General features: G+C 33.4%; 2 protein-coding genes and 1 long non-coding RNA gene across 11 annotated transcripts; 2 read left to right on the forward strand and 1 right to left on the reverse strand.

Moving 5' to 3' along the window:
- The first annotated feature begins 3,845 nt into the window (after positions 1-3,845).
- LOC143224099 (nuclear pore complex protein Nup153-like) lies at positions 3,846-24,767 on the forward strand. Of its 8 annotated transcripts, none has more exons than XM_076452562.1 (5): positions 3,846-3,924; positions 11,597-11,727; positions 14,273-14,423; positions 22,265-22,410; positions 22,733-23,064. In XM_076452562.1, exons 2-4 carry the CDS (start codon positions 11,656-11,658, stop codon positions 22,270-22,272), a joined length of 231 nt encoding a protein of 76 aa, XP_076308677.1. In that variant the 5' UTR covers positions 3,846-3,924; positions 11,597-11,655; the 3' UTR covers positions 22,273-22,410; positions 22,733-23,064. The 8 variants fall into 8 exon arrangements, with proteins under 8 accessions (XP_076308677.1, XP_076308676.1, XP_076308675.1 ...); XM_076452561.1 differs by lacking the exon at positions 3,846-3,924 and adding an exon at positions 3,932-4,148; XM_076452560.1 differs by lacking the exon at positions 3,846-3,924 and adding an exon at positions 9,694-9,825.
- A 1,224-nt stretch (positions 24,768-25,991) lies between these two features.
- Positions 25,992-56,019, forward strand: LOC143258571 (uncharacterized). The gene is made up of 3 exons (XR_013032360.1): positions 25,992-26,116; positions 50,110-50,271; positions 55,023-56,019. It is a non-coding gene; the product is annotated as an uncharacterized LOC143258571 (long non-coding RNA).
- On the reverse strand, positions 52,245-115,203 carry LOC143258570 (calcium-activated chloride channel regulator 1-like). 2 transcript variants are annotated; one of them, XM_076517734.1, is made up of 14 exons: positions 114,763-115,203; positions 83,470-83,794; positions 79,428-79,590; positions 75,274-75,424; positions 74,903-75,033; positions 73,281-73,389; positions 69,913-70,128; positions 68,189-68,512; positions 67,387-67,617; positions 66,207-66,341; positions 63,384-63,531; positions 62,146-62,301; positions 58,140-58,370; positions 52,245-53,916 (listed from the first exon to the last, which is right to left on the reverse strand). In XM_076517734.1, the coding sequence occupies exons 1-14, from the start codon at positions 114,946-114,948 to the stop codon at positions 53,294-53,296; spliced, it is 3,129 nt and encodes a 1,042-aa protein (XP_076373849.1). In that variant the 5' UTR covers positions 114,949-115,203; the 3' UTR covers positions 52,245-53,293. The 2 variants fall into 2 exon arrangements, with proteins under 2 accessions (XP_076373849.1, XP_076373850.1); XM_076517735.1 differs by lacking the exons at positions 68,189-68,512; positions 69,913-70,128.
- Positions 115,204-135,425: the final 20,222 nt, after the last annotated feature.

Consider the following 135,425-nt stretch of genomic DNA (forward strand, 5'->3'; position numbering starts at 1 on the left):
CAAAAAACGGCTCGTTTGGGTTGAGAATATATTTTACATAGAAGAGCGAGCAACGTTTCGACCTTCTTCGGTCATCGTCAGGTTCACAAAGAAAGAGGTAACTGACCGGAAGCTGACCACATGTTTGAAAGGGGTTGTGTAACTGAGTGACGGAATGTAGAGGGCGGTGTTAGATGTTTGAATGTATAATTTTATTTATTTTATTATATTAATATAGGTATAAAGGCGTTCCTTTATATTGGTTTATTTTGGGTTTAAGTTGTTGTATAAGTAAGGCTTCTTTAATTTTGCGTTTGTTTATGTTTGTTTCTTTATTTAGTATTTAAGTGTTTTCTATGGTTATGTTGTGTTTATTTGACTTGCAGTGTTCAAAAACGTGTGAATTCAAAGAACATAAAAAGTCACCTTCACACGTTTTTGAACACTGCAAGTCAAATAAACACAACATATTTTGCAAATGCTGTTATTTTTGCATTTGTATGAGCTTTGAAGAGCTTGTTTCAGATTATCAAAGATGTTGCATTTTTCAAGGCAACATTAGTACAAGAATTGTGACTTTTCTTCTTGACATCCCTCAATGCCAAGTAAAATTATATTATATTTCAGAGCTAGATATAAAAGTAGTCAGTTGCAGAGAAATATATTTTAAAACAGCATAAGATGTATTACTGTGATTGTATGTCTATTAAGTAATCATTTTCTTTCTCTGTATTTTTTATCACTTGAAATCTCCCTTTCAAGATGTTAAGTATGTGTGGCTATCAGGTGTGTTTATTGAATAGTCAGATCCAAAGTCAGATATCAAGACTTGCTTGTATTATAATTTACTATTAAGTTCCTGACTAAATACTAGGAAAGAGACCTTTAACTTTTCTGTTGTGCGTATTTCCACCCTTGTTTAATTTTTTTCTGTGAATGTCATGAGGTTTTAGTGAGTTACATTTTAAATTTAATGGAACTACTTTCTTATCGTGGTATATAAATAAGTTTGTCATAAAAACACAGTTAATGATCCATATTTTAGTAACACATCAGGTTTCAGTCCTTAATTTTTCAAGGCAACATTCGTACAAGAATTGTGACTTTTCTTCTTGACATCCCTCTTCTCTAATGTATTTACAATCCCTCCAAGAAATATTAAATTGTAATAAATTGCTTATGATATTAACATTGTTCAGGCAAAGAATAATTTTTATAGCTTTCAATTTTATTTAGTTACAGTGCTACAAAATGGGAAATCATACCCCACATTCACACTGACCCATCAAATCCTGTTTTTCAGAATTGCCGTTAATTTTCTCTGTGTTTAATACTACATTTTTATATTCGATAGGAAGCAAAGGTTTTAATATATCAAATGAGATAAATTGTTTTCTGTATTGAGAATTATTTATTTTCACTTGCAGTTCAAACTTTATTCCCATGTAAACACATCAATGAGCTTAGCTGATTATAACCTTTTTAGGTTAGATTACATAAAATAAGAAATAATAAATTTTTATGAGGTATGCTTGCAAGCAACTCATAAACAGTCTTATATGATTCAGTAGGGTAATTTGATCTTCACATTTATCAAGTAAATTACAAATTTTATGGTGAGAATATCAGTTAAATATAATTCAAAAGGACAATAAAACTATAAGTATAAACAGATATATACTGTTGTACATTTCAAGATATTTAGAATAAAGAAATGTTTCATGTTACAATCTGAAGTTATTCTAGAAAGAAAAATGTAATTTAAGTATATATTGATTTTTTTATTTGGTGGTCACAAGGTCAGTCAAATGGGACAACCTCATATAAAGTTACAATAGAGAAAATGACAGATAAAATATAATGTTTTACTGATAAAAACATTTAAAATTTTGTTAGGAGATTTTAAGAGGTTTTGGAAATGAAATTTCAGATTTTTTCAGGTAAGTGGAGGTACTTTCTAATTTTAACATAAAAATCGTTTTGCACTTCGAGTAGCCAACACTTTGACTCCATATATTCATATGTTTTACAAAATTTGGTATACTTTTAGTAAAGATTACAGATTGTTTAATGAAATATTTTTACTAGAAATGTGTTTGCGAAAATAGTGTCTTTTTCGTTACTAGTCTGAATGTAAAGGGATTTCTTGTTAGGTTTAAGAGAACAATTCTTCATGTTCAAAATCTCAAATATTATTTACCTAATCTCTAAAACATCCTAAATACATTTCAAACATTTATTGGTGACGAGAAACCCACTTGAAATTAAAATATTTCTCGGAAAGGCTGTTATGGGTATTAACACTTTTATTGAAAAGGAGAGAACAACGTTTCAACCTTTCTATGTCATCTTCAGGTCAAATGGAAATTCAAACGAAAGCTTTGAGTCTTCAACACCCTTAAAGAAAACAAACGGAAGAAAACAATGGAGAAGGGGCAATTAATAAAACATTTTCTGCAAACCATGGTTATTTTGGTTATTTTGTTTTAAAAAACGCTCTGTGGTTCATAATGTTCGTATTGTAGGTAAAAGTCTAAGTGAAGATGAAGATGCTGCTGAAAATGTCATAATAAATTTGTAGAAATTATTGAAAAAGTTCAGTGCAAAGATAAACAATTTTTTTATATTGATGAAACTGGGTTATCATGGGAAGATCTGCCTTCTAGAATTTTTCTATCAGAAAATAAAAAAACCTCAGCCAGTTTACAAAACGTCAAAAGATTGCACTTTTGTTAATCGAAAATGCATCTGGTGAGTTTAAATTTAAACCCATGCTTGTGAATCATATGGAAACCCACGAACACTGAACGGCTGTGCAAAGAAGACTCTTCCAGCTGTTTGGCGATCAAATAAAAAGTATGGATTACGAAACCTTTGTTGGATGACTGATTAAAAACTTACTTTTGTCCTACAGTTGAACGTTACTGCAAAGAAAACAAACAACTTGTACTTTAAAGCTTTGTTGTTGTTAGGTCATGCATCAGGCTATCTAACGGGGCTTTGTGACTTTAATGAAAATGTCAACATTTACTTTTTTCCATCCAATACAACATCTCCACTGCAACCAGTGGATCAAGGTGTCATTGCGACGTTTGAAGCGAACTTTTTCTCAAGCAATAAAGGCTACATCTGGAGAAGCTGCATTATCTTTGACTGAATTCTAGAAAAATTACAACATCAGAAATACTATAGAAAGCATCAACGAAGCGTGGCTCCAAGTTAACAAGAGTAACAAGAGAGCGGCGTGGGAGAATATTTTGCCTGATTGTGCAAGCCATTCCTGTGGCTTTGAGTCCGAAATTAGGGATGTTTCGCAAGACGTCAAAATTGGACACAATATCGAATTGACGAAAGTTCAGAGTGTAGTGATGAGCAGGAAGAATAATTTCTCTTACAGGAACTTGAAAAAATGTTTCGGGCAGTAGAAACTGCTACAGACTTAATTATAAGTCATGATCCAGATCTAGAACACTACGAAGAAATGAAGAAAAAGAAAATGGTGCAACTAAGATTTGATAGATTTTCTTTAAACAGTAAATTTTTACACTTTTCATTTTTCAAAATAAAATATTCATTGCTTTAATTTTTCAAAATAAAGGTTATCAATTAATATCGTTTTTATTTTACCTCATAACTATTTGTGTTTTCTTCTAAGTAATGAGGCTAAATTATTTCTACTATGAAGAAATTCCATATGATACCCATGTATCATTATTTTTCTTATTGAAACTATTCTCTGTTCAGTGATGATTCAGTCAATGCAGGAGTTTTTCCAACGCATCAACCACACTGTGCGAGGTATTCTCGAATATTCCATTCTGTAATTTTGTACCTGTCAAGAATAAGACTAATCACGTGACTTGTTAGTTTACCGTTAGAAGCGTGTAAATGCAGAGACGAAGTGATATCAATGGACCTGTCAGTTGGTAGATATCCGTCCAATAGGTACTCCGTATAGAAAGTTCATGTAGGCTGCATACATAACAACCTACTAATTCAAATGAATTTTGTTATTTATTTAGTGTTATAGCTGTAGTACGTTTTTATAGTGTGTGGCGATTAAGATACGACATTCAGTTTTCTGAACTCGTAAGAATAACACTGTACAACAGTTCTGCCCAACAAGAAAAGCATGAGCACATAATAACACGAATAGCAAGTACTGATTGGTTAGTAGTTCAATGAACAAAATTCTTTTTTTCTTCCTTTCTTTATTTTATGGGTGTACATAAACCTATATAATTAGATCACAGAATATTGGTGAATGAGGACGTGAGGTATTGCGTGTATGAGTTTGGGAAGTTGTTACCTGGATTATCTCCGGATGTTGTCATTAACATAGTTTAATTAGAACACGCATACCTTTTCTCCTGCTAATAGTCACAATTCTGAAATCAACATCACTGTGTATTAGATAAACTTCTGTTATGTTTCCCAAATGTTAAATCCACCATAGAAGTATGCGTGTATGAGTTTGGGAAGTTGTTACCTGGATTATCTCCGGATGTTGTCATTAACATAGTTTATTTAGAACACGCATACCTTTTCTCCTGCTAATAGTCACAATTCTGAAATCAACATCACTATCTATTAGATAAACTTCTGCTATGTTTCCCAAATGTTAAATCCACCATAGAAGTTGGAATGAATTGTTCTTTGTAAAATTTTAACAGAAAGCTTTACGTGGTATAAATGATAACCTTCAGAAAACATTTACAGTGAAAATATCAAGAAGTTAGAATTGTATTAATCCCAATTTAAGTAATGGTTTTATGTGTACTGATAGTTTTTTCAACTTCTTGTTGATTATAAATGTCTGTCACAAATCATGGGTGAATTAACTTGCGCATCAAGCTGGCGAAGCGAGATTATATTACTGTACTTACTCTCAGAAATAAATGTTAAACCTATTACATTTATAATACTATATTCTATATCTAGTCCTATGAAAACTTTCAACAATTAGAATAATGTATAACAATAATATTCAAACCACTTTAATTTTGACATATCTGTTGCATACCACGTGTTTCACTCATCAATAAAGTGCATTATTAAAAGATATAATATGCCTGATACTAACATATGATAACAAGCAAGTTACTTATGTCATGCTATGCCATCTTGAGAAAAGGCCTTCACTCCATAACATTCATGGCTGAGTAGTTAGTATGAGAGAATCATATACCAAAAACATCGAATTTTAATGTTAGTGAAAGAGCACGTATAACCAATTGTGAAACTTTGCATTAAAAAACAAACAAAAATAATTTAATTCAAAGTGCCAGAAACATACATATTGAGGAGCAGTTTGATATATCATTAAAGTTATCAATTATGTCAAGAGTTTTAAATAAACATATGGCTGCTATAAAGAAAGACGGGAAAGCAGTTCTGAAATCAGAGCCAAATAAATGTTTTTTATAGAGTAAGTGAGATAAAATAACTTTTCAATGTGTGTTTTGTCCCAGAGTTTTAGCCATTTTTTTATGTAATTGTTTGAGATTGGTCCGCACTCATATAAAAATCTTACAAAGTCATGGAGAAGATCAGTGTCTTGAAACTATGGAAGTTGATCTTTCAGCAATAGTTTGTTACTACCCATCATGAGCATGGAGTCTACATGTACATTGTTTTTATTTTCTCTCAAAATGAGATTACATCATCAAGAATATTTGAAATATTATGCAATAGCTAAACTTACACTTTCAGTAACTTGACTTTATGCTATAACTTGAGAAAATATTTTAGTTACGAATGATACTTCATGGTGCTATTTTACAAAAGTGGATACTATACTTTCACATGATCAATGACTAAATTTAATTGCATTAAAATCATTATTTGAACAGCTGTCTTTAGGATTTTAATAAATGCGCTGTGATAATGTAACTATACTTCCATGTATGATGACTTAATCAATCTCTTAAGTTGAAACTATTATTTTCCGTATTTAAAAATGTATTAATACAGTTTGTTACAACTAAAATCTTAAATGAACGTCTCACTATTTATCCATCTATTTTCTTTACAAGGTCACAGTTGAATTAAACGTGGAGAGTGTCTTATGTTATTAGATGTTGATCACTGGTAAACATACCTCTGATCTTCAGTAGTAACACAAATCTTGTGGAACTATGGAATACATTTCTGTACTATTCATAAATTCTTTAAAACATTGTCCTATAGGGTACTTGTTGTTTCCGCTATCATTAGTAAAACTTGCATATTATTTGAATGTGGCAGTTATTATCATGAAAACATGTTATTACCTTACAACTAAACATAATAAATGAACGATTTTTTGGTTTAACTTTACTGTTGTATAAAATATTAATTTACATGAATTTTTAGATTCTCCATGTATAGAGTTTGGAGACTTTTAAGAATTACAAAAGTCGTACACTTAAAGAGACAGTGATTATACAGTATACAAACTACTGTGGAAATATATATGTTGTTATCGTATATACTTCAAACAGCCTTTAACTAAGAAGAGAAAGGTGATTAGAGCTTGCCGAGTGTGATGTTTAAGAACACTTTCCAACTTGGTTTAGAAAATATATACGATAGTTGTTAAATTTAGAAAAACTCAGAAATAATACTGTGAATGAATTTAACAACATTTTCTGTGAGGCTCAAACTCTGTGTAGTGAGCTTCAAATTGACATCATAATGCCAAGGCAGGCTAAAAAACAGATGTACCATGTAAACCCACAAATCACTAGCCCTGAGGAGTACTTTCTTATTGTTGTATTTGTACCATTTGTTGATCACTTTCTTTCACAAATATGTGATCATCTGTCCAGCCACAAAACTCTCTTTACAAACTTCACGTGTCTACTACCATCAGGATCTACCACAGAATGGTCAGAACCTAGAGCACAACAATGTGACCAAATTAAAGAGTTGGTCAATATATACAAGGCTGACATTAACAGCACTTCACTAGCTGCAGTAGGTGAACTTATGGTTTGGTACAAATCACTTGCGAATAACAGGCCAACAAATGTCATAGATGCATATGCAATGTGCAATGCAGAAATGTTCCCAGTCATTTCTAGACTGTTGAAAGTATTTGCCACACTGCCTGTGTTAACAAGCTCAGTGCAGCATTTGTTTTCAACTCTCAGAAGACTCAAAACGTATTTGAGAAATACCACCACTGAAGATCGATTGAATGGCCTGGCCTCATTATACGTTCACCATGATATTAAAGTTGAACCAAACTGTGTTGTAGATGTCCTGGCAAGAACGAACAGGCATTTGAGCCTTTCATAGATATTCAATCGTATTTCTCTAGTTCTGACAAAACTTGCTGTATTAAAAGTGTTCAATAAGAAATTTGAATTTGATCATTTGTTGTGTGTGAAATTATCTGCCATGCAATCACAGATCTTTATGAAACTTCACAGGTGGCAACTGAACTTGTCTAAAATGTTTGGGTCCATGGGGAGGTTAACCCCACCCTCCACCCCCTTGTATAAAAGAACTGACTTATAATTTACAGAAAAGGATTATTTGTTTGTTTTTGAGTTTTGCACAAAGATACTCGAGGGCTATCTGCACTAGCCATCCCTAATTTAGCAGTGTAAGACTAGAAGGAAGGCAGCTAGTCATAACCACTCACTGCCAACTGTTGGGTTACTTTTTTTTACGAACGAGTAGTGGGATTGACTGTTCAATTATAATGCCCCCACAGCTGAAAGGGTGAGTAAGTTTGGTGTGACTGGGATTCGAATCCGCGACCCTCACATTACGAATCAAACACTTTAACCCACCTGACCATGCTGGGCCTACAGAAAAGGAAACAAGGTGTATAAGTTTACAATACATGATACTCAATAATAGAACCTTTTTTTTATAAAAATTGAGCTTAAACATTTATGTCTTGATGTGTATTACTGACTGTGGACTAAGAAACTTATGAACATTTTTGTTGTTGTTTTTGATAAGTAATTTTAAATCATTTGTGAAATTTGTTGGCCACCCTGGTCTACTATTCAGATTGTTCCATTTTTATATCTGTTAACAACTAATGGAATGGTTCCTCTGATGCAGTGATTTTTACTGTTTTCTTGAGTTCTATTAGGATTTTGTTTTATAGGCAACATGATTGGTAAAGAAATATATTTGTAATATCTGTTTACCCTGTTCTTATAATTTTACACTAGGTTTGATTTAACTTCCATTTTATATGCCACAGAAAAGTGCTTGATTTTTACCATAATATTCAAAGGTTTGATTATTTTAGAGACATGACTGTTAAACAGACAATTAAATTAAAAATTACATAAGTGTAAACTTCCTTTATGTATTTGTGGTTTCCATTTTGTTGAATGACAAAAATGCATATGCAATAATATTAGGAGCAGGTAGTTATCACAGTGAATTAGCCAATAAAATACATTGTTTGTATAACCTTATTGCTACTGGCCAATCACAAAAATCACAGGCAGTTCTTGTAGGTATTTTAACTTTTTCACATATTGAATCATCTTTATTGGAACAGATACCCTGGTACCTTAAAACTGAAAACATGACAAAGTAGACGTATAGTCGAATTAAAATATTTATACAAATACAAGATTTTATATAGAAAGTTTAATAGCTTATAAATTTTGTTTTAAAAATAGCAGACTTTTGTAAAACGTTAATTTTTGTGAAACCAAAATAGTGTTTTCTTGGAACTAATATACAAATATATAATAAACACACACACAAACACTTGTTAACATGCTGTTTGACAACCCTTATAGGGCCTGGCATGGCCTAGTGCGTTAAGGCGTGCGCTTCCTAATCTGAGGGTCGCGGGTTCGCAACCCCGTCGCGCCAAACATGCTCGCCATTTCAGCCGTGGGGGGTTATAATGTTACGGTCAATCCCGCTATTCGTTGGTAAAAGAGTAGTACAAGAGTTGGCGGTGGGTGGTGATGACTAGTTGCCTTCCCTCTAGTCTTACAATGCTAAATTAGGGATGGCTAGCACAGATAGCCCTCGAGTAGCTTTGTGCAAAATTCCAAAACAAACAAACAACCCTTATCTCTAGACATCTGTGTTTGTAAAGTAGTGGGCATAGTAACAGTATAACATAATTTTATATGAAAAATGAAAATAGGAAGTTAAAATAATGAATTTTAAGATATGGAAAACTTGTTTCAGTTTAACAAAACTGCGAAATCAGTTCATATAATTTCTTATATCTTGAGACTGGTTATTTCCAGTTAATATATTAACATTTTGGTACTTTTCGTGTTATGGCAATTATAAGAATGCATAATTGAAAGCAAAGGATACAATGTTAAATCTTAGTCACAGGGTAAATAAATGTTTAGAGAAATGTCTGGTTTTCTGAGGTACAGTGGAAATGAAGTTTATTTTACACATCAGTGAAGAAGAACTTTATTAGATTTATCATATCTATATATAAAATTGAAAATTCCAAAGTATTATAATTCTAATATTTTAGGGCTGATATTCTAACATTTGATATCATTCATTAAGTGAACTTCACAAGCAAAAACAGAGAAAACAAATGTTCAACTTTCATTTCTGAGCAAACCTGAGAGGTCTCACCAACACATCAATTTTTTGAAATTTTAACTAATTTCAAAGGTTAGGTTTTTGTTATGTGAGAAACTATCACTCCTTGCAAATATGTTGATTTATAGTTTATTTTTCAAGTAATTTTCCTTTATCAGTTTTTCATTATTTTAAATTGGCCATTTGCTGACATCACCACAGTATAACCATATCCCTCTGTCATACATAATTTGTCTTCTTTGCTTCTTTGAAAATTTCAAAGCAATTGTTTTACTTCTATAATTATTTAGTCTTTTGCCACAGGTAAGTAAAAGTGAGCATGTCACAATGTTTTATAAGGTTATATTCAAATATTAATTAAATTATTATTATTATAATTTGTATACAAGTAAACTTGGCTTCAAAATTTTAATTTACCAAATGACATAATTCTACCTTGTTCTCAGTAGAAATATATTGCCTACAGAGTGTAAGTTACTGTTGCTAAGCTCAGATCAAATGGTGAAGAAATTGCAATTTCAAATAAATATTTTAGTTGTGATAGCCTTACAAGAAATTAAATTAATTTATGTCAAAGAACTGACAACGGAAAAAGGTGCTAAATGTAAATACTAAATTTTTAGTTTGTGTATATTGTTTATTGTTATAAAAGTTACTAAAATGTAAGAATTAGAATATTTTTGTTACGTTAAATAAGTTTACACAAAAAAGATAATAAAAATTTACACACATTGCAGCTCATGAGTCATTCGTGTATTACATTATTCAGTGCCGTTACTTAAGCTTTGTGTTTCCTATGTGATTTATAGCTTATATTGCCAAATTATCACACACAATTCAAAGTCCAATAAACCAAGGAAATTCATTTTATGAGCTTTAAACTCATAATAATTGTAGCTGATAATAATTGTAATTTTGTTACTGTTTTCAGTTGTTCTAGAAATTTAGATTTGTACATTTTGGGATGGCTACAAGGTTGGTAAAGTCAGTAGAACATGTTTAGTGTTGTGGTAGAGAAAGGAACAAATATATAAAGTTTTGCTTTAAAAAACATGACACTCTGGAAGTTCTAGAGAATGTGCTAATGAAATTTGAAAACTAGGTGAAAAAATTATTTTTAAATGTTAACACAAAAATTGCCTTGCCCTTACAGTCTGAGTCACACTCTAATTTTCCTAAATACACAGACAAATCTATATAAGGACATTATTAAAAATGTTTGTGTTTTTAATTATTACAAAAGACTTTATTAATATTTTCAAATTTTAAGCAGATACATTACTGTATTAGAATTGTAATGTATATATTTTCATTGCTCATCTGGTGGTTACATGGTAAATGCAAGGTCAGTGAAATTAATTTAACCCATGTGGAGAGAGTTTGAAGTAAGATACTAAAAGTATAAGCATTAAAATCATCAGTGAACTTTCCCTGTTAGAAGGTTACTGAGATGTAACAATGGTGAATCTGCCAAACTAGTTCAGTAACTAACCAGCTTTATTTTGTTAGTCTTACATCCTGATAACATATGAAAGTGCTACTTTGTCTTGATAGGTTCAGTAAAAACCCATCTGGTGCTGTTTATTAGCCTAATTACATACAAAATTAATACATGTTTTGGATTATCGTTTTCTTTTCTAACAAGAAGCTCAGTGGTGGTAAGTTTGAACATTTGGTCTAAACAAAGATTCAATACCCATTTTGATCATAGTACAGACAGTTCATTAAGTATCTTTGTGCTTAGCAGCAAATTGTTTTTCTTATGGCACACATAATAGTTAAGTTGCTCTATTATTCAAATTAGTGAAATGTAAATTTTATCACAACTTTATACTATGTTATCCTGTTACTAGAAAAAGTAATTTCTCTGGGTATAAAGGTTTGTAAATCTTTTTAGTTACCATTTTTTAATTAAATATTGTTTGTTTTTTGGTTATCATTTAAACGTCACAAATCAGTAAATATTTCTCTTGAAGTACGTTTTTGTCAGATTTTAAAGAATATGGATAGGGATGCTATAAAATTTATAAACATTTGCATTTTACATGTATAAGCATTTTTATATTTTACCCAGCAACTGGATTTGAAGACAAATTCAAGCCCCCTCCTGGAAGATGGCTATGTTCCACTTGTATGATAAACAATAAATCTTCAGTTAGTAGATGTGCAGCCTGTGAAACTCCCAAACCTGAAAGCCTCATTCAGGTAGTGTAAATAACTCATTGATATTGTAAAGAATAAGGGGAGGTTTGTTTTCAAATATTTAAGAAGAGGGCATTTTAATTCTCTCACAATGGGCTTATGAATGTGTAAATGTATTTTTATTAATTCATCATAAATACTCAATTTTTAGTTAGTTTTTGTTAAAATATAACAATGAAAAATATCTATAGAAAAACATGTATTTTGGTATTTAAAATGTTAAGAAATTAATTTGTATGTGTGTGCTGAGTTTGCTAAGCCTCACTGCAAGCCATATTTATTCTCTTAAATAGATGGAAAGAGGAAAAATTATATTTTGTTTGTTAATTTCAAAGATGTATTTGAGGAAATCAAAAGAATTATGAAATTGCTGTACTGATACACACACACACACACACACAATCATCTCTCGTCAGAGCAACAACTTAACGTATTTCACTATTTCCAGAGAAATTATAAGTTCCTCTTCAGATCAATTACAAATAATTGTCATATTTATATAGCTTGGAATGTATTACTTCTATTGGTTGTGAACATGTCTTAACAGGGACCAATCTTGTAACCATTTTATGCTTGTTTTCATGCCATAACTTTTAATACAATTAGCATATCTTCACAAAATATTGGATTTTTTTGTTATCAGTGTACACACATGTTACAGTATCCAATAGTACAAAACTAGCCCTTACAAATGACTTGTCTTAGCTGTGTTGTTGACTAGTATTTTGTAAAATAGTCACATTTCAGTTATAATGCATTATTACTATGTACAACCAAGTTCTTAAATGCTGTAATTTTTCTTAACACACACAACAGTAAATAAAGAATTGTAGAACACAGTTGTGAACATTGTACTCGCTGCTTACTATAATATGCTAAGCCTTATCAAACTTTGCATGGGGAGAATGTAAAAGTTTTTAGGTTTTATAAATACTTTTTGAATAAACAAAAAATCAGTTTCTATAACAGTGCCACAGGTCTAGAAAAATATAATTTTTTCAACCTCAGTAATGTCTAACCACTTGGAATCTACCATGGAAAGAAAAGGTTTTCTGAGTAAATAGGCTTATAAAACAAAATGGGTTATGTTTTGAGCTTTTGATTTATACGTGTTATAGTCAGGTAGGGGTTTGTAAGTATTTTCAAAAATGGAAAGAGGTGTGCTTGAATCTGCTTGATTAACTAAATATATAGCAATTTCTAGGCAAACAGAAAAGATTGGAGGTTTTTATCTTAAATTCTTGCTTGTCAATATCAGTAATTTGAGTTTCCAATTGAAAGAAACTGTGGACTTTGTACATCACAAACATTTAATATCAACCAGTGCTGTACTCACTTTACCACATGATACACAATAACCTACATAGGAATTTCTTTTTAAATTGAGAAATTAATTAATGTATGTTGCTAAAATTTGAATTATAATTTACAAATAAATTCAAAACTTATTGGTATGTTTGTAAAATAGTAGTTCAATAAAATTTTGAACGTAAGTCTACAAACATGTTGATGTGACTATAGGAAGATGTGTCTAGGTAGGTTTAAACTGACAGGTACTACTTTTATATTTGTGGTTAACTGTACTTTGAATTCTTTTTAGATTTACTACTCCTTACTTTCTGTATAGTTGTATACCTTCACAAAATTAGGCAGCTTTTTAGTTGGTTACAAGTCTATAATGTACAAAAACAAATCACATTTTTAGTGAAGAATTTTTACATTGAGTATTTGTTTTGAATAGTCAATGTGCAAAGTAATTTTTGTGTTAAATTTAAAAATACTTTTCCCCATCTCTAAAAACTCAGATTTCCTTTGTGTAATTTCTAAAACCTTAAAGAAGGTGATTTATCTTGCTATCTATGGTACTGTTATATGTGTAATCCATAATGCATAACAGTTCTGTGGTTATGTTTCAATATGTCACCGAGGTGTTTTGTCCTGTTGAGTTTTATTCAACAAATCTTAAATCTTTACAATTTATACACATTGTAATAGATGTTTTAAATATCTGGGTTGTCAGTTCACAGTGATTTTAAGAAAGAGTGATATCTGTACTAGCACTTACCTGTCTGTTTGCTTTTAATGTCTCATACAAATGAAGTGCACATAAGCCATTATGTAGCTATGCACTTCAAAACTTCAAAAAAAAAGTTGATAAGTAGAAACTTTATATTGATTCATTTTGGATGTGTTCTTAGCTTTTACCTTTTCACATGTAATTTCAGTTCTTTATTATTTTATATACTTCTGTAGTGATTTATTGGTCTTTGCTGTTCAGTGAAATAATAACTTAGTGATTATATATGTTGTTTTTTATTATAAGTAGTTTGAGAGAATGGTGTTAAAAGCAGTACTGTATAAAATGTGAACACCTATAACTATTTTGGTATTGAAGTAGCACCTCACAAAATATTAATATTCATATGTGTACGGTGGTTTTAGATAAGCATAGGTATCAATGAAATATTAAAAACATTAAATCTTTGAAAGGAATATCAAAAAATTAATTGTGATTGAAAACTTAGCATGTTTTTCTTCTCCTTTCTAGGCATCAAAAGCAACAGTAAGTGGATTTAGTGACAAATTGAAATCATCAGCTGGAAGCTGGGAGTGTTATACATGTTTAATAAGAAATAAACCCGATTCGTTGAGATGTGTCGCTTGTGAAACACCTCAAGCATCAGACGTGAATGCCAAAGGTACTCCTCTCCACTCACTCCACCCCCACATAATTGGATAGCTATGCAAGACTTATAAAATTATAAAATAATTAACAGATATGATGCTCTGCATTATTTGAAAATCTTGCTTATCAGATGCAAGACAGTTTTTGAGTTAAGGATGTGATCCTTAGTCTTTTACACTTAACGATGAATTCAGTGCAAAACATTTTGTTCAGTTTTCTTTCTTTCTTCCCCAAGCTATGTTATATCCTTCTGTTCTTTCATTGATTTTTTTTTTATCAGTAATAAGGCCTGCTGTTCTCTTAATAAAGGTACAACTCATTTGGTGAAATATTAATATATTTATCTAACCCATTAGAATAGTCCCTCATGCTTATATCTTTATAAGTACAGGTTTCTAACCATTAGAAACTTATTTGAATATGTTGGTCTTTTGAAATTTTTATTTTAAAGTGTACTGACTAAGTCATTGCATGCAAGAACAGAAGTTACATATACAATATCAGAAAATTGATAAAAATAGAAAAATGTTTATTAATAACGTTTCAGGAACATAGAATATATTAGAACAGTCAATTAAATAAAATGATTTGTATATGTTATTTATTAAAAAATCATACACACTTGCCACAGGTGGTGCACCTGTCACATCCTCATCCATGAATTATCACCAGTAGTTTTCTCAGTTGTATATTTTATACTATATTTGTGAACAATATAAAGCTAAGGTTTTAATTCTTCAAATGATACATTTCATTGTTTTCTGTGCAGAGCGTTGTCTGTTTCTTCATTCATTTTCAAATTTATCCTCATGAGAATCATGTTGACAAGCTCAGCCAAATTTTTGAAGATTTTATTGCAGTATGAAAATCAGAAAAATTATATAGTTATAAGACATTTTTTGCATATTATTATTATTGTTTCAGTATACAGTATTTAATTAAATAAAAATTATTTAGTGTTCTAGTACTATTACTATAAAAAGTGTCTGTGTGTGTATTTGGCATTTATTTTACAATAAATTATCATTAAATCAACAATGTAGGGTAAAATTAATAGTTGATAATTGGTATAGAATACATAATACTATGCTGAATGGTTCTCTCAACATTTGTGGCATGTGCTGTGGCCCCGACTTGTGCAGATCGGGTTAATTGTTTGAATCAGTTATTTTTTGTTCAGTTTATCTAATGAAAACACAGAAATTTGAATTTTACAGCCATGATATACCCTGGTATTGTATGACACTAGTGTTGTTGTAGTGCCTAAATGATAATGAACAAATTACAATTGTATGATTCTGTGTTTACTGCAAGATTTATTCTCATATGTCTTAACTTGAAAGTGTTTTCCAAAGAAATAAAAGAATTAGTAATTTTCTTTACTTGTGTTTTAAATGTATGCACCTTTCTATAGATTCATTGAAGTTTATTATTCAGCTGTCTTTATTGTATTATATTCTTTCCTTATTATTTATATTTTTCTGAAGTGAGTTATATTGTAACTTTTTCAAGTTGAAATAATTTTTATGTTTCTTTGCATACCTTGAAATGTAGTTAGTTACAGTTTAAAGCAGAATATTGTTTAATATGAAAAATGCTTAGAACATTAAACTCTTGGAAGTTACTTTTTTTAATACTGTGAGGCACTAAAATTTGAAATCAGAAGTAAAAACTTGAACATGGAGTTTTTTTAATACTCTTTTATTTTTTTTATTTATAGAAAAGAAAGAAACCTTTTTTGGTTTCAAATTTGGGACTTTAGTTGTCTTCTAGTTCCTTGGCAAGTACTTTTAAATTTGTTTCACCGAGTGATTCTGGAAACGTTAACACTACAACAAAATGTAGTTTTAATTTTTTTGCTCCAACCACTGTTACAGCTTCTTCCACAAGTCAGCAGTTGTCATTCTCATTTAGTACCCCTGTAATAACCACAAGCTATACTACAACCAAGTTTAAGTTTGGCGCCCCCTATAACTATAAGTAAATACTAGTTGTACTACAACTGAATTCAAGAAATCTATAAACATTATTTTTGTTGCCCTTCCCCACACATTTTTTTTCTGCTGAGAAACAATCACCTGGAAAAAATGTGATTCATATCTTGTCTCTTGCCTTATTTTCCTCCTTTGTTTTTTTTTTTTAAACTGTTACAGGTCTTAGTTGCCACACTCTTATGATGTCACAGCATGTGGTGTAAACAATTATTAATGAAGCTGAGATTGGAAAACAGCTGTAGCTGGTGTTGAAACATGATTGCATGGAGAAAGTTATAAAATATTAACATCATTAAAAAAAATAGTATTAGCAGTAATTTGGGGTTCCTAAAAGTGTTGAATAACCAGAGTTTCTGTAAAAGTTCAGAAAGAAATCTAATTAGAATCTTAGAACACTTAGAGTCAAGCCTTCTGTAAGCAGCACATTTATCAAGTATTTTAGATTTTTTTCTGCCCAACTTAAAGTATACTTTGTTTGCCAAAAACATTTATGATTCTTAGAAAATATGATGACTTCTATCTTGTTTCTCTTCCAATTTTCCTTTTTATTAATCCAGACTTACAAAATAACTGAATATCTTCTGAACAGTGTAGTGTGAGTAGTTAGGTCAGATTTTAAACTCTGTATATGTAAGTACAGAGTAAATAAAGTGGACTGTTTAGTAAGTTACACTTACTCAGACATTTATTAGCTAGAGCCCCTATAGCAGCTAATTAAGAATTTAATAAGTTTGGAAGATGTAGGAATGATCCACAGATTTGGGCAATTGTTTTATGGTTTTGTTGGATATTTTTTACATTTTTGAAAATATATTTGTTTATTTGCATGTATTTGAAAACTACAGACATTTTCTAATATGACAGTAGGAAAGTTTTTAATGAGGTTCAACAAATACAATACACAATGTTAAAGTATTTTAATGTTTCAAGCCTTCATGTATTGAATATTATTAATTTATTTTATTGAAACAGTGCAAAAAGGTCCTATTAGTTTTTAAAAAGAAACTGTTCATTAGATATAAATTAATCTCAAGCCTGACAAGTTTTGATGTCATTCTGAAAGATGTGATCTTAAATCACTATTAAATTTTTGCCAGATTGTATTTTTTTTACGATTTATAACAAGAAATGGTAACTACTGCAGTTGGCAGAATGAAGAATTGACCTAATCACTTGAGTTTAAAATTGACTTGGTGTATAAAATTGGGGTTTTGATTAACATTAAAATAAAAATTAAAAACCTAAAATGAAAGTATGTTTTGACATAAAGAAAAGTGGAAATTTCACAATCTGAAAGTGATAAATTCTAATTTAAATTATATGAATTTTTTAAACTGAACTAGTTACTATTTAGTAAATTCAAAGTTTCAAGCAACTTGGTTGAGAACTTCACTGTGAGAAGGAAAAACCAAATGTTATTAGAGACACCCCTTTGGTCTGGAAAGGGTTAAAAGAAAGACACATTTCAAAAACTAAAATCTAAGAATAGATTATAAAATATAATTAAAATAATGTAATGTTACCAAGCTGAGAATTTTTTATTTGAAATGTATTTTATACAAAATCAGTTAAAGGTGAAAATAGTCACATTTTTATAAATCTCCAACCTCAATCATATTTTATAAACATGGGAAGCTATAGATCTATCTGAAATTGCTCACATTTCCATGAAAATCTCAATCCTACTTTATAAATATGGGAAGATATAGAGGTATCTGAAATTGGTTACATTTCTGTAGGAATCGCAAACATCAAGCATGCTTTGTATACATAAGACGTTGTAGATGTATCAGCAACTGTGCTTTATAAAAGTTAGCATTCAAGGTGGTTTCGTGAAGTTTTATTCCATTAAATTATCAAAATATTTCTGACACATCTTAACTCTGCTTATCTCGAGTACCACTGCCTTCTATTTATGTGGCAAGTAATGTGTAACTAGGTACTTTTTTTTTATTAAATCTGCACTGTTAATTCTACAACCTTGTTCTATGTCAGTTATATTGTAGTCCTTCCTACCATAGATATAATGTGTAATTCCAGGTGGTACCAGCTGTGGGTATCTGTTTTATTGTAATGTATGACTAAATTATTGTGTCACAGGTATATACACTGTAGAGGAGAGGTATTCTGTAGGACTGCTAGTAGTTTTTGCTTCATAAATGTGTTTGCCCCAAGTCATACACTCATAGGCTAACACAAGTAAAGCAGACAACGATTGCTGCCCATCTCTAATGATCTGTGGTGTTGAGACTTTCCCCACTGCAGACCTGATGTACAATTCCAGATGCTACCAGGTTGCAGTTGATCGAATCCACTGACATAGTTGCTCTGATTCTCAAAATATGGTATTGCAGTCTCCAGTGGTGCAGCCCTCTGAAGTATGAGTTTTTTCCCCATTTTCTTCTAGTGGAGTATGGAAGTTTTTACCAGTTCCTAGCTGCTAGAGTAGTGAACCATGTAGGTCTGTTCTCCTGAATGATGAATCATACCATTCAGTTGAGAGAAGGGTGGTGGGATACTGCAGGTATCTGTATATTGCACTTCCTACTGCATACCTGCTGCATAATTCCAGATGCAGCCAGGTTTTTGGTTGTATCACTATGTTGTATTTCTGTTTATATATCTGACCAGTTGTTTTTTTCTACTGTGGTGTTTCTCCTCCCGACCGTCCTCTAGATGTACATTTCCAGTGGGTCTGGTTTTGGTTGGAGATGGCCCAGTAACATTTAGTATTGTGCAGATGGTGTGGTACCCTTTCTGTCATTGTGGACTTTATGTACAATTATAGACACTGCCAAGTTTTGGTTTAAGCACTCTACCATGTCACAAATATCGATATATATGTGTGTGTGTGCGTGTGTGTGTTGTTGCAGTTCATCCTTCAGGTTGATATGTTTCTCCTTCATACCATCCTGTGGATATTTCTTTCCAGTGGGTTTGATTTTGGCTGGAAATGGTCTCTCCTACTACCATGGACTGGATGACAAATACCCACTGCCACCAGCTTTTGGGTTGGAAATACACCCTGTGTTTGCAGTTCCTCTTCTTACTAGCAGCTGGATGTCAATTCCCATCAGACTTGACATTGGTAATAGCTGAATACAACATATTTCTGTGCTTGTGTATGACCAGATATTCTCCTTCTACCAAGAACTGGAAGAACCACACCAATTGCTGTAAGGTTTTGGACTGTAAAGGTTGTATTGGGGCTTTCACCTTCCTAACATTTGTTTTAGTATTTTTTCCACATGGAGCTGGTGTTCATTGTGTCAAAAATGTCTACAAATGGAGACCAGTTTTGGGGCAGGAGCTCTTTGCTAAAAATTTCTATTTCTAGTTGAAGAGATAGATGATCCTTTGACTACAGCAGATTTGATATACCATTCCAGATGCAATCTGTCACACCCTAGTTGCTTGACATCTAGGAGTTTCATTCATTGGTCATACATATTCTGGCATTTCTTCATGTTTCTCCACCTTTTATGGTCCCTATTATAAAAGATCAAAGAGTATATGTGAATCAGATTCTATAATTTTTTCCTTTTGGTTCCACACTTCACGTCTCTCTTTGAATGCTTCTTTAAGGGGGGTTCTATTTTGGTCCTCCACCATATTAATGTGGGATTTCTTCTATTTGGAGAGCAGAGATAAGATATGATATTAGAAGTTAGCATTTTCCTATATTGAAAAAGTATTTCTGTTGTATACTTACCTTCTCTCACATTTCCCATCCAGTATCTCCACTTCCAGTGATGTATGTTGTAGATCTGACCAATCTCAAAGAGCACAGATGTGAAGAGGGCACTGGGTTTAATAAGAGTGGTGTTACACTTCTATTGGTGGAAAGCTGCTGCATGGTAATTGTAAATAGATATGCAGAAGCAGGAGGTGGAAGACTAGTGGCATAAGTTAAAAATTTGTTTCAATAGAGTTCAGTGCTAGTCCAGAAAAGTATTTTGTGAGAGGAGTTGAGTATCTGTCTGAAAGACATTTTTAGTGTAGGAAAACGATAACTTTTAAAGATTACAACTAAGCATTTTCTATTCATTGCATTAAACACTAGGTATACCTGCTTCATGTGGTTAAACTTGCACATTTATATTCCATTGGGTAAAAATGTATATCAGGGTGGTATTACTAAGTTAAATTAGTGAGAATCCCATTTAAACAATTTATTTTTATTGACCAACGAAAACAACAGGTAAAACTAAATCCATGGAGTGCTTCTTCACAAATCGTACTCACCTACACGACTTATTGAAAGTCTTGTTTAATGTATAGGAATAAAAGTCCCAAAGTGTATTATAACGGTCACATTAGCAACATGGATGTAAACGGAAATAAGCATTAGGATATTAACATTTATTTTCTGTTAACTATTAGTAACAGGATATGGTGATTAAGCCAGTAAGTAATATTTTTATTATTGCCATTAAAATAAAATAGCATTCAGTATACCTAACATAAATAAATATTTTGTACATACATAAACATACCTAGTATTAAAGTATCTTCAATTATTAAAGTACCATTTAATAGCAAGAATATTTATTAACAAAATCTTGAACTGAAACAATTTACAATAATGAAAATGACTGGATATAAAAGTGGCCAAAGATACTCACTTTTAATTATTTATGCACTTTCAGGGTGACTTAATGAAACAGTTGTGCACATTTCACTAGTTAACACACACTGTGGTATTACAATAAACTGGCTTTATACATTTCACAACTCAACACACTTAGTATTTTCATGATCTCTTACAAAGCTAACAGTAATTACTTCAATAGTCAACATACACTGTAACGTTTGCTATATAGTAATAAATTAACAATGATTTTTTAAACATACAATATTTATTTTACAAATTAACTACTTGTTTTATTAGTATATTTTTCATGCTTTTGAGAAACATTTGGGGAAAGTTTGACTAACTGTAACAAGCAGTAACATAACTAAAAAGAAAAAGCCAAGTTTTTGTCATTTTGTCGTTATCTTACCTACTCCTAGATTACACTGTTTACCCATTTATACTTTCATATGTGTAGAACATTTTGAATATTCATTACATTCTGTGTTTTGACAAACTGTAAATGTCACATATTGGTAAGATGTAGAATTTGTACTTCATGAAATGGTTGCTTATGTATCTAGATGTTTTGGACATAGAAACTAATGCTTGTTGTCCATTAATGAATTATGTTTGGTAAGTGCTATTATTATATCTGTTTAAAAATGTTAAATGCTTTTCAGGCAAAATGACAACATTGCTATAATGTATGTTGTTTATTTAGTGAACTAAAGAAGATTTATTTTAATCACAGTTAACACCTGAACACAGCCTACTAAATTTGATTCTTACACACAAGAATGCCTATAATAAAAAGATCATTTTTTAAACTTTTCTCTGAATAACTTTGTTAATAATGCTAAAAGTTTGGCCCTGTATATACAGTGGCAGTGCCACTTTATCCTTCTAATGTAGTTGAACTCACTAGCTTGTTTAAAACATAATGTTTTTTAGCAGAGACTTAATAGTGAAACAGCAGAAATGTTTTAAGTTAAACATAAAATTAATAATGTGCATATGCTAAAATTTGAAGTGTCAGTGTCTCTGTAAACAGTAAAGTGGTTGAGGTTTTAGCTGAGTAGCATTTTTTATGTATTGAACTGTTGACCATATAATGTGTTTTTCCTTAGGATGATTCTAATGCTCCTATGTATTTCTAGTATATGATTTACAGCCAACTGTATAATAACTAAATTTCTATTTTTACACTTTCCTAAAGAATTTGTAACTGTATAAAGTGTTTTATTAAAGAAAGTAAAAGTAACAGAATTCTCTGTATATTTTTAGGTGCCTAGAGCTTCAACACAAGAAACTTCCTTTTCGTTTGGTTCACCAGTACAACTTGCTGCCTCTGTTGCACCCACTCCTTCATTTTTCAATTCTAATGTCACCCCATTTGGATTCTCAACCCCTACATCTTCATTCCAGCCAACGTAAATCTAATCTGTGTGTTTTTAACTTTCATTGGATGCGACATTTTGTACATTAGAATTAGATGAAACTTTTCTTCATTTTAAAAATGTGAAAAGCTTTTAACAATGATAATTTACACACACACAACTCATATTTGTTGTTCCTATACAAAAATTAAAAAGGAATTGTTTAACAATGCATTTAGTATTTTTAGAATAAGAACTATGTAAGATTCCTAAGTTGCTAACTTGTAAAAGATAGGTTGAATATTACTGAGAATTGCTAGATGTAAGAAGTTGTAATTTTTTATGGGTGTTGCTAAGTAAGCTTTTTTCTTTCCAGGTCTTCAGAAAATCCATTCAGTGTTTCTGCAAACAATAAAAATCCTCCTCGGAAGATCAGGTGAGCTGTAAGAAGAACGGTTCGCAAATAATGAAAAAGCAAATGTGTTGTGTTACAAACCGCTAGGAAGCACAGTGTGCTTTGTATTGTACAATATGTATTTTAAGACAGGCTTTGAGAAACATGATAAAAATTATATAGTGGTCAGATTTGACATATTTTAAAGTGAAAAACTCCCTGTAGCAGAGTATAGGTTGAATTTTGATTTTTTTTTAACCATGAAAAATTAGCCAGTATAAATAAAACTTTTTTTTTTCTTCATGTTTGTCTCTTTTGGTTGTTCTTTTCATCTTTGTATTGAGAAAAATAGTGAACTTTATATTGTTTATTCCTGGCCATGGAAACCATAGAATTTCATTTCATCAGACAAAAAGTAAAAATAAAAAAGGGTGAATTACATGTGCTTCAGTGATGCTTCTAGGACATGGATGGAAAATATATATAATTATCATGATGCTACAAATCTACATATGGGTAGTTTTGGCTGACATAGCATGTTTACATCACTATTTGGGTTTGTTATTAATTGTCATAAAGTATTAAGGTAGTCATAATAGGTTCAGTAAAGAGTAGCATTGCACCTATAAAACAGTATAAGAGCTCTAGACATGTCTTTGATTTTTCATAAACACTAATTGGGAAGATCATTTTACTACAGATTTAAATCTCTTAAGTTACTATTTAGAGATAAGCTGTTTCTGTTATATAAGTTACTATTAAAACAGTTTGCTTGATAGTAATTATAGAAGGAACATAGTACCATGGGTATAGCATGTTATATCAAGTAGGAAATTTTTTAAATACCTCAAAACAAAAATTAACAGAACATTGTTTCACTAAAACCTGACAATTCAATAAAAGAATAAATGTACATAGTTGTGGTGAGTTATTACTCTTATTTCATATCTGTACTTATATTTATTCAATTGATTTCTGAAAACTAAGTACAATAAGTATATGATATGATTTATTAGTAAGGGACCTACCTTGTAACCATTCTGTTATAGTTATAGTTTTCATGCTATATCTTTTAAATTAGTAATTATATCTTCACAAAATTTGGCAGATTATTAGGATTACAGAATTTTGTATTCAAAATATATTTTTATTATTAGGCTTTAAAGTTTTTTAAGTAATTTTTTCTTGCACCTTTTTTTCCTTTCGATTTTAAGATTAAAATACTTTTATGCATTAGAAAGTTTTCAAATTTCACATCAAAAATCCTAAAAAGGTCTATATTTTATCTGTTAATTTTACTAACAAATCTCCTTTGATTTATCTGACCTTGTAACCACTATAAAAATTAGGAAATAAAAATGTTTTGTGTTCCAGAATGATGACAAATTATAACACAAACGTTTAGTATAAATAGCATAAATCTTGTCACATATTTAATTTTTTATTGTATTGACCTTTCAGCTGTGCCTAGCTAACATTGCGGAAGTTTCACCGACACAGAACACATGCCATCGTAACTGTATCCTTACGTGTTGTAGTTGTGTTCTAGTGGACTAGTATTTTGTACTACAGTCACATTTCTGCTATGATACATTTTTTGTCAATATATATTATTGCAATTTACAAGCATGTTCTTATGTATTTTTTTTTAAATACAGAAATGAATTGTAGCAAATAACTGTTCTAGTTTCAAACTACAGTTCTTTATCTAGGAAAAACGAGAAACATTTACTTGTAGCACTAGATTTTAATGTTTAAATATTAACAATTATAACAGCTACTGTATGATATGAAAGAAAATTTAGATATTTATTTGTTTGTCTCTTCTTCCGATAAACAGTATTTTCGACTTCAAGTTCTCATGCTCGTCTGGACAGTCAATATTGACAGCACACAATTTTTCATACAACGTGAAGTCGATAACATTCTCCCGTTCCTCTTTGTTTTGGTTCACAAGTCGACCATTGCTAGTAGTAAAGTATTACAACAATCTATAACCAGCCAAACCATCAAAGCATTGGGCAAATATAATTTTATTCATATTTTAATAACAATGAGAAAATTGACATACTTCCTGATTTGATTGTTTTTGAACTTCGCGCAAAGCTACACGAGGGTTATCTGTGCAAGTCGTTCTTAATTTAGCAGTGTACGACTAAAGGGAAGGCCACTAGTCATCGCCACCTCTTGGGCTACTCTTTTGAACAAAGAATAGTGGGATTAACCGTCACTTATAACGCCCTCACGAATGAAAGGGCGAGCATAGCTGGTGCGACGGGGATTCGAACCCGCGACTCTCAAGTTACGTGTTGAACGCCTTAACCCACCTGCCCATGCCGGGCCACAATCAGGTTCTATCAAATCCCACTATTCGTTAGTAAAAGAGTAGCCCAAAAGTTGGCAGTGGGTGGTGATGACTAGCTGCCTTCCCTCTAGTCTTACACTGCTAAATTAGGAACGGCTAGTACAGATAGCCATCGTGTAGCTTTGCGCGAAATTCAAAAACAATTAGAACCTGATTTTCGATACCTGTGATGGGCAGAGCACAAATAGCCCATTGTGTAGCTTTATGCTTGACTTTAAACTAGCAGACATAACGTTTCGGGCTGGGACGATGTTCCTATGGTAATTTTAAACCGTAATAAAATTATTGGGTTGAGGAATAATTCGTGAGCGTTTTTTCAAGTTAAAAAATATATTCATAAATGAAACGCATTCGCAAAATATTTCATGTCATTTGGTAGATAATTTTTTGCTCTAATAGATGGTGTGTTTGATTTTCATATGTCTTTAATTCTTGCTTTCATTTTCAGCTCATTAAATGGAATGTCAAGTGGACAAAATCGAGCGTTTTCGACACCATCTGCTTTTCGCATTTAATTTCTTGCAATTTCGTTTAAAACAATGCATACTATATACCTAGGTATTACATGAAATAAAGTATCATAATAAATGTTTTGGGTGTAATGTGTTCATGCATTGAAGTATTGTATAGTCTTGCATGTAATGCTTGAATGAAATTATTTAAAAACGCTCACGAATTATTCCTCAACCTAATATATGATTATATTTGACTTATTTGAAAAAATGTTAATAATATTAATAAATAAATTAGGTGTTTTGTACTGCTACAGGTTAACAATGTCACGTTTCTAAAGTTCGAAACATCTTTTGTGTTCTGAGGCCTAACAAAAATATAATAAAGATTAATTAATTAAAAGTGAAGTATATGTGTGTGTGCGACAGGAAAAGATAGAAATTGGTTCGTATATGCGTATACGCGCGAGAAGCGCACACATAGATCAACAAGAGTAGATTTATAGAAAAAAGTATGTTGTAGGTCTAACCATCGAAGACAACAAAAAGGTAAGGACAAATGTTTTGATATATATACTGTTGTAGATACAATGTAATAGGCAATGCCCTTGTTCACATGTCATTAAGTGAACAGTAATCCCGTTAAACGAAAACATTCCAAATCAAAGGTGGCGTGATAATATAACAAGTAAAAGTGTGTAACAATGCTTGCAAACTCTTAAAACAATAGGAAGTTACATATAGATACACATGCAAACGCTCATGTATATATATATAAATATACACCCACTTATACAAAAGTACAATTGTTACGTGCTTTGTAATTGAGCCTGTTGTAACTGAAATTGTACTGCAGAGATACTGTCAAGATGCAAGTTGTATAAAATATGGCCAGATGTCGTGACATGGACCGTAGCGATCATCGTTCGCTCTCACTCTCTCTCGGGGACCCCGCTGGTACAGCGGTATGTCTCCGGATTTGCAACGCTAAAATCAGGGGTTCGATGCCCTTCGGTGGGCTCAGCAGATAGCCCGATGTGGCTTTGCTGTAAGAAAACACACAATCCTCTCTCTCGGGGTTTGGGTATGATATGTACGTACCCTGGAGGGTCAGGTTCTCTTTGACCTCTTCCTTCTTCCTGTACTTGTGTGGTCGTGCAGTGTTTGATGGTGGTAGTTACTACTTTTTGGGTTAGAGTGAGCTGATTTTACTCCGACTCTTTTCAGGGCAATGTCCATGTATTGATATACATGTATAGACGTTGTTTTGCCCTATCTGTAAGATGTCTAGTTTGTAGGTGGAACTTTTTTAAATTTTATTTTTATATGCATATGTATTTTTCATTTTTATTTTATTATTATTATTTATTTTATTGTTATTATTTTTAATTTATTTTATTATTATTATTTATTTTGTTATTATTTTTAATTTATTTTATTATTATTATTTATTTTGTTATTATTTTTTATTTTATTGTTATTATTTATTTTATTTTTATTTACTTTATTATTATTATTATTATTATTGTTATTATTATTATTTTTTATTATTATTATTTATTTTATTGTTATTATTTTTTATATATTTTATTATTTTTTTATGTTTAGAATATATATTGATCGGGGAGATGTGTTTAGGACCAACTTCATCATGCATGAGGTATCTGTCTAGTTCGCATAGTAACTCGTTTTTCATCCAATTTTTATCGAAATACGTTTTTGTATTATGTAGGGGTCTATCTGGTATGGTTGGTATGTTAGAATATTTATGTATAAAATTAGATTATGTTGCTCTAGGAACTCTTATATGCTGTTGTTAGGAGTGTGTTTTGGATTGTTTGTAGTTTGTTTTAATTATTTTATCACTTACAATTTTCCATGCTGGAACTGCGTAGTCTATTACTGGTCTGATGTATGTTTTGTTAATTATTAGTATGTTGTCTGTAGATGCTCCACTATTCTTGCCAGTTAGACTCCTAGCATAGTTGTTTCTTCGCCAGACTTTACTTTTAATTTCGTTTACATGGTTAATCCATGTTAATTTTGAATTATAGGTTAGACCTAAAAATTTTGCCGATATGAAAGTCTGAAGTAGTGTTCCATTCATATGTATTTTAGGCTGCAGTTTTTGTATTTTGAGGAAGAGTATAGGGCTAACCACCCCTCCCAGCTTCTGGAGTAAAGTACTCATAAAAGGTACCCTCAACATTTTCTATTTTCCAAAAGGTTAGATAGCCAGCGAATAATTCCACCGTAGCGACACAGTGAAGATTGGTTTGTTTTGAATTTCGCGCAAAGCTACACGAGGGCTATCTGCGTTAGCCGCCCCTAATTTAGCAGTGTAAAACTAGAGGGAAAGCGGCTAGTCATTATCACCAACCGCCAACTCTTGGGCTACTCTTTTACCAACGAATAGTGGGATTGACCGTCACATTTCAACGCCCAACGGCTGAAAGGGCGAGCATGTTTGATGCGAAGGGGTCGAACCCGTGATCCTCAGATTACGAGCCGAACGTTTTAACCTATCTGGCCATGCCGGGCTCACAGTGAAGATGCAAATTTATCTTTATGTGAGCTATTCAACCTTTGTATGCTTCTAACCTGACTTTCTTATATGTACTTACTGAAGGAAACAGATAAGACAATTTCTGCTTCAGGTTCTTTTCAGAAAAACAGTGCACATGAGAAACCACCGTTTATATAAATAATAATTTTATCTCTTTGATGTTTTCCTTTCTGTGTAAGATACATTGATTATATGAAAGTTGAAAAAATATGCTTTGCCAATTTCATTTATTTAAATTTTTCTGACTGTAATAAGCAGTTGTAACATATTTGAGAATAGAATATCAACGTTATCTTAAGACTCAAATTGTCAGTAGTATATTATGCTGATCAGGGGCGTAGATTTTTTACACCCGATGGGGGGATGATTTTTGCAATCACTTATGTGGACTGTTCAATTTGCAAATTGGTAATCTCTGATTACGTGAACCTGAAAGCTGTAAACATGCAATCGCAGAGTAATCTTGTTGCCACGATACTTGCATGTATATTTAGGCCAACTGACTGATAATTACAAACTATCGCTTAGATCAAAAAGCTTAGAAGCACCCTTATAGTAAAGATCTACATTTCGGCTACTGAAAAAGCCTACATCTACATTATGTAATTCAATTGGTAAGAACACAAGAACAAACACACAATTTGCAATAAAATGATGCAATAAAACAATTCAACAGACCAAACTCTAGGGGGGGATGATTGTATGCACCATACCCTCCACCTAAAATGAAGGGTGGGATGTATCCCCCATCCCCCAGGATCTACGCCCCTGATGCTGATGTAATTTTTTTCACATGTTTCAGTATAATACACTACTGATAATTTGAGTTTTACGAAATTGTTATTATGAAGGGACTAATAAGTAAAGTATTTTCACACAAAGTTTAAAATGATATAAATAGTTTAACTGTTCACATCTATCAACTGATAATTAACAACACTTAATAGATCGCTTCAGTGGAACCTCTTATCACAGCCAATAACGTTTCAATGGTCTTTCGTACATACCTCATGAAAAGAGGTAAAATGTAAATACATTTAACAATAGCATGCCAGAAGAATTTCTACCAAAATACATATGTAATAATTTAAAATAAATTTATTACATTATTAAAAATTACGAAAAATTTAATTCATTTATATTTAAATAGGGCTTTTGCACTCTTCAAAACTTTTGAAATTTCACCACGATTGAAACACACAAACACCCAGATGACAGATCTGCATCTTTATTATTTACATACATTTACAGAGAGGTATGAGTCATGTGTATCGTGTTTCTTAGTTAATTGTTTTAAAGTTTTAACAAATATATTTCTGCTTTTACATAAATACCAGTTGAGGAGTTATTGGCTTTTCATCTAAACAAAAGAACACCAACACGTATGGATATTAAAAGTGAATCTTAATACTAATAACATTACATTGTGTGAATATCGTTTTGAAGGCCCAGATTTATTTCATCAATAAAATGTATGCAGCCAATTTTATATACCGTGTTGCATTAACAAAATCAGTCAAGTTATCATAATAGTTAGGTACAGCGAAAGATCTACTGGTCCATCTAGGTTGTCCCATCCACTTAACTATACTAAAGCTATTCAAAAGAAAACCTTCAAAGCCAGCTTTTATTATTTATATATTTATCAAGCCTTTTTTATAACTTTACTGCCTCTAGAACATCTAACGGTAGCCTGTTCGAAAGGCCAAATACAGTTAGAAAAATAAAACTGTCTTAGCTGAAAATGACTCATATTGTGCCAAAATTCTTATTTGTGACTATTAGTCTTATCACTCTAAGTATTAAGTATAAAAAAAGATGATGCATCAATACTATCAATTCCCTTAGCGATCGTAAAAACCTCAATCAGATCCTCTCTAACTCTTCTTCTTAACTTCTCGTGTTACAACCTTTCCATCCCAGTTATCATTCGTGTAACCCTTTTTTAATTTCTTTCCAATAATTCAGTGTCTTTCCTAAGATAAGAAGCCAAAGACCGAACACACTACTCTAAATATGCTTAACCAGTTAAATTATAACTTCTGTAGTCTTGTATTCGACATTTCTGTAGATTTAACTTAAAATCCTCTTTCATCTACCACTAACAATAGCACACTGCTTGGATGGTTTTACGGATTGAACAAAATCATTTTTTTCCATAACACTATTAATGTTATTCCTATCCAAATTATGATAACTTGCATGCGTTAACTTACATTTATTATAATTAAAACCCATTGCCATTTACTTGTCCAACTCACTAAATGATATAGATCTTTTTTGTAAATCAGTAATATCCTCACAGCTAGCAACACCAAAGACTTTAATATAATTAACAAATATAAATCATTTATTGACTATTCCTTCATCTATGTCCTTAGTATAAATCAAAAAAGCAAATTTAATGAAACTTAGCCCTGAGGTACCAAACTTGCGACATTAATTCATTTTCACTGACTTCTGTTTATAACAAACGTCTGCTTTCTTTCATACGGCCACTCTTCTGTCGAAGTAGACAATTTTTCCGTTACACCTATAGAGATACTTTTAAAAGACTTTTATGTGTCATCTTGTCAGATATTTTCTAAAATTCTTAGTACACAAAATTTATATCCTTACCCCTATCTACCATTTGTTGATGAAAAATACGGACAACCTAGGCTGGGTATTTCACAACTCCTTAGCATTCGGTATGGAAGAAAACCCAAGTATTATCCAAAAAACTTTCAACGGAAAACAGATGAAATATGGTGGTGAAAGTGAATCAAATAGTATATGTACATAGCTAATATGTTTCCACATTTATCCGTCATTTTGTGATTTATACTAATTTTGGATCTATTAGGTGCCATGAGGTTTTATCTTCAATCATTCCAATCCATTTCCATTATGTTTCACAAAACATACGTAGCCATTATTATTATTCTATGTTCACGCTTATACCGTGAATCTGTGTCATATAAGTTCGGAAAAATTACTATACTTGTTTAATGTTAAAGCAAAAGTTTTGTTCGTGTTAAAAAATAGCTATAAAAATCAGTTCTCTGTGTTCTATAAGCACTCGTAACATTTTCAAAAACACATTTGTACGTAGTATTTCAGTAACACTTTGGTTTATTCATGGCAGACGACCTATTTCGCTCAAGACCAGAGCTTATAAAGTCGACTGGGACGCAACATGCACAGAAGTGGTCAGAACACTGTTTATATAATGAATTTGTTACGACAACAACTCTTATGATGAACACGTTTTTTTTTCTTTATTCTTTTAACTGATGGATTGTGATAATAATTGTTTATGGTTTTAACAAGACATTGGTAGTCGAACTGTAATGTTATTAACTATACGATTTTTATATTCAGGGTTCGACATGGCCAGATGGTTTACAGAACTCGTCTCTCAATCTGAGGGTCGCAGGATCAAATCCCCCTTATATCAAACATGCTCGCCCTTGTGACGGTCAATCCCACTGTTCGTTGGTAAAAGAGTAGCCCAAGAGTTGGCGGTGGGTAGTGATGACTAGCTGCCTTCTCTCTTTTCTTACAGTGCTAAATTAGGGACGGTTATTGCAGATATTCTTCGTGAAGCTTTGTGTGAAATTAAAAACAAACAAATTTTATATTTAGCCCTTTAGGTGTCTTCAAGTGGAGAAATAAACAACTTTATTTTATTTTTAGTTCTGTTCCATCCAGTATATAAATTGTAAAATCCGAGTGAACAAAGATGCCGGTGTCTTAATTATCAATGAATTTCATAATTTTTATTCCGGTGTTTACAAGTACGCTGTTGAATATTGGACAAGAAAGTGTGAGGTAAAGTTGCAAAACCCAGTGACCGTTACTCATTTCTTGGAAGGTAAATGCTTACAAGAATCAACTTTGGTTGTTTTTAGAAGTTAAAACTCGGAATTATGAACTGGATTCTATCCGTTTTTACTAACATTTATGCAAAGTATTATAAGTTTGATATATGTTTAATGGTTGTATGTTCAAAATTCATGAAATCATCTTCTCACCTACAACTTAGCACCAGTGTTTTCGCGTTAAGTCTGAGGTCTTAAAATGCTGAAAATCAGGTTCCGATAATCGTGGTGAGAAGAGTACGAATAGAGCATTGTATTACTTTTCGCTTAACACCAAACCAAAGTTATCTGCAGATAGAAATTTATTACTATGAAACAGATATTAAATTTTTATCATAATATACAATAGTTTGATACATTTTTCATTGCAGAAAAATTTGAATTTTATTATCAACCACAACAGCTAATTTTCGTTTATAAAGCAAATAATGCAAGTTGACTAATAATTTACAGCCTTCCTTGTGATCGTGAATTCTTTATTTATATTTGCTTATTTTCGTTTGCTGTTTAACAAACCGACGTTCGCCAAATTATTTTAGCTTCAGTACTTTGATTTATTTATCTGACACTTAACTACTCTTTTCATCATGCTAAATTTCCAAACAGCAGAAATTTTGAAATGAATTTAAATTTGTCAGCTAGAAAATTTCTAGTTAAAAGCATTGGATTAGTTTACGTATCACAGAAAGTTTTAAAGTGTATTTCATTTTGTATCATTAAAGTGTCATTATTATCATATTCGTATTCCTCTTGCGTTTTAATTCAAATCTATATGCTCGATATTGATGAATGTCGCAGCGCCATCTCGAAGCTAAACTGCTTCCAAGACATCTTAATGTTTTGTTTATAAAATAATATTAAAATAGAACGGCACTCATAAATAGTAAGAATGAGGGCTTATGAAACTAAACGTCTGGAACTGTTTTTAATGATCGTGGTGGGGAGACAGAGATAACCCATTTTGTAGCTTTTTAATTAAAGGCAAATAAATAAACAGTGATTAAAATCATCGTTTCACAATTTTGTCGATATCTGTAGCAACCAAACTAAAATATCCATCACACAATTTATTATCCTCAAAAGTACAGGTGTAAGCACCAAAATCCTTTTTTTTTATCTGAATTTCTTCTCCTGTTTGATTATTTTTGAAATTTTCAAATTTCTAATACTACTCATTACTAATTGCTCTCTTTAATACAAGAGAAATGTGATACTTTCCACAGAGTTTTCCCCAAAATCATTAAAGTTGCAAATATTTCGATATGCATTACAAAAACATTCCATCCCCTTCTTCCTTCTTAGTAATTAATTATGAAGCCAGTTATTTTGCTTACAATTTGGATATTTCAATAAAAATGTTATTCGAAAACCCATTATTTTTAACAATATCCACTAAACTGGTTTGGTTTGTTTTGAATTTCGCGCAAAGCTTCACGAGGGCTATCTGCACTAGCCATCTGGTTTGCCAGCATCAGTATTGGTTAGGATAGAACAGTTATTTCTTGCTTTTGGGCCCTGTTGAAGTTTGCCTTGTCTGAAACTTCCTTATGCTTGACTGTTCCTTAAAGTGCACTTAGCTTGGTAAGGTCTTATTCATGACAAAATTATATTTCCACAAATGCAAGCACATTTATCTTAACTGTCTCATTGCCGTGTCACACCTGGTAATAGGATATACCGTAGGTCTCCCCTCCTCTTCTGTTTCTTGATTTCTGTGATTAGCTTTGACAGTAGTATGGGACCCTATTGCTAAATTGACTGATAGCTTGGATTCACCAAAATATGTTCTCAAACTCCACACTGGTACCAGGACAGTCATTGACTGTATGGGTCAGGAAGACATCAGAACCAGGCTCTTTACTGACTCGGTGAGCTGTTGTACCTTTGCAGTTGTTTTGTGTCTCTTACTGTATAAGTTCTTGATGTCTTAGAAACTGAGCAGTTTTTTAGCTTAATGATTGTGAGTAGTTTAAACTAAACTAAACTAAACCAGGATCTACTAATTCTAACCTAAGGTTTAGAAAAGTCGATGAAGAAAAGATTGACCAATATAAAATTTTGTCTTAAATACTAAAAGACCGAGTTCAAATGTAAGGCTAACTATCTTTTAATTGGTCAAAAGTCAATCCAAGTGTGTAAGATTAAAGAGGGTTGCAATGTTCAATTATAACTTTGAAGGAAGTACTGTAAGTTAGAACAGATTCCAGCCCATCCTCTCCTATAGAATATGTGTATGGAGAATCAGGTGACTTCCTGGACTCTGAACTTCTTCACGTACCCAACTGATTAACTAAATTCAGCTGAACTAGCCACTACCATCTCCACCAAACAGTTGATACATGCACACCACATTCTCCATTTGGTTGTCATACATATAGTATAAGTTTGAAAGGATGAAACGAAGTCAATGCTACATGGATCTAACACAGTTATGCCGACTTGAATCAGGCCTTCTTACCTCACTTTTGACTTCATGTCTTCGTCAGTATTTCCATTGTCTACAAATTGTGTAGTAGTTTTGGTGCAAATTACAAACTCCACTATGTTGGTACTCTTCCCTTTATTACATTTACATTTGGTATTTTCATTCATAGAATTACATTTTATGATGGAATTATCAGTTTGAACAACTTACTTATCAAAAACATACCAATCCGCTTGGTTGATTAAAATTCTGTCATAACTAAATGAAACTCTAGACATAAATGTGTTTACATTGGTAATGTTTGTTTTGAATTTCGCGCAAAGCTACTCGAAGGCTATCTGCGCTAGCCATCCCTAATTTAGCGGTGTAAGACTAGAGGGAAGGCAGCTAGTCACCACCACTCACCGCCAACTCTTGAGCTATTCATCTACCAACAAATAGTGGGATTGACCGTCACTTTATAACGCCCCCACGGCGAGCATGTGACGGTATTCGAACCTGAGACCCTCGGATTACGAGTCGAACGCCTTAACCCACCTGGCCATGCCAGGCCCCATTGGTAGTGAAATCTAAGGTATCGTTTGTGAATTTCAAATTTTAAAGTAACTGACACAACTCCTAGTTATTTCAGCTTAAAACAAATGAAAATATTCCTAGAATATACTAAAGAAACCCTAAATAAAACTGTATTAGAACCACAAGTGCAATTGTGTTCTCGAAACATCAGTCAAACAGTGTTTCCTCTCTCCATCAAACATGTTCGTCCTTTCAGCCGTGGGGAGGACTGTCAGTCCCACTATTCGTTGGTAAAAGTGGGACGATGATGAATAACTGGCTTTTCACTGATAAATTAGAAACATTTCGTCCAGTTTTGTGCGCAATTCATTAATCAAACCATTTCTTGTCATAATGTAAGCCTTTATTTACACTGCTCTTTTTCACAAATATCCACTAACCTGTTGAACACTCTTAATTTAGAAATTGCAGCATTCCTCCAGCGCTAATGAAAATTACAAGTACATTGTATTTTCTATTAATGCCTTCAAGGTTATTCAACCACAGTTTATCTCCCATTCATTATCATTATCAGGATTGAGATCTGTTTCTAAATGCTATATATATTTTCTTTTGCATTTTTCTTTATTATTTTTAATTAAAATTCTCGGTGTGATTGCTTGATTTGTTTAAAACATTTTCGAAGCACTCAGTATAATGCTTCAGACATGCGTGTCTCATCTTACACATACATTTGTTATCATGCACCCATTAATTATTATATAACTCGCCATTACATTTTGTCAAGTACTCTAGAAAATTTCAGGTTTTGCTTCGTAGTGCCACTGCTACATTCAAAAATTTCATAGAAGAAACAACTCTCGTCAATCAGAAGTTGTACATTACGCATGAAGATAGATGTAAGCTTCAGCATGCATTGGGTAATACATTCTATGACGGTTTTGGGGAACCTTAAATCACGCTCCATCGCATGGAATTCACTCTGTGGGTTATAAAGCTAGAGCTCAGCTGTAAGAAATATAATAATAACCATATAGTACAATAAACAGAAACTCCTGTGGCTCAGTTTTAAGTTTGAGGGCTCACACTGCTAAAAACATAGCTTAGGTATACATAGGGGTCAAACATTGATAGCCTATTTTGTGGCTTTGTACTTAATAGTAAACAAACAAAGGAGTAACACACACAGTATTCTTCATTATTACTCGGAGCTAAAAAACAAATGCCATAGTGTCTTTAAATATCCTAACTGTAAGAAATTACTGATTAATCCCATCCATATTAATTGAAAAAGTAACATATGCACTTTGACTTCTGATTGCAATTTGAGACAACTTCTCATCTAGCTGGGATATATTCAGTACCAACACGAGAAAAATTGGTTGAAAAATCTGTTAATCTCTATTCCATTGCTTTGTATGCCATCATTGTATATAGTTGGTCTTACAAATTTTGCAAGCATCCACTTGGTAGCCTGCCTTGCCCATTCTAATAACCTATCACATTGGGAGGTGTTAATGGAAGTACAATTCATCATCACAACTTAGTGAATAATTGGCTGTTAATGGTGGCCTCTTGATTTACACGCGCTTGCTTGGGTGCTTCAAACTATGCTATCCAGTTTCCCATTAATGCATCTGCAAAAGTTTGTACTAGTGCAAAGGATAAGTTTTGGCTAACTTCATGAAATAATTGATAATTACAAGTATTTAGTGGTTGCCTTTGGATGCCTAAGAGAGTGAATTAGTGATGTGCAGGGCTATTCTCTATAGAGAAAAAGAAACAAAAATTGTGAAGTTTTATCTGTTTTGGCTGATTTTTCTATTGATCGGAACACACTGTATACCTTTTACACCAACATCACAAACTGTAATTAACTTGTGGTCATAAAAGCTACCATATGATATCAGCAATTAGCATTGAGTACGATTCATGCGTAATTGCTTTCCAGTCTTAACATTGTGTAATGATCATAATATCACTTATCACAGAGACCTATAGGCCACCAACTGCAGCACTCGACTGATGATATTGGAACAGCACATATTGCATTAATTACGGGTTAAACAAGTGCCACATGTTTTGTGCATTTGTGCAATGTTTCTCCATTGGTGATGAACAAGCTATTCTTTGATGGATCACTAGAAGTTCCCGTGCTACTTCAAGATCCTTCAACTGCTTGTCCCAGATCTCTTGGAATGTTTAATTTCATATCGAAGTTTGCAAATTTAGGTCTACAGCTATGGCTGATACAGTGCTGTTCTTCACTCTTACATGGTGTCTAGGATCATGGCATATCATGAATTTCAGATTTTTTTTTCCAAGCACTGTGATATAATCTACAGGCTTTTGGATGCTACTTTAAAGGTGTAGCCAAGTGTAGGCTAAGCATCTTTCTGGAACACAACAGTTTATTGAATGTAAGTTCCATTAACATCTTGTAATTGGTTGGGCATTGCATAGACCAAATGACATGACACTGAATTCATGCATGTTATAACTTCATTAAAAGCAGTTTTGTTCTTCTTTTATTGTTCAACTTAAGTTTTCCAAAATCAAGAAGCTAGTTCCAAAAATTGAGTCTGTTCATGATAATAAAAAGATGTAATTGTTGGCTACCACATTTACTTGTCAGAAGCTTACAAAGAATCTTGGAATACCTTCCTTCTTTTTGAAAATCACTACTGCAGATGACCAATCACTTTCCAACTATCATATGATGCCCTCTTCTTGCATCTGTGGTTGCAACTTCCCTAGTGTTCCAAGAAAGTTGTAGTAAATACATTATTAGACATGCATCACTTGTGTATAGACACAAGTAACTGTTGTTTGACTCAATCAGCCATTTGATCCCACAAATACATTGGCATCAATAATCTACTAAGTTGCTCTTGTTGTATTGTATTCAGGTTGTCAGCACAGTCTTTGACCAATGCTCTCAAAATGGCAGCTGTTGTAATAGTTATCTGTCAACAGATTTTGTGATAGTACTTACCACGTGAGCAAGTTCTTGTAGCTCTTTCTACTCACTACACACCACTATGGATGCTCCAGATTTTCATTTCGTGGAGGTGGTTGATTACCGTCCATCCTATTGGTTTGGATCCACTGTGGTGGAAGCAGCTGTGTGGCACATTTTTTCAATGGAGTTTGCCAAAATGGCTGTTGTGGGCTTTCTTTTTTTTTACCAGCAATTGATTCGACGTTACCATCTCAAAGGATGACACAATGAACATGACTTTGGTGAGGGTGAAAATATTACTCATTCCCAGTTGCTTAAAATTAATTTACTGGTGAGCTTCTTGAATTTACTTATAAGAATAGCCTCCTGATATGCTGTAGACATTGTCATGTGTACCTTCTGTGCAACCACTATTAATTGTTTGTGAAGGCAGTCAGTAATTCAGTGGTGCTCCTCTTTCGGGATTAGGACTTGGCTCAGTTAACTCTTTTTCATATGAAGCTAGTCAATGTGATTAAGAACATATATGATATCAACATTTAATCTATCAGCTATGTTTTGATGCAAAATTCATTCACGTACAATGATAACAAATTTTGAATGCAACTTTGCAAAAGGTCATGACATGTACACATTGATCCACCCACTGCAAGAAGGTTATTTTGCCTTTTTAACACCAGGTCAAGTGAACAATGAGGCACATCCACAAATGTTTCCCAGCTATTTTACAATGTTTCATCCAGGTGATCGATGTTGAGGACTACACTACCTACGATCAGGACCAAATGCATGTCTACTTGTTTTGAAATACATCCATTTCAGGCTGTTACTTGCTAAAATTGATTAAATCCCTTCTTAGCTGACTTAGAATATTGGAGGTATGCTTTGTTTCGTCTTACTTATCGGGTTTATTGTGCTGAGTCAAAGCCCCTCTCTGACAAGTTAACCCTAGTAAACATCAGTTGGAAGAGTTGCTAATATTCTTGACTTTCTGTGAAAACCGCTTAGCAACACTCTGCCACCTCCTCAACCATAGTCCATGATTTCAAGAAGATAGCTCTCCGTGGTCACTCATCTACTACCATGCTATGTTCTATGTGGTAGGGATTATATTCATCCTCTTTGATGCCTCAGGCCATGATTCACTGTTACCACCTATGCATAACAATTAATTCACCTTTTGAGGAGATAGTTAAATGACAGAGGTCATCTGTAAGTGGTACATCCGACCTTTCCTATCTAGTCGTTGTTGGTGATATGGATAAGAGTAAAGATTTTTTGTCCTGATAAACGATAGTTTTAGAATATTTTACAGACCTCTCCCCGTGGTTATAATCCTGCCGGGCGCCTCACAGTTCTAGTAATCCTCATCAACAAATAAAGAAACATTAAATTTTCACATACTCGATGGTTACACACATCTTTTTATTAACTTTCTTTATTTAGGTTAATGCTCTTAATATCTTTAACTATATCTTACTTAGTATGGTACCCGATGCTTCGGAAGAAAAGCATTGAATACTTACAGCGAGTTCAGGCGAGAAACAGCTTGTTGTTCCCTTGCAATAATGAACATGTTGAGATATTGTTCAGACTTGAGTGGATTTGGAGAGCAACTCTTTTTGACGCGGAAGAGCCGATTTTTCGGTCGTTACATGGGTTTGTATTTGAATCTTTCTTGGTATTCTCACGATCTACCAAATAGTAAACACCACTACCTGCAAGTAGTTACATTAGTTAATTCGATCTTTGTCGTGTGCAACAACTAACAACAAAAATAACTTCCATCACTCATTGGTCTCATTAAAAGTAAGTGAATAGTTGAACTCTTCTCTTGTATCCATCCTCACATTCTCGTTATCGATAGGGAATCAAAGAGTCGACTGCCTTCTTTTTTGGGAAGCCTTAAGCTCGATAGTCATCAATCATCCACGGCTTTAACTCATGCTTCCAGCTGTGAACTAACGTCCTACTTTATTTTGATAGTGCAGCGTCTCTCACATGCATCATCCGTTTCCATTGACCTTAATAGCGTCAATTCATTATAGGCTTCGTTAACATAGCATCTTTGTCTTACATCATTCTTGTTCATGGACTTTGATAGCGTCAGCTTACTATAGTCTAAACATACAGCAGTTGGTTTCTTAATATGTTCTCTGGAGTCCTAGTCGCTATATTAATCATCACTTTTTATACACTTTTACATTTATACTCTCTGTATTACTTTGGTGCAACTCTGCTTATTACATATACTCATCCGAGCAGAGCCAGATTAAGAGCAACTGATGCCCTAAGCACAGCTCAACAATGGTGCCCCCCTCGGCCCCTCAAAAGACATTAAGACTCAATAAATGCTGAAAGTGAAATGAAAGTTTGAAAATTTATAACTATTCTCCAATTTTTTCCAGGTCAATTCCCAGGTCAAACCTCACAACTATATTAAGTAAAAACTTTTTTATTTTATTTATTTAACAGATTGGGCATGGATCAAAATCAAGCAATGACGGAAGACTTTTATTTAGAAATGATGAGTGAAATCATTTATTTGATAATTAAAAAGAATTATTTTACTGCGTATTTGTTTTCACTGAGTTAACAATTCTCACTTTGATGTTAATAATTTCTCACTTTGAACTTAAAACCCTGTAAACAAACTATTTACTTATACCTTAATATTTACTTAAATTTTAAAAGCTTTCTTCTAGATTTTTTAATTGCAAAGTCTTTGATCAAATCCTCAAAACTACTTTGGCGTAATAAATCTGCTTCTATACTTAGCAGAGATGAGGCATAAAGCCTGTCTTGTCTTGGGACTTTTAATATGCTTGAGTTCAGAAAATGAACGCTCAGCTCTGCAATTTGTGACCATTAATGTTTAAAATATACGCAATGCAATGTCTATGTTTGGAAATGCACACTCAATTTTGTCTCAATTTTGAAATTATTTTATAAAGTTTAACATGCTGAATCTGGTTTTTACAATTTTTGTTGCACTGAACTTTTATGGCGCACATATGAGTGAAACTGCTTAAGCTCCACAGAGAGATTAATGTCCAAGCCCTCTGGGTAAGCATCAATTAGCTTTTGGGAACACTGATGGTACCTTTCAGTATCAGCAGATGAAGTGACATCATTTGGCTCATCACTTAGGAAAGAAAATCTGTTTGCTATTTCTTTGTACACCTCTCCTCTTCTTCACATCTGGGTTTCTAGTTTGTTAACAACTGTGTTGAAGGTGGTAATACGAAATTTATCTCTGGCATTCAGATCTACTTCTTGTGCATCTCCGTCATTAAGTACCTTCTTTCTGACACGTTTGCGAGTTTGAGCTGCATTGTAATGATCTGATAGTATTTCCTTTGCAACTGCTTCAAATATTTCAAAGTCATCCCTTAAAGTACGTAGTTGGTCAGCTAATGACCCTTATAGATCTGCACATGTTTTTAAGTTCACATCCTCATTTTGCAGAACACGACTTGCTTCATGAAAATTTTGCAAAATCTCATCCCACATGATCAACATAAGAACAATTTATAGCTCTTGCATCTCATTTGTAATATTGTCTGCTTCTCTTCTAGTGTCTCTCTTTTGTGACTGGTCTTCAACTAGACATTTTAAAGTTCCCATAATCTTAAAGAAAGACTTCAAAATTGCTGTTGTTGCCATCTGGTATGCCTCCCATCTGGTATCAGAAAGAGATTTTAACATTCGTTCATTTCCAACACAGCTGGTTGAGGCTGAAAAAATGTATAGAGCAGATGCATTGTAGAGAAAAAATAACTGCCACTTGACAGCAGTCAACAGCACTTCAGCCAACCAGCTTTAGTGTATGGGCTGCACAGGGCACATATATGGCAAACTTATTTTCTTCTAAAATCTTTTGCTGCATCCTCTTATAATGCCCATACATGTTAGTAACATTGTAGTAAGATTGACCCTACATTTTTAAAACTTAAGTTTGCAAACTTCACGTAAGTACGGCAATAACTGGTTTGCCATTCCCTCACCAGTATGGCTTTTCAGTTCCAGAAAGGTTAAGAAGCTGCCCATCTTTTAAGTATCAAAGTATAACACTTAACTGATCTATACGTGATAGACCTTGTGTCGAGTTATCTGATAAGCTAAAATAATCAGAATAATTTATTTCATCAACAGTGAACGCATGGCATTCTGAGCCATTGGTTCAAGAAATGCTTCACAGGTGGTTTTGGACAAGTAAGGAGGATTTCCTTTTCCAGAATTTCCATATTTCAAAATGTGCCCTGCTAAAAATGGATCCAAATAACTTATGAGCTCAAACAGCTCTAAAAAATTCTTATTCTGCAGTAAACTAAATTTTTCATCTGTTCCTCGAAAAGTCAGACCACATTCAGCTAACGTACAAATAACGTCTATTACACTCTCCAAGCTACGTTCCCAGTAATTGCATTCTTCTTTAATTTGTTTTTTCAACTTTTTTCGCAAGCATAAACCTTGTCTGCGAGTTAAGTATGTTAACATAGAGTCTCGGTGAGTAGTGCTTCTTTCATGATGATCAATTACAATAGTATTTCGCCAGTCACTGAACCCTTCTCTTTCAATAAAACGAGAGGAAAATTTAGGGGCAAAACGTTTACAAACAAAGCAGTAAATTGGCCCTGTTAATGGTGAATACAATAACCACTCTCTCTTCTATTGCTCACCAGTGGCTTTTACCCAAAGAAAAGTTTTTGCGAACAGTATCTCGTTGGTTTGCCACTATTGAAAGACCGGCAAGATTTGCCAAATGGCTAATTGTGGGGTTGACAGTCAATGGGTTCACAAGCAATCCAATAAGCCACATCATCAGCAGAGAAATTGAACCACAACCCTGGATCTTTTGCTTTAGTTTCTTCATCGTTTGTAGACTGAAGCATTTTACCATAGTCTACTAGATTTTCACTTTCCGCAATTACTTCAACTTCAGACTGTCTTGTAGAGCAACTTGCATCAATATTAACACTATAGATATCAGGAGAATTTACAGGCAAAGTGAGATCAGTTGAGCCAGCCTGTGACACTTCAACGTCATCATGATGTTCTGACCTTGAAGTGGACAAAGTGATACTTGTAGATGTGGAGCTTGGTTCAACTTCAATCTTATTAGAGTCAGATGCAGTACAAGTGACTTCTGATGGCGGAGATGGGTTTTGATTTGGAAGATAATGTTGTGTAAGTTGAGTGTAAAAATTAGTCAGCTTTCCAGTCTTGGTCACTAAATTCAAAGCCTTTTGTTGGTTCTTTTTTGCCAGTTTTCTCTTTTGGGCACCACTTAACTGAATACGTTTAATCTTGTAGTCTGAAAAATATAGAAACAAAAATAAAAAACAAAATAATATGGGTCATATAAAGTTATAATGACTAGAAAAACACTGAATTCATGAAGAAAAACGTTGATAAGATAATCTCTAAGTCTAAATTTACACAAAGACAGTCAGGAAGTTATCCTAAGACCAAGTAGGTCCATCAGCACATAAAATGAATTCAAAAATACCTTTATTGATTTGCTACATTCTGATTGGTCGAAAACCATTTGAAACTGGCTTCAATCCATTTTAGAATTAGTTTTCAGTCACTGCAAAAGTTTCATTAAGGCTGTTGCTATGGTAGCTGTATACAAGAAACAATGTCAATGGTAATACGCAAATCCACTGTGAGCCAAAAAGTATTCCAAAACAATTTGTGATCAACAACACATACTGTAGTAGCCTATATACACAGTGATCGTTCTGTACTGGTACACATACATAGCATGTAATCAATTGTAAACTGTACTGCACATTGAACTACTAAATACTGGGTTAGGCCTAGGCTAAAGTACCTTAATCCCCATCAAACATCTGAAGAATGAGTTGTAGCCTCAACTTTGAGCTCAGGTTTGACCTGGGGACTTTAGATAAGTCCATACATACATCAGTAAAATAGGCATATATCTGAAACTTTATCTGCGTGCCTGGATGCAAATTAAAAACGACGGCCTTAATTTAGGAATAATCCACTTTATTATTTCTGGCTACAGTAGCGTTTCCAGTGTACTTACACTAAACTAGTTACAGTATTTAGGCCTAACGTTATTGTCATTCGGTTCTCAGATAACAACACTAACCTTAGACCTAATGCTAATACAGAGTGGCCCGTAAGTCCCTACTCCTCCATATGTTATTATGTTATATTCAATTACGCATGTATTATAAATTTGTTTCTTTTTTCACAGAAATATGGCCAATGTAAGTCCATTTACACTTAAAGAGCGTATTGTGACAATTACGTGGGTACATGAGCGCAAGAATACTGGTGACAATAACTGGCAAATTTAGAGAAAGATTCAATAAGGATCCACCAACACAAAAACGATGTCAAATTGGGAGAGCAATTTGTTTGAAACTGGCAATATTAAGGATGCACCTCGTTTAGGAAGACCAGTTAAAAGCAGAGAGTCATGTGCTGGTGTGGAAGAGTCAGTAATTAACTCACCATTAAAGTCGACAAGGAAAAGATCAGCTGTATCAGATGTGTGGTGCATTGAAAAAGGACATGGGGGTTAAAGCATAGCGACCCACATTTGTGAATGAACTAAGTGATGTTGATAGAGAAAATAGGAAACTGGCGTGTGATGAGTTACTGCGAATCTTCAATACGATCCATTCTCGAGGAAAGGTGATGTTTACAGACGAGTGCGCAATTTACCGTTTGAATCGAGCACGAAATGTTTACTTCTGGGCAAAGGAGAATCCTCATTATTATGAAGAAATTGAATACAACACTCTGCATGTCATGATGTGGGCAGCACTTAATGTGCGTCATGTTATTGGATCATACTTCTTTGACGGGCCAGTAAACCATACCTCATATCTAAACATGTTACAACAATGGTTTATACTGAAACTCGATGAACTTGGAATCAGAGAGAAGGTTTGGTTTCAACAAGATGGAGCTCTGGCTCATTATGCCCTCACTGTGCGAGATTATCTTAATGACACTTTTCCAGACAAATGGATAGGTCGTGGTTCTGTAACATCCCCGGCACACATGAAATGGCCCGTAAGACGTCCGGACTTGACAACATGTGATAACTCTCTTTGGGTATACATAAAGGACACTGTGTCTAAACAACGTTATAATACCAATGAGTTGAAGGCAGCTGTTACCGCGGCATTTGGAACAATAATCCCTGATATATTGAGGAAAATGTCTCACAGAACATGGCGTCGCATAATATTATGCAGCGAGAATAAGGGACAGCATACAGATACACTGGATACATAAGATATATGAATGGGTAGGGACTAACAGGCCACCCTGTACATTGCAACTGAGGCCACTAATGTTAAGCCTAGTACTCAGTACTAATCTTGCTCACAAGAACTTGTTCAATTCATGCACTTTTTCAGACAATCCTAAACTGATTTTGTTCATTTGTCGGTTCTTTACAATATCTTTATATGACCACGGAGCCACAGTGTTGTACTACTATTAGTAGTATAGTGTATACCAGTGGTTCTTAACCATATTGGAGGTACTGAACCCCGGAAGTTTCGTACTTGCATTCACTGAACCCTTTGTAATTGGAAAAATAAAACATAAGTAGATATTTTATTAGTGCAAAAAATGAACCATGCATCAGTTGCACACAATATCATTGTGTTCAAAGAACATAACCAACAAAATATGAATTTCACACAAAACAAAAACATAACTCAATGAATATTTACTGCAAATCAATGTGACTTTTGCTGTTGCCTTTCAGAGACAAGTTCAGAAATGCGTGGCTTCACCTTGGCAAGTGTTACTCTCATATCATTTTCGCAAAAAAGTTTGTTCCTTTTCTTCGTTTTTATGTCCACCATCCTCGAAAAGGATTGCTCGTAAAGATACGTTGTAACAAACGGTATGAGTACCTCAAGGGCTTTCTTAGCAATAAAAGAGTACGCTATGATTTGGTGACATCAAAACGTTGAGAGCATTGTTGTTTTGAAAAGTTGCTATTGAACCTGGTTCTGCTGAAGTTCAATGATTTCTTCGAGGTATTCATCACTGACATCTGCTGTTGCAACACGAAACGTGAACGGCGGTCTCACCCATGCTGGATATGATTCTCTGGTGGGGAAGTATCCGTCGAGAGACTTTGCGATCTCATTTAAGTGCATGGCAATTACTTGTTTCAGTTCCTCGGGTACAGAAATTTCTCCAATTTCAGACACATTTTTGATCCTACTTACACAGTCGTGTCCAGCAGGGGAAAGTTTGCAAAGTTATCATTCTCTGTTTGTCGTTTCCATAACGGAAGCTTTTTTGAAAAGCCTTCAGGTTATCTTTCGCTTCGATGATGTTGACTCCATCGTCCTGTATCTGTTGATTGAGATGATTGAGAGCATTGAAGATATCGGCCATGTACGCCAAAATGAGAATGAACTCAGATTTTTGGAAGTAATCTGCATGACAATGTTGGTACTCTCGCAAAAACAGGGCTAATTCCACACGCATGGCAAAAACATGATTCAGCATCTTTCCCTGAGATAACCGCCAAATGCTAGAATGGTACAGAAGTACCTCAAATTCAGAGCCAATTTCAGTACACAGCTCTTTGAAGATGCGATGCTTCATGGCACTATTTTGCATGGCCAAGCATGTTAAGGCATGCGACTCGTAATCTGAGGGTCGCGGGTTCGAATCCCGTCGCGCCAAACATGCTTGCCCTTTCAGCCATAGGGGTGTTATAATGTGACGGTCAATCTCACTATTCGTTGGTAAAAGAGTAGCCCAAGAGTTGGCAGTGGGGGTGATGACTAGCTGCCTTCCCTCTAGTCTTACACTACTAAATTAGGGATGGCTAGCACAGATAGCCCTCGAATAGCTTTGTGCGAAATTCAAAACAGACAAACAAACTATTTTGCACAAAGTTCACATATTCCACTACAATTTTTAATACTTTGCCAGTTTTGAAGGCAAGGTTTTTGTTGCCAGTGCATCCTTGTGCAGAACACAGTGCGTTACAATGATGTGTGGTGCATCGGCTTTCACCAGCACACCAAAACCAGAGTTTCATTCAACACTACTGGAGCTCCGTCCAAACAAATTGCAGAACCCATATCCCACAAAAGACCATTGTCTCTGAAGAAGTCATCCACAAGTTTCTTCACGTTGGCTGCATTAGTTGTTGTTGTAAGAGGCTTACACAATAAAAAATCTTTTATCTCGTCGTTCTTCACATAGCGCACGAATACAACAAGCTGGCTTAGATTGGACACGTCGGTGGTCTCGTCGAGTTGAAGGCTGAATTTTGCTGGACTTCAAATTAGATCTGCAACTACTTGAACCAAGATGCCATCTCTGATGTCATCTATTCTGCTGTTGATGGTGACCATTTGAAAGAGTAATTTTGGATAACTTATTTTCAGCAGCTTTTCTCAGCATGATATTCGCCATCTTCAATGCAGCTGGTTTTACGAGTGCTTCACCAGTGGTGTGTGGTTTGCCTTGCTTTGCGATCAAGTATGCAACTTTGTACAATGCTGTGAGGATCGGTTTGTCGATCGGTACATAGCCGAGAACAGGCAAAGTAGCCTTTTCATTGAACCTGGCTTTCTTTACCTTGAATTCAGCAAACATTGTGTTCTTGTATTTCCCACCTCCATGCAGCTTTATGGAGTATTCTCTTAGTTTTGCCGGTGCTAGACTAGAATTGCTCAACTTGGCATTGCAAATCATGCATTGAGGACGCTGACTCCCATCATGTTCCGTTATACACGTGAATCCATATTGTACGTATTTGTCCGATCACTTTCTGTTTTTGCTCGACATAGTTAGTATGAAGGGATTGAAAGATTAAGAAAAAATCACAAATGACGCACGATTACTACAATCACAAGTCGACTGCTAAGCGCATGAAGTTCTCTGCAGCACAGATATTAAGGCCAAGTGATGTGACGTGATCAGCCGCAGCCAATGTTGGCTAAGTGGAGCATGACGTCACGAATCATACGACTGGGGTGAACGGAACGGACACATACACAGTGTTTGTGTTTTGACCTCCGCCGAATTCCTGAGACTGACTCACCGAACCCTGGGGTTCAAATGAACCAAGGTTAAGAACCACTGGTGTATACATAATAACGTTAAGAAAAATGTTGTCGTACATGTCAAAGTCTTACGCAATTTGACCTAAAAGGTCGAATTATCGCCTTTAGACTGCTCCGATCAGTCAACTGTTTTCCTAGCTTTTCAGAAATGTAATACAACATATACTGATCTGAATTTATAGTCGCAAAATATTTGAATTACACATAAAAGTTTGTCGTCGTTGTCACTGTTTCTGTCTCGGATTGTTCGTTCATCTCATAAGAAATATCACCAAAGGGCTGGGCCGGGTCGGGGCACTAATGACGTCAGATTATAGTCAAGGAAGAAGTAAGAAGACTATAATTGTGATCTCCAATTTTTGGTCTAAACATGGCATATTTGACAAAATTTGTTGGCTATTTATAAATGGGGATAAAAAAAGAAGGGTCGCCGGTTTAAATCACATTTAAGACCGGGCACACTCATATTTAGCCCCTAAGTAAATCTAAGCTTCAGATTTGTTTATATTATTACATAATCACAAGGGAATACATACATGTCTAAATACTCTTATAGTTAGTTATCACCATTAGATTCCATCTAGGAACATAGGATTCTTCAACAAGTATTTAAGTGAGTAGGTTGTTAGCCCACTGCACCAAGCCGTCCCTAATTTAGCACTGTAAGACTAGAGGGAAGGCAGCTAGTCATCACCACCCACCGCCAACTCTTGGGCTAGTCTTTTACCAACGAATAGTGGGATTGATTGAAACATTATAACGCCCCCACGGTTGGGAGGGCGAGCATGTTTGGTGCAACGCGGGCGCGAACCGCGACCCTCGTATTACGAGTCGCACGCCTTACGCGCTTGGCCATGCCAGGCCCAATACTCTTATAGGTTACATGTTATCTATGAATGGTAGCATTGCTACAGTGGAATTCTTTTCTAAATTTTTTCTTGGTATGATAAATTTCAAAACATGTACTAACACACAAAGGAGGTTTTTCTACAGCACGTTGTTTGAAACCAAAATAATTAAGGCTCAGAAAAGCTTCAGTGAGAAACACACTTATAAAAATATTACAAAGCACACTTGAATAATGCAATACTAACGCAAATAAAACCTAAACAAACGAGACAATAACCCAAATACAACGTACGAAATCAGAAGCCGAAAAAACATAAAATTGGCCACCTTTTTGTACAAATTTGTCATCATTTCGTTTGACTTATGTTTCTATAGTATTATACTCTTATTTTTGTGTAGATGTGAATGAATAAACTAGTAAAAGGTAAAACAAAAAGTTCTACTGCCTATACTTGTAACAATGAAACCATTGTTTTGGCTTACATAATGAAAGTTGAATTCAGTCTTTGATAAGTTATTGTGGTATGATATTAAATGGAATTGACAATACTCGCACAGTGGTCTTCAGAAATGATTTACTTGTTGAATAATTTATCAATAGAGAGAGATAATACATGAAGAAAGTATCCCAGAAAGTTTATTAGGCTCACCAGCTTTGGCAAAAAAAATGTTTGCTACTTTTAAGAAATTTTGAATGCTGTAAGTTAAATTGATAGTAGTACTAAGCTGATTTATTTCATTGTTTGTATTTGATATTCATACACACCTACACAAGGGTTGTATGTACTAGCCATCCCTAAATTTGAATTGACAGACTAGAGAGAAGGCACTAGTCAACAGTGCCATTGCCAATATTTTGAATTCTATGACTGAACAATGGATTTGACTATCACTTTCATAATGCATCCATAGCCACAAATTGGGAAGTACAATGCTTTTAAAGCAATTGGATGTGAATCTGTAAGTCCATCACACTAACTACTGAGACATGCTCAGACGAGAAATAAGCTGAAGATTACATTTTAGACCAACAGTGGTAAAGAAATAAATAAATCAATTGCAAGGATGAAATCCTTACACCAAGATCTTTTTGCTATTTATTTATTTACCTAATCACAACAGTTTGAGCAGGAACTTTCTTCAGGTAAATTTGATGGAGCTTCACTATTAATTACACCTATTTTATACTATGTTTATATCATTGTAATGATAAAAGCATATTATGCATTGCTGAATTGGCTCTTGAACATTAATTACCCAACAGGTATGAATACATTGAAAAAGTACCATCATTCCATCCAACCCTATTTGGAACATCAATGCAGATAAGCTCTCTAGCAAGTGGGGAGTAGCCAACAATATGCTCATTAATAGAATGTCCCAGTTCAGGACACGGTGCTGCTTGGATATATCATTGTGGAAGCAGGTAAGTGTATGACGCCACTATGAAAACATACTAGAGAGTGTTTTTCACTACCACCAAAAATTGATTTGGTGATGAAGTTTAATTTTAATTCAGCTCAATAATAAGCTAAGAGAAGGAAAGTAAGAATAGTAGCATATTTATGACATAAACTATGCCTTTCTTCATTATAGGGTTAAGTGCCAAAAGTAATGGAATCAATACAACTAAAGAGATGTTATAGAAACCACAGTACACTTTAGATATTTTTTTTCATATTCTTCTTAAATATTCCACTGCATATTTCAAATCAGAGGAATGTAAAAATAGTATTTTAAAAGATGCATTTTTTTTTCTGTCATAATGTACTGCTTATAATGTACAACTTGCTAGCCAGTTTGGACATAAAAGCAGCCAAATCCCTGTCTAAAAGTAATACATGTACTTTATATGTAGTACTTATGAAGTTAAACACTAAAGGTAGATTTGAAACTTTTTAAGTCTACATAAAGCTTTTCCAAATTACAAGTCTTTAATATCCATGCAGTAAAACCTTTATCCCAAACACTTCAGTAATGTGATAACATATGATTATGTGTACTAACAATTTATTGTTATTGAATTACATTTATTTAGTATACAGTGAAGCTCTGGAGCTCATTTTTTTTATTAAGTAATGTTTCAAATTTGCTATAATTATATTTATTGTTATTAATAATATTTGATCAAGTTGATCTTCAGTATCTTGAAAACTGATTGGTTCCATTTTTAGGATTTTATATACTGTTATAAAATTTAACTATAGGCAACAAAATCTTTACATATTGTAAAATTTACATTCATTTTGTTGATTCATTCAAACCTTAATTTTCTAAAAAAATTGTTTACATTATGTCAGGAATGTCAGATTGCTTAACTCACTAATCTTTAACATTTGAGGCAAGAAAAATAAGCACACACTGTACCATTGCTAGTTGTTATGATTCTATGAGGTTTTACATTATATATGCTTAAAGGAATCTGCCTTAAAATTATTTGAAGCTTTTAAATGTATTCTTGTAATAATGATTAATATGTAAATAATATGTTAGGAATCCCTCAAGTATTACAAATGTCAAATGAAGTTTCTGTAAATATTAAACTCACAGTAAGAATTAGTTTTGGAGAACTCTGAAAAAGCAAATTAACTTTAAGATATTTATAATATTATTAGTATGACAATTACATTGTAGTTTCTTTGGAACTATATATTATCCTACCCTGAAATAAAAGTTAGAAAGCAGAATTTATAGTATATCAAGAACTAAACACATTAAGTATACATAATGAACTAAATATAGCCCTCCCAATCCTTGTGCTTAAAAGGTTGTAATGTAATGGAGCAGTGTTACATCATATGAATACGGATTCGTTTATAAAGTAACTTGCCTTGTGAAATTCTATGAAACACAATACAATAAACTCACAGTAATGTACATAGCACTACTTACAGTAATCAGTGTTCATTGTAATATTTTTGAACAATTTTCAAGTATTTTAATGAGCCTTAAATTCTTTAACTTTTTTTTTTTGCATTTCACTGCCTGGAATATGTCATAAATAAAAAACAGACAAACTAATTAAGAATTATTACTTCCAGTTTCATTTTAGAAGTGAGTGATAGAGTTTCAGTGTTACAATTATAATATTCAGGATGATTATAATTCACAAATTTATTGTTATATATTAATCACTAATTAATAGTAAAACCTTTGTCATAGCTTTCTACTCACTATGTTAATATATTTGAAATGTGGTTATTACAAATATGCAAATGTTTTAGCAAAATAAATGTTTAAAAATAAATTTAGCATACTTTGTTATTCTTGCTTTCTGCAATTTTCTATATACATTTTACGTTGTTTAATTTAGGTTAATAATAAAAGTGCAAAATCTAGTTCAAACATTTTGATGTGATACTTCAAAGAAATAATTCATTACAATGAAAAACTATGATAAAGAAACTAAATCAGTACTTAACTGGATTCTCTATATATGAAAAATATAGTACCAGGTTACATTAACTGGTACAACATTTAACAATATTTATTCATGTTTTTATTTAAATACTCCTAATTACAATATTGTATATTTTTTTATAAGTCACCTACTTCAATAATCCACAATACATCTTGAAATTTAGAAATGTTTTATGTACAATACATACCAATATCTAACAGTAAAGAGGTAAATTGATGGATAAATGTTACACAAACAAAAGTTGATGAAAAATTCACAATTTGGTCAACACATAACACTACATAATCTTCATAATTAAACAACTACCAGCAATCTTTTCTTTCTTTCTTTGACATAATTGCACTTTGAAATTTAAATTCTCATCTTTAAGAAGTGGGAAGTGTATAACCAATTTTTTTAAAACTAAAAGTATCATTCATATTTTCCCCGGTATGCTAATTCTTCTTTACTAATGTCTGTAGTGATTCATGATTGTAAAAGTGAATATTACAAGTGCACAGCATCCAACTAAATTCAAGGTATAAGAATACAAACTATTGTTTTATTTAAACCTGTTAGACTGTTATTTAACCACAGATTTCAGGTTAAGGTAAAGTTTCTAAATTAATCACATCAAAAAACTAAGATATTTCTGTATCTGTATTTTTAGTTTCAAATAAACTACTTAAAATCATGCCTGCAGGTGTAAATTTTCAACACAGTTATTTCCTGTAGTTATGTCTTGCAGTTGACAGTGTACAATTTAATTTTACTGATGCACGCTACATTAACTGTACACAGAGTAACTTTCTAAATCGGGTTGTAGCATATGTTATTGTTTAGCATTAATTTATAATGACATGAACTTTTTAAAACAAATGATCACCACTAAACTTCTCTATAAAAGCTTAACTACGATTTGGTTCATCAGAAATTGAGTATGTGTAAATGTTCTCCACTGGATTAAGTCAATATCTGAAAGTGCCTTGTCATTCAATGATGCCATATGGGAGTGAAACCTTTGTGAAAAACCGTCCATAACATTCTTTTATACTACTGCTTCTGCTGGTGAGGGGTTGATAGGTTTAAGTAATGTTTCCATAACATGTTCTTCTTTAACACCATAACCAAAGTCTACATTATCAACAGCATCCTTTTCACTCCTTAAAGGTTTGCTACATGATTGATTAGGGCGTTTTTTATTTTTACTTTTTCTCTTACAAAAAAAGACAAGGAGGACTAGAATAATTATAAGCAATAACAGAACAAAGCTCACAGTAAGTGCTATGTTACCAGTTGACAGTCCTGCCTTATTCAACTTAATCTTCTTGTCAGCAGCTGGGTCTTGTGTTGAAGATGACATTGTAGAATCCAAGGAAAAGGAATGGCTTACTGTAGGGGACACTGAATTTGAGCTGAAGAAGACAGCTACTACATTAGATACAATCCCCTTGTTCCCAGCCTCATCTACACCTTGAATTCCAAAATAAAATATTTTGTCTTGTTGAATATCGTGTAGATCAACCAGAACTTTTTGTTCTGTTCCATAGCTTTCTGGCACAAGTGGTGGGCCATTAATATTCCAGACATCTATTATCTTACCTACATCTTCATCAAATCGATTCAGCACATCTCCACGTTTATCAAAGTATTTTATAAAATAGTTTGTGGCTGAAAAAGACAAAATAAAAACAGATTAAATATAAAGGCATTGTGTTAACCTGGAGCATCACAACAGAAAATTTTAAATATTATAATTTTTAAATTTTATAAACACCCATACTTCACAACTATATTAAAATAAGATTAAGTTTAAAAAAAGGCTAAACTTGTATAATTTTCCAAATGATAATTTCACCACAGAAATCATGGTTACTTTCAGCACCCTATTAATATTACTTGTGCAGTCAGTTTGGGAAAGTTATGTTTTAAGTGTAGTAAAAACTCTTAAGGAATAAAGAAATAGGTAAATGTTATGAAAACTGACAGATTGTCAGAGATTTGTTTTGGTCTGAGTGTGGGCCAGTCATTAGTATGCCAAACTGTGGATCTGAGGTTCAAATTATATTAATGCAAAAAAACAAAATAAAAGCAACTGCTCTGTATTTTGTGGCCATGGGTATAAAAGTCACAGTCCAAATTGCACTATTCAGTCTGATAATAGTACTATAACAGTTAACAGTGAGTCGTTTTGATTAACTGCCTTTCCTCTAGTCTTTATCATTTTATAATAAAGAATGGTTAGTACAGATATTCCACATGTAGGTTTGAACAAACCTCAACAAACATACATGTTGTTTCTGTGCAAGTAAACCACATCTGTTGGATAATCTTGAAAGGAGAAGTAAGAATGTCATGGCCCCAATAATACTAGAGAAGTTATGATAGATAAGTATTAGGCACTTCTGGGTATTTTAACTGCCTCAGAGGAGTGTATGTAATATTCAGAGTTACACCACAGTAATGTAGAAGGTATAAAAGTATATAAAAAAGTGATGATTAATATAGCAACAAAGACTCCAGAGAACATATTAAAAACTAATTGCTGTATGTTTAGACTATAAACTCCAATGACTAAGCCTAATTACATTTGGCCTGCTTAAGCCGCTCCATTGGCTTTCGTTACAAGTAACAACACATTGTAATGATCTGTGCAATGTAGACAGAGAGTATCTTTATTTGTTTATTGTTTAAGCAATAATATTGACATCTTTGGTTGTTAACTTGACACCACTCCTCATTTGTTTTTTAAGTCAGTATGTTCTCTTTCTTATTAGGACCTCCACTTTGTAGATGAAGGCACTGATCCAGATTGGTTTAGTGTGTGTTTTTGAAGCCTGCTACTGTCTAGATATTCCATTGTGCAAGTTTATGTGCCTCCACAGAGAACCTGATGATGCCCCTTTCAAATAATGTAAATTTTGGTTTTACATTTTTTAGTAAATTTAATGTGTAAATATTTATTTTTTAAAAATAATCAGTGCACCTGCAGTCATTGGTCATATTTCAAAAGCATTACAAATCATGTCAGTGTGATATACTTTTGTATGTAGAATAGATTCTTGGTGATCATAGTTTAGATTCATGTAATTCAACTTTTCTCATAACACACTGAGTTGTATGAAAGTATATGTTGAATCCTTTTCCCACTGTTCTTCTTAGAATATATACTATTATTTTCATATGACTAATAAACTAAGTTTACTTAGTTACATTATATGTTATGATATTATCAAACTTCTAAAATTTAATTATTACTATATTATGTTACTATAAAGGAACCCACTACAGGCTTACTACTAAAATGTATATAAACAAAGGAAATGTATTAATGTATAAAAACTTCCTTTCATGTGTTACGTATTATAATTTATTACAGGCGAGCCCCCGATTTATTATGTCACATATGTTAATGTATTACTATTTCAAATAACAAGAAATCTGAATTTTAATCTAGAAGTTAATAAAATGTTAATATGTATCGAAATTATGTTATTTGCCAAAAAGGTTGATACACAATTTCCTTTTTTAACACAAATACATTTTCATATACAAATATAAAAACAATATATTTTATAATAATAGTTATTAGTAATAGTTACCAAAGTGATTTACAAACTTACAGGCAAATCTGAGTCTTCTATGTGGTCTAGAATTGAAAATTTTATCAATGATCAAAATATCAGATCATCCTATAAGTAATGTCCAAAAATTTAATACAGAAAGTGCATCATTTCTTTCTTTGTAGAAGGCTTTAATGACTAAAAATGTAGTAGTACGTGCACAAAAATGTTCAGACAAATAAAAGAAACTAACCAAACTCCACATTTTCAGATCATTAATCAAATAAACCCTTATGAAGATGGATGTGTCTGAGGAGCACATTAGGCATGTAATACTTTATGAGTTAAAAAAGGCAATAGTGCAGTAGAAACTACACCAAACATTCAAGTCGTTTATGGTACAGAGTCTCTCAATGAAAGGAAATGTTGAAGGTGGTTTCAGAAGTTTAGATCAGATGATTATAGCTTAAGTGATGCACCATGTTCAAGTTATCCTGCTGAGTTTAATGATGACTTCTGTTGGCTGCACTTGATGAAGATTGTGCTGTAACAGCTGAAGAACTAGCATAAAAGCTTATTTCAACCCATTATACAGTTCACTGTCATATACAACAGCTTAGAAAGGTGTCAAAACTTGGAAAATGGGTCTCTCATGATTTGATAAAGCCAACCTTAGAACGAGATTGGGCATTTGCACTTTTTGGCTCTCTTAGAAACGTAACTCTCCTTTTTTGGACATGTTAGTGACTGGAAATGAAAAATGGATATATTATAATAATGTTAAGTGCAGCAGACATTCAATGTAGGTAAACTGACTAAAGCACAGCCCAAAATGTATCTCTATTGTAGGAAAGTTAAGTGTTTGGTGGGATACTGTTGGTGATCTACTCTGAGTTGCTGCCACTCAATATAACGATTACATCAGACTTCTGTTGTCAAGAGAGTGTTTGAATGTTACACTGAAAGAAAAGATACCTGCTTTGATCAATCACTGTGTTACACCAAGATAATGCATGGTTCCATACAGCAAGGATCACATCTGCAAAGACTGAAGAGCTAGACTGGGAAAAACTTTCTCACCCTCCTCATTATTCAGACCTTGCCCCATCTGATTACCAGTTATTCCAAAGTTTGCAGAATTATCTTGATGGAAAAGAGCTTGGAACACATGAAAACTTCAAAACCACCCTCTCTACATTCTTTTCCTCCAAATCCCAAAAATCTTATAGAAGTGGTATTCAGAAACTTGTGAATCATTGGCAGGAAGTAATTAGTAATAATGGAACATGCATTATTGATTAAGTAACATTAAAAGCATTTGAAATCCTTTCTCTTTTTCTGAACCCAAAATTGGACATTACTTTAGGGATGACCTGATAAATTTAAATTGATACTGTCACACCTTGCTTAAGTTAGCTACCTTGTTTTGCCTAATGCCGTTCATGTGATGACCGAAGGAGATAATTAATCTTATTGTAGAAACACTGATGTCCACAGTTCATTAACTGAATTTGAAAGGTTTGTAATCTACAAATGTTCCAATTATAATTCTGTAGTCTCTGATTAACAGTTATAGCTTCTGAGGTCTACAGCACAATGACTGTAGCTGTCAAATGATAATAATGCTTCCATTGTGTCAGCTTTATATAATAATTGTGCAATCAGTGATGACGAAAAACCCACTTGTTGAGAAATTTATATGCAAAAACGGCTCGTTTGGGTTGAGAAAATATTTTACATAGAAGGTCGAAACGTTGTTCGCTCTTCTATGTAAAATATTTTCTCAACCCAAACGAGCCGTTTTTGCATATAAATAATTGTGCAAGTTTCTAGAATTTTAAACAATGGTTGAGCACACCAACATTTTTATAAACAAGTACTGTTGATTCTTACACTCAAGAACCTTCTACTGATTTTGAGAACCAGCAGGACTTGAACAATACATAGCCAACAATATATTGTATAGGCAAGAAAGAAAACAACAATGAAACAAACGTGGACACTAAAATAAATGTACAACAGTGAATCTATTACACATGGTGAGTTTATAGTGTATTCAATATGCAGATAAGGTTTTTGGTATTATCCTGATTTAGTGTGGGTTTTGAACATAATCCACATGCAGACAACTTATTATTAAATATAATTATTGTATGAAGACAAGCTCAAGTAAGGTACTTCATTTGCACCAATGTTTAAAAATATCTCTGTTCATTTTACTCTCTGCATAATTAAGACATAAATGATCTCAATGATTTTCAAAACAGATGTACAATTATGTTAACATATAAACTAAACTTTCCCCAAAAATTTATGGATTGATAAATGTACCTTTTCCCTTATCATAGTCATTTCCTGGTGAAGTCCACACTAACAGCACTTGTTTACTCTGTTGGTCTACCTGCATTACCCTGAAATCTACAATTCTATTGGGTGGGTAAATATCTGTATTAACTTTGGCATTGGTTACAAAAAAACTTCCATAATTGACTTGTCGCATGAACCTTCCTGTTGGTGCAGCACTATCTTCTAAAATGTAGCTTCCACAACAGTTGTGATGGTCTGGGAGAAACAAAAAAATATGGACATGCTAAAATTCAATTTTGACAGAGATAAATAAACAGTGACAACTAAGTAACTATATTATGTTTATTATTAACCTAAAATTATTTGATAATTCAAAGTTAATTAACATCACTTATATTCGAAAAGTGTTGATCTCTTAGGAGCATTCTTACCTATATTGTACTTTACTACACTGTACCAATGTGTGGATACTCGGCTAATACTTGTACCAGGTTTATTTACTTAACACCTCTATAAAGTATGGCACATACTCCTTCATGCCAGTTGTGTAAATATGTTAGAGGTATATAATTAGTTTATTTGTAGTACAGGTTAATGAATAAGGTGTTGAAAAACAGATGTAAAAAACATGTTTGTCTTGTCTTGATACTACACTGTTAACTTGTAGTAGATATTTCCTCATGAACCAAGATACATAATACTTTTTATCAGTGTTGTGAAATAAAGGTTACATAGCAAGATGGAAAGCCAGAAATTGTAAGTAAAATGTCATTGAAGTAACACCAAACTCAGGTAACCTTGAGAGACCCCTACAAGTCTGTGTTTGTGATTGAACAGCATACAGTAAGAGTTCATACAAGAAGAACAGCATAACTTGGTAGATTGATATGCTTTTGTAGCAACAGTCCCCCTTTCTCATAGCTAGATTGTGGAAATCACCTGGAGTGAGATTTACCAATGCTCTGAATTGGAAAATCCCAGATTTAGTTATAGTTTCTGAGGGTATTTTTTGTATAGTACTTCTAGAGCAGTCTTGTTTATTGTGAAACAATATTCTATGTGTGAGTTAAAGTTATAGGACATACCAAACTAATTACTCAATGTTAGATTATTATTCGTTAACATACCTTAACAATGTGGTATGTAAATTTAGCAGGTGTTTCTGTTTTCTTGTAATATTACAGTACTTATTATGAATTTATCATTTCTTATGTACATGTCTCAATTCCACATAATATGATCAAGAAAGCTGTATAATTAATTTTGCTGTACATGCCTTTGTTTCCTTGTTATCCTCTGTAAATGACATCTGCTTTACTCTGGAGAAGATACTGCTCAATACAGTATATTGTGTAATGATGTTGACAACAGTGTCTTGATGATATCCAAAGGTCTTGTGGGTGGAACTGGTCACTTTGGGCGAATGCAAGGTTTTTGTGATCTAAGGAACTTTGCAGTTAACCATTTTGCAATGGGCTTGGTAAAATATACACAAGTTCATCCACACATTTTCACTATAAATTTTGATACAGCAGGTGTGTCTTTATAGAACCTGATAGAAGTTTAGAAAAGATTACAATTTTTTCGTAAACAAAAAATAATATTTGATGAAATATATTCATAAAGATTTGTTTGTGAAAACATCAAGTTTTGAAATTGATATTTTGAATAAATATCTTGCTATTAAAGAAACTATCTGATATAGCTCAAAGGTTAATTCAGTTTCATGTGAATGAACCACAACATTATAAGCCAAATACACTATTTCCGTATATTAGGAAAGTATATTATACAAAGTCTGAATAACAATAAAGGGGATTACAGTATTTCTTGATTTTTGAATACTGTACTCTAATGAAATATTGCATTTATATAAAAAATGGAAATCAGAAGCTCAGTTGTAACTTGCTTGATAATGGAGCTTTTATATTATTATTAATAAAGTGTGTGTTTTATTATACAAACTGTAAGAGCCAAAACTGATAATCTGTTGTAACTGACTGCCTGGTATGGCAATATGCATTGCTGATTATTATTACAACATGTTTAGTATAATACAAGCAGAGAGATACAATCACACAAACAAACTACTTATTTTGAGTCTTTCTGGGTACAAAATTCACAAACAAAGGTAAACATGATATGTAGCATGCTGCTGTCTGCTAGTACCTCAACATGTAGGACAAAGTTTACTGTTTCTACATGCTGATACATGTCATAGAAATGGCAACAGTTCTGTGAGATAAATAGTAGTATTGTAAACATGAAATAAACATACCATATATACACAGTTTTTCAAATAAAGATTAAATTGCTTCAACCATTAATTTTTTAATGTAATGGATAAATTTACCTAACATTAACACACTGGTATGTACAACTACACAACAGCTAACATCACTGTTCTGGTTTATAATTTCCATTATAAAACAGTAAAATGTGCTTGTAATGTTCTACATAGAAAGTTTCACATAAAACATATGAAACTAATTTTAAGTTAAAAAACACAATAAAAACCAAGCATGATCATATGCATTGTTTTTATTAAGTTATAAATAAGACATATTTATTGAGATTATTATCAAAAACCTTGAAACAACATTTACATACATCTAATTGTGCAATAGTTTATTCTCTTGAACATTGTACAACGTATGAAACAAAAGTAAAGGATAATAAGGAAGGCCATATTTTAAAATTTCTAGGGTAAACTTAGGTAATTATATATATATTTTTAATTTCAAACACATTAAACTGTTTAACACATGGAATCATCTACAGGGTGTTCAGAAAGTCACTGTGCAGTTTTGTAATCATATTTTATTCAGTCTATTTCAAGCCAGCAACTAACAGCGGTGTTTAGAAACAAAATAAGAAGGATCCAGGCCTGTATTGATGCCAATGGGGGTCACTTTCAACATTGTTTATAATTGTCATTCATATTTACCTCCTGTATTCTATATTGAAACATATCTGTTGATAAATATATAAGTGCACAGTGACTTTCCAAATACCCTGTATAATGGTGTAATTAAAGGACACTTGTGTTGTGAGTCATAAACTGTTTTATGATATTGTTATTTCTATGACAGAAATATATCTTTTATGTTACATATTTCAAACAACTTAAGGAAGGTCATTTAGTTCAACGTTTTGGCTTCTTTTTCATGTAATTGTTTTATTGCTTTCATTTATTTTTATAATCTAATAATTCAGTTAATTTTTTCCTGATTTGTACTGTTAATACAGGGTGTACACAAATGAAAGGTGGGGTTTTATGATATTGTCATTATGTAGCTACAACAATACCTAGCATTGCACACATATCTACTTCTATGTTCATATAAATTTGTTAAAAGTAGTGTTTCATGTTGCAGGGCTCTGTCCTAGTGAGTATTGTATGAGAAAAGGCAGAATGTGTTCTTTGGTTAGCAGAATTGTAGTTGGTAAAGTTGATCCAAGAACAATTTAAAGGAGAGTACAACAAAGATCTGCCATATGAAACCAACAATTGAAGGTGATTCAAGAAAGTGTACAGGGCTTTGAATGCTAGATTCTCCAACCAATGGATTGGAAGAAATATGCCAACGGTGTGGCACCCAATGTGTCCCAACCCCACATCTATAGATTTCTTTCTGTGGGGCCATACGAAGAACAATGTATACGGCAAAAGGACTGCTGGTTTGGTCCACTTACAACAAAGCATCACTAGAGGAGTTGAATGTGTTACACTGAAGATTCTTGACCAACCATGGACAGAAAATGATTATCGATATGATGTGTGCCATGCTGTTAATGGTGCACACGATGAAGTTGTGTAATACCATTTTAAAAACTTTTTGAAATGAATAAAACTACATTTACAAAACTTTAGAAGTTGGTGAATCAAATAAACCAAAGTTCAATGCACAGTTAGTATTTATTTGTTTACCAATCTGCTTACAAATCTCCATCACTAATTTGTATACACCCTGTACATATAACTCTGTAAGAAAATAAATATCAGTTTAAAAACAGTAATAGTACTTACTCAGATTTCTAGGCATTGATTTTCTATTTCTACCATATAAAACTTTTGCTCTCCCATTATTATCATGAGCAGATATAGTTAACCAGTAATGTCCAGCTGCTGTAATTGTTGTAAGATATCCTGAATAGATTCCATCTCCTTTAGTTATATCTGGATCTAAAAGGGTAAAAATATCAGCTCCTATTCTGCTTTTATAACACTATTCTACCCATAAAATGTAACATGCATACACATAAAAACAACAAAGAATACAAATAAAAAGTAGAAAGACAAATAACAGTGTATAGTTTGTAAATAGTTTAATGAAATGTTTTCCACCAAGAAGGGTACATCATGCATAAAGGGAAAAAACCAAGAATAAACTCGGAGTGATACTTCAAAACATTCAAAAAATATTTTAGAGTTGAAATTTATTCAAAAAAAGTTCTATTTATTTAATTTAAACTTCTTTTTTCAGCTTCAGATTTAGACTTTGGGTTGATTTCAGTGTGCTCAGGATGAAAGCAATAGTATTTGTTTACTTCCTGAATTTCCTTTTGAATATAATACTATATTTAGAGCCCGAAGATGGAAGGTTGAAACAGTGTTGAAAAGAACAGCACTAATTTGAACCTTTTATCTGCAACATAAGTTTAATTTTACTGATATTATGTAATCACTGTTTCCCAACCTATATTGTCTTGTTATGATATACTTGCTTATTTGTTAGAATTGAGAAGTCAAAAGCCAGTGATTTAAACACAAAAGGACAGCTCTTTTTTGTTGTTGTTTTCAAACTGTAAGGAAACATGACTTTTAGTTCAACATATAGATTATAACAAACTGATATGTTGCTGGAAGAAAAGATGTTTGTGATGAACTTTCACCACAAATACTAATTAGTACAATGGAAAATATACATCCAAACTACACTGAAATGGTTAAGCTTGCAGCAGTGTTCATTACTTTCTCAAGAGGATATTAAAAGTCAATTAACCTCATATTACAAAGAAACACTAAACAAACTTTTGCATATTGTATCTTGAATATCTTACATTATAGCATTAAGATTCCTATGTATAAGTCTGTATTATATTTTGTAAACATTATACTTAAATGTTATTGTTAAGCAGTCACTGTTAAGTACATGTTAATGATACTTTATAATAATACCTGTTTCAACAGAAAGATGAATAAATTTAAAAGAAATACTCCAGTCAATCTAAGCACATCAAAAATAGAAACATTTACAGACTTACCTCCTATGCCATAGTCAAATAGCTCAAATGAATCCATTTGTCCATCTTGATAATGAATGTTGGCAATGACCTTAGCCCCTGAGACTGGATTGGTTCCATGTTGTAAGTGGGCAAAAACAATGGGAGGTGGGATTTGTGAAGGATCAAACTAACAACATATGAAGTTTACAGATTAGAGTTTCGTAGGAAATACAAAGTATTATAGACGATTCACTATTTTTTACACTGTGCACTATGGACTGAAGAAGCCACATCTTTAAAAATCAAATTGTAATATATGACCAAGACTACAATTATATAGAAGGACATATATTTTATTAAACAATAATTAAAACCACCTTGTGAAACCACCTTTAACCTCAGTTACAAGAAAATACATTGAAAAACACTGAACTTTAATAATAGGGAAAATAATTTATATAATCATACTTACTCAACTGACTCATGAAGCAATTACAAGAATGAAATCATTAAAGAACTACACGTGAATCCATTAGTTATTTCTCAAGTAGATACTGTTCCATGTAATATTATAAAAAGAAGTACAATCAACTAATCTGAGATAAGGAATAAATATATTTTTAAAAAACTCACAGTGTTTATGAAATGTGGTTTCTTCACTTCATTATAGCTTCAAACTGTCATGAGTATATAATTTGCAGCATGAATCAATACAGCATTCAACACTAAAAATCTATGACATAATAGTACTATTACTATCAAGGTGCCTGTTATTTTAATATTTAATCTGATTACAAATTGTAGGTAAATGAAAGAGGTTGAAAAGTTCTGCCCTCAATTGTGCAGTATCCATTAATTGAGGGCAGAACTTTTCAACCTCTTCCTTTTTCATACAATTTGTAATCAAATTAAATATTAAAATAACAGGCACCTTGATATTCGGGATTAAGAACAATGTCTTTAGTCTCGTTCTCTATACAGTCAATAAAGTGGGCAGTTATCTTTGTATGTCTGTGTGGTATACCACTAACATTCCAAACTCCCAGAAGGATGATAAATATTTTAACACTTATGAGGTTTATTGTATTGCATCTAAACCATATACTGTAATAGAAGTTTTCACAGATTCCAAGTGTAATCTTATTATTCTTGTTGTAAACGTTGTAGGAAACAGAAATTAATAAATTCCAAATCTTGGAGCAGGAGCCATGTTCGCCTATTTCTGTGTGTGTACTTTGTTTCTCTCAACAGTATTGTATTATGGTGTCATGTAAACAGTGATCTGTTGTTTCACTTTCAGCAGGTTTATACTTTATTGTTTGACAGTAAAATAAACAGAAAGTGAATGTGAAATATTTAGCAGTTCAAACTTTGAAGAGAAGTACTGTGAAATTTCGTGACCAATCATAAAGAAAAAAAGGTTATAGTTAATCCACCCATTGGAACCTCTTGTTGACAATTCACCATATCATTGCAACATGCAACTAACAACTACCAGAGTCCTGCATACAGCAAACAAAATTGTAGGCTTTAAAATTCAGATATTTAGTTAATATAAAATCCACTTTTGTGTGGCTCACTTTTGGTATTAAGGGCACCTTACACTAGAAAGCATTTGGATGCAGGTAGAAAGGTGCTTTAATGTATCTCACAGATTGCAAGACAATATAACTAAAGTTACTTTGAAAAAAAACAAACAAAGAAAAAAACTTGTCTACCACAAAATGACTAATTAAGATGGTAGGTTTAATGCAAAAGCTGAACACATATTCTACATAGTGTAGCAGTATTTTAGGGCACTAACTAAAACCACTATAATGACAAATATAAATACTTAAGTGAAGCATTTTGTTGACTACTACCATACACTGCAAGAGATATTACAAAACAATCCATAAGCCATGATTTTAAAATAGTTATGTCTAACTCTAATAAGGATCACAAATATTTGTTTACTTATAATATTAATTGTGAGGCAAATAACTGGAAGATGGTAACTAAGTCAGATGTTTATGTCACACAGATAAAATGATATCTATCAGGCAAACAAATAATACTTAAGATCAAACATTCACAGTTTCTAGTTGTACAAGCTATGATCTTGAACAGGCTCAAGAATTGTCATGAAAGAGTTGAAAAGATACCACAAATTTCTTTAAAGGTTTTGTTGTAAAATATTAATATATATTCAAATATAGCTACTTTATCATCTCAACCTCTTCAATTTCTGGTTGTGTTACAGAGAAGCATTTCCTTTTCTACTAATTTTACTTCTCATGCTTTATTAACCTCAGATTTTTCAAGCAAAGTTACACAAGATCTGTCTGAATTTTGCCATTACTAATTTTGAGCTGATAGACTACATACAACACCTACCAACAACTCTTGGCTATACTTATACAGAGATTTGATTATAACTCTTATAATACACTCTTGGCTTTCAAAACAAGTAGCACATTTTCTGTGGCAACGGGATGCAAACCCTAAATCCCCACTAAGTCTAGGCATACTAACCACTAGACTATGTCTAGCCTTTCTATTAATTGGAATTTTATGTGTTTTATGATACAGTATCTTAAAGTTATGGAATAATTAAAAAATAACTTAAATATGTAGAACTTTATTATTGTATAAATCTTTTCTTAGAGTGCTAATTATTTTTTATTGATTTCTAGTCATCTGAGAAAAGGGCTCCAGAATGAAGGAATTTTGTAACATCTGTTATAAACATTTGTAATTGTAGGTTACTTATAAGTCAGGCTGGCAGTATATTTTGGTAGTGGTCTCATTTAAAAAACAAAAATTAAATTACAACTGGAAACTGTTTTAATTAACTTATTTAATAACTAAGAATAAACTTACTTGATAAACATTATCACTGAGCCAAGCTTTGAGAATGAGAGGTTTTTGTGTGGTCTTTTTTCTGGAAGTTATCAACACCACCAGTGGCTGCTCTGATTTAGTACAGACTTTTGCGTTCAAATGCCATGACCCCTCCTAAAATAATAACATGTATAAATTAATTTGTAAGAACTTTCCAAAATAAAATGAACACCACAGCTGTCAAATTTATGCCTTATCAAAGAAGTGGCATAAAAAACACATATTGAAGAAAAAATAAACAAGAAAAGAAGACTTTTTTAAAAAAAAGGAAAACCAACAGTTATGATTTCAATTATAATTTACTGATCTTATTTCACAGCATGTGAAATTATACTTGAATTTTAAGCAGAAACTTTGCTAACTGGATTAAGTAATGCTGTAATAGATCCATACACAACTTTACTTATGAGGAATCCTCCTTTCTCCACAAGCTCTCTTTTTTTCAGTCAAAAACTTTACCTATCAAAACAATCTTTTACCAAATATAATATCTGTAGATATTAATTTCCAAATTAAGAAATTATCTGGTTACTAAAACAAAACATATAACCACTGTACTCCTCTTATAACTGTGGGCTCATAGGCAAGTGTCTACTCTACATTTTGTTTAATCTGGCCCTGGAAAAGGAATACCTATCAAGGACTAGAGGAGAATGTACCTTTATAAATTTAGAATGATGAACCTGTTTGGTTTAATACGTCACAAAATACATTGATCCTTCCATAACACTAAAAACACTTTCAAACATCAAGCAGATGTTTTCACTATAAATTTTGGTTGCTCAGCCAGGTGTCTATCTAACAATGTTAGCACATAAAAATTCAAGAAACTTTAAAAGATATGTGAAAAATGTTATCACACAGAATTTGATATAGCCGTAATGTGAAAGGTTAAAATGCCATTACATTACTTGGGATGTATACATCAAAAAAGATAAAGAAACAAAGGTTTCTAAAAGCTCACCAATCTACATTAATAATGACAGTTTTATTCCCAGAAATTTATTTTGCTTATTCTTAAATTCGAGAGAATCTTATAGAAACATGCGATATTGATTACATGCTGTTTTGAAAAACTACACCTTTTCTTAAACATTTTTAAGAATTTGTAATACCTTATTTTGAGTTGTGTATTTGTTATAAAAATCTTTTTTCTCACCTCTACATCTGAAATATAGAAAAAGTACATTTCTTCTAATGTTTTAAATTCCTGACTTGTGAAACTATACTGTGTAGTTGGAGATGTTACTAAAATACTATCTTTGCAGATTGGTGAGAGTTTGTTTTCCTCTTTGAAGAAAATTTGTACTTTCAGGTCTCCCAGTGTTCTGTCTACAGGGAAGTTTAATGATATCACATCTGAGGAGCCATTTATAATGCTTTTAAGGATCTACAAAGACATTTTGAAATAACACTATATTAGTGCAAATCTGTAAAAAAATAGAACAATTATTCAATTCATAATAAGTAAAAATTTATAAAGAGCTTCAATGTTACTTAGTATTTGCTTCAAAACTACTTATTTTACAACCTAAAATATCTCTAAATTTAAATAACATTAATGAAAAGTATAAGATAATAACAAGCCTAGAATTACATATGGACCCTCATTAGGTATATATTTTTTAAAACTGTTTATCCACAAAATTGTTTTTAGGCTCATAACTTTCTTGATAAAAGGATTTTTTATAATACATGAGTCATAAAAAAGTAAAAATTAAGACTACAGTAAATTACAGTTAGTTCCACTAAGTAATGCTAGGGTTTCTATGTATTTTTACACAACAAATAAGTAACTTTACTCAACTATTCTACACAGTGTTTAAACCAGCAAAACATAAAATTTCTAAATATGTGAACCAGTAGTGAGCATCACGTAAAGAAACTGTTAATATAAGGGTTAATGGAAAACATTACATTTTTCATAAAGCTGTTATTAGTTTTACTATTATAAACATTACTGTGATAGGTAGGTCTGAATACTCCCATGAATGACCCTGCAAGACAAGTTGAAATGCTTCATAGAGATTAATTAAGTTGATGAATGATAGGCTCTTCTCAATATTTTCTTCTCTAACATGAATCAGTCTTCCAGTGGTGTTGTATGCTAAGTTTAGCAGAGAAGAAGTGGCATTCTCAGATTCATGATATAATATTATGAACAATCGTACACTGGCTGCAGTTAAATTATTTCTTAGCAGTTGAATTTTCTTTTCAGTTATATCACCCGTAGTCACCAACACTATAGTGCTTCCATGAATAGACTGGCTATTTGCTGATAATAGCTAGAAAAAAATTCAAAGTTATTGCTTATGTTCTCCCTAATGGATATTAAGTAATATACATGGAACATTCAAATAATAATACTTTGAACTCAAATGCAAAGATGTATTTAATTTACCTGCAAACAAATAACTTGCATGAATTATACACTAATGACCAAATTGTGAAATATTGTTTATTGTTAAGCACAAAGCTACACAACAGGTACTAAAACCTATATTTTAGAATTATAAGCTTACTGAAACTTGTTAATTATGTAAATTAAAATTAAATAAATGAAAACTGATAGTTTTTCTTTAGTTATTTTAGAAAAACAACAAGAAGGTGAATTTTTTTTATCATCTTCTATTAGGTTAAAGTTAGATCAGTTATGTTTCATAACTTTAAGTTATGGTAACATAAATTGTTGGGAATTAATATTACACCATAGAAATATAAACAATTAAAATGGGATAGAAAGAACACAATACAGTAGAACTATGTGTTTCCACCATTCATGATCAGATGTTATTTTGTTTTTAGCCATTTATAATTTTTAGTTCTTAAAGTATATTGGACATTCCTAGTGTTTAAAATATTGAACTTTATTTTCCACTTTGTTAGAATTAAAAAAGAAAAAAAATAATTCAAAGCTATTTTAGGGAAGAAAACAAATTCTATTCCACAGACAGAAGCTATAAAAATATCCAAATTTTCTGACGTCACGTCACAATTTTTTTTCCATCTATATATCTAGTTTCAGTAACTGATTTTTAAAATCTGAAACACAGATAAGATACAAATTTTTGATTATTATTGATATTCATTTTGTCTCTCCTAATCAAATGTTTGATAAATGATATTAGATTTTACAAATATTTTTTCAATTAGTATTACGACTTTAAGCTAAAAATATATATTTGAAAAGACATTTTCAATCAGCCAATTCTTGAAGGAAAAATTGTCAATACAAGAAATATATTAACAGCAAATTAGTTCACAGTAAGACTGTGAAATGGTATTACAAAAAATGAAAATATAACTTTAGTTTCCAAAATTTTCAAGATGAACATGACTGTTTAATGTAGAATAGTAATTATGTCATTGAGAAAAATCTAAAAATATTAAACAGTAAGTGCTAAAAGCACTTGATAATTCTTTCAGCTAAATTGATAAGTCATGCACAAATGGTGAAGAGTACTGCTAAACAATATGAATGCTTATTAAACATGGTTTCTCCTTCACCAGAAGTTTCTGTTGAAAAAGTTAACATTTTGGGGAATTTTGTAATAATATTTCACATTACACAATGATATTTTACTGAAAATGGAGTATCTTATATCTAAAATTTTGCTTAGTCATGTCTTACCAAAGAATTATATCTTGAAAACGCTGTGAGCTTTAACAGAGAACATATAGTTACCTCTAGTGACTTCTGTATTCCACATTCAACACAAGCTTGGTGACCAACAGGCCTATCAGGAAGAACCTTGGTAAAGCATTCTTCATTTGCATTAAGTATTGTCATTTCCTTAACTATGTGTGCTTCTTCGTTAAAGTGTACCATTCCTATCTCGATACCCAATGGAAATTCATTTAGTACCTTTTTCAATGCACTTAGCAGAATGGAAAACCTATCCTAAAGGTCAAAAACATTTTTCATAATATACAGACCTGACACACCCTTTAAATACACACTAATGTGCAGTGTAAATTTAAATAACTAAAGTTATAGTGAACACAAAAAACTTCCTGTTTCATGACACTAATTGACAATACCCTTAAGGCAACAATTCTTTTTCTATATTAAGTAAAATCAATTTTCGACCAAATGTTCTTCACTATTAAAATCTGAACTGCTCCTGCTTAGTAAAAAAATAATTAGCATACATATAAGAAGAAAAATACAGAAGCAAAAAAAATGGGTTTTTATGTGTTACAAAAGTTAACATATATGCTAAAAATTGAAAGTTTGAAACAATTTAATCTTTAACTACACTGAAGTTGAAGAATTATTCTCATGGGCATTTTATTTGATTACAGAACCTCACCTACAGTGAATGTTGCAATTCTGTCAAGCCAAATTCAATTATACTGGGAAGAAAGACATTTTTATAAAGTAAATAATGCAAAAAGTGTTTTAATTGGATATATTTGAAAAAAAATTAACTACATATATTTGCAATATTAAATATAAATTCAGGTGAAATTGATTTTCCTCAGTGAAGGAACAGGTCCATAGAATAATGGAAGATTTGACAAAATACTGATTATATAATAGTTTTGAATTTCTATGAATAATTTTGCTTGTAAGAATTAAATTAAAAGACTAGACACAATGTAAAACATAAATGAAAAATCTTTACTATTCACAGAAACACAGTATGTATATGCTTGCTTGTTTGACAACAGATGGTGACTTTTACTGGATAAGGAATAATTTCCTTCTGATATGGCACTTCTCTCTATCTTAAAAGATAAGCTTTTCTGCTTTGTGCTGTCTTCAAACTATGAACTTTTTTATAATTCATGCCACAAGCTTTTTGAACTCCAAACCCCTACCTACTGGAATCCAATATTTCAACATATTTCTCATGTCAACATGCTACATCTTTCCACCACTAGTGGAGCATCACGTGACACATGTGACTCCCTTTATGTACCACTACTGAACCATCACTTCTTGTATGGCTGTACTAAAATTCATAGGTATTTCTTTTGTTTCTGTTCTGCTACAGAGTGGTTTATTTTTCATTTATTTAATTTATTTTAAATAAATATTCACCTTCATTTTTTTAGGTCCATCTCATCCACTTGTTCAGGCAACAGGTACAGGTAACCCTTTGGGGAATTTATCAGCACTTATCTGCAGAGAGATTCAGCATTATATGAAACAACCTTTGTCTCTTCCTCCAAAGCTTTTGGATCCAGCGACATAGGACAAATCATCTCATCTGTTTCTCTCATATAAAAAGACATCTTATGAATGCTTTCAAGAGGTATGTCTCTTTTCCCCTCACACTAGTCCCTCCTCTTTTTTTCAGTGTGGTATTCTAGCTAATCTCGTGAGTAGAGGGAAGTACCATATCAGAAGTCATAATTTTCCTAAACTGAAAATGTATTTCCAATTTGTACTTCCCTCCTCTCACATCTCCTATAATCTTCTGATCCTTACATTTTCTACTAAATGTAAAGTGATGGTTTGATAGTAGCACAGAGAGGGAGTAACAAGCATCACATGATAATGGTTTTCTCTTATTGGGCAAGAGATAATATATATCTTAGTTGATTTGCATAAAAGACAAGTTGGAATGTTTAATTTCAATAGTGAGGTGGAAGTGGAAGGATTGTGGTATGTGTTATAAAAACTTTTGCATAGAGAGGGCAACGTAAAATGGGAAAGCTGTCTTATAAGTGGAGGGTAATGTCTATCAGAAATAGAATTTCACCTTGGGAAAGTTATGACATCTGACTGATTTGGCTGTGATTATCTGCAAGACAGTTTACATTTGATACCTGCTACTTATTTCAAAGATAAAGCTCAACCAGATGAATCAGTAGTCAACATCACTGGTAATTAAATTCAAGCTTAAGGCAGGTTATAGTTTTGAGACATGATCTGACTTAGAATTGGAGGACACTGCAAGCAACATCTTTGCAGAACACAAGTGTCTTAGGGCCAAACCACCCCACAGGCAGAATAAGTATTACTTCAAGGGAATGACAGCTAGAATGAAAATAAGAACTTTCTAATAATACCACGTTAAAATAAGGAGGTAGAAAGTACATTATATTAGTATATACCACACAGTATAATACATTTCATTTGAAATGGCTTGTTAATACAATTGCTTCTTTAAAATCCAAACATTACTACAAGAAACATTGGATGGTGTCTCCCCCATTCGCAATACATCCTTGCTTAAAGGCTGTACAAGAAGTTTTAAACTATGTATACAAATTACTAAAAAACAGAAAGGATATGAAAACAATGTAACCTAATAACTGTACCGAGAGGTTTCAGCCACAGTCTGAAATGTAGTTGTATAAACTTTGTTTAAAAGGTTCAGCTTTACAAGTTTCTTTCAGGTTTAGTAACTCTGTTTTATAGTTTACAGCATAATAAGTAAATTTTTCTTTATGAAATATTCATTTTCCTGTAATTATGTTTTCATTTCTTCACTGTATTATGATTTTCTTTATTACACTTAACTGTTGTATCATGTTACATTAATTAATATAATGATTTTTAATACCTTATTCTCTATTACTGCCACATTTTTTATTTGTTTATTTTTCACAGTTACATTTTATAAATAGTTTGACATTCTTTACTATTTTTATGTTGGAGTATTGTTTGCTTGCTTGAAGTTAAGTACAAAGCTACACAATGGGTCATCAGTGCTGTGCCCATTACAGGTATCAAAATCCAATTTCTAGCATTGTAAGTGTGCAAATATACCACTGGAGAGCCAGTTGGAGTAAGTGTAAGTACAAAATTTTCATTTATACACATGTCATAATATTCCCTAATAAATTTTTTAATACTTTTGGTTGTTTTGTTACTCACGAGTGGCAACACGTGAATTTTTTTTCCACTTCAACAAACATTTTAGATAGAAATTAACTTTTGCAGAATACATCAGCATACTTTACCCTTTTTAAATTATTATTATACAACATCTTTCACATCATTAAATATATTTGAGTAATTTATTAGCAATATGTTTAAAATAATGTTCTACATCTTGACAAGGTTTCAAAATTTTCTACATTGAAATATTTACTTACAAAAGGATTCATATTCCCTGAAGAATCAAAGGAAATAACAATACGAAGATTTTTCTCTTGAACATATTTGAAATCAACATCTGACAGATAAACAGTCTGTGGTGCATTGCTGAGAAAAATGTAACAAATGGTGCTTATTCTGTTATACACTATCTATTCAAATAGTTGTTTTTTTACAAATACATTATCAAGCTTGAGCTTAAGTCACGTTGAACTAAATTAAAAATGAAATCAATGCACTAAGAGTTTTTCTTAATTATGTAAAATATATTAAAAGTGCTAATTAATATGATAAAACAATCCATCTTATAAAAAAGATTCTGGTTCCAATAATATATTAGTCTGATTATAATCTCTTTCTTTGCACAACTTAAACATTATTATTAGTGATACAGTTTATCCATTTCATGAAATCATGCAAAGTTGCACAAGAGATTACCTGCATGAGCCATCACCAATTTTGTGCTGAAAGAGTGGAGAAAAAGGAAGCAGTAAATAATACCCACCACCAATTCTTGGACTATTTCTATAGTAGGAGTTCACCACCACCTCAATAACACATTCACAGTTATTAATTGCAAATTTCAATTTTGCAGTAATGGGACAAGAACTATAGACCCTCAGATTCCTAACCTAGCATGCTAACCATTACACTACGTTTGGTCCGCTAATGACACAGGAAATAAGGAACTAATTAACAACTAGCAGAACAGCTTCAGGTTGAAGATTCTTCACTGAACAATTATTTAGGTAATTAATATTGATAAAACCTCAATCTCTTGGATGAAGGGAACACAGCAAATGTTACTTTTCTGAATATTACAAATCTAAAAACATACTTTAAAACCTTTTATATATGTGTGTTATTTTTGGGAGCTTTTAGTTATTATTATCTAAGACCAGTCCCAGAAATAATTACAAAATTGAGTGTGAATAACATGCAGGAACTAAATGTAACACCAACCAAACAACTTATCTGATGTTCTGCTGTAAATACCAGCAAACTATATCATAAATTCAAATTCATGATTTTTTATAAAACCATGTGTAAAGAACCTCCCAGAAAGCACCTTAAAAATACAATTAATCTTTCAATATTACTGTTCAAATACTGAAAAATATGGCCAATTTACCTTATTAAGAATCTCTAGTCTTGTACCTCATTTTGAAATTTTATTTTGATGATGCTTCTCTATTTTCTGATATTATCATATTAATTAGTGATGTTACAAATTAGAAAACAGATAAAAGGAATGTGAGCTAAATTTCCACTGGTTTTTATAATCATTAACGTTTAACTACATATTGATTGTTTCTTAGTAGTAAGATATATCAACTTTAAATTATTTAAAATCTTATTGGTTACTATTCAATTGCTTTATTTTTTCTACACATATTTAGAATGCTGTTTTTTATCCTTATTAGAGATAGATTTCCTTGATTTTCCTTTTTATCCCTCAGAAACCATACATATTATTATGAAATGTTGTAAATATACATATTTACTTATCAAAAATTAAAAAATAAAACTTTCAAAACTATCATAGATGATTCTGCTTGGAACTATGAGACAGAACTAATAATTGGATGTCTTACTGATGACTAACACCTTTTCTACTTACTTTCCATTAATAAAGTCTTGATTTTGCTTGATCACACTCCATGTACTCTTTTCACGACAGAGTGCATTGTGCTTAGTGGGGGCCTCAACATTATGTTGATATTTTCCCGTTCCATCACAGAAATGAGCAACCTGATGACAGATATAAAGAAACAGAAAATTAGAAAATAAAAGAAGTTAAATACTGGCTTCTTCAAGACTGTTAAGAAAGAAAAAATGAAGCTGTTTGCCACTTTACATAGAAAACAACACAATGACTACTGTAACATAAAATGTTGTAAGTGTGTTGTTATTCAAAAGATGAATATTGCAAGAATAAAAAACTTATAAATTATGTGTAATGGAAATAAGAATTAAGAAATGAATCCTAACCTTTGGTAGAAAATGCTGAGACATAAGTGATGATAAAATACCATCGTTTTCAGTTCCTTGTTGTTTGGCAATAAAAAAACAATTGTTGTTTTTGGGAGGCTTTCCAGTGTTGATATCAAAGACTGGTTCACACTCACTATCAGTTTGATTTCTATAGATACATTTATATATATAATAAGTCCCACAGTAAAATTTACTACACACAATTTATGTCTAATTACTTAATCCTGTATGTGTATTGTACTTAAGCAAATTGGGGAAAAAAGTCACACCCTAGAATCTAAGCTTAAATTCAGGAGCCCTGACTCACATTAGTGATTTGAGACTGATACTTTAACAACAGAAATACCAGGTCTCAAGCCTCTTAAAAACAACAGTTCATTGTGGTGCTTTGTGTGAAGAAATAACTATATTGAAAGAAGAGATTTACATAAAGTTGCATGAACTCTCTACAAAAGTCCTATAAAGTTGTACTTTATATTTTTATGAAGGAAGAGCATAAATTAGTCCTTCATATGTGAAAAATGCACAAGGGTTGTAAACAGCCACCTACCAAACAGTGCACAGGGCCTTGTGACCTGTAGAATTTGTTCAATGGCAGTTTAGGTCCTAATGAAATTTGCTAAAACTTTTCTTGCTACTTTGAATTTGTAAATAATGATTATCAAATTTTATCATTTATACTTTCAAATACTGAGTTAATTTTACAGTTACAGATACATGACACCTATATACAACAATATAGTTTAAAAGTTAACATTCACCTAATTTGAATATATATTTCTGATAGATACTCACTTTTACATGCAGAAATGCCATTTCACTTGCACATCCATTTATGAGATTTGCATGCAACTTGCCTTGAGCTAGTTCCTACCTAAATTCACATGTTTATCATGAACTGCTCTTGTGTGTGATGACATAATTATGTGACAATAGCCTTCCACCAGTCAGAGGGGTACACATTCTCCAAGCACAGCAACTTCCTCAATCCACTTGTACTAGTAACAACTTCATTCTCAGACGAAGCAAAAAAGACAGTAGAAATGGAGGTTGTGTGGGAGGTGACTATCTCCCAGCAGTACATTTCCAGATCAGAAAAATTTTAACCTCTGAGAAAATAATTCATCTTCATGAACAAAAGTCATTATTTAATTACACTGATAATAGATTTCTGATAGATACTTATCTCCCTCACACAATAGCTTTTCTCATGATAGTTCATGAGTGATATTCTGTCATGTGCTTATCATAACTCTATGTATGGAGAAGTACACAAGCACTCCACTGAGTAAGTTGATAGTGATCTCGCAGAAAATCCCAGCTCAACTGTGTATGTTACAACTTTAAAGGGTATTTGGTCTAAGTTTACAGGAAAATATATTTAACCAGGCAATACTACCCACTGTGCAGGAACCAAATATATATCAAAGACAAAGTAAGCCACTGAGAGAAAACATAATAGACAAAGGCACTGATTCGAGTTAGAGTCAAACTGGTGTGTGTAGAATCACCATAGGAGATAAATGATATCAAGTAGAGGACACAGACAGGTGATTCAGGTAATTAACAACAAAGATATGGGAAGTTGTCTATTTTACAGCCCGTACAATTTCCTATGGAGGTGATTGAAACAAACCACTAGATACATGGTGAAATGTCAAATATGATAAGATGAGAGACAATAAAGATGTTCTTTCAAGGAGAGAAAAGAGTAAGCCAATCTAATAAGCTCATGAATCCAATCCATAAGAGTAATGGGAGAGAGGTCACATGACACAGAGGGGGTTACAGGGAATAAAAAAAACAAGAATGGGAACCACAAAAGGAAACTGTATAAGCCAAATGCCACTGCAGAGCCTGCACAAGACACGGGAGGCAATCCAAATTCTTCTATCCAATTAGCTAACTTATTCTGTAAATCTACAAACAATTTTTTACAAGCATTTTATGTGATACTTTCACATAAGCTTTTTGAAAATCCAAATACATAAAATGTGCACTCTTACCCTCATCTACATTTGCAGTGACATTTTCAAAGAATGCAAAAAGATATGTGAGGCACGATTTCTTTTAGTAAAACCATTTTAACTAGCTAATAAAATTCTATACTTTGTTGAATAATTTTGAAAATTTCTTTCATCAAACTTTCCAAATTTTTTCACACACCTGATTTAAAACTAATAGGACTATAATTATTACAACAACTTCTATTGCCTCCCTTTAAGATAGGAGTAACATTAGCTAATTATAAAATCTGTTGGTACTTGTCCACTATTCAAGGACTTACAAAATATTGTAGCAAATGGCTCACATATCAAATCCTTGACCTCTTATAAAACTCATATTATCTAGTCCAGGAGCCTTATCATTCCTTGAACTTCCCAATTTTATTTTCAGAAGCTCAGAATTTATGCAGTTTTCTTGTTCAACTTTGATTTCATCTATCAATTGCTCAAGATGAGAAATTCTGTTTAAGTCTTTATCAGTAAAAAATAAAGAATTTAATAACCTAGCCATTTCACAACTATCAGACATAATCCTTCCTATGTTATCCCTCAAGGGTTCTATCCCCATCATAATATGCTTTTTACCACAAATGTACTTTTAAAAAATCCTTAATGTTAATTTTTATGTTTTCTGCCATATTTTTTCACATACCCTTTTGGATGTCCTATTCTCTTGTTTGAGAAACTTTCTTGATCTTCTATAATACCAGTAAATTTCAATTTCGTAAATTTGTTAGGCTTTTTTAAAATGTTCTCTCTTATACTCTTTGTGAGCTAACCTGTCTTTTTAACTTGCTGTTATCCTTTTCTTTCTGTAAGGAATATATTTTTTTTGAATATTTAAACCAATTTTCTTTAAAAAAATTTTACATTCAACTCTAATATTATTAGAATTTAGCTTTCTAATGTATTCTCATTTCAAATAGTCTTTATTTCTTGGTAAGAACAAAAAATACCACTAGAGGGCCCAAAGCAGCAGACATCAAGACTAACTTAATAGAAAGTTGGAAGTCTTACAAGTAATTACAAATTCATTTGATAGTGATTTCAAATATATTGTGATAGTAGCTGTCAGATGTGAAGGACTGGTAAATTCACTTAAAAGCAAATAAGCATAAACAGTATCACAACTAGAGAGGCAATCTTCCGCCACACATTGTTTATCATATTCTGGTGTCAAAAAATAAAGAAATGTGTTTATATTTCTATTGTTATTAAAAAACATGGACCACATTGGCAGAATAACGGGGAGTAATATGCTTCATATGTCCACCAAAATCAGACCAAATTTGAGTGAGTTAATGTGAAAAATCTGTCCCCAAGTTAAGATAAGAATTTTTTTGTTTTTTTGTGACTTTTACCATCCAAAAAATAATAATTTCTAAGTTGGATCACAGTTGTAATGTATACCAAATTTTGACCAAATCCATTTGGCCATTGTTTTCTATGGTGGTGAAGGTAATAAAACAGAAAACTTTAAACTTGTCATGTTAAATGATCCAGAAAGGAATTTTTAAAAAATGGATGTAAATTATCAGTTAATTATATTTTCTTTGAGGCAGCCAACTGTCAATAAGAGATTTCATTTAATAACCAACACAGGAAACTTAAACTTTATTAATTTAGAATGAAGCACTGAAATTCATTGCCAGGCTTACTATTATGTTTTATTACATGTATTTCTCTAAAAGATGATACTTTACTAACTTTATCATGAATACAACAATAATACAGCTCATTCAAGTAATAAGCACATAGATACATAAGAGCTTATTAATTAAAGAAATATATATATTTACTGTTATGGTTTGTAATGCATAAAAATAGGCTAATAATAAAGTCATATTACATAAATGTACCCATGGCATAACAGAAATTGAGAAACGTTTAAATAAAACCAGAACTGAAAAAAAAGTAAGTTTTGGTCACAATTTTTGGCTATTTTGTAAATAAAAATATAATTTTATTCCAAATATCATAACATAATAACATCAAAAGAAAAAAAAATTCTACAAAGACACACATACACATTTACAGCAACTTATCAATTAGAGAATATTTTTATTATTCATTTGGCAGGGATAAAAAAAATCAAATGATTAAAAACTTCTATTACTTTAGGCAAAATATGTCCTGAAAACTTACCTTTTGTCATACTGAACTTGATTATTTGCACAGTCAGTTGCCTGGGCTTTGCTTTTCCGTCCCGGTATTCCATAGTAAAGTGGATACAGAGGGTCATCAGGAAAGCCATGTTCATCAAATATTCCATACCTATAATGTGCCCATTCATGAACAAATATTTTTCCTGTATAAAGTAAAAAACATTTATTAACCAAGCAAAAAAAAATTTTCTGGATACATTGAATGTGTAATGTGCAAGGTAAATTACTAACATTAATACATGTATTCTAGCCTTTGTCAAACTTACTGTATTTTTTCAATCAGATAAATGGACAGAATGCTTAAAAAAGTGTCTGATGACCAACAAATGTGAATGAGTAAGATAACCTTCTATAGCTTAAGGTATAATGCAGTTGTTTGGTTCTTTGTCAGCTACTGGTCAGTAACCCTTTCTTTCTTTGTGAACCTGATGATGACTGAAGAAGGTGTTCTTTGAATCTGTTTTCCATTTTTCTACTTGTTTCTCCAATACAGAAGTCGTGGCAGTTATCACATTGTATTTTATAAATGATGTTGGTGTTGTGTTTGTCAGTGTAGTTTTTAATAGTACAGACCTTAGTTTTATGCGTGGTTTTTAAATAAATTTAGTATTAACTGAAATGTCATATTTTGTTGCTAGTTTTTGCCAAATGTTGGTTATTTTTCTGCTGATGTTGGAATATATGATATGCAACAGTATATGGTTTCGTGATTATTTTTTTTTTCCATTTTAAAAACTTTATTTTTACTGTACTTGGATGACTTGCCATGCAAATCCATACTGACTTATTTTCTTACTTTTAAGCATGCATATATCCACTGCTTTGTAGACACTTATGTATCTCAAAATTTGAGCTGTGTGTATGCTCTTATAATTTTTGTCTTCCCTTATATGTGTGACAGGTTATAATGTATTGTTGGTTATGTATGGCAGTTTCTTTAAATTTTATTATAATTTAATATACACAGAATTTCTTACAGCATGTAATATTCAACAAAGGGGGAAACATTATTTAAAAAACTTGTTGAATTCTACTCCCTGTAAAGGATTAAATCATTATTCTATTTTGGCTGCTTTGTTCAGCCATGTTAGAATACTTGATTCACTTGGTTACAATTATAGGGAAAGTGTGTGAGGAGGTGAGTATTCATTTTAGAAGGTGACATTTCCTAATCTCAAAAATGTATGTCTGATAAAGACTCACCTATCATCATATTCCTACCCATTTTTGCTATGTCTTCTGCACATGTTCTTACTTGCTTCTTTGGAAAATTATTGCACTCTAATAACTTCATTCTTTTCCTCAGTATTTCATTGAACAGCTGCATTCATAGTTCCTCCCTGAGGTTAGTTTAATTTAAACTGAATTTGTTAACAAAACATTAATTTTTATTTTCTTTGGGTTTTGTGTCAAAATCTTTAATTTTTATCATTATGTCACAAGTGATAGTTGCTCCCACTCACTGTCTTAACTATTTGTATTTCCTGTTTTAAGAGGTGTGATAACAGTTGGTAATTTTCACAGAGACAGAGTTGAGAGCTAAATGTGTTTCTTTCAGGTAATATTAGTACAATTTGGTTTCAAAAGTAATTAAGAAGTTCTTTACTACCAACAGAGTGTACCACAGTTTATAGTATCAGAATTATTTTCTAATTCTGTATGAAGTGAAATGTCACATCAAATTAATTTTTTCCACTTAAAAGTTTAAGTTAAAGAATACGAGTTATCTTACTTCTATAGTAATGTTGGTTTTTTTCTGCTAATGTCAGGAATATATGGTATGCAGCCGTATATGGTTTCATGATTTTTCTAAATCGTGGGGTATATTTTTGTTACTTGATTTTGCTTTTTGTCTACAAGGGTGTGTATAATGTTTTCTACAGTCTGTGGAGGAAGCTTGTTCATGTTGATGAAGCATTGTTTCATTTTGTCTAATTCATCGTTATTTTATCTGGTGAGCATAGTTTTATGGCTGTGTTCATTTGGTTTCTTAGTATATCAAGTTTTTGTTTTGCTTCATGTGCTGAGTCTCAAGAAATGTATAGTCCAGTATGGGTGATTTTTTGATGGATTCCTGTTTTAAATTGTGTATCGGTTTTTGTAATTTTGAAATTAAGAAATGATACTTGATTGCTTTATTCGTGTTCACATGTGAAGTTAATGTTGAGATGTATAGAGTTAATGTGATTGAAAAAATTAAGTGTGTGTTCTGTAAATGTGAATCTCGCAATCGTGTCGTCTACATATCTGTACAAATATAATGGTGGATGTAATGCTGTCCATGTGGTGATGCTGGATCACATGAGCACCGATGCATTCGTCAATAGTTTGCGGTGCTTCACTGCATTGAGGGGGAAGTGCATCGACTGAGCTCCGACCAAGAAAGCAACTTCACTGGAGCCCTAGAGAATAGGCCAAACTCTTGGAGGAATGCGAGGAAGACAAACTCAAGAACTTTCTGATCAGCCACTGATGTGAATTTGTCCAGCATGTTACCCAATCCTGCCACATGGGTGGCATTTGGGAGAGATAGATCCACTCAATTCGAAGCATCGTTACAGGTCTTCTTCACAATGCTGCTGGAAGACTTGACAGCTTGTCACTGCAAAGTTTTTTCTACGATGAGATGGCAATTGTAAATAGTCGCCCCTTGTCAGTGGAGGATCTCAACAATCTGCTAGGTCCAATTCCCATCACCCCAAACCATCTACTCACTCTTGAGACTGAGCCAGTGATTCCTACACCAGGAGAGTTTGTTCATGAAGATCTGTACGCCAGTAAAAGGTAGAAGAAAGTACATTATTTCACAGAAAGATTCTGGCAGCAGTGGCACAAAAAGTATCTGCTAAATATTGAGATGCGTCAAAAATGGACAACCAAGAATAGAAACCTAAAGTTTGGTGATATAGTTCTGTTTAAAGAGGAAGAACACCCAAGAGGATGCTGGAAAATGGCGAACGTCGTGGACACTATGCCAAGCAAAGATGGTCTTGTGAGGAAAGTGAAGATACTGGTGAGAGACTCAAGACTCAATGACCGAGGACTTCCAACTAGGAAAGCCAGCTACTTGAAAAGACCCATGCATAATCTCATCCTGCTGTTGGACAATAATTCTTCTGAATAATATGTAATTTAGTAAATCAAGTGATTTAGGTGGGAGTGTAGTCACAGCTAGCTCAGTTTCATTTTTTGAATCCAAACCCTCACAATATCCGAGTTTTATGCCCTTCCAAACGAATCCAGTTTGATCCAGATAGTTCCCTGATCCGGAAACTTAATCACATGCATGTTCATCCCCATAGACAATTAGTTCTCTCATGCAGAGTACTTGAATATATGAAAATTGATATTTACCCTTGAGATAACGCATGCATTTGTATATTTAAGTGTTTTGTTATATTGCCTTCATACATGTTGTATGTCTTCACAATTTTGTTATGTTATAATTATGCCATCATTGTCAACCAAGCACATAAGAATACCTATAAACAGATTCACTCTGAGGTTAGCATGGTCACAACCAACGTGGAATTTCTTTCAATAGACACTTAAGGCTTTGGAATTTGAATTATGGACTCCCCATGTACATGCTGGTCGAAGGAGGTATTGACATGTGTATCTTTTGGAAACTTTCAAAGACAGTCCTGATTTTAATAACGTAAGAGTCGGAATGTATAAGATATTTAGTATAGGTCTTACTTCATTGTTTCTATCTTGCCATGATCCCAAGTTGAATTGATATGTCTGTTAAGCTGTAATTTCGTGCTCGTACCAGTAACAATATAGCTTTTGTGTACAATTGTCTTCTATGAGCCTGTAATTCGAATATGTGTGTGTGTTTGCTTATATGAAATTTGGTGATATTGCAAAACTTCTTAATTCTTGATTGTTACAATTTCACGGTGTGGATGGTATGAATGTAGTTCATCACATCAAATTCCATTTAAACATCATTCATCATTGTGTGGGTTCATATGGGGTAACACTTTTAATTCAGAAAAGCAAAAAATAATCACACTCACCTCCATCCTCAGAGCCATGCTGATTGCTGTTTAAACTTTGCAAAAATGTTCCTGTTATCTGGATGTGATGGCCTAGTTTGCCACAACTTTGAGGTTGTAAAGTGAAAGGTACATCTCCAAATTTTCCTCCATCAGGTTGGACAAAAATGTCAGAATTTTCATATAGTTCAAGACTAGGTTGTTCAATTTGTGAGATAAAGTTTAGTGTTTGGTTCCAGCCATTCTGTAGACTCCAGGATTTGGGAATCAACAATGTGACACTTCCAAAGAATGCTCTTTGACGAGTAGTAACAAACAAAGCTGCAGATGACTTCCTTATTAAGCTCTAAATGGTGAAAAGAACACAATGAAATACATATTTTGGTAGAGATAATGGGTAGGAAACAATTAAAATATGTCATAAAGCAATGGAAGTAATTCAAATGTAATATTCTGCAAGTCAAAGCAATTTATCACAAGAAATGTTTTACGATAAAATCATGGATAAAATACATGTACATTAGATGCAGTAGATAAGTATTAATTCAAAATAATCACGAGAATACAACAGAAAACTTGCATAAGTCATAAACCAGTTGATACTACCAAAAAGATGTTTGTAAATCGTGGCATCAGAGAGAATACATAGGTATTTTTATGAGAATAATTAATTCATAATCCTTTGAATCAAGACAATAAGATGAATCCACCATGTTTTTTTGTTTTTTTTATAAATTAGGATCGTATTAATACACCACTTTTAAGGAAATAACAGAATTAATACAATTTACAAGGGGCAATGAAAATAAATGAAAAAAGGACAAGGAAAAATGAAATTTAAATGAATTTATGAAAAAAATATTGAATAAAAGTTTTAACATGAAAAATATAGATAAAACACAAGGAAACATTTTTAGAGTTGTTGCAGTAACTAAAGCATGATATAAATGTTGTTAAACAATAATGAAAATATAAAATGGAAATCAGTCAAAGCAACAGATGGATTTTAAATGGTCAAAAAAAAAGGAAGTGAATAAAAAGGCTGCATAATGTTTACAAACCAATGCAATGAAAATGAAAACCCAAATATTAAAATACTTGTCAGTAAATGCAATGGAATTATCCTTGATGAAAAAAGCACTTTAATGACAATGCAATTAAAAAGCATAGCAGAATACTCTTTGGTATTAATTATTCTTTGTATAACTTCTACATATGACCATATTCTAGTTTTATATTTCTGATAGCATCCTTCCAATGTAACACATCATAACAATTATCAGAACAGATTTAGTTACAATATTCATCCATATTGTTCTCATCATATTTTTCTTATTTTCTGTTTTACTAATTTATATTTAGGGTTTTGAAAGTAATATATAGTTTTTATCAGGATTTACTTTTACTGTAACCTTGTCATCACCTGTAATGCACTATTAATGTGAAATAACAAATTCTGCTTTTATTTTGCTAAGGTTTTGTTTACCATTCATTTATTATTATTATCTAGTTCAACTACCGTTTTTAGACATATTATTAAAAACTAACTGGTATTAAACTTTTAATACTCATACCAACCATTTCGAGAATACATTTTCACTTCAAGAGCGATTTTCGTCCTCATAAAGTGCTAACTCACTTTCAAGCTTGGGTACACTGATTTTAATTATATACATATGAAAATTACACCAGCTTCCCCTATCAGTGACACACAAATACTGTTTTGAAAGATTGTCGTTATTTATGGTAATATCTAGTCTTCAGATGTAACCCTGTGGTCTAATCACTAAATAAAAAGCTTTCCTTAACTTTGAAAACGAGTTAGTTCATAAGACAAAGTTAAAAAGAATAACTGCTAATTATTGCTAGATATTGAAAACTGGTTCTTGAAACATTAGAATTGTTTTATTTTTCTGGTTCTTTTTCCTTTGATATTTATTGAAATTAATCACACTGAGATTTATGTTCTATTGTTTGCTAACATTCACATCTTGTCCTGACCAAGCATAGGCTAATTTTTTTTTAGGATGTAACTTTAACTGTTTAATAAGAAAAGAAATGGTGAGTCAAGACACCAAAATGATCCCATCATGAAAGTTTATATCTGTTGTTTATGCACTATCATAATTAATCCAAACAATGTTTCAATCACCAATGTGTCTGTGGTATTTCATCTAACCAGATGACCCCTATTTTGGGTGAAAGGTCTTGTCAGCATTGTATACAGCATACATATGGTGTGACTGCAATATTGTTATACTTTTTTCTTTACTCCCATTAATAAAATCTTATAACTTCTTTTAAGCAAAAATATAAGATACTTATTCTTATTAAACAGAGCTTGTCAAAGTAGCATGCTATATATCTTTTAAGTGATTCATTTCAGCTGAAATAGGTGTGGTAATTGTCTTGCTGTAATCTTTATTTTCACTTTGTGCTTTAGTTATCTGCTACAGGAAGCTGCTGATCATGATGATGATGTTAGATTGAGGAAGTTCATAAAAGTAGTTCCAAAATCTAGAAAGTTCCTATACTTGGTAGAAGTAAGAGTTCAGTTTAAATGCAAGAATAAATAATCGAGTATTTAATGGGTAATGAGAAGTTGGAAATGTATTCTGTGAGTAATTAGTGAGTGATTCAGAACAGTATTAGAGGTAAGAGTTATCATTTCTATTTAGTTACTCAACTTATTAGCCATGGAAGTTTTGTTGAAATATTATTTGTTTATTTAGGCCGACAACTTGTGTCAGTGTAAATATAGCTTGTAGAAGCATTACAGAACAAATAGACTAATATGTTACTGTTATATGGATTAAACTTGGATAAGTTTTTATCAATTAGTTAAAGAACCTGCCCAGTGATAGATGATATCACAAAACTAATGCCAGATGTAGGATTATTGTGTGAAAATGAAACACGCTGAAAGTACTTCATATTTCATTTAACCATATGGGTGCAAAATGAGACAGGAAACCTGTCGGAGATGATAAGACAATGAAAAGAACAAACAGACAGACAGAGCATTAAAAGAAGATCAAAATGAAAGACAAAAAATTAGATGAGTGAGAAAAAGCTCATTAGGTAAGATGAGAATTTAAGAGAAAATTAAAAGACATACATAATATTTAAAGAAGAATTAAGAACAAAACTAAATCTGAGAGAATAGAAGATTAATAAAGCTATTGCAGATGTACAGAGTGATTATAGTGACAAGACTGCGGGCCTGGAATGGCCTAGCGCGTTAAGGCGTGCGCTTTGTAATCTGAGGGTCGCGGGTTCGCGCCCGAGTCGCGCCAAACATGCTCGCCCTCCCAGCCGTGGGGGCGTTATAATGTTACGGTCAATCCCACTTTTCGTTGGTAAAAGAGTAGCCCAAGAGTTGGTGGTGGGTGGTGATGACTAGCTGCCTTCCCTCTAGTCTTACACTGCTAAATTAAGGACGGCTAGCACAGATGGCCCTCGAGTAGCTTTGTGCGAAAATTCCAAAAAAACAGACAAGATTGAAGTATAGGAAAACTGTAATGACGAAGTACAGAAAGAGATCGAGGTTAAAAAAAAAAGAACATTAGTAACAGAATGAAACATTTGAAAACAAATTCATGAATGTAAAGATTAAAGTAGAACACATCTTTCTGTATCTACCTCTAAATTACAACCTACAAAACATATGGAATAGATGAACATATCTGGTCTACATCTCAGTTTAGTGTACAAAATGTCTAAAAGCAGGGGTTATAATTTGAGATCAAAATCCAATACATATTTTGTGAAGCATGCTAATGCTACAGGGTTTTAGGGGCATGCCTCTCCGGGAGAATTTGTAAGAAATAGGCGCTAGAAAATTAAATCTGGAAGGAACTTTGCACAAAATATAGTTTAAACAATTGCTTGACTGTTTAGATAAAATCTCAAGACATTCAATGAAATGTTTTTAGACTAGTAAACCCCAGAAGTATCGTACTTGCATTCACTGAACCTTTCATAATTGGAAAAATGAAATATGATTTTTTTTTTCAAATTCAAAACATAAGTAAATATTTTATTAGTGCACAAAATGAACCATGTATCAGTTGCACACAATATCACTGTGTTCAAAGAACAAAATCAACAAAACATGAATTTCACACAAAAACGAAAACATAACTCAATGAATATTTACTGCAAATCAATGTGACTTTTGCTGTTGCCTTTCAGAGACAAATTCAGAAATGCGCGGCTTCACCTTGGCAAGTACCACTCTCATATCATTTTCGCAACAAACTCTTCGTTTTTATGTCTACCATTCTCGAAAAGGATTGCTCGCAAAGATACGTTGTAACAAACGGTATCAGTATCTCAAGGGCTTTCTTAGCAATAAGAGAGTACGCTACGAGTTAGTGACACCAAAACATTGAGAGCGTTGTTATTCTGAAAAGTTACTGTTGAACTTGAATCTGCTGAAGTTCAATGATTTCGTCGAGATATTCATCATTGACATCTGCTGTCGCAACACTAAACGTGAACAGCTGTCTCACCCATGCTGGATATCTAAGTGCATGGCAATTGCTTGCTTCAGTTCCCCGGGAACAGAAATGTCTCCGATTTAAGACACACCTTCGATCTTATTTACACAGTCGTTCATCAGGGGAAAGTTTGCGAAGTTATCATTCTCTGTTCGTCGTTTTCATAACGGTAGCTTTTTTGAAAAGCTTTCAGATTTTCTTCCGCTTCGATGATGTTGACTCACCGCCCTGCATCTGTTGATTGAGATGATTGAGAGCATTGAAGATATCGGCCATGTACGCCAAAATGAGAATTAACTCAGATTTTTTGAAGCAATTTGCATGACAATGTTGGTGCTCTCGCAAAAACAGGGCTAATTCCAGACACATGACGAAAACACGATGCAGCAACTTTCCCCAGGATAACTACCGAACATTAGAATGGTACAGAAGTACCTTGAATTCAGAGCTCATTTCATTACACAGCTCTTTGAAGATGTGGTGCTTCAGGGCACTATTTCACACAAAGTTCACACAATCCACTACAATTTTTAATACTTCTGCCAGTTTTGAAGGCAAGGTTTTTGTTGCCAACGCATGTCTGTACAGAACGCAGAGCATTACAATGATGTGTGGTGCATCATCTTTCATCAGCGCACCAAAACCAGAGTTTCGTCCCAGCATGACTGGAGCTCCGTTCGAACAAACTGCAGAACCATATCCCACGAAAGATCGTTGTCTCTGAAGAAGTTATCCACAAGTTTCTTCACGTCAGCTGCCTTAATTGTTGTTATAAGAGGCTTACAAAATAATAAAAAAAAATCTTCTGTTATCTCGTCGTTCTTCACATAGCACACGAATACCACAAGCTGGTTTAGAATGGAAACGTCGGTGGTCTCGTCGAGTTGAGGGCTGAATGTTGCTGGGCTTGAAATCAGATCTGCAACTACTTGAGCCAAGATGTCATCACTCATGTCATCTATTCTGCTGCTGATGGCGTCATATGAAAGAGGAATTTGGGATAATTTATTTTCAGCAGCTTTTCCCAGCATGATATTCGCCATCTTCAACGCAGCTGGTTTTACGAGTGCTTCACCAATGGTGTGTGGTTTGCCCTGCTTTGCAATTAAGTACACAACTCCGTACGATGCTGTGAGGATCGGTTTGTCGATGGGTACAAAGCCGAGAACAGGAAGTAGCCTTTTCATCAAACCTGGCTCTCTTTACCTTGAATTCAGCAAGCGTTGTGTTCTTGTATTTCCCATCTCCATGCAGCATTAGATTTGCTGGTGCTAGACTAAAATTGCTCAACTTGGCATTGCAAATCATGCATTGAGGACGCTGACTCCCATCATATTCCGTTATACAGTGAATCCATATTGTACGTATTCGTTCGACCACTTTCTGTTTTTGCTTGACATAATTACTAAGAAGGGATTGAAAGATTAGGAAAAACACAAATGGCGCACGCTTACTACAGTCATAAGTCGAATGCTAAGCGCACAAAGTTCCCTGCAGCACAGATATTAAGGCCAAGTGATGTGACGTGATCAGCTGCACCAATGATGGCCAAGTGGAGCATGACATCACGAATCATACGAGTGGGGTGAACGGAATGGACACACACACAGTGTGTTTGTCTTGACCTCTGCCAAACCCCCGAGACTGACTCATCAAAGCCCTGGGGTTCGACTGAACCCAGGTTAAGAACCACCGCATTAGTGTTTAATGCAAACTTTGTGAAGTTTCAAAATATAAAAACTTTAATTTTCTTATCAGTATACAATCCAGGAGCCTAAAATGGTTAATTGGTACTATCTGGAGTGGCAAATTCCAATGCCCATTGTTCATTTCTCCTGGGTGGACTCAGCAGATAGCCCAATGTGGCTTTGCTATAAGAAAATACACACATACCCAATACCTGTTTTCTAAAAGCTTAGTATCTACACCCTTGTGCAAATTAATTGAAACAAATAGTCATTTTACAATATTTTCAGCATGGCGGCCGGTGTAGGCTCGCTGGACCAGCTGATTTCCTTTAATAGTCATTTTTTCACACATATGGCGTCATTAGCTGTGTTTTGCAGTACGGTCGATCTATTTTTGGGATATATGACGAAATTTTGAGAAATATTACGTCATTCCAAATTGCGTTAGAAGGGCAGGGAGACCAGTCAAAAAACAACTTCTTACCAACTCAATGAAGAAAAAACGATATCAATGGGGTCTGAAATACAAGAACTGGACGCAAGAACAATGGAGTAAAATGTTATTCAGTGACGAGACTCATTTCTTCGTACAGGGTCAAAAAAGTCTGCATGTTCACAGATTTCCAGGTGAGAAACTTCGAAATCTCACATCAATCAGTTCGTAAAACATCCATTGAAGAAGATGTTTTAGGGCTTTTTCAGCTACTATGACGTCGGAGGCTTACATATCGTAGAAGGTGTGATGCGAGGACCACAATACATCGAAGTTTTGCAGAGAAGAGTCATTCCAGAATTGAAAAAGAGATTTCCAGATGGATCTAGCATTTTTCAGCAAGATCTGGCTCTGTGCCACACATCGAAACTTGTGAAGAATTTTATGACTACAACACGAATAAAGGTGCTGGACTGGCATGGAAACTCTTTGGACTTAAATCCTATTGAAAATCTTTGGGCAATTTGTAAAGAAAGATTTCGGGGAAAAGACTGTACTACGAAAGATAAGATAATTTAGGCCATAATTGAGGTGTGGTGCCATGATCCAAAAATTAGTAAAGATTGCGGTCAACTCGTGGACTCGATGCAAAAGCGGATTAATGATCTTTTAAAAAATAAAGGCGGTCATATTTGTGAGTAATTTTTTGATTCTCAGAAATAAAATGTAAAAAAATTGAAAAAATCATAATTTTCCGTCTTGTTTTAATTAATTTGCACAAGGGTGTATATAACTTGCTTGGGCATGATAGACTTTTAACTAGAGTATATTTTTATATTTTTTCGCTACTTTATATTCATATCCTATGTTCTATGATTTGTTAATTCTGGGTTCTTTGAAACAAATATCATCCCAAGTATTAATTCTTACCTTCATCCGATTTGCTTTAAATTTGGCAGCAAATCAAGCTGTATAATGTAAAAAAAGACTGAAGTTTTCTGTCGATATTTGTTATAAATTGAGAGTTATTAGCTTTTTCATTTCAAAATGATCAACTTTATTTTGAGGTTTTTGTGAGGCATTCATAATAATGTTGATTATTTGGTAAAAGGTGGGAATAAATTAATTAAAAAGCTTTTGAGATATTTTATTGACATTTAATCAAATCTTCCGTTTTCAGTCGTTAAATAGCTCTTTCTTCACCAACACGATATATTAGTTTGTAGTATAGAAACCTATGATATTTTGAATGATGATTACCTCAATATTGATATTATTTGTGATCATAAACTATTATCATTATAAAATTATCATAATATTTAAAAACAATTTCAAGTTAACAACTATTATTTGAAATATATGTAAAGTTACAAAATTAATTTTTTCTCTAGTTTGATTTGCATTTCGCATGAAGCTACTCGAGGACTATTCAGGCTAGCTGTTCTTAATTTAACAGACTAGAGAGAAAGCAGCTAGTCATCATCGCTCACTGCTAACGCTTGGGCTACTCTTTTACCAACGAATAGTGGGATTAACCGTCACATTATAACGCCTCCGAGCATGAGCGAACAAGGTAGGAGCGACGGGGATTTGAACCCGCAACCTTCAGATTATGAGTTGAGTGCCTTAACCACCTAGCCATACCGGGCCCCTCTAGTTTCATAAGGACCTTGTTGTTTTTATATTTTCATACTGAGAGATCTCTTAGTTCATTTGTAGTTTGGAGCCCACTCAGATTGATACACAAATAACTGATATGCCTGTCTAAAGAACTCGAATGACATGCATTAATCACACTGTAGATGAAGACCTGAAAACAAACTTTACAATGTTACAGGACATTAATTTGTGGAATGCTCTGCGTAGAGAAGCAGGAATTAAACGGTTACTCAATTATTTAACATTGCACCAACGAAGGACGGACAATCCTACCAAGAAAATACTACAGACGATGTCGTGTTAGATTCCGATGTTGAATATAATAAATGAAAGAATAAAGCTTAAACTGATATCTTTGATTCATACATAACGACCTCTTTGTAAATTTAGAAGTTCTGCCAATGTGAGATTAAAAAAAAAAGACTGATGAATTCAATGACTTGGATGCAAGAACATCAAAGATTCTACCTAAAAACACTTTCGTCATAAAACTAGAAGATGAGTTTGGAACAACCCTTCGTATTATTCAGGATAAACAAGGATTATTGGCCATGTTCTTATCCTTTGTCTGAGTACGTTAAAAAAGAACATGTGGACTTCACCAAAAATGTTGTATGTTCTAATTTGATCGGCCTTCACGCGTTTTCGAACTGTGACAGTACCAGTACATTTACTAGTAAAGTAAAGATCAGTGCATTGAATTTTATGCAAAAGGCACCTGAATATCAACAAATTTTCAGAGATCTTGGCCACTCCTTAATCCTTTCAGATAAACTTTTCGCAAAGTTGGAAGAATTTGTATGATGCTTGCATGTTCTTTCTAATCAAAAAGCAGATGTGAAACCAATGTTATTAGCAACCTTTTGTTACCAAAAGAGGTGCCAGCCAACTTACCCCTTGGAGAGACTGCCTCTTACAACATGTATTGTGAGCAAATTACCTAAGCCAATATTTGGAGAAAAGCATTAGAATTTGAGTCTCATTTATCTAATCCCATAAGTCATGGATGAACAGCTGACTCTGAAGAGAACTTAAACTTTCTCTAAATGACTAGATTCTCAGCAACAAAAGAAATACTTGAACTGAAGTGGTATGATTGGTCCCGTTCTTGTACAGCAGGTCAACGTGTTTAAATTAATAATAGGTTTCAGACGTGTACAAACCAACAATCTAGTAGTGATGGTGACGCCGGTATATAAGAACACATCTATGATTATGAAATGGATGACGAGAATAATGACGGTGGTTACTATTAAAATGTTGACATTTGTAATGACAACCGTACAGGTGCAAACATCTTGTTCTTAACCAGTTCGAGTACTAAAGGTTTGCATGTAAATTGAGGTAATTTTTCCAGGGTACCATTTCGTAGTTTTCGAAATATTTTTGACTGTGACTATTTTATATCATCTTGTTAATATGAAATTCGGTTCAACCAATATATATGTAGAAAAGGCAACAAATTTTTGCTAGAGAAAAGTATTTCTTGTTTTCTTATACATATATAATTGTCAAATTGATTTTTAACTCAAAAAATATTGAATTTGAAATATGAGGTTTACGAACTTTTGAAACTTAATTGTATAATTTTGTTTCATAATAACTCTCAGATCATGATAAATATTAACACAAAACTTCACAGTCTTTTTGTTCTCATACAAACTGATTTGGTGCAAAATGTGAAGCAAATCGGACGAAGATAAGCACTAATACTTAGAGATGACATTTGTTTCAAAAAACCCTGAAATTGGCAAATTACAGATCATAGGGTATACACATAAAGACAGTCAAAAATATAAAAAGCTACTCTAGCCAGATGTTTATCATTCCCAAATAGTTCGTACACATATTAGGCTTTCATAAAATAAGCAGGAGAATCTGGTAACCCAGGTGGTGCCGATCACACTATCTGCCTCATGGATTATATGCAACATATTTATTTATATTTTTTTAAAGCTGACAAGGAAAATAGAACAGAGAGAAGGATATATTAATTATATTGCATTTTATTCCAGTAATTTAAAAAAAATTAAATGGTGAAAATATAAAAATTGGGATTTTCGGCATGTTCATATATTTGTTCAAAAATTACTTAAATTATTTTTGGAACTTCCTCGATGCTATGGTTAATGTTCCGGAAAGCAGAGCTGACTTTTCGTAGCTTATGGTCCATTACTGATAAGAAAGGAATACACAGACCAGGGATAGGCAACTCCATAGCCACTGGCCACATCTGGCCAGTGGTTAGCACAAGTGTGACCAACTCGAGTTTAGGAATCAACTTTTTCCACCATTTATTTTTTTATTGCAAATTTGATCATCAGCAACTGCACTGCCTCACGTCATCGCTAATGTCACGCACTTCATCACTGCCACAGACTCCACCCATTTTGTAACGTCAGTCACGTTTAGATGTTTGTTATTGAGTGTATGCCCCCCCGCTGGTACAGCGGTGAGTCTACGGGTTTACAACGCTAAAATCAGAGGTTCAATTCCCCTCAGTGGGCTCAGCAGATAGCCCGATGTGGCTTTGCTATCAGAAAAAAAACACACACACACATCGAGTGTGTATTTTTTTTGCATGTGCTTGCAAACATATTTGTATTGTGCAACTTTCAAGTGTTTAAATATATTTTATTTTTAATCACATAATGTGAATAAGTGGTTAATTCGAAAACAAATGAATCTAGATGATGGTAAACAAAAATCGTATGAATGAAATTAGCTGTCTGAAAGCACAACTTTATGAACAAGAGAGAGGCCTGAAAAGATTTCTATCATCGATAGAACTAGTTATGTTAGTTAGCTATAAAGTAGCTTGAATTCGAGATCAAAAAAGAAATCATTTTCTGATTCTGAATTAGTAAACGAAATATTGATTGTGGTCATTGAAACTCTGTTGGAGAATTACGATTCAAAAATAAAAGATGATATTCTTCAAAAGGTAAATAATTTGCAATTAAGTCGAAGCACAATTGTCTGCAGAATGCTAGAGTTAGCGAAATATATAAAAAATCAGTTGCTTGAACAACTAAAAGACTGTTTGTATTTTTCTTTAGCACCATATGAGTCAACAGATGTTGGTGATACTGCACAGTTGATATTTTGGGTTCGATTTGTAACTTCAGATCTTCATGAAAGGGAAGAAATGCTTGACCTTTGCGGATTACGAGATCGAATATGTAGAAAAAACATATTTGAAAATGTTTTTGAAATGTCAAAAAAATTCAAGCTGAATTTTAAAAAACTGGTTTCTGTAACAACAGACGGTGCTCCCATCATGATTTGGGCGAAATTAGGATTTGTTTCTCTTTTGAAGCAGCATTTAATTAAAAATGGTATGAAGTTCACGCTGCCATCTTTCGATTGCATTTTGCATCAGGAAAATTTATGTGCTCAGATGTCTAAAAGTGATGAATTGAAAAAGTTGATGGACATTGTTGTAAAAATTATGAATTATATTAGAAGTGGAAGCTATCTCATCCATCGACAGTTTGCTGAGTCTTTGAAGAAAAGCAGTGACTGTACTTTTGATGATCTTACTGATTTTGCAAATGTAAGATGGTTAAGTAGAGAAAAAGTCTTGGAACGATTTACTTCATTATTTCCTCGAATAAAAGAGTATCTTGTTGAAAAACAAAGACTGAAAATTTCCCTGAAATTGAAACTTTGTCATAGCAGTCTGATTTACACTTTCTGTGCGACATGATGGCTCACTTGAATAATTTGAACATGAAGCTTCAGGGAAGAAGTAAAATAATAAGCGAGCAATCACAGTCTATTCATAATTTTCAATTAAAGTTAAACCTCATTGCGGAACAATTACAAAAGAATGATTTGACTCATTTTCCAAAGTTGAATAGTTTTCTAGAAAATAATAAGGACTATGATTTCTCTGGTACTAAAGGTGATCTCTACATAAATTGGATCAGAAATCTATCTGAAAAATTTGAATCACGTTTCTCCGAATTTAAAGATTTGAAATTGATATTTGAATTTTGTGCATGATCCATTTCAATTTGACTTAGGAAATTTCAGTAAGGAAATTACATCTTCTTTGTCTTTGGATAAGTGTGGATTTGAAGACGAGATGCTTACCCTGCAAAGTGTAAAACACATAAAAGGTAAACAGAAATGTTCTATCAGAAAGATGTGAATCACTATTCTGATAAATGAGTCTTATAAATTTAAAGATAACAATTTCAAAACTATTTTCCATGTTTGGATCCACATGGGTATGTGAGACAACATTTTCTACGCTAGGTTTTCTCAAGTTTGGATACAGATCTCGGTTTAATGACATAAATTTAGAGGTAGAGCTAAGATGCTCATCGAGCATAGATATTAAACCAAATTTCACGAAACTTATGGATGAAAACCCAAATCAGTTTTTACATTGAAGGTTAGTTGAAATACAATTATGTTGATTAAACTAACACCTTTTTTTTTATAGTATGGCCAACCTTGTTTTCATTTTTCAGAGTTGTGAGCACTATGAAAAATGCGTTGCCCACCCCTGATATAGTGTTTTTTTTTTTTTTATAGCAAAGCCACATCGGTTCACCGAGAGGAATCGAACCCCTGATTTTAACGTTGTAAGCCTATTGACTTACCGCTGTACTAGCGGAAGACTCCTGATATAGACATTGTGCTTCTATTTTGTGGGTATGTTATACCAATATCAATCAAATCCTCTATTCGGTCTGACAAGCGTAGCCATACAATTGCCAGTAGGTGGTGCTGACCATCTAACTTTCTTCTAATCTATTAATTTAAAATTAGGGTCATGAAGCAGCTGGTAAGCAGCATTGCATGAAATTCTACATAATAATAAAATTCTGTAAATGTAAATGTATTAACAGAATATATAAATTATATTTTTAAATCCCGAGAAAAGGATTTTGGTATTAAATTATCTATTTATCTTAGATATAAAATATTAGAGTTTGTGTTGATAAAAAGTTATTTGAATGATATTTTTTTATTTATTCAATGTAATATGTAAACAGATTTAAGGAAAACATTTTTTTCGGTAAAAGTTATATGAAATTATTTATTCAGCCAATTTTTTTAGCTGTTCTCTCAGAAATCGTAATTTCGCTCCACAGTAGTACAGCGGTATATTTGCAAACTTTCGATACCTATGGTGGGCAGAGTACAGATAGCCAATTGCGCAACTTTGCACTTAACTACAAGCAAACATACAATTTGTTTTTTCATTTCTTTTAATATTTTTAAGAACATATTTTTTATACTGTTTCCAAAATCCATAAAATAATTGAAATTTCCTGTTGTAGTAATCAACATTATATTGCTTTAACTGCTTATAACTTCTTGGTTTTATATGAATTTGATTTTTTCTCAATTACATGTTTAATTTCGTTAGTGAATATATACTGATTCTTTTCTTTCAAAAATTATTACAAATTGTTAATTTAGAAAAAGGCGTAGGGGGAAGGTTATCTTAAACAACTACAAAAACAAAATAGGTAGCTTGGAGTGAAGATGCAATTTCCAAAAAGTAAGCAAATAAGCTTAAGGTTTGAAACACAGTGTTGACATTATTTCTTCTAACTACAGATCCATATTTTGACACTCCTAAATATTACAGAATAAACTGTTGTATACAGTTAATTCATGACATAAACAGGCAAGTTCTAAGATTATCCTTGTTCACAATCTTTGAACCTGGTACTATGATGGAGGGGTACTCCATGGGGTTCAATACTCATCTTAGCTTAGCCAATGCTGCATCCTCTCAATGGTACTTATTATCATTCTGATGCTAGAATGAATTGAGGACAGAAAGTGTAAGCTTAACAAAAACTATTGTGCGATTTCTTACTGCAACTAGGCACTTCAATAAATGGCATGAAATGTCTCAGAAAGTGACTAATCTTTTCTTTTTTTTATCTTTTTTTAAAGTTAATGGTCTAATCTGTTTTCAATCATTATTTTCTGTCGATTATAGCAAAGTGTGATGAGAGGATGTTCCACTAGACATTTGCATTTTGCCAATCACAACAATGGAATAAGCCACACAGGTATACTTGCCAGTTCCTCAGTGGAAGAGAAGTATTTCTTTGAACTTACAATGCTAGAAATCATGTTTCGATACCGGTGATGATCAGACCACAGATAGCTCATTGTTCAGCTTTGTGTTTAACTTCAAACAAACAAGGTATTCGTCAAGATCGAAAGTGTAAGACATAAGGTTAACGACCTCGGGCTTATTTCTCATTGAATGGCAAACTGCTTTCTATGGTAGTAGATTGTTTCGAGCCTGACGTCACCAGCCCCTTTACTCCTCAATAATGAACTGATGTGCCCATTCAAAATAAATGCCATATGGTGAAATAAGAAGACTCCAAATTGTTTGTTTTGTAATTTCCCGCAAAGCTACATGAGAGCTAATTGCGCGAGCTATCCTTAATTTAGCAGTGTAAGATTAGAGGGAAAGCAGCTAGTCATCACCACCCACCACCAACTCTTGGGCTACTCTTTTACCGACGAATAGTAGGATTGACCGCATCTTATAGCGCTCCGAGCATTTTGGTGTGACGGGGGTTTCGAATCCACGACCCTCAGATTACGAGTCGAGCGCCTTAACCACTTCGCCATACCGGGCCTTGAAGAGTACAAAAGTTAGCAGCAAGTACTGTAGACTAGATGACTTTCCTCTAATCTATAAGTTTAAATTTAGGGAGAACTAGCATAGAAATATTCCTACGAATATTCCAAAACAAACGATTCAATAGATTCTATCTAGGGATGAAATTACAATCCAAAATTAAGGTAGAATTCAGGCACGACAGTAGACGACATCTATACTTGTATAGAATGTTTCTAAATTATTTTAAAACTATCATGAACATAATGTTCTTAATAATATCGCTTAATAAAACGTGAATCAAAATTACACGCACAGACACACACAAACAAAAATTCTTTTTGAAATAATATTAGATTAGAATTATTTTGTACTTTGTGATTAGCAAAGAATAATTAGAAATTCGTTTCCAAAGAGAATTGATATCAATTGATAATTTTCAAAGGACATTTTTTTGTAGCCTTCACACGATACATTTTACTCCTCTTGATCAAGAGAAACCCACTTGAAATAAAAATGTATCTCAGAACGGCTGAGATAGATTTTACTCCTCTGTAATTAAGTTTTGTTCATCTTAATACGTTGTTGATAACAAAAGTTTTCAATTGCCATCCTTGATATCAAGTAACCTTCTGGTGGACTGCCATTTTTTGTAAAATCAATGGAAGTTATGCATCTGTCATATTATAAATATATAGTTGTGATTTAATTAGTTGTTTCATTGTTTGTTTTTGCCAGGAGCCTGATATAGTAGCTATCAACGAACACTTTCATATCATTGTTTAAAAGTGTAATCAGAAAGTGCGCTAAAATTCTACATATATAAGCTATCTTTAAAGAGCTAACTGGCACAGTCGCTCTATCTTTGGTGTATATCAGCTATTTAGAGCGTCACAAAATCAAAAACCGGAGAATAGTCAGAAAAGAGATGTCTTAATTTTGTTCATCATCATCATCTGCCATCAACAGGCTTAGCGCTTACTTTGTTCTACCAGTAACTGTAATTTTATCATTATTTGACAGAGCAAAACAGTATTCAAGATGTTTGTCTTCCAATTTTAGTATTAATCCATGCAAAATTTGTGAAGCTCCAGAATGAGCTTTATAATCTAGTAACCCACGTATATCATCTTATAAAAAAGGAAAAAAATAAGTTAGGAAAATACTTTATTGTTAAAAACAACAACAATTAGTGCTGGCTACTGAACTTGGGAAAAAAAGAAATAAAACAAGATAGGGATGAAAGTGAACATATTCAAATACTTTCGTCCACGGGTAGTACAGCGGTAAAATAGGGGTTCTGTTTCCGTCGGTGGACACAGCAGATTGTGATGTGGCTTTATTATACGAAAACACTTTAATACTTTTACATATAACAATCAGATCTCTAGATGTACTCGTATAATGATCAAATTACAATATCAGTTTTCTAAGGGACAGGTCTCCTACAGAAAAATATCCTATTCATGAAATCTATCTGCCTTTGAGTTTCTAAAATATTTTTAGACTGTTTCTCTTGTTTTGTTTTGAATTTCATGCAAAGCTATATGAGGGCTATCTGCGTTAGTCGTCCCTAATTTTGAAGTATAAGACTTGGGGGAAGGCAACTAATCATCACCACCCACCGCCAACTTTTGGACTACTCTTTTAGCAACGAATAGTGGGATTGACCGTCACATTATAACGCCCCCATGGCTGAAAGGGCGAGCATATTTGGTGTGACGGGAATTCGAACCTGCGATCCTCAGATTATGAGTTGAGTCTAGTGCCTTATCCATCTGGTCATGCCGGTCCCGATTGTTTCTCTTATATCTAAGTTTCAACAGCAATTTATTTAGTATAATGAATCTTAGTGAAGAATAATGAACCGTAACTGACAGTTGAATTAAAATTACTTCTTTTAGGTTTCACATATAGTAAATATAAACTGGGAAAATACGACTTATTCACCTGATATTGTTCACAACATGTATTTAAATAGTATAATCAGTATCATTGTAATCTGCTTTCAATCATCAAAGTGACATAACAAAAAAAAATTGTTACTTTTCTTAAAAAAAAACAAATAACGTGTCGTTATGAACAAGAATAAATATATACATTTTCAAAACCTTTTCAATGTTATTTGCAAAAAGTTTTATTATAAAATAGTCCAGGTAAAAAGCTTGATTGAACTGTTAATAGCTTTGAAATCTAAGAACTACAACACAAATATAAAAAAATCGTTAAACAGTGGAGACACAAATCTTGAAATATTGTTTCACATTTTACTGAACTTTCGTTAAAAATATAATGTTCATTATGCTTTTAAGTCATTTCCGGTATGAAGGTTACTAAAACTGACAGACAAGTAAAGCAATCTGCGGCGTAACATGCATAACTGAAAATTGTGTTTGTGTTTTTATGAATGAATATTTGGATATGTAAATAATTACATACAACAAAAGAGAGCAGTATTAAGGTGATTAAGAAAGAGATAAAATAAATTGGTTGGATTCCGTTTCAAGTTACATTGTGGATAATTCATAATGTTATTAACATCTCCACATTTAATTACTTAGACAAGCTTAACTGTAAAGGTATGTAAGTTGGTTAAAACAGGTAATCATTTCACATTACTCAATAAATGTAAAAAACATAATGTTATTTCTAAAGCATTTAAAATTAAAACTACCTATTAACAACCCGTGTTGCTAGAGACTAACTCACAAACTTCATAATAAAGTACTCTAAACTCACTTTTAAGTTTACTTAAGGATTCCGATAATCTAGTTTTTTAGAGTGTATTTTTGTTACATTTGACGATTTCATCCACTTAATATAGTATACAAAAGTTTAGAATAAGAAATATGTTGTAGAATTAATATAGTTTAACTTCACAAGCTTAGTAAATAAAGAAAAACAGCATGGACTTTGGAGAAATTTTTGTTAAGAATACCACTAAAGTAAAACAACTTATTAAACTGTACAGTCTCCAAAAGAAAAGCTTATTTCTAGACTTGCGCTTTTCTGTCAGTAGTCTTAAATTCAGTTTGGCAAATTTCTTTGTTCTATTTAAAACTGTTTTTAGAACAGCTAAAGAAAGAAAGTTTTTATATGGAAATATGTCACTTGATAAATCGCCGTTAAGGTTTGAGGTTTACCCATCAATGTTTATCACACCTTCAGACTGAATGATTTTCAACGTAATTTATCAAATGAAGAATTAACTGTTCTCTAGCAATTATGTCCTGCCTGACACTTGGCATTTTAAAAACCTGATAAAACAATAGTTTAGCTATTTTTGATACAGATATTTGTACATGAATAAATTCTTTCAGATGTTACAATACTACAGTGTTACCAATAATGGATACTCAATGAGAGATAGTTTTGAGTTACCTAAGTATACCAGGAGTCTAAATCTCTTCGAACTCGTATACAGTGCAAGTTTTCAAACGGAATAGTTATACATTAATATCCGGTTAAAATACGTAATTAATATTTGTGCTAAAGTTGATTTTTTGAACATTCCTAATTTGTAAATGGTTTATCTAATGAAACGTTTTATATTTTCTAATTTTCCTAACGCTGATTGGGGCCTAGCACACATAATTACATATAAATAAAACTAACAAACTCTAGAGAATCTTATAGTTGTTTTATCTGTTTAACATTTTGGCTTCATGCCTTCATCTGGAGCACAGAATTTCTGTAATGAACTTTATCACTCAATTAACACCGTTGTACTATAAGAACTGGAGCATGTACAAGCGTATATCGTGAATGTTATCATTTCTATTATTACAGAGACCGTGAAACAAACATAAACAAAATAATATAAAAATTACTGTTATATATAAAGAAAAAGTTACGTTGTTTTTTTTTCCAGAATTTATAGTGTATACTGGAGTGATATAGACTGTTGGCAATAAAGTTAGCAAACAACGACCTTTACTCTCCAGATAAAAATAACAGAATGCTATCTAGAGGTAGTCGTTGTGTATCTTTACTCATAAGCTCTAAATCAAACAAACCTTACAGACTACTACTGGTTCAATCAATGCTGTCTGTGTCACTGAATGATGCTACTGGTTTAGTTAGTCCTTTTTTTTTTCAGTTTATATTGTCTATACTGGCGTTGTTAGTTCTCTTTATTACATTAAAGGGTGCCCGGCATGGCCGAGTGTGTTAAGGCGTTCGACTCGTAATCCGAGAATCACGGGTTCGAATCCCGCTCACACAAAAAATGCTCGCCCTTTCAGCCGTGGGGGCGTTATAATGTTACGGTCAATCCCACTATTTGTTGGTAAAAGAGTAGCCCAAGAGTTGGCGGTGGGTAGTGATGACTAGCTGTCTTCCCTCTAGTCTTACACTGCTAAATTAGGGACGGCTAGCGCAGATAGCCCTCGTGTAGCTTTGCGCGAAATTAAAAACCAAACAAACAAAATTTAAATTTAATGTGATTACAACCAGAAGTTACTTATAAAAACACAATAGTGAACACTATACGCTTTATACGAAATCATACAAACACACATATAATAGGTCTGACACCTTCACTTAAGACCCGGCATGGCCAGATGGTTCAGGCACTCGTCTCGTAATCCGAGGGGCGTGGGTTAGAATCCCCGTCACACCAAACATGCACGCCCTTTCAGCCGTGGGTGTGTTATAATGTGACGGTTAATCCCACTATTCGTTTGTAAAAGAGTAGCTGCCTTCCTTCTTTTCTTACGGTGCGCGAAATTCAAAACCTTCAGTTAATGAACTAGAAACAAACCCCCACGATAAATACGACTTCGTTTTAAGTAGTGACATATCCTTTACAAGACCCTTGATCTCTGGATTTCCTTCTAGTTGCTTGTTGCTCTAATCTTCAAGCTCCAGTTTCTCTCTATCTTGTTTCAATTCTTCCTCTAAAAGAATAGTCTATCCAAACCAGAGAGGTAGCAGGTGGTTGCTAGAACATGTTATCAGAATTCCTTGTGATGGTCTCCTTGAAGAGTGTAATTGTCATGGTCGTAATAGAGGTTTGACAATTTTTCTTCTTCCCAGTTATCTCCACATAATGTATTGGATAAACTTAGAATTTGTCCTATCCATAGGTGATAGTTTTAGCTCGATCCCCTTACAATGATTTAGAACATTTCACAAAGGACAATTTATTGGAGAGTTCTCTGAACACCTCACTCTATTTTTAATGCTGCATTTTATGTGAATATGTTTTTGCATGTGTTCTCAACGTTTTTTCAAATGGTAAAATTATCAGTTCACTGCAAGAAACTTACAGAAAAATGATACATCCATTACCATTAGCTAAAACTGCGAGCTTCAGATGATAAAAGCTCCTTTGCTGGTTAACTATACCATCTAGAAAACTGATTCAGTAGTTGTGGTTACTGATGCTATCAATAACTTCTTTAGAGGCACAATAATTGCTGTAACTAACAACTCTTATACTTCTGGACTGACATACAGCAGATGTCGTTATTTTTGCAGTGCTAAAATTCCCATAGTTGGAATAAGCTTCTGTTGGTATAGTATAGTTATGAAAGAGTGAGATGGTAGATGTGTTCACATATGATGTGAATTTGTTAGAAACCCCTGCTATTCATTACTGTTATGTTATTATCTGACTCATCTGCAAAACAAAACACGTTACCAACGATATTCTATAAACCTTTAGAAGCATCAGTTAATGAAAAGTTATTTTACCCCATTTAGTGTAAGTATAGAGCAGTTAGGCAGTCATAGCACGAAATATGGTTCAGTTCAACCAGCTCTAAGAAGGATGTGCATTACTGGTGTCTACCACACTCGAACTCAGCCTCTATATAGAAATTAACCTGTCGCACAGTAAGTTGTTTTCAGTTAATAGCACACACGCTGTTAAACACCAGCATTAGAAATTTATAAATGCATAAAATATTCCTGTGAATATTTAAAAGTACCCAAAGATGATGGAGGTCATATATCAAATCTGCGGGAATGTAACTTCCCAGGTAAATATTAATAAGTTTATGGAGCACTTGAGTGACTGCTGCATTCAGTTTGGTCAACGCTTACAAATTTTGCAAACATTTCTTGATAGTTTACATCCCTAGTTAAACTAGTTATTCGAAGTATGTGTCTTCACAACCTCAAATATATGTGGCATTACACCACGAATAACAGTGAATAAATGCAATTCGATCTCGATATGTCGTGTATGTAACTCTGTAACGCGATATTTAATATTTTGATAACACATCAGCCACAGACAGGTTATAGAGACGTGATGAATTATTTATTAGAACAGCAAACAATTTTCTTAGACACCTATAATTAAGCATTTCCCCCTATCACAAACAAAACCTTGCTAGACAGTAGATAGGGACAGAGGGAATCTCGTTAATCTATTCATGCGAGTCACTAATTAGATGACGAGGCATTTGGCTATCGATATTTTAAATTACCCATTTTTTACCCAATTTTACGTCAGGGTCGACGATACCGACAGATGCCGGATGTTAGTGCATGAAAGGACGTGATACGGGGATACTTCAAATTAAGTTGACAATTCCTACCAAGCGAGATGTTCTTCATTATTCGCTTTCCATAGGATGTCAAGCGTATAGAGGATTGTATGCCTACACAAGAACTCCTCGAAATACTTGGACTTAATGTCCAGGTCTGCTCGGACTTCCGTGTTTTCAGGCAACCAGGCACCACTGACAACGACTGGGAGACCGTGAAATACAATAGAAGATGCACCTGAGATCTTTTACTTGAGGTGCTAGAGACCTTTGACTCGTATGCTTCTTTTAGCAAGTTATACATGAGTTCATAGCGGACCGTCAAGTCAACGATTACCGCTTTATTATCACAATGGAAGATCAGATCGAGTCGTCGGTGTTCTCCGTTTTCTTTCTCGAAGATAGATTATTGTAGAACCTTCAACCCTTTATAGGAGGTCTCTTTTACCAAGTGGTCACAGATCTTATTGTGACGGCGTATTCTCATCGATTTCAAGATGACATAGGGTCTCTCTCGTGGCTGTACAGCTCCGACCTTTGGCAGATTCCTTGTTCTTACTGAAGTAACATCTACTGATGGCCTCGTTTTTTTAGGGTATACATTTGCCCTTAGAGCTAGATACTTCACCCATTGGTGGGCTTTCATACGAACAGGTTTAGGTAACTAGTGGTTGGTAGATGTTGAGCCTTTGGAAAGCTCTATGCCCTTGCCGGGCTAGTCTTTCCCGGTTTTTCTTTTCCATATCTCTCCAGTTAGAATGATATGTTCTGGATCTCTGGTCAGACTTAGGGATCAGAAGTCCGGCTTTCGTGGCAATACCCTTGATGACTCCCAGTAAACCATCTTATTCTGCCAAGTATGATGTCATTTTGTCCGATGAATAAATGAGCCTCAAATACGTTTTGATCTTTAACGTTGGAATAAGAAACTCCAGCTTTATAATTGCTAAACCCCGTCACAATGAGGTGAGTAAAGCAAACCGTCGGCCGTGCAGTTTTTCATGGCTTCTCTTATTAGATTGTCCAGTTCTTTTAGCAATCTCAAATTCAAGCTTATATAAAAGTCTGGGCACGGCAAATTTACAGAGCATTTTTAACCTCTGGTGTGGTTTCACGGGAGTGTTGGAGATATTGTTTATCCACTTCTCAAGGGTTGGTTTTAGAGGCTTGTTGTAAACCCCTGTCTAGGGACAAACGTTTACTCCAAGATATCGATACAACTGTTCGGGTCCAATCATTGGGAGTGTGTCATCGTTGACTGACCATGGGGGGCCGTCTTTAACAGTGAAGGTCTTATTAGACCCCTAATCAGCATTCTAACACTTTTAGAAATGTTCAAACTGAGGCCGTTACCCAAACAATATTCATTCACTATGTTTAACATTGCCTGAAGACTGGCTGGTGTTTTGCCAGGACTGTCATACATTTGCGTATGCTAGGGTTGAGACTGGTTCTAGTTGCTTATCTAGCAATATTCCTGTGTCTCCCTCTTCAATGTTTCGTAGAAAAGGGTCCAAGGCAATATTAAACAGAATAGGAGACATTCGGTCTCCTTGTTTGACACCTTTGAGTTGGTTTATTGGATTGGTATTTTGCATACCTACTCGAAATGCTTTTGTACCACCATTATACATGTTCTCCACAAACTGAATGAAATGTGGATAAACTTCGAATCTGGCAAGGCTAGCTAAGAGATTTTTGTGGCCAACAATATCAAAGGCTTTACATAGATCTAGAAAAGCCGTAACCAGTGTCCTGTGTCGCTTTGCCCTCCTTATGATAGATTGGAGTAGGAAGATGTTATCTCTCCCACCAGCCTGAGGAATAACTCTGCACTGTCTGGGATTTATCCACACTGCCTGCTCGAGGCGGTAAGCCATTATCTTGAAATATAGTCGAAACACTGCTTTGCCTCTAGTTGTGAAAGACATATTATGCTGAGAGGATTGCATGTGAGTTCATAACTTTATTACTTTGATGTAAATATACTATATAAACTTTCTTCAGTAACTTCAATTTGTTTTTCATCTGTAGAAATAGAGAAGGAAACAAACCTTTAGAATGTTTTGATCAGCTACCAAGCTCGAATATTCTGCGACCGCACTCAGAAAACTTTCGGTCATATAATTTAATTAGAAAATACAAAAAAATAAAAAGAGAGATAATGAATACGTGTACGTGATTGTTCCTGGTAAGTAGCACAGCTGCTCCGAGCCTTGTGTCTCTTTAACTCCCAGTTGAAATACGTTACCAGCATATAGATTGCATACTTAGATAAAGCTGATCCCGTACTTTGTAACGGCATATGCAACACCTCCAAGAAACCTATACCGGAATTTCAGGTGTTGTTTTTCCACCGGAAAACATAACGTTGCACCTGACTGAAGAGAATACTCTTAAGAGGATTGTATGTGGGTGGTTAGTTGGAAGGTTATTTACCAGGTGTGCAAACAAGTTGAATTCTACTTGAGGACAGTAAAATGGATACTTACTAAAATAATGCGAAAATATACAAATTAATATTACTCCCAACAATATCAAAGGCCTTACATAGGTCTAGGAAAGCCATAACCAGAGTCCTGTGTTGCTTGGCTCTCCTCATGATAGACTGGAGTAGGAAAAATGTTATCTCTCCCACCAGCCTGAGGAATAACTCTGCACTGTCTGGGATTTATCCACACTGCCTGCTCGAGGCAGTAAGCCATTATCTTGAAATATAGTCGAAGCACAATGGACAAAATTGTGATTGACCTCCAGGTTTTGACATCGTGCAGATTACTCTTTCCTTTTGGAATGAGCACCGACTTATTGACTTTCATTTATTCGGGAATGCGACCTGTACATTGCCACAGATTAAACACATTTGTCAAGGAAACATAGATTCCATACTTGAGACGTTTGAGTGGGAACGGAAGAGTGATGTTATTGGGACCTGCAGCCCCTTTCTTCATATCTTGAAGTGCCGCCCTCACTTCATCTGGTGTTATGGGTTCCAGAACATTAGTGTTGTTTATCCTGGGTAGTAATGGTCATCCTTCAAACAGTGTTTTTGTCGTGGGTGGTAATGGAAATCCGTCAAAATAGACGTCATAATTTACAACACTGAAGACCAAATCATAGTGGTTTTTCACGTGATCTTTACTGACACTACATCAGACAGTATCCCAGCCGTCTAATATTTCCTCAGCTAGGCGTTTGCATTCGAAATCGAACATTTTCTGGAACCTTTTAAAACATTCCACTTGATGGAAACGTCTCTCGTATGGTTTTCGAGCAGGTTTAGGGTTTTTAATTGCCTGCTTTGAAACTCTTTTGTTGTTCCAAGACGCTTGTGAATGAGAAAACTCGTTAACCCCTTGTTTAGTCACTATTTCAACCTCCTACCATGTTGCTTCATCGAGTCACTTCTGATCTTTCAGAAGATTTAAGTACGGACAGAATTAAGAACTTTGTTCAGGGAGAAGTATCCCCTTCCAATTGAGTTCCTCAAACTGTACTACATCAACATGATCTCCATGAATTCTGGTGGTATTTGAATCAAATTGGATGTGCTGTTAAACCTTATCGAGGTCGTGGTGCTTAACTGAGACTTGGTCAGGAGTCTTTCCAGGTGGATGTTCTTTCAGCTTGAATATACTACTCCCACCTCACGGAGGGTTCGTATTTCTTCTTCGGACCATACTACCCGGCGGGAGCACTCCGTCAACACCTTGACTCCTTGATATAGTATATTCTCGGCGTTTCTGATAGTAGAATGCCGATGTCTCTTATTTTGAGATAAGCCCGACATAGCCTTAAATTTCATTTCACAGATCTCGTAGCCGAAGCTGTAAGAATCTACTGCAAACATCAAAGTTCAAAGTTCGCAGATAGGGACACTTGGGAACATGACAAGCGATAGTGTAATGGTTGCTATTGTCTTTTCCGCAGAATTTACAACGTGCTTGTGCCAACGAGTTATGTTTGTTTACCAGGTGGGCTGCAAACTTAAAAAAGTCGTAAACTCATATGGACACAAGTCACATGCCATTTTTCTTATGGGTAGGTTCACAAACACTGTTGTGTCTAGCCGTTCTGTGGAAATATCTGCTCCTTCTCGTAGTTTGTAATTACCATCTACTGTAATGGAATGACTGTCATTTTTCTCGTTAGGCGAGATTTTATAACTTGAGCCGTGTGGTTCGGCGACTGTCACTAGTCAGGTTTATACCATCCACTGTAGTGGTATGGTCGTCACTTCCCTCGCTATACGAGGTAGTATAACTTCTGCTGTCCACCTCTGTGGTTCGGCTACTACCTTTAGTGGTAGCAATGTTAGTTACACCAGATTTCCTTTGGGTATGTGAAGTGGTGTCGAAATAGGTAGCTATCAATTCCTTTATTACTGATGGAAGGCTATTCTTTCCTTCGTTGCCGGGGAATCGCTCGAAAGCTACCATCCCCGTAGATGCCAAGAAGCTTGGGTTTGGCACTTGTCCTGGCACCCCACGGACGTCAAACCATAGCTCTTTTCAAATATACTACTATAAGTACTTATAAAAAATGACCTGCTCTTATATAGGGTCGGCCAAGTCCCTATAAAATGCTGATATAGGGTAGGACTGGAACCCCCATGAGGACGTACTGCACTCATCACGGTTTGAAGGGTTACCGTCCCTAGTCTGGGGTTTACTTCCCCCTGCCTGTGGACACGAGGTGTGCGGCGAGTTCATCCCGTGAGTTTTTAGTGTTCTCTTTCACATGCGGAGATTTAGTTACAGGCTGTCCTGTATCCAGCAGTACCACAGGGAGATACGTCCTGAGGAAGGCACTTTGCGATGTTCTATGAACTTAAGAGGGTTTAATACCCACCTAAGAGAGTCATAGTTACTCCTATCTTTTACCCGCGCTTGGTTGAATTTCTTTACTTTGACATTCAGAGCTCTGGGTAGAAATCACATTGCGTCAGCACCGTCCAACGGCCATCGCAATGATTTGTTTTAATTAGACAGTCGGATTCCCCCTGTCCGTGCCAATTCTGAGTCGGCTGTTAGTTGTTGACCGAAGCGGTATTTCTTGGCCCTTCTCATACTGTAATAACTTAAGCAACATAACATTGCTGTTGATGAGGTTATTGATGTAATCTGCCCAAGTTGTTTGTTATAGGACACTGTAACTCAGTTACAGTAGCTCGTATAGGGTCATAGTTAGCAATTTTTCGGCTCATTGCTCAATAATATTACAATCTGGAGACTTTGCTGGCCATGGAAATACTGTAATGTTTTCCTGGTCAAGATAATTGTGTATATTATATGCTATATGGGTACTATCATTGTCATCCTGAAACACAAAGTTAGCACCAAGCTTTGGTCCGGCATATAATAGGTATATCGTTTCCATGTTTTGGTTGTAGGAGATACCATTGATGTTTCCCTAGAGCATATGAAGAGCAGTTTTCCATCATGATAAATAGCTGCCAAAACATCTACTGTACTACCTCCTGTGTGTTCCCTCTGGGGAAGACACCCTCATTTCTTCTGTTCTCCAGGGAAACAACGAATATGAATACTAACATTAGCTTTAACAAGCTGAAAACACGACTCAATTGATAATATTATATGTCACCAGTGTTCTAGCTAGTAAGCTGGAATACTGTATTGCCCTAGTAATACAGTGATGGCAGTGCATTCTGGTCAATAACGGTTTGTAGGTAGCCCTTCTTGTAAAATTACTTTGTTTGGTCAGTCTCCTATTCACCGTTCCTTTCGATACTCTTGAATGAATATGTTCATGCCATTCTTATCGTAAGGTGGTGCAAAATCTTGATGAATTATTATGATCAAAACACGGTCACATCAGGCAGTAGTGTTTGGCATCTACCCGTAGACTTTCCTGGAACAACGTTTTCTGTAGTTTGACGACATTTATGGTTTCTGGATACAGTACACTTGGGTAACCCTACTGATATAGCAAAGGCCATTTACCTCATATTATTTCTGAAAGTAGAACAATACGATATTCTATGACTTATGGCACATGACTCTCGTGGTAAGTACAGTGAAATTGTTTGAATAAAGCGTTGGTCTGTTTCAAAAAATATTATCCCAAAAGCACACCCTTTTATACAAAACAGTTGCGTTTGTGTGTATTGACGAACACATACTCAAAGCAAGAACATATAAATACCAAAATAATAACTCTTATATGTCTGTACGAACATATGCTACCTTCTTTGCTACTACTCAGGCATTTACCCATTAATTACTCCACGCATGTAGACAAAGACATGAATATAGAATAGTATGCAAATATTTTAGCACTGCCAGAAACCTTTATTTTTGAATGAGTTTTTAGTGTTGTACACCACTATGTCTTCAATCTTCACATGCACCTTACACATGTAGTGATTACTGTTGACATTGTAATCATGTCACAGGTAGAGATGACACTGAAAGCATGACTGGAAACAGCAAGGTTTATTCAGGAGTTCATGCCACCTTAATGGTCAGTAGTACCTGTTGATTTGCCTAAATATTAAGTATAAAGTTTGTTGTTATACCGTGGAGAGCTGAAAGTTAATCTTTGCCATTAGTTTTCTCACTCAAATTCCAGGTGAGATGTTTGCATTGAAAATAAATAGGAGGTTTTTCATAAAGGAGCTTGCAGTCTTCAGCAGGATATACTCTCTTACCTTTCAAATACGTTGGTGATTCAACTATATATGTGTATTTCAAAGTGAGCTCTTTGAGTAGTTTTCAACTTGTAATTACGCTGGTTCCACTGAAACGTGTCATAATGTTTATAACAGATGTTGTTGTCATGTCAAACTGCAACGGCCATTTCAGTCTCTGGGTCAACATATGATGTGAGATTAAGGACATTGAGAATGAACTACTCAGGGTCTGAAAGTATAGTCTATTGAAACATACTAAATATCTAGTCTTGAGTTTCCTTGTTTTCATCAGTCTAGGTACTCCTGTTGACATTATTAGATCTTTTGATCCCATCAGCTCTCGCATTGGTGCTATTTAATTCTCAATGTGTCGTTGTTTGTGGGCAATAGTCGTTTGTTGTTCAGAAATCTTGTTTCTGTTTCTGTTTCTTTTCGTACAAACAAGGCAAGCAAGTAACATCTGACCAGCAGCATATTGGAATGGGACTTTCATTCTTGATTTGGCACGCACTGACCATCAGCATAAAAGAATATTCTTCCACTATCATGAAACCTCCATAACACAGGACTTTATGCTGATCCAGTTCTGCTTATAAATGACAGCTAGGCATCTCTGTATTGTTTCCATTCGCTTCTAAACAAAAAGTGACAAAATGTTCTCTCTCTATTTAATGATTTGTTAGTCTATCTTTTATGTGTGGCACTATCTGATTCATCTTGAAAATATGAGTTGTGTTGGTTGTTGATTATACATTTCAGAGGCTTATCCATTATAATATTGCACACAACAAGCCTCTGAGCGGTATAACACTTAGCTCGATCCTACTGTCTCGGACTTAATGCTTCATACATGTACTAAAAAAAGAGATTACGCTTTTAATAGAAGTAGTGATAAAAAACTGCTACTTAGTATTTGGCATTAAAAGTAACTGTATTAATGGAGGGAACGGTAACTGCATCTAGCCTAGTAATAGTACTTTACTATTATAAAAGTATGTAATCTAAGAAAATTAACCACTGTTATGACAGTATCCTCAAAATAATTTTAAACTAACTGAAATGTTTATAAACAATTAATGAAAATACTAATAAGACTTAAAAGTACAAGAACTTCTAAGAGTTTAACTTCGTTTTTCCACTGCCCTTACATCAAGTTCCACTACTTTTACAACTCAGCGTTTGTCACACGTCTGCCTGATTCATGGCACTAAGTAATTAAACAAGGTAAAAGATCTACAAATAGTTTTCTAAAATTTCACCTTTGAATATAATTCACATTATCTCTGTAAAGGCTAACGTATCTTGTGGTATGGCTTCATGACCTGGAATATTTAACTACTGAACATGGTTTTACCCTCTTGAAGAATTAATTGCCTCCCAATGTTTCTTTCGTGAACTATATATACAGTAAAATAAGGTTGTACCTCTACAGCATTGCTGAACAAAGAGCAAACATCGCTTCTGGTATTTTGTTGTTCGTTAGCTAATTTAATGATCCATGGCATACAGTTGTAGTAAATTATATTTAAAACACTGTCAGGAGTGCTTATAAATACTACAATTGCAAGTAATTCATTCTTCATTGTGCAGTTATGACATTTGGTAGAATTAGATATGCCACTACTCTATCTATCCATTCTGTAATTGTGACTGCACCAGTCCAATTCTACTATGACTTGTACGTATCTTTCCACTGATTTTCTTCAAGCTTATAAGCACAGTCAAATGCAAGCAATATGAAGGGTTTTGAGCACGTTTTAATTCTTGGTTTTGTGCATTAACTACAGCTTCCTTCAGTGAATAAAACGACTTTTTACAGACCTTGGTGGAGGTTAGGTGCTAATCAACTTTTGTTAAAGTAGTCATTACTGCTGCTATATCTGAGAGATCTGGCACAAGACATATAAAATATTTAGCAATATAGATAAAGACGACAACTTTTCGATCATTTGTATTTTAGTGTTTGCTCTTTACTGTTTCAGCTTTGACACAATATTCTTAATAACCAGATGTTCGAGAAATGATGATTTTGAGTGTATTAGCACATATTTCTTGTTTTAACATTAGAGTTGTCTTTGAAATATCATAATTGGATTTTTGTATCTCAGAACGGCTAGTATGGGTATTAATACTTTCTCTAATAAAACAGAAAACACGTTTTGACCTTCCTAGGTCATCTTGAGGTTAACAAAGAGAGAGTTTTCAACTGACCGTTGCTTGGCACATGTCTTAGGGACGAGAGTACATGTACGCTAGAAATATTTTAGACACTAGTGAAAAAAAATACTTTGTATAAACCTAGAATACCGGCATTTGTTTACAAAAGATGTACAAAAATTCGGGTAAGATAATTAAAAACGTTATGCAACAAGTAGAAAATAAACAGAGGTGAACAAGAATTGAAACTGAAGTTGTTATTGGTAAGAAGAAATCATAGTTAAGGTTCAAAATTTGAAAATATATAAAGATAAAGTGCGAATTGTAATATTTTAGGATGCTCATTTATCAGCTAATGGTTTCACAAAAACTAAAAGAATTATCAGCTGTAACTTCACAACAACTTTTATATATATAAGCAGAGAAGACACTAAAAGTAGAACTAGTCGTAGACATGGTACTGTGGCACTTTTGTAACATGGGGGCTGCTTTCAAGAAAATGAACATTTCATGCAATAATCAGTGATGACGAGAAAACCCATTTGTAGAGAAAAATATATATGTAAAAACGGCTGGTTTGGGTTGAGAAAAGTTTTATCCAGAGAAGCGAACAACGTTTTGACCTTCTTCGGTCATCGTCAGGTTCAAGAAGAAGGTCGAAACGTTTTCACATATATATTTCATGCAATAGAACAGTGACCACAGAAGATGATTAGAAACTGTGTTCACACTAATGGATATCATTCCTTAACTTCTTAAGTGTTGTGCTCGAGAAATTACTCTTACAGACTTTTGTTTCAAAAAGTAAACTTTAAACTGTAATGAATTTTGTACATAAATCGAAACATACTTGTTTTGAATTTATGATAATAAAATCATCGCATTTGTAGAGCTTTAGTAAAGAAATTACTGAGTATAAAACACTAACCGACTTGAGCAAAGTGAACCTAATATTGAAATTTAATGAATGGTTCTTTTTACTTCTTTTCCTTTTCATTGATTAGGCACTAATAGACAGACCTCTCTTGAGACGGGTTAGTTTAGTCATATATGTTTAACTAGTCAGAAAGAAATATATGTTCGTAGTACATACGACAAAAAATATCACTCGCTTACCTTAAGCTGTTGGATAATTTTAACTGGATCATCAGCAGTCAAATTGAATTCTGGGGAGAGAGCCACTACAATTCCATTGTACTTGTTCCTATCGAGGGTTACAAAGCTGGCTTTGCTGATGCAAATCGTCCAAAATAAGACTGTCATAGCTGAGATAATAAATGTCATATTTTTAACCACTAACATGCGTTTAGTACAATTGTCATTAAATTGTATCCTGGTCAATGGTTATATAGAAATTTTAAATATGACGCATTTACGAAGGCAGATTAGGGATTTTTCTCCGAACACTATTTAATACTATAAAAAAAAACGTGGAAAAATTTGAAATTTCTTTAAGGCACGTACGACTTTTCTTTGTTTTACAATTACTCAAATTGCGCAAAAACTACAACGTTTTTTGTGGAATCAGGGCGCCAAAAGCGTGTCTATTTCGCTTATCAAAAAATGCTTTTCTATTTATATGTGATACTCCCCTTCACATTTATCACTTAAAGAATGGCTCATTGTGGTATGGAAAGCAAAATCACACACACACACATATATATATATTACGTAAATTTTTATCTTCTGCACAATCAACATACACATAAAAATGTAAATTAATATTTCAAAGGGAAAAAGTTAAATAACATAGAATTTTTGTTTTAAATAAAACACTTTCAGAGATAATTAGGGAGGGTTGGGGGGACTGACCTGGGGTAGCGCTACAGGCACTCAACTTAAGTCTTTCGGTTACGGGATCGAATTCCAACACCGAATGTACGTGATATTTTATATCTAGGAATACAATAATGTGTTTGTAGTAGCCCTTTTGTTTGGTAAGGAGTAGCCCAAATGTTGGCAGTGGGTGCTATTAACTTGCTATCACTTTTAAAGTTGGGATGGCTTGCACAAATATCGCCCTCAAGCATATTTCTCTCAATATCAATAAACAAACAAAATGTTATTTGGTTGGGTGTTGTTCGCTTTTAAATGGTAGATATTGCGAGATATGTTAGAAAAATACAAAACACAGATTCTGGTGTGAAGAATGAAGATTAAGTTAATTAGGAACGTTAAATATGAGCAGTATTTTACCCACTGGAAGTCAGTTCATTGTGGCTGGGCTTCACTGACCGTTGGCAAAAAAAAATATTTTTTTAGTAGTAATATTATGGCATCAATTACATGTTTACTGAAAGAACACTGGAATTTCTATTGTAACGTAAGTAAGATTTTAAAAATTATGATGAAATAAATGCACTTGTCTGTTATTGGAATAACATACGTGGTCAATGTTTCTATGTTTAAAAATGCCAGTCTCAGTAATTTTTTAAAGCTACTGTTTCAATCATCGACTTAATCTTTTTTATTATTTTCGTTCTCTTACCACTAGTCTTTCACAGGAGGAAATGTATTAAAACATGTTTCACTTTTGTTTACATATTAGAAATGTCTAATCTAAATTAAGTTGGATTTTTTATACTTAACCGTGTTTTCCTGGAAGGAAGCGATTATCAACCTGTTACATCTTAAACTTTCGTATTCTTCTATATCTAGTTTAAATAAAATACTAAACTAATAATATACTTACAGATAGATATCATTTAAAGTATTAAAACCTAAGAAAACCAAACAGTACAATCAAGGGAATATTAATTTTGGTTTACTACTCATTTCCCAAGCATATTTACTTACATTGTGCACACATTGTGTCAGAATTTTTGCCTAAAACAACGTTTCATAGGTAAATTTTCCTAATATTTTCTACTAGTCTCAGTTCAGATTCTTTGCACAGTTCTCAACCGATAACCTTAAATGGTTATAAACCTTATATGTACATGATGAATTGATGTCATTGATGTAAAAATATGATACAATAAAAATTCACTTATTGCTGTCAAAGTGAGAAGAAATGCATGTTGTATTGAACATCTACATATGTTGTTTGTATAATGAGACAGATACTCTAGACATTATGAATTACTTTCATGAACAGCAAACAATTTTGTTAGACACCTGTAGTAAGATGTGTAATTCAGCGTTTCACCTATCACAATAAAACCTTACGAAAGCGTATTTATAATAACAATACATAAAATAAAATAATTTTAAACAGTGTTTGTATCAGTTATATCACTTCATATTAATCATTCAGTACTTGGTTGGTCCTTCTTGTGCTTTAATAACCCGTACAAGGCGACGTAGTATGCTATCGATGAGGTTATTGTTGTAATCCACCGTGATTTCATTCTAACTTGTTACTAAGAGGGCGTTGAAACTCAGCAACAATAGCTGGTTTGAGATTGTGGTTAGCAATTTTCTGGCTCATTTCTACCCAACAGTTCTCAATAGGATTACAGTTTTTCCAACCAAGGTAATCTTGTAATGGCCTCCTGGTTGAGATAATCCTGTATGATATGGGTATCGTAGGGAGTGGCATTGCCATCCTGGAACATAAAATTATTATGAAACCTTGCCCTAACGTATGGCAAAGATGTTGTTTCTATATGATGCCTGTAGGAGGTGACATTGATTTTTCTTTGAAGGAAGTGAAGAGTATTTTTCCACCATGATGAATAGCTGCCCCAACATATGCTGCACGAGCTTCCGTTTTTTTCTTGTGGGAAAAACGATTTTCCCTCTTCTACTCTCCAGGCAAATAACAAACACAAATTCTTCCATCAGTTTTAACAAGCTAAAAATAGGACTTATCTGAAAGGATGATAATTATCACCAGTGTCTATACTGTAAGCTGGCAGGTTGTCTTGTCCGAATAACATGGTGGCAGCAGTGGATTCTAATTGATATTACTTTGCAAACAGACATTTTTGAAAATTAATCTTGTTTGGTCAGTCTCCAATTCACTGTCCTTCTAGATACCCAGGAATGAATGTATTCATTCCATTCATATAATAAGGTGTTGCAAGACTGTTTTCGACCTTGACGTGTTAACTTAATCAAAACACAATCATATTAGACAGTAATTTCTCGGCGTTTACAGTATATTTTTCTGGATCGACGCTTCCTGTAATCTGATGACATTTCAGGTTTTTATATATAACACATCTGAATACTATACATTGCTGGCAATGCACATTTGCTTCATACAATTTCTGGACATTTGAACTATTGATACTCTTTAACTTCTGTCACACGACTAGTCAAAACTCTACATTAAACACAGAAAAATTGTCTGAACAAAGCACTGATCTGTTTCGAAAAGGATTATACCAAAAACACATATTTTTATACGAAACAGGTATGTATGTTTGTTTGAAGAGCAAAGATCAAAACAGATTATGCTGCCAAAAATAATAAGTGATACATGTTTTTCTGACCATATGCAACTTTATTACTACTCAGACATTTACTCAATAACTAGTCCATCAGTATACAAATGTTTTGACCAAGACTGTACAGGCTTCTGTGAGTTAGTAGTTATTCTTCTCTTGTGTAAATAATCTAAGATAGAGGGGTATCTCACTAGATGTTTGGTTTGATTTTACAGTTTGAAATAGACACATTTAATTTGCCCTTAGGCGCGGCATGAACAGGTGGTTAAGGCGCTCAACTCTTAATCCAAGGGTCACGGGTTTGAATCCCCGTCACGCCAAACATGCTTGACCTTTCAGCTGTGGAGGCGTTATAATGTGACGGTCAATCCCACTATTCGTTGATAAAAGAGTAGCCCAAAATTTGGTGGTGGGCAGTGATGACTAACTGCCTTCCCTCTAGTCTTATACTGCTAAGTTAGGGACGGTTGGCGCACAAAGCCCTTGTGTAACTTTGCGCGAAATGTAAGAAAACAAATATGTGCCTTAAAAGAAAGAAAAAAGTATTTTATCATTTGTTCCAGCATACAGACAATTCCTATCGATATAGCGGTCAACATATTATATATATGTTTAATAACGATGTTATTCATTGTTTTATCAAAGCATTTGAATATTATCTTTGCTGCACATTGAGCTTTTTATTTTTTCTAATACACATTCTTTGAATCTTCCAAGGACTTTACCAGCCATGTTGAAAATTATGCCAACATTCTAGATCTTTCTCAGTAATGTGGATATTGAAGACCAGCTGAAGAAATTCTGGCTGTCACATCTGACATATGTTGATTACCTCTTGTTTACAGGAACATAGAATACCAACGACAGGTTATGGAAGTCTTAATCTGTTCAATTAGCCTGAGACTAATTGAGATGGTGTCTATAAGACTGATGAATAGTTGGTGAATAGCCATGCCATCATCAAGCACTGGTCATTGTCCCAAGTAAGATATTAAATGTATATAATGAATCATGTCCATGTAGAAAAAGCTACAAGACTGTCAAATGAAGTTACCAACGTCTTAAAATAATCCTGGAGATCATTGGTATAGAAAGGAGTCTTTCAGGTCAGCAAAACATGACACTGATAATATGAGATTACGTTGTGGTGTTATGCTGCTGAACTATTCTGAAGATACCACATTTGTAAGAACACATACAACTGGGAAGAATAGAAAGAGCCTCCTTGAAGCAATGACACTTAGTGATAGAGGTTATTGCAGAAGGTACCTAATCAGTTACTGCTTCACAAATGTGTTTGTTTGTTTTGAACGTCGTGCAAAGCTATACAAGGGCTGTCTGAGCTCGCCATCCTTAATTTAGTAATGTAAGGCTAGAAGGAAAGTAACTAGACATCACCACTAACTACCAACCTTTGGGATACTCTTTTACCAACAAACAGTGAGATTGACTGTCGCGTTATAACGCCCTCACAGCTGAAATGGTTAGCATGTTTAGTGTCACGGAGATTTAAATCCGCGACCCTCAGATTAAGAGTTGAGTGCCCTAATCACTTGGCCATGTCGGTACATTCACATTTGTGATGCAATGAAATACATTAACCTGGCAATGTTTGAATGAACAACAAAGGTAAACAACTACCATTTCCTAAAACATTGTAAGCAGGTTGTCTTCCGCAATGATTATACTCATAGACAGGTAGAGTAATATATGATGGTAAGTTTGAGTTGTTCAGTTTTCATCTTATACGAGAAACAGCACAAGGACTGTGTCTTGGAAACTACTAAGTTACCTCTAGAAAACTGGGCAATGGATAGGGCTAAATTCGAGGTTGAAAGACATAAATCTTATAGGAACTTAATCAATGGCATGTGAATTAGATTGTCTTGGAAAAATTTCCGAGTATTACATATATAGACTATAATGAATATCTAATAAATACATATATTGACGGGCTGCAGAGAAAATGCCTAGGGCACCACATGGTACTAATGGACATATCTATCTGATGTGACTGTTTCGTGGCAGTATGGCTTGAGGAAATCATATCAAATTACACATAGGAGCAAAGGAAGAATATGACAGCTTTGAGTAATTGAACCTTGAAACAACTTTACTGGACATGATAGTCCATATCATCAAATGAAGATATATGCTGTCACCATAATACTCTACAGAACTTCTTAAGTCCAGTTCCTATTACGCCATCAGTTATGCAGCAAAAATAATCCTCAAGAAGATGCTCAAACCATGAAGGTGATAACCTAATCTCAACTATGATTTACCATGCCACTGTATTTGGGATTGCATGTATCATTTTTTGATTGAGGAATAACTGGTGCAGTTTTCATTCTGGTTGATAATGCAATAAATACAAGAAAGCTCATGGTAAAGTATAGCTAAATAAGATACAATTAGTTTAAACAAGTGGATTTTGAATTGGATCTGGCCACAAGGTGAAACAGGTACAGCCATCAGATTGCACCAGTAGGTGCAATGGGTGGTTCAGATAACCAGGGACTTGGTATCTCATGGTATGTGCTGTGATGATACATAGATGCAAGGTTAAAATTACAGTGGGTTGTTAAACAGCCAGCTCTGGCTCGACCTTTATGTGTTTCAGGCATTTCAGGTAAAACCCACCATTTTAGTAAGGTAGTAAAATACTTGTGATTGGAAATGTATATATATATCTTGATAGATGAAGATAGTTATCTCTATTCTTAATACAGGTATTATTCTCATAGGGATGAACCTCCTACACTTTCTGTTGTACAACATGTGATATGCAGTTTCAATGAATAAACTATGCAAGACAGGCCAAACCAAAATCAACAATAAGTGTACCATAGTCATGCATGTCAAAATGGAGATTGTGATGTTCACGAATTTCCAAGTGGTGTTCTCTTGCTTGTTGTGATTGAAGTCACATTGGACAATATATCTTTGTCCAGAAATAAGGATGCTTTTGCTGAAACTGTTATCTGTCCAAGTACTAGCATGATGCTGGTGCTGAGCTGTAATTATGGAGATTTAGCTATTCAACTTCCAGCATTAATGGTTATCATGATGATAATATTGCAGAAGTGATGCAAACCACAAGCATGTCTAGCATCATTGCATATGTGCCATATCAAAAGTTGAATGCATAGCTTTTTAAAAATCTGAAGTAAGTTAATAAAAATTATCCAACCAATATGAACTCAATGCACTGACAGAATTTACTAATGTATTTGGGTAAGACAACAATAACACATTAATAGATATATCAGAAATGATAACCATCTTTCTTTTTATGAGAAATGTACATTCAACTTTCCATCTATACTTTTCAACAATGAATAAAGTCAAAACATAATACTCCTCCTATAAACATCCCATGTAGCAGGCAATACAATTTCAATATTTACATTTATGTTACAATAGTTTTATGTGACTGAGTATAGCCAAGTGATTAAGGTACTGTGTTGTGAGTCAAAAGTTCATTTGTTTGCATCCTAATTCTGTTGCAAAATAAAACTGTGCTTTGCGCTTTGGTGTTGTGCGTACATTGTAAAAGTAATGGTCAAATGTCACTAATGGAGTAGTTTTGCTTGGGATTCAAGAAATAACAATATATTTCTGATAGCACATACAATGGCCTTTGCATAGATTACAGATGGTACACATTTAACTAAACAACACATCTGATTAAACTTCCTCAGAACATCATGAACTGCGGTAGCAATGAAGAAAGTGAATATTGAAGGATGAAGTAATACAACTTTTAAAGACTGATTGTAGTCTCCCTTACTTCTGTAAGAAGTAGGAAGATACTATAGGAATTTATGTGGGCATACATGGTAATACTCGTGAATATCTTTCTTTTGCCGTAAATGGATGACTCTCTGGATGTGTTGGAAGTCACCAGTTATAATGAGAAACTTCCAGATAAAAGAAAGTGGAATTAGACAATCGAAATAAACAATCAATTGCCACAAACAGTTTCACAAGACTGATATAGGTTACAGTTAGAGAACTGCAATTAGAGAGAAGTCTTATCTATATAGAAAACACTTTAGTTTTCAATCGATAATTTTAAGCACCTACTAAAAACTTGAGAATGGTATGTCAGTGTATTAGTAACACAGGCTACATCGCTGAAAGGGCGAGCATGTGTGGTGTGAGGGGGATTCGAGTGCCTTAACCACCTGACCATACCGGGCCTACATATAAGGGAAGCAAATTTTCATGTCCTAAGACAACATTTCATTAATCATGGATTTACATAAATTGCGTCCAGAAGACGAATACTTCAGCTGGTTTATAGTATGTTATAATATTGTACATAACTATCAAATTATAATCCAAGTAAATGAAAGGGAATCAAGTTAAAACCTCTAGAGAGGATTTTTCAACGAAAGATTGTAATGAAGAAGCAAGAAATTACATGTGACTCTACTTATCTTATTTTCTACATTATATTGGCATAAAACAGATACCATTTTTTATGAAATATAAACAAATAGTAAATTAATATAAACTTATGTTAAAAATAATATTTTAAAGAAACAATTTTGCTCATATAGGATAATTTATCATTAGTAAGAACATATTTATATGTTACTGATGTCATTACAGATTCATTTTTCTTGTGTAACTTAACCGAAAGAAAGGGCAAAAATATTAATAAGAAATATACCACCACAGATGGTACTGTCAGTGTAACTAAAACTTCTCATTTTACAGACAATTTAAATTTGGAAGTATAGTTCAGTGTATGAAGCTAAGCTCTGAAAATTTACATATAGTTGATTTCATTTCTTTCATGTCGAACAGTTTGTCACTTCACTACCCTCAATGAAGCGCCAAGAAATAAAATTCAATTTAATACGACAAGAGAAACAAGAACCATACAAAAACAGCTGATGAAAATAAAAGGTCATAAAATAGCGCTTTTCTTTCTGGACAAGAATCAAGAACGATTTTTAAGAACCATGTATGTGTGTTAAGTTTTCACAAATTTGTTTTTACATACAGCATGTTATATTTTGCTTTATACAGCACAAAGTTACTTCATATCATTCTCTTTAAAATGGAGTATCGTCCGTGAATAGCAAAGCATTTCCGGCAGATTGACGAAGCATGCCACGTCGCTGTATTATGCAGTGTGCCACGTGTTATCTCGGTACAATTAACAAAGAACGAAATTCGTCAAGTGCAACGTGCACACCTTGCGTATTTACCGAGTGAGTAATTTGAAACAAGAAATAGGCTGGAGCAAGCTTTGAGCTTTTGTAGATGTAGTTTGTTGAATCCAGTGGAAAAAGGTCCCTCATTTGTCATTGTACGTCCTGTGACTCAGGCATAAGACTGATAAGTTATCAAGAAGTGGAATGTCTGTCGTGTTGTAACCAATACTTTTTCTAAACCCTCGAGTCGTATCGTACCTTTGAATAAACTGTAGGGACTGATAAAACTCAAATATACAATGTTGATAAAGAAAGGTACTTCATCTTCAAACAACGAAGAAACAAACATCAGAGGTAAAGTATTTTTTAGAAAACACTAAATTCCAAGGTGTAATATCACCGATTAACTATGGAACTATTTCTTATTTGATTAAAAATCTTTTAACAGTAAACAAAATATTTGTGCCATGCCTACCACGAGAGACAAAATAATTATTCGATTCCATAAACGTTTCTAAAGAAACCCACTTTGTGTTTCATTTAGATCCATAGTTATTGTTATTGGATGAAGAACTTCTAACATTTCGACATGTTTGCAAAGTTATATTCAAACAAGTTCTTCCTTGAACCACCGTGGTTTTTAATTTACTATAACTCGTAAGCTTCATTTGAAGAGACTATTGTAAAAAAAAAACACACACTCTAAAAGTTAAATTTTTCTATTAATTTATTTTAATTATTATTATTTTATGATTAGTAATGATTTTGCTTTAGTTCTAAGTTAGATTTCAATCTCTACAAAAGTCGTAAATAATCCCACTTTGTGTTTCATTTAAATCCATAATTATTGTAAGTGAATGGAATGGTGACACCAAGGAGAAGCGTAGACTGACGAGTGCCACCCCTGAAATGTATCTGCCTATTCTAAATTATTACTTGAAAGTTTAATGCTGTCACACTGGGGGAAGTTTGGAGCGAAATTGGAATAAAGTGTAGATTTAGAACTCGTAAGTTCATTTAATTTTTATGGTAATTTACCACAAATATTAATAGAACCAACGAGTTCTATACTTACCTCTGATAAAGTTCTCAAAATTCATAAAGACTGATAACGTTATTAATAAGTAAGCGTATAAAATTCCCATGTGTATGAAGTTGCGTAGTTTATTTTTCTAATTAAAAAACAGCCGCAACATTTTCTAATGTATAGCAGTTTAGGAACATCACATTTTCACGGTGAAGAAATCTGATTATCACTGAAAAGATGTACGAACACTAACATTACAAATTATTAGGTTAATGTAAAATCCTGGAAAGCAAAATTCATGGAAAAATTAGTGTGGTTTGATAACAAGTTAATCAACGAAATATTTTCTGCGAACGTTAAATATTGCGTTAGAGAAATAGATGAAAATTTTCTGCAGCAAAAATAATCATACTTTTTTGGTTGTTGTTGTTGTTTTGAATTAATCACAAAGCTACACAATGGGCTATCTGTGCTCTGCCCACCACGGGTATCGAAACCCGGTTTTTAGCGTTGAAAGTCCGTTGATATATCGCTGAGCCACTGGGGTGCTACTCTTTTGGAATTGTCTATTTATCGTTTCGTTCATTTATTCTTAAAAACAAACTTTCTTCCCCAAACTCATCTGTTTATTACCCCTTGCCTTCATACATTCAAAATCTTAGAATCACAATTGCTGTCGTAATCATAATTTTCTTTCAGTCAACAAACAGCGTGAAACTTGAGTGCACTGAAAACACGAGGTCTCCCAGTAGCTCAGCGGCATGTCAAAAGACTTAAAATGCTAAAAATTGGGTTTTGATACCCGTAGTAGGCACGGCACAAACAGTCTATTGTGTATCTTTGTGCCTAACAAACAAACAAAACACGAGAAAACAACGCATAATTCCATAGTCAAAAGTGAGTGCATGGTAATAGGTGTGTGAGTGTGTTTACGTAGCAAAGCCACATCGGGCAATCTGCTGAGTCCAGCATAGAAATGGAAAAAAAAACAAAAAACATTTCAATGCGTGCATTTCAATGGCAATTCCGTGTTTCTGGTATTCTTGAAAATTGTGTTGACATTCCAAACATAGTCCACTTAACTTTCTGAGTGAATTGGATGTAGTGCTAGTTGTGTTGGTTTAACATTTGTAGCAGAAATAGTGTTTTGAATGTAATTTTTTTCTTTCTCGATACGCACAAAAATTCCAAATAATTCTTTATCCAATTCTAAAAATAAAAAAAAGAAACCAACAGTGTAAATGCTTTTATATGGTAAAAACCAATCGATATATATGTTATTATATATTATTAAATTGTTATCTGATTGCAAACAACATTCCAGTATTTACCAGGTTTCGTTACTTTAACAAACGAAGCAGATGTTTTGTTTGTTTGTGAATCAACATTGTCGTAACAATATCAACTCAGAATTAACTTGCTCGTTATGGACCTAGATTGTCGATAAAATATTCTGTTCCAGACCGGATATAAGACTCGGTATTGTCTGTACGATTGTAAAACTGTTGAATATAAATCATTGTTTGTGATAACTATTTGTAATAACCGTTATTATAAATTGTATTATTGTTTGTGTATTAAAATATATAGAACAGGCGGGACTTGCGCAATACACCTCCAACAATATACATCAAACTGAAATACACGAAGGTATTAAAATAAACGTATAACGGTAAAGCTGTTACAAATACTGCTTTGTTTATGTTTTGATTGTGCTTGTTGATAAAATAATGAAAGGACCTCCCAATTTCTACATATATGTGGTCTTACAACTATGCATTCTAACTGGTTTACGGTATCTATCAAATCAAGTGCAACATATGTGTAGACACACGTATAACAAAAACTGAAAACCTTTCCCAACATACACATATCAACCCGGCATGGCCAGGTGGTTAAGGTGCTCGACACGTAATCCGAGGGTCGCGGGTGCGAATCCTCGTCACACCAAACATGATCGCCCTTTCAGCCGTGGGAACGTTATAAGGCCGATCAATCCCACTATTCGTTGGTAAAAGAGAAGCCCAAGAGTTGGCGGTGGGTGGTGATGATGACTAGCTACCTTCCCTCTAGTTTTATACTGCTAAATTAGGGACGGCTAGCGCATATAGCCCTCGTGTAACTTTGCGCGAAATTAAAACCAAACCAATTATAGAACGTCAAACAAGAACAGCGGAAATCCTACAAAAACAACAATAAATATTTTATCTCTTTAAAATAAATGACGTAAAATAAATAATATTTAGTTCTGGAATATGATCTCTCTGTGTGTGTGTTGGAATATGATTTTAATGTACTATTATTTGTCTGTTAATTTATTTATTTCTCCCTCATTTGTATACGATAACGTACCACACAGTGTTAAAACCACTTTTTCGTACTAATATTCTAGAAACCATCTTATATGTATATACAATCTCAATAATAAAGTATGTAAACTAATTTTTTATTTAATTACGATTTTTTGTATACTTTTAGCTCAAAATGTTTCTCTCATCTGTTTCAATTTTGTTAATTGTTTTGTTTCAGAATATAAAATATTTTAAAATTTTCTAATTGTATATTTCACATAAATAATATACATTTTCTAACTCTTGAAATATCTACTTACTGTTAGTAATACCCTTTAATGTTTTATTTGTTTGGAATTTCGCGCAAAGCTGTTCGAGGGCTATCTGTGCTTGCCGTCCCTAATTTTGTAGTGTAAGACTAGAGGGAAGGCAGCTAGTCATCACCACCCACCGCCAATTCTTGGGCTACTCTTTTACCAACGAATAGTGGGATTGACCGTGACATTATAACGCTCCCACGGTTGTGAGAACAAGCGTGTTTGGTGCGATGGGGATTCGAAACCGCGACCCTCGGATTACGAGTCGAACGCCTTAATTCACCTGGCCATGACGGGCCTGATTCGTTAGTATACTTTAATTTAGTACGTTATTTTTGTATATTTACTTTTAAAATAAGAACAAATATTCCTGAATGATTTACAGTTTTCAAACAATGTACCAAAATGTATCATAAAGGGTACAATGAAATTATTCTCTCTCTACCAACCCACCCACCCACACACACACACACTACCATCACATTTAATCATGCACATAACTAACACACGCACTACCATGAATATATTTACTCTGTATATAACTCACGCATATACGATCACCTCCAAAACATAATTACCGGAATTTCTTATTTTTTACCTTCCTACCCGAAGCACTGCTTTGCCTCTAGTTGTGAAAGACATATTATGCTGAGAGGATTGCATGTGAGTTCATAACTTTATTACTTTGATGTAAATATACTATACAAACTTTCTTCAGTAACTTCAATTTGTTTTTCATCTGTAGAAATAGAGAAGGAAACAAACCTTTAGAATGTTTTGATCAGCTACCAAGCTCGAATATTCTGCGACCGCACTCAGAAAACTTTCGGTCATATAATTTAATTAGAAAATACAAAAAAATAAAAAGAGAGATAATGAATACGTGTACGTGATTGTTCCTGGCAAGTAGCACAGCTGCTCCGAGCCTTGTGTCTCTTTAACTCCCAGTTGAAATACGTTACCAGCATATAGATTGCATACTTAGATAAAGCTGATCCCGTACTTTGTAACGGCATATGCAACACCTCCAAGAAAACTATACCGGAATTTCAGATGTTGCTTTTCCACCGGAAAACATAACGTTGCATCTGACTGAAGAGAATACTCTTAAGAGGATTGTATGTGGGTGGTTAGTTGGAAGGTTATTTACCAAGTGTGCAAACAAGTTGAATTCTTATCGAGGACAGTGTTAAAATGGATACTTACTAAAATAATGCGAAAATATACAAATTAATATTACTTCATCAACTGGACACGGCATGAAAATGGCATGTTAATTAAAACCTGCGAACAGTGGACAAAATTTAACTTACTGTGAGCTGCAACAATGTAAATACCTAGGATTTATTAGTAGTGCAAACAAAACAACATCAATTTCTGAGAGGGGGAAGAGATCCACGCTGAAGATAACCCTAAACATGGACCGAATGTCAATTATGAAGAGTACAAATGATGATTCCCCAATTAATAACTAATATTCAATGTGTTCGAATTGGGAAACGTATAGAACGCATTTAGTAGGTTATAGAGAACGAACAGTCTTCAGCTGACCACTTCTCAAAGTATGGTCCAGTTTTAAACTTAGTTTAGAGATTATTTCTATTTATGCTCAGAGAAAAGAAAGATTCTTTAACGGTTATTTCCTAGAAGCAGAGAGGAAGGCGAACTTTAAGTGTTTAGACCACTCATTACCCTCCATTCTTCTATAAATGAAATGGAGGCTTCGATAACCTGAAAGATCAAAAAGTTTAAACCTCTCTTTTGTGTAATATTTGGTTTAAGTTCAATATAACACACAATGCCAGATTTAATCATGGTTTATGAAATGTTTTTAAGGAATATGTTAATAATTAATCTTTACTGATAGTCCAATTGGTGGTGGATGCATACTGGCAAGTGAGTTATATTCAATAACAATTACGAGAAATAGAGTAAAATTAAAGTTATTCTGATGATATTAAAGTTGCATCTCTGTTTTCGACTTCTTTGAAACTGGCAGTCACAATAACTTAAACATTAACAGTAGCAATGAATATAAGTAAATAGAATATGTGTCAGAGAAGAAAGACATCTGTATTCAGTAAATTCCAATCTATGCCGGAAATCTTAAAGAATTATTTGTTTGTTTTGAATATCGTGCAAAGCTACACGAGAGCTATTTGCGCTAGCCGTCCCTAATTTAGCAGTGTAAGACTAGAGGGAATACAGTTACTCATCACCACCCACCGCCAACTCTTGGGCTACTCTTTTACCAACGAATAGTGGGATTGACCGTAACATTATAACGCCCCCACGGCTGAAAGGGCGAAGATGTTTGATGCGACGGGGATTCGAAGTCAAGACCCTCAGATTACGAGTCAAATGCCTTAACCGACCTTGCCATGCCGGGCCTATATATTTGGAATGGAGAATTTAACCCTCATCACAAACATTTCGCTAAAAATAAGAAAAGAGACTGGTGTGCTTTGCACGTGACAACCTTACGAGAGAAAGTTTTAAAATGGAAACTACAGCGCTATTTTCACTATTCATTGCTTAAACTGCTCAATATAATTTTGGGTTATGTCTTTTATACCATAGACTACACGTATTGTGGTAATGATGTTATAACAATACATCACATGGTCAAATTGGTCAACATTGACTTTCACAACATGCAAAAGTCTGAAGAATGGAAGTTACTTTTGAAACACCTGACAACCCTCAACGTTTTCTAAGGATTATGATTTCCATCTTAGATGAGTGCCATGTTATGCCATTTACCTAATGAATGATTTTATTACTATTTAGTTTACCCTGTTTAAAGTTTTCTGTAACACAAAGTCGATTCATCATATCACTACTGTGAGAAATTATAATGGAAAGTATCCCGTTCAAAAAATCTTTAATGAAAATTCAGTCACCAATAATTTTTTTTAAAGAGCCATTTCGTGCTTGTTTCAAAATGGTCGGTACTGTGTATATTTACCACAAGGTTACAATGACACTTTGACAATTCCTCTGCATCCCACTGTTTGAATATCTTATACAATGTTGTGAAAGCAGGGCTTAGCATCAGACAAGCGAGTAACGAAGCTCCTGCATAGTCCTGCAGACTTTGAGATGCAATGCGAAATGCTGAATTTTCGAAAGACCCATGTACTCTTTTTCATGTCTTCAATACTTAACAAACACTTATTTTGTCTATGTTCCGTTACACTTACTGTAAAAACAATTTATAACCAAGTACTCTCACATATCAGGTTGTGCAAGCTTGCCAACCTCTTTTATAAAGTTAAAACGCAAGATCATTGCCATTTATTTCCCAAGCTCGCACACAAAGTTCAACTAAACCTAACCTTCAATATCAGGCATAGACAGGTACTTACTTGAACTAATACTGCCCTTAATTTTTGCCTAAAAATTAAAGTCGTATTTAGCAAAAGTTTAGTAGTTTTGTATATATAAATATATATATATTTCTAATACTTTCAAATAAAGTAATATTTCTTTCGGCCCGACATTTTCGGGTGGTTAGGAAAGTTCGACTTGTAATCGAATTCCCGTCGCACCAAATATGCTCGTCCTTTTAGCCGGGAGGACGTTATAATGTTACGGCCAACCCAACTATTTATTGGTAAAAGAGTAGCCCAAGAGTTGGCGGTGGGTGGTGATGACTAGCTGCCTTCCCTCTAGTCTTACACTACTAAGGTAGAGACGGTTAGCACAGACAGCCCTCGTGTAGCTTTGTGCGAAAGGCAAAAACAAACAATATTTCTTTCCTAATTTCTAGATAGTTGGAATTTGACACAAACTAAATAAAACGTAAGTTTATAAATGTTCTTGTAAGTTACAAAATTAAATTTGATTAAGTCAGTATGTACTTTAGTTAGTTATTTATATAATTATATTGATTTGATATATCACATTAAATTCCTTAAATTGTAATAATTAGAGTGGCTAAATGTGATAGACATAGTACCTGAAGCTCTACATGTGATAGTGCTGCTTCAGTGCTCATTAATACAACAACCAGGGCTAACCTTCTTACGGATAACAGCGGAAAACACCGCTAATAGAGAGGATACTCAATTGGAAATCTAAGTTATGCATTCATGTTTCGATTTCAAGGGATAAATTAATTATTTCCGTACTGCTTCTATTGTTAGCAGATGGCGCTAAGGTAAATTATTCTTTTGATATTTCTTTCTAAACATGTTTGCCAATAATAAGAATAAAGAATTTGTTTGTTTATTTGAAGTTAAGTACAAAACAACATAATGAGCTATTTGTGCTCTGCCTACCTCAGAATTCGAAGCCCACATTCCAGCTTTGTAAGTCCGCAGACATACCGCTGTGCAACTTGGGGTATTAATAATAGACTACATAATATGATATTTATTAAGCTTATTTCTATTAAAATTGCTAATAAATTTTTACAGTCACTAACTAAATAAGATCTGTAATATTAGATAAAAAACAAAACTGTGTTATCTGTTCAGTTTAATATATGAGCAATTCAGCTTTCAAGGTTTTCCTTTATGAATACCTTAAAATTAATACAAATTAAAATATATGTTTCGAGTTTCTTATATTTTTGTATTCAAATTTTTTTCTAATAGCCTTCAGTAGTTCATCTTAACTTTGTTTAGCCTTAATGAGTGTCCTAAAATCTACTTGTTTTAACAGCACATAAATTAAATAATAAAATATCCCAGAATATTTTGAATATTTGACAGTTTATCATTATACACTCCAACTAGAAGAGACATACTTTGGATAACTTATGTGGCATGTAAGTGACATATTGTATGTTTTATTTAAATTGTAATTACCTTCGCATAGTAAACTGAGATGCTTGTTTGTTACAAAAGAGTTATACAAACGTCAATGACTCAGATTATGTTCTTCCATGAGTGGTGAATGGTTAGAGTAGCTAATACATGATTATTCTGCAGATGTTACAACTTTTAGTGAATAAATGTACTTAAAATAAATCTCAGTATATGTGCTTCAGGAATAATAAATTGATTAATGTTGTTCATGTTAAATTGAAGTGGTCATTAAACTGGACTATACCATAAGTTAAAATAAAACACTTTCACGTTTTGTAAACATTGATCTTTATGTTTCATAGGTTTAGTTGTAGCGAAATATGCTTTTGCATTGCAAATATTTCTAAGACAAACGGAAGTTGACACAAACAAAATTATGTGACAGTGACGGTAACAATCTGATTCTTGGATGAATCGAAGCAAGTTGTATGTCGTTATCAGTGGATGCTTATTATTTATTGTTCTTGAAGGAAAGTGTATTTATTAATTAACAGCAGTCAGCACTGCCACAACCTACACAAAATTCCTGTTTATAAAAGACTCTTGTGACCTTTCTGATTGCACAAATGTGCTATTAAATGATTAATCCTGTCGTTTCTTCATCTTATTGTTCACAGTAACAAATATGAAACATATACGTGTATATAAAAAGTCTCATCTGAAATTCCCCTTGGTTGACTCCGCAGATAGTCCAATGTGGCTTTGCTATAAGAAAATACACACATCAGAAAAATCTCATAAAATTTGTAAAACGGTCTAAGGTGATAAATCTTGGAATCTTCAAGGTGATATACGACACGCAAATTTGTGTTTTTCCTTTATAAAGAGCTTGTACGTATCTGATAGCAGTTTTTTTTTATTCCAAGAGAAGCATTATTTTATGACATATAGCTATATCAAACACGATTTGTTTCACTTTCAATTAACAGACGTCTTGAAAAGGAACAATGCTCTTGGCATTGCCGCTAATTCTTATAATTAAAAAAACACATATACGCTTGTTTTAAGGTAAAGCCTAATGGACTGTATCCATTGCAGGTGATCGAATCACAGATTGTAAGTCCGTAAACTTACCACTGACCCATTGGGGAGCAAAATGATGTGTCAAAAGCTAAAGCACTTAAAATATCCTCGACTCGTAATCTGAGGGTTGCGGGTTCGACTCCTTTCAGTCGTGGGGCGTTATAATGTGACGGTCAATCCCACAATTCGTTGGTAAAAGAGTAGCCCAAGAGTTAGCGGTGAGTGGTGATGACTAGCTACCTTCCCTCTAGTCTTACAATATTCTGTTAGTCTAATAATTTGGCTTTCAAGTAAGAGTACTTACTGTATATTTCCTGACTGACTTTAATTTGTTTTCGCAGCACTTGTTTGCAGAAGGTGGCAATACCTTTGGGCACGCAGATTGTGCGAACTTCAAAAACAAACAAACAAACAATGATCTATATTCCTTATTGTGATAATTCAAATGTAATGTATTGCAATAGTTACTAGACATATCTTGTGAATAATACTGGAATTTATACACATACACTCAATGGCCGCACAGCAGAAACAAATATTGTTGTCATATTAGTTTTGAAAAAAAAAATAAAAAAATGGTTATGAGCTTCAACTGTTAAATATGACTAAAAACTATGGAGTTTTAGTAAGCTGATAAGATTTTGCAGTCCTTACTTTATGAGCATTCATGTTAAGCCTTATGGCGATGTTGATGAATAATTTACGTTAGAAACTTAGTGAGTTTGAAATATTAAGCTTAAATTGATGCTACTTTGCGTTGTGAAATCATGTGAAATACATCTGATATATCTATATAAGGGAAGTTTGCTGTGGGACACCGTGAAATATTAATAAATCTTGGATAAATGTGCATTACTTAGCTAGAGTACTAGCAAGCACAATATACAATAGTGGCGCCAGCACCAATTTTCATTTTCTTGGGGGCGGGGGGAGGAATCAAGTGGAGACAAGCCAGAATTTTTTATACAAAACAAGACATACTCACATGTAATTTTAAAGGTACTAGTTATATCTCCCAAATTTTAGTGTGCTAAATTACATTGAGCCAACGTTGGATTTTAAAAGGTACTTTATTGTGCGTTTTGAGGTCCAAAGTACTCATAGACCTTGGAAAGAATCCGAATGTTTTGACCATTCCAGCATACTTAAGAATTTTTTCTGGAAGGGTGATAATAAGTCCATTTAAAAGTGGATTTATGAATAACGGTCAAAAGCATGAACTTACAAAGACTTCAATCAGAACGATCCTCTTGTTTGACTTTAAGCCAACGTTAATCTCGTATTTGGAAATTTAGTAACGAACCTGCCAACAACAACATTAGGATCAATGGGAACATCACGTTTTCTACGCACACTAATTATTATTAGACTCTTTCATCCCTTATTTACCAAACTGGTTCTAAAGTTATTTTTATCACTTTTAACTTGCTAAAGCTCCTTTCAAGCCAGTTGTACAAACTGAGAGAGATACTGCTATCTTTACAACCTATTAAAGTTTAGTAAAAGCCATAAATAGGGGTTTGAGATGTCATGCAAATTCTTCGACTTTTCTGAATGTTGCACTTTAACTCTCATTCATTTTCTTAGCTTGCCTTATTTCCATTTGTATGTCTTGAAGATTGACCGAATAATTAGTTGCAAAAGGTTTAATAGCCTCAAAAGCGAGGAAGTTTTCAGATTTGAAGTCAACTGCAAAGATTTTCACTCAATGAATTGTTTGTTTAATTCTAAAAAACTATTAATGGTTGAAAAAAGATGGTATGTTTCATGTCATGTGACTATTGTATGGTGTCCCGATTCCCAAGTGTGATTAGAACTAGAAAGTCGTTCTAGTTTTAAATTTTTAAATTCCACAAATTTTTCATTTCGATGCATGTCCTTGTTTGGAAAGCAATCCACTCTGCGGGAGCATTAGAATCACTTAAAACATTGTATGAAGTCTGAAGTGTTGAGATAAAATCATGCCATAGGGTTAACATATTTCACACTTTCTACAATAACAAAATTAAGAGGATCAGCAAAATAGTGAATGTAGATAGCTTAGGGTAAGATATGTTTTATTTTCTTTTGAAGCCCAAAGCACTTGCTGCTCATGACAGTAGTACCATCATATCCTTGAGCAATTAGGCTGGTGACATCAACTCCGTCGTCCTTTAATTCCTCTAGAATATATTTGGCCAATGATTTTGCGTCGAGATCATTAGAGACTTGAAACCAAAAAATTCTTCATTAACTTCTGTATCATTTAAGTACCAAAATATCACATTCATCAGATTTTTGTGGATAAGTCTTTTGTTTCATCGACTAAGATTGAAAAGTACTGAGCGTATCTTCTCTCTTCTATTATTTTACCCAAAACCATATCACTGAGGAATTGGCATCTTGTACACTTTGTGTACACTTGGCATCTTGTACACTTTGTGTATACTTGGCATTTTTAGTTCCGTCACACATTTGTTCATTTAGGATGTGGGAATACGTTTATAAGAAGTTTAATATTTTCTAAAAGCTTCCTTTATTTTCAGCTGTGACCTCTGTGATCCTTCTGAGCTACATTTTGTACAGGTGTAAATCTTAAAGTGTCTACAAGTATGTCGACGTTTTTTCTGCTGTTTTCACAACCAGACTACGAGCTTTATTAACATAGTCCGCTGCTGTTTTCACAACCAGACTACGAGCTTTATTAACATAGTCCGCTGCTGTTTTCACAACCAGACTACGAGCTTTATTAACATAGTCCGC

Source organism: Tachypleus tridentatus, chromosome 8 (assembly GCF_004210375.1).
Source record: "Tachypleus tridentatus isolate NWPU-2018 chromosome 8, ASM421037v1, whole genome shotgun sequence".
Lineage (NCBI taxonomy): Eukaryota > Metazoa > Arthropoda > Merostomata > Xiphosura > Limulidae > Tachypleus > Tachypleus tridentatus.

What these genes read in the sequence shown, in the direction of transcription:
- LOC143224099 (XM_076452556.1), top strand. Translation starts at nt 10,021, where the DNA reads ATGGTGAAGAAATTGCAATTTCAAATAAATATTTTAGTTGTGATAGCC. An exon ending in AACGGAAAAAGGTGCTAAAT is followed by an intron (nt 10,127 to 11,596) that starts GTAAATACTAAA and finishes TATTTTACCCAG; the next exon opens with CAACTGGATTTGAAGACAAA. An exon ending in AACCTGAAAGCCTCATTCAG is followed by an intron (nt 11,728 to 14,272) that starts GTAGTGTAAATA and finishes TCTCCTTTCTAG; the next exon opens with GCATCAAAAGCAACAGTAAG.
- LOC143258570 (XM_076517734.1), bottom strand. Translation starts at nt 114,948, where the DNA reads ATGTTAGTGGTTAAAAATATGACATTTATTATCTCAGCTATGACAGTC. An exon ending in ATTCAGACCTACCTATCACA is followed by an intron (nt 67,618 to 68,188) that starts GTAATGTTTATA and finishes ATGTCTTTGTAG; the next exon opens with ATCCTTAAAAGCATTATAAA. An exon ending in TGACTATGATAAGGGAAAAG is followed by an intron (nt 53,917 to 58,139) that starts GTACATTTATCA and finishes TGTCTTTTTCAG; the next exon opens with CCACAAACTATTTTATAAAA.